This window comes from Pristis pectinata, chromosome 4, assembly GCF_009764475.1.
Source record: "Pristis pectinata isolate sPriPec2 chromosome 4, sPriPec2.1.pri, whole genome shotgun sequence".
NCBI classification, from domain to species: domain Eukaryota; kingdom Metazoa; phylum Chordata; class Chondrichthyes; order Rhinopristiformes; family Pristidae; genus Pristis; species Pristis pectinata.
In genome coordinates, this window is record NC_067408.1 from 101,229,586 (window position 1) to 101,345,031 (window position 115,446).

At 40.6% G+C, this 115,446-nt stretch overlaps 1 protein-coding gene across 1 annotated transcript; it reads right to left on the reverse strand.

The window, feature by feature from the left end:
• Window positions 1-45,115: 45,115 nt before the first annotated feature.
• On the reverse strand, window positions 45,116-97,783 carry hunk (hormonally up-regulated Neu-associated kinase). Its single transcript, XM_052015113.1, is given in 11 exon segments — window positions 45,116-48,294; window positions 52,049-52,217; window positions 55,809-55,889; window positions 59,279-59,447; window positions 74,481-74,616; window positions 83,116-83,243; window positions 83,792-83,927; window positions 85,924-85,976; window positions 90,850-90,858; window positions 92,185-92,477; window positions 96,865-97,783. Coding segments are annotated over 11 exon segments (2,061 nt in total). The 5' UTR covers window positions 97,090-97,783; the 3' UTR covers window positions 45,116-47,632.
• Window positions 97,784-115,446: the final 17,663 nt, after the last annotated feature.

Here is a 115,446-nt window from a genome sequence, read left to right on the forward strand (position 1 = left end):
TTTTCTTATTGTTATTCTGTAGATGGTATTTCTTTATACACAATTTGTATCATTACTAGATCCAGATGTCTGAATAAACAACTTTCCTGCAGTTTGTTTTTTGCTCCAGATTCTAGCATTTGCAGTCTCTTGTGTCTCCAAACAATGTTCTTTTCTTGCTAGATCCAATTGCTTGGGATGAATATTCCTTTGGTCCCATGTATGCTCCCTGCTTTCATGTCTGCATTTAGATATCTCCTGACTGGTATTCCTATACATTTAATTTAGAAAGCAAATGTGTGTTGTTAGAAGTTGAGATGAGACCCCATTCCTCTAGATCTTTGCTGATGTGTACTGTTTTTCCATTCAACAGAGGCATCATTTGTTTTTTTAAAATCCATCTGTACTGATGTCCACAACTGTCATTTTAAAGCCAGTCACTAGCCAGTATTCAAGAAAAGGTCCAGAATAACATCTTCAGATTTATTCCTCACTCCCTTGGCTGCTATTTGGTGCTCCCAATATTCATGTACATAATCAGGTTATGTTTTTATGTTAGTATCCTCTGGCACCATCTCTTGTTATTACATTGTTTTTTAAGTTATGAATAAGTGTCAGGCAATCATTTTATTCTAAATAAAAACAGAAAATCCTGGAAATATTCAGCAAGACAGGCACCATCTGTGAAGAGATCATTGATCATTCATTCGAATTAGGACAAGTTAGATATAAACAGCTTCTAACTTGTAGAGAAAGGAGAGATATCAAGAGAAAAAAAAGGATCTGTGAGATGGAAGGCAGAAGAGATGAAATAGCAAGAGTAAGTGGTAATGGGACAAATAAAGAAACAAAAGATTGGCCTGGGGGTGATACAAATGGTCATCTAAAGGAAAATCTGTGGAGCTGGAAATGCTGTTTACTTAAAATTGCTGAATCTGGATGGTGTAATCTGCCTGGTCAGAAGATATGTTGTTCATTAAATACATGTTCAAATCCATTTAAACAGGGTAGAAAGCCATCGGCACAAAGTGGGAAAGGGATTAAAGTGGCAACTGGAAATTTAGGATCATATTTAGAGATTAAGTAGAGATTTATGGCAAAACAGTCACCCAATCTGTGTCCATTCATCCTAATGTAGAGAGGACCACTACAGCAAGTCAGAGCAATACAGCACAGAAACAGGCCCTTCGGCCCATCTAGTCCATGCTGGCCTGGTTTTATGCCTAGTGCCATCAACCTGCATCCGACTATAGAAAGGTATGGAGGACTATAGTCCTCCATACCTCTTATCCATTTACCTATCCAAACTTCTCTTAAATGTTACAATTGAAATCACATCCATCACTTCCACTGGCAGCTCATTCCACACTCGCACCATCCTTTGAGTGAAGTAGTTCCCCCTCAGATTCTCCTTAAATATTTCACCTTTCACTTTAAACCCATGACCTCTAGTTCTAGTCTCACCCAACCCGAGGGGAAAAGCCTGCATACATTCACCCTATCTATACTCCTCATGATTTTGTACATCTCTACAAGATCTCCCCTCATTCTCCTACACTCCAGGGAATAAAGTCCAAACCTATTCAACTGCTCCTTATAACTCAAGTCCTGGCAAAATCTGTATAAATTTTCTCTGCACCCTTTCATAAGAACACAAGAAATAGGAGCAGCAGTAGGCCATCTGGCCCATTGAGCCTGCTCCACCATTCAATAGGATCATGGCTGATCTGGCCATGGACTCAGATCCACCTACCTGCCTTTTCCCCATAACCCTTAATTCCCCCACTCTGCAAAAATCTATCCAACTGTGTATTAAATATATTTATGAGGTAGCCTCTACTGCTTCCTTGGGCAGAGAATTCCACAGATTCATTACTCTGGGGAAAAAACATCTGTCCTAAATCTTTTCCCCTAGATCTTGAGGCTTTGTCCCCGAGTTCTAGTATCACCTATCAGTGGAAAGAACCTTCCTGCCTCCACCTCATTTATCCCTTTCATAATCTTGTTTCTATAAGATCCCCTCTCATTCTTCTGAATTCTAGCGAGTATGGTCCCAGGCAGCTCAGTCTCTCCTCATAGGCTAACCCCCTCATCTCCAGAATTAACCTGGTGAACCTCCTCTGCACCACCTCCAAAGTCAGTACATCTGTCCTCAAGTAAGGAGACCAGAACTGCACGCAGTACTCCAGGATCAGCCTCACCAGTACCCTGTACAGTTGCAACATAACCTCCCTGCTCTTAAATTCAATCCCTCTGACAATGAAGGCCAACATTCCATTTGCCTTCTTGATAACCTGTTGCACCTGCAAACCAACCTTTTGCAATTCATGCACAGACACTCCCAAGTCCCTCTGCACAACAACATGCTGTAATCTTTCACCATTTAAATAATAATCTGATCTTCTATTTTTCCTTCCAAAGTGGATGATCTTGCATTTAACAACATTGTACTCCATCTGCCAGACCCTTGCCCACTCACTTTGGACTTATTCAGGCTTGTATCTTTCCTGTAGGTAGGTGACCCCAGAACTGCACACAATACTCCAAGTTCAGCCTCACCAACATATTATACGACTTAAACATAACATCCCAATTCCTGCACACAATGCCCTGATCTATGAAGGCCAATGTGCCAAAAGCTTTTTTTTTTGAAAAAGCAGCCCTATCTACCTGCAATGCCACTTTCAAGGAATTATGGATCTGTATTCCCAGGTCCCTTTGTTCTACCACCCCCCTCAGAGCCCTACCATTCATTGTGTAAGTCTTACCCTGGTTTGTCCTCCCAAAGTGCATCACCTCACACTTGTCTGCATTCCATCTGCCATTTTTCAGCCCATTTTCCCAGCTGGTCCAGATCACTTTGCAAGCTTTGATAGCCTTCCTCATTGTCCACTATGCTCCCAATCTTGGTGTCATCTACAAATTTGCTGATCCAATTTACCACATCATCATCTAAATCATTAATACAGATGATGAACAAGGGACCCAACACCAATCCCTGCAGCACACCACTAGTCACAGGCCTCCAGTCAGAGAGATAACCATCTACTACCATCCTCTGGCTTCTCCCACTAAGCCACTGTTGAATCCAATTGACTACTTCATCCTGAATGTCAAGCAACTCAACCTTCTGGATCAGCCTCCCATGCAGGACTTTGTCTACATGGACTTCAGCAAGGCCTTGACAATGTCCACTGATCAACCTTCCTGGTAACCTCCTCAAAAAACTCTACAAGATTGGAGAGACATGACCTGCTGCACACAAAGCCATGATGACTATCCCTAATCAGCCCCTGTCTATCCAAATATTTATATATCCTATCCGTCGGAATACCTTCCAATAATTTACCCACAACTGACATCAGGCTCACCAGCCTATAATTTCCTGGCTTATTCTAAGAGCCTTTAAGCTACTGAACAACATTAGCTTTCCTCCAGCATCTCATCCGTGGCCAAGGACGTTCTAAATATCTTTGCCAGTGCCCCTGCAATTTCTGCACTAGCCTCCCACAAGGTCCAAGGGGACACCTTGTCAGGCCCTGGGGATTTATCCACCCTAATTCACCTCAAGGTAGCTAGCACCTCTTGAGCAAGCCAGATACAGCCCATGACCTCACTAATCTTTTGCCTCTTCCATAAAATCTGTCTCTTGAGTAAATACAGATGCAAAAAATTCTTTTAAGATCTCCCCCATCGCTTTCAGCTCTATGCAACGATGACTACTCCAATCTTCAAGAGGACCAATTTTGTCCCTTACTATCCTTTTGCTCTTAATGCAGCTATTGAAACCCTTGGGATTCTCTTTCACCTTGTCTGCCAGAGCAATGTCATGTCCTCTTTTAGCCCTCCTGATTTCTCTCTTAAGTGTTCTCTTGCATTTCTTATACTCCTCAAGCACCTCATTTGATCCTAACTACCTATACCTGATATGCACCTCCTTTTTCTTTACCTGGGCCTCAATATACCTCAATAACCAAGGTTCCCTAAACCCACTAGCCTTGCCTTTATTCTAACAAGAACATATAGATTCTGTACTCTCAATATTTCACTTTTGAAGGCCTCCCACTTACCAAGCACCTCTCTGCCAGAAAGCAGCCTATCCCAATGCATCCCTACCAGATCCCTTCTGATGCCCTCAAAATTGGGGTTCCTCCAAGTTTAGAATCTTAACCCGAGGACCAGTCCTATCCTTCTCCATAATTATCTTGAAACTAATGGAATTATGAACACAAAATGTTCTCCTACACATACTTCTGTCACCTGCCCTGCCTCATTCCCTAAGGAGATCCAGTCTCGTGCTCTCTCTAGTTGTCACCTCCACATATTGATTAAGGAAACTTTCCTGAACACATTTGACAAACTCTATCCCATCCAGTCCTTTTACAGTAAGGGAGTCCCAGTCAATGTGGAAAATTAAAGTCACCTGCTATCACAACTTATTTTTCTTGCAACTATCAGCTATCTCTCTACAAATGTGTTCCTCTAAATCCCACTGACTATTGGGAGGTCTATAATATAGTCCCATTAACATAGCCATCCTTTTATATTCCTCAGTTCCACCTAAATTGCCTTGGTAGTTGAGCCCACCAATATGTCCTCTGAGCACTGCCGTGACATTTTCCCTGATCAGTAATGCCACATCTCCCCCTCTGTCATGCCTAAAACAACAGAACCCTAGAACATTGAGCTGCCAGTCCCACCCCTCCTGCAACAAGTCTCACTAATGGCTGCAACATCATAATTCCATGTACAGATCAATGCTCCAAGTTCATCTGCCTTACCTACAATAACTCCTTGCATTGAAATAGATGCATCTCAGAATATTAGTCTCACAATGCTCAATCTTTGAGTTTCCACCTTTGCCTGTGGTCTTAACATTTACTATCTCCACAACCTCTCCACTTCCTGCCCTGCCACTCTGGTCCCCAACCCCCCAACTCGCATTTAAACCCCCCTTCCCCGAGCAGCACCAACAAAGCTTCCCGCAAGGATATTGGTCCCCCTCCAGTTTGGGTGCAAACCATCCCATTTGTACAGATCCCTACTGCCCTGGCAGACAGCCCAATGATCTAAAAAAATCTAAAGACCTCCTTCCTGCACCATCTGCTTAGTCACATGTTAAACTGCACTATCTTCCTAGTTCTTGCCTCACTAGCACATGGCACAGGTTGCAATCCTGAGATCACTACCCTGGAGGCCTTTTAACTTAGCACCCAACTCCCTGAACTTACTTTACAAGGCCTCATCACTTTTCCTGCTTAGGTCATTGGTACCAATGTGTACCACAGCCTCTGGCTGCTCACCCTCCCCCTTAAGAATGCTATAGACTCAGAGATATCTCAACCTAGCACCTGGGAGGCAACATACCATCCGAGAGTCTCATTTTTGTCTACAGAACCTCCTATTTGCTCCCCTGACCAATGAATCCCCTATCACTACCATTTGCCTCTTCTCCCCCTTCCTTTCTGAGCCACAGAGCCAGACTCAGCACCTGAGACCTGACCACTGTGGCTTTCCCCTAGTAGGTCATCCCCTCTCAACATTATCTAAAACAATATACTTGTTATTGAGGGGAACAGCTACAGGGGTCCCTGCACTGACTGCCTATTCCCTTTCCTGTTCCTAATGGTCATCCTACAACCTAGGTGTGACTGCTTCCCTCTAACTCCTGTCTATCAACCCCTCAGTCTCCCATATGATCTGAAGGTCATCCAGCTCCAGTTCCCTAGCACTGTCTGTAAGGAGCTGCAGCCAGATGCACTTCTCACAGGTGTAGTCATCATGGACACTGGAGGTCTCCCTGACTTCCCACATCCTACAAGAGGAGCACACCACTGCCCTATCATCATTCTCACTGCTCTACCTGTGCAAATAATAAAGAGAAGCTCACCTTAGTCTCCACCTCTATTCACCAAAAGCCTCATTCCCTCACTCTAACACTGAGGCAATAACCACTCCACTTAACTCTATCTTTTTTTTATTGGCTGCTGTTAATTAGCCAATCAATTGTTACTAACAATGTGCAGACGTGCCTCTTTAAGGGTCCTGCTCACTGAAAATGAACATACAGCACAGAGACTCACCTCCTTTGAAATCGCCCATCTCTCATTTCCAAGTCCTGTGTATTAAATTGAAATATGTAAAAATAAATCACTGCTGCAACTGGAAAAACTAGGAATGATCCTGCTTCTCCCTCTATAGGTACTGACTTACCTCTCAGGTATTTCTGGAATTTTCTGTTTTTGTTCAAGCTTACAGCATCGGCAAAAAGAAACAAGAAACTGGAGGAACTCAGCAGGTCAGGCAGCATCTGTGGAGGGAAATTAAAGTCAATAAACTTCATCTGGACTGAAAGATAGAGGAGAGATAGCCAGTATAAAGAGGTGAGGGGAAGGGGTAGACCAAGAGCTGGCAAGCGATAGGTTGATCCAGGTGAGGAAGGGGTGATGGGCAGATAGAGGAAGGAAAAGTGGAAAAACAGCAGAGGCTTGAAGATGACAGGTGGAGGCAACAAAGGGCTGCAGATGATGGAATCTGATAGGAAACGAAGGTGGAGCATGGAACCAAACCAGGGAGGTGGGATGGACAGATGGGAACAGTAGGAGGAGGGCACCCAATGGGAAGAGTGTGTGGGTGATGGGCAGATGGAGTCGGTGGAGATGGGGAAAGAAACAGGGCGATGGGGTCTGGAGTGAGTGTAGGAAGGACTCCCTAGATAAGGAGGAGAGAGAAAAGGGGCAGAGGGGGAGCAGTTCCTCTGAAACTGGAGAATTCAATGTTCACACTGTAAGGTTATAGACCATCCAGGTGGAACATGAGGTGCTGTTCCTCTAGTTTGTGTATAGCTTCACCCTGGCAGTAGAGAAGGCCGAGGACAGACAGGTTGGGGTGGGAATGGGGAGAGGAATTAAAATGGCCGGCAACCAGGAGCTCTACAATGCTATGGCGGATGGAGCAGAGGTGCTCGCAAAGCAGTTGCCTAGTCTGCATTTGGTCTCACTGATGTCGAAGAGGTCACATCGAGAGCACCAGATGCAATAAACAAGGTTGGAGAAGATGCATGTGAATGTCTGCCTCACTTGGAAGAGCTGTTCAGGGCCTTGGATAGTGGTGAGGGACAGATGTTATACCTCCTATGGTTACAGGGGAAAGTGCCTGGGGAGGGGCGAGGAACGGGTCGGGAGGGATGAGCAGACAAGGGAGTCACAGAGAGAATGGTCCCTGTGGAGAGCAAAAAGGGGTGGGGTGGGGAGGGGAAGATGTGGCTAGTGGTGCAATCACATTGTAGTTGGCGGAAGGCACAAAGAATGCTGGAGGGTTGAAAGGTGAGGACCAAGAGAACTCTATTCCTACTCTGTCTAGGGGAAGGTGGGCTAAGAGCAGAAATGCGGGAAATGAAGGAGATGCAGGTGAGGGCTCCATCTATCACAATGTGGGGGAAGCCCCGTTTTCAGAAAAAGGAGAACATCTCGGATATCCAGCAGCGGAAGGCCTCATTACAAGAACAGGTGTGGCAGAGACAGAGAAACTGAGAGAAAGGAATGGTGTCCTTACAAGAGACAGGGTGGGAGGAGGTGTAGACTAGGTAGCTGTGGAGTTGGTGTGTTTGTAGTAAAGGCTACAGCTTGACTCCAATGCTAGCCACAGCTTCCCCTCCCCACCTCTTTCTACTTTCCACAGGGACCCCTGCCTCCGTGACTCCCTGGTTTGCACATCCTTCCCCTCCCTGCTCATCTTTCTCCTCCCCAGGCACTTTCCCCTGCAACTGTAGGAGGTGTAACACTTGTCCGAACACCTCCTCCCTCACCACCATCCAGGGACCTAAACAGCCCTTCCAGGTGAGGTCGACATTCACATGCATCTCCTCCAGCCTTTTTTATTGCATCCAGTGCTCTCAATTTGGCCTCCTGTACATCAGTGAGACCAAGCACAGACTAGGCGATCACTTTGTTGGGCACCTATGCTCCATCCGCCATGGCCTTCTGGAGCTCCTGGTTGCCAGCCATTTTAAATTCCATCCCCAGTCACACCCCAACCTGTCTATCCTCTGCCTCCTTTACTGCCAGGATGAGGCTAAACACAAACTAGAGGAACAGCACCTCATGTCCCACCTGGGTAACCTACAACCCGACGGCACGAACATTGAATTCTCCACTTTCAGGTAAACTGCTCTCCCCTGTCCCTTTTCTCTCTCGTCCTGAATCACCCAGTTCCTCCCACACCTACTCCAGACCCCATCACCCTGCTTCTTTCCTCTCCTCCACCCAATACCTCTGCCCATAACCCCATGCACTGGGTCCCCTCCCCCTACTGTTCCCATCTGCCCACCCCACCTCTCATACGATTCCATGCTCCATCTTCCTTCCCTAGCACATTCCTTCATCTGCAGCCCTTTGATATCTCAATTTATCACCTCCCAGTCTCTGTTGCTATTTCCACTCTTCCCTCTTCTATCTGCCAATCACCCGTCATCAGCTGGATCAACCTATCACGTTCCAGCTCTTGCTCCACCCCCCCACCACCTAATACTGTCTATCCCCACTGACCGCTGACTTCTCCCAGCTTCTTGTTTGTTGCTCCAGATTCCAGCATCTGCAGTCTCTTCTGTCTACTCTCACCATCTGTAATGTTTAAAAAATGATTTGTGTCATATTGCTCATTATTCTTTTCTGATAAATGATGACTCACTTGTTTATCATTGACTGGAGTTACACTGGGGTTGAAGCCACATGGTAAGCCTAAGGAAGAGTGGGTCTATCAAGTAAAACCATTTGAGAAGGGTCTATTTTACCAGTCTTGTTGGTCAGGCAGTGTCACAAAATATGTCAAGGAGAATCTAAATCAAAAAGGATTATGTTCTCTCAGTATGTGGATCAAAAGCAATAGAATCAAATCATGCATACTAATGTTTGCTTCAAGGTAAGGCTACTTATGACCTAACAACTTTGATAAAATAATGCAGATGGCAATTTTATATTCTTTAATTAACTATTTTGGTGAAAATAGCATTCAATGGAATTTTAACCACAAGAGTACAATATCCTATTCTGAACTCTGTTTTGTGATAGGGTTTTCCTGGAGGAGAAGTTTGTCACTTTATGCATGGGGAAATGAGGTCTGTGGTTTGGTGACACTGTTTCACCATGGATGAGACTGAGTCGAGGCTTCATGCACAGATATTTAGTCATATAGCAGCAAATTATGTACCAGATACCAACTGCCTAAATATACAGTGCTAATTATAAATTTCAACAATGCTAATTACAGACCAAATATACAGTATGTAACATAAACCTGCACATCAGCAGCATTTGGAAAATACTAACATTATGTGACTGATGCCACAAGGAAAGAATGTAAGTTCTAACTTATAGCTAAAGATTCCTTACAAGTACTTATAACACAATTGCTTATCAACAGCTTATTCTGTCAATCTTGGTAATAAAGCCCAACTATTATAAGAGATAGGTAAACCAAATATAGATGCTGCAGGGAAATCATATAGATGGGTAAAACACTTTTGGCAGTACCTAAAGCCGTCATTGCCAGGATCACCCAGATGTTCACAGAAGGAGTCAATTATAGTGAAACATTTTCATTCCGTGGCACTAAATTGTCATGATTTTAAGAACATTGGCTTCTATTTTTGTGTCTGAAGATTATTTTGCATTTCACATATCGATTGCATATATGAACTAGGCTTTTTATTCTAGAATTTTACTTTGGTGCAATTATAGAATTGCTTGTCTGGCATGTGCAAGAAGCTTGTAGGTGGTTAATGCACATTCTCATGTGGTAACAATGAATAAGTCAGGGTAAGAGTTTCTTATCAGAAAAGGCACAGCAAAATCAGCTCTTACAAGCGTTTCTTTGCATACGGGTTATTAGACCCACATGCTAAATACCATTTGTGGCCAAACAATGAGCAAGTGAGTTGCTTCAAATTCTGGCTTTCTTCAGATCTACTGAGGAAATGTCATAGCTCTCTGAGACACCCAGCACCAAGGTACAGAGCTCAGAATGTGGAAAACTGCAGCATTAAACCTAAGATCTGCCCTTACTAATGAATTATTTTCATTAGTGGTTCTTTAAGTACCACTCCCAATGTAGATCATTGTTTCAAAACATTTTAGAGAGAGCAGGGAGAAGTGAAAGCATCTCAGTGGAAATGCAGGAAAAATGGTCAAAGAGGAGTTTGTGAAAGGACAAAAGGAGCAAGATGTAATAATTTTGGAAGGGAGTTCCATGAAATAGAGAACAATCAGGAATCAAAGTCAGAAGCACAGATGTACAGGGTAATGACTTTTTTTTAAACAGAGGGTTGATGAAGGAACTTTAAGCTGAAAAATTCAGTGGGCCACTGGAGACCATGTGGAATTTGAACTGAACTATAGTGATGGGTCTCGGGAGTATTCAGGAGAATGAGAGAGAGTGAGTGCTGCCTACATTTTCTTTACAATTTATATTTTTTTTATGGAATATAAAAGCACTCAGTCCAACCAGAACAGGCTGGCTTTTATTGTCTATCGAAACTTCCTCTCGTTCTTGCTGATCCATTAACAGAATCCTTAGCTATGTTCTCCCTCACATACACATTTATCTACCTGTAAAGCAAACTTTACAATTTGCCTTCACAGCCTCGTTCAACCCATCCCAGCCCACACCCTACTGTAGTAGCAAGCTCTTGACCTCTAATTTTACTCTTTCCGATAAACATAAATACTCTCTCTGTGCTGATCATTAAAAATTTTTTGTAATTTAAGCACCTCTTTTAAGTCACACCTCAGGCCTTTTCCTGTCAAAAAGGTCCCTAAATTGCTCATTCAGTTTTGGTATCACCCTAGTGTAATCGTTTCCCCCTGACTGATTATTTCCTCTGGTTAGAGAACTTATAATGAGAGGGGGCAAAAATTTAAAGTTGTCATTAAGGAAGAAATTAGCATAAATTTATGCATGTAAAGGATTGTTGGAGAATGGATTACTATACCATAGTCTTAGTTGAGGTCATTAAATAGCTTAAGGGAAAAGTAGTTAATATTTGAAACAAAGGGAAATACAGAGATATAGAAGATATGAGTGGCAGATGGTTTGGACACTTTTTGCAAAGTCATAGCAGTAAATATGTTCTGCTGTGCTGTAATTTATTTTGTACCTTCTCCTGTGCCTCGATTGTTTTTGTAATAATGGCAAGAACTGTACACAGCAGTCCAAGTGCAGTGAGACCAATGCTCAATACAATTTTACATAATTGCTTTTCAATTCTATTCCTGTGGAAACAAAGCTTGTTATTTATGGCCATACTGCATTGCTACTTTTACTGATTAATACATTTGTTGTTCTAGCTCCCTATAGCTTTTTTACTGCATTTACATTCTTAGTTTCCAAATACTTGGAAGTACTTATTTATATAATTTTATGTAATTTAAACCATTAGGTCCCTCATGGTAAAAAGAAGCAGACATCTGGAGTAATAACATTTGAAACTTGGCAGCTCCACTTATATGTCCTTTGACTTTTGGATCACAGGAATTTTGTTCCATTTCTGCATCACACACCAGTTTATTTCTCAATTACTAGCAGAGTAGTGATGCAGAAATTGTGTTTTTATTGGTTTATAGCTTTAACGTTGCATATTAAAGAATATTTATGAAATAAAAATAAATTGCCTTAAAGAAAACATCTGATTTTCTTTCAAAAATGTGGCAGTCCTTGTTTTTTTTAGCATGTAACAATGATCTTAGCCTTTTAAGCTGATGAAAAATTATACTCATAACAATGCCTAAATTAATGGGCCTATGTCCATCGAAGCCACAGAAGGCTAAATGGCAATTAAGTAGTTTTTTTTTAATGTTGTCGGATTTTTTTTCAAGTAAATAAAGAAAGATTATTTTCTTTAGCTGGAAAATAAGTAAGAAAGGTGTCAGCAATTTAAAACTGTCATAAGGGAAAGAGGTTAGCATGAATTTATTTCTGTAGAGGGATTTAAGAAAATTGAATGCTTTAAATTGTGTTTGGGTGACAAAGAGGTTATTGAACAATTTGAAGTGGTTTGGGAAGATATCAATATAGTGGAATATGGTTAGGATAGTTCAAGTAAAGACATAAAAGGATACCTTTTCATAGTAGTGATAATGTAGTTGAAGGTTCATTGTACAGAACAGTACCAGGGTTAAATATAAAGCAAAAAAACTACCAATGCTGGAAACCTGGAAATACTCAGCAGACCAGGCAGCAGCTGTGAAGAGAAAAACAGAGCTAACATTTCAGGTCAATGATCATTCATCAGATCTGGCTCATGGGGAGTTCCTTTCCTCTCATGACACATTCTACTAAATGGTTACATTCATGGTGAGAGCACATCAAAATTAAATTATATATTAACTTTTATATGTTCAGTGCACATCAGTTAAAATGAAGCAATTTATCTGAATGACTTTATTGTTCATGTGTGTGCATCTGAGACTTCACAAACTTCTCAAGATGAGATGAAACATAGCTGTTAGTGAGAGAACTGGAAGAGGTGACAAGAAATGATTAAATGGAGGCTTGAAGAAGAATACGGACAAAGTAGAGATAAATCTATTAGATTGCTGTTCCATTAAAGAGCAGGATTTCTTATTCTAACCTTCACAATTATTAATTAGGGTTAGGTTTGAGTTAGCTTAAGAATTATGTAAAGGAAACATTTAGGGATTGTAAAATTAATGACATGTACATTGTAAATCTACTTTGTAAATGCCATGTAATAAAGAAACACACCTTAAAGCATGCATAATCAATCCAGTGCTCAAAAGATTAGCAATTACAAGCCAAAAATTCAGACTAAGAAAGGCACTGAAAGAGTCCCAGATTCTGAAAAACTTTGGATTGATGCTTATTTATTTATTGGTGAAAAATGACTCCATGAAAGGTCATCAACCTGAAGCATTAACTGTCTTCACAGATGCTGATTGACCTATTAAATACTTCCACCATTTTCAGTTTATAAGCCAGAATTGGTTGTAGCATCCTTGGGAAACATCCAGGTACATTGACCCTGACTTCTAAGGAGTAACAACTCACAGAATCAGTGCAATACAACTCCCAACATGCAATGATCAAGTTGCCTTTTTCACTCAGATGCATTGTTCACTTGCAGAGGACCCTCCATGCTACAAGCTGCAATATCCTGAAAACATTCCCCTGAACCCACCCTGACCTGCCTTGCCAGGAACTGTCATAGGGATTGTAAAGCATTTTATGGAACATTGTTAGGTACTTCGAAATGTGCAAAACTCTGTATGCAGTTCATTTATTTCAAGAGTTTTTATCTACTTTTCTTATTTTGATATGCATTATTATTTTTCATTTGTTTCTTCTATTTCCCTCAACTTTCTCTTCTTTCATTTTCCCTAATTATGTTGCAAAAGTTCTGCCTTCTGATCCATTCCAAAGCCACAAACTCCTTGTGAGAGTGGATTTCAGGGTTTTCCAGAGGTATTAAATGTTTGATTAGAAACATAAAAAAACTACAGCACAATTCAGGCCCTTTGGCCCACAAAGCTGCGTCGAACATGTCCCTACCCTAGGCTTACCCATAGCCCTCTATTTTACTCAGCTCCATGCACCTATCTAACAGTCTCTTGAAAGACCCTATTGTATCAGCCTCCACCACCGTTTCCGGCAGCCCATTCCACGCACTTACCACTCTCTGAGTAAAAAAATTACTCCTGACATCTCCTCTATATCTACTCCCCAACACCTTAAACCTATGTCCTCTTGTGGCCACCATTTCAGCCCTGGGGAAAATCCTCTGACTATCTACCCGATCAATACCTCTCATCATCTTATATACTTCTATCAGGTCCCCCCTCATCCTTCGTCTCTCCAAGGAGAAAAGGCCGAGTTCCCTCAACCTGCTTTCATAAGGCATGCTCCGCATTCCAGGCAGCATCCTTGTAAGTCTCCTCTGCACCCTCTCTATCGCTTCCACATCTTTCCTGTAGTGAGGAGACCAGAAATGAGCACAATACTCCAAGTGGGGTCTGTCCAGGGACCTATATAGCTGCAACAATACCTCTTGGCACCTCAATTCAATTCCACGATTGATGAAGAACAACACACCATATGCTTTCTTAACCACAGAGTCAACCTGCGCAGCCGCTTTGAGCATCCTGTGGACTCGGACCCCAAGATCCCTCTGATCCCCCACACTGCCAAGAGTCCTACCATTAATACTATATTCCGCCAACATATTTGACCTACCAAAATGAACCACTTCACACTTATCTGCGTTGAACTGCATCTGCCACTTCTCAGCCCAACTCTGCATCCTATCTATGTCCCTCTGTAACCTCTGACAGCCCTCCGAACTATCCACAACACCCCCAACCTTTGTGTCATCTGCAAACTTACTAACCCATCCCTCCACCCTCATCCAGGTCGTTTATAAAAATCACAATGAGTAAGGGTCCCAGTACAGATCCCTGAGGTACACCACTGGTCACCAACCTCCACTCAGAATACGACCCTTCAACAACCACTCCTTGCCTTCTGTGGGCCAGCCAGTTCTGGATCCACACTGCAATGTCCCCTTGGATCCCATGTCTCCTCACCTTCTCCATAAGCCTTGCATGGGGTACCTTATCAAACGCCTTGCTGAAATCCATATACGCTACACCTACTGCTCTCCCTTCATCAATGTGCTTAGTCACATCCTCAAAAAATTCAATCAGGCTCGTAAGGCAGGACCTGCCCTTGACAAAGCCATACTGACTATTCCTTATCATATTATACCTCTCCAAATGTTCATAAATCCTGCCTCTCAGGATCTCCTCCATCAGTTTACCAACCACTGAGGTAAGACTCACCGGTCTATAATTCCCTGGGCTATCCCTACTCCCCTTCTTGAATAAGAGAACAACATCCGCAACCCTCCAATCTTCCGGAACCTCTCCCTTCTCCATCGACGATGCAAAGATCATTGTCAGAGGCTACGCAATCTCCTCCCTCACCTCCCACAGCAACCTGGAGTACATCTCATCCAGTCCCAGTGACTTATCTAACTTGATGCTTTCCAAAAGTTTCAGCACCACCTCTTTTCTAATATCTACATGCTCAAGCTTTTCAGGCCGCTGCAAGTCCCCACTACAATCCCCCAGATCTTTTTCCATAGTGAATACTGACGTAAAGTATTCATTAAGTACCTCTGCTATTTCTTCCGGATCCATACACACTTTCCCACTGCTGCGCTTGATAGGCCCTATCCTTTCGCATCTCATCTTCTTACTCTTCACATACTTGTAGAACGCCTTGGGGTTTTCCTTAATCCTGTCCGCCAAGGCCTTCTCATGTCCCCTTCTGGCTCTCCTACTCTCTTTCTTAAGTTCCTTCCTTTTAGCCTTGTACTCTTGCAGATCTCTAACATTACCTAGCTCTCTGTACCTTTTGTATGCTTTTCTTTTCCTTTTGACGAGATTTATTATAGCCTTCGTACACCACGGTTCCTGTATCCTCTCGTGACTCCCGTCTCATCGGAACATGTCTATGCAGAACTCCACAAAAATACCCCCTGAATATTTGCCACATATCTTCCATACTTTTCCCAGAGAACATCTGTTCCCAATTTAATCTTCCAATTTCCTGCCTGAGAGCCTCATAATTCCCTTTACTCCAAGTAAACACCTTTCTAGTCTGTCTGTTCCTATCTCTCTCCAGTGCTAATGTAAAGGAGATAGAATTATGATCACTATCACCAAAATGTTCACCCACTGAGAGATCTGACACCTGACCAGGTTCATTTCCCAATATGAAATAAAGCACAGCCTCTCCTCTTGTAGGTCTATCTACATACTGTGTCAAGAACCCTTCCTGAACACACCTAACAAACTCCACCCCATCTAAACCCCTCACTGTCTGGAGATGCCAGTTGATGTTTGGGAAATTAAAATCCCCCATCACAACAACTCTGTTATTCTCACACCCTTCTAGGATCTGCTTCTCTATCTGCTCCTCAATAACCCTGTCACTATTGGGCGGCCTATAAAAAACACCCAGTAAAGTTATCGACCCCTTCCTGTTCCTAACCTCCACCCACAGAGACTCCGTAGACAATCCCTCCACAATGTCCACCTTTTCCGCTGCCGTGACACTATTTCTGATCAACAGTGCCACTCCCCCACCTCTTTTGCCTCCCTCCCTGTCCTTCCTGAAACATCTAAGACCTGGCACTTGAATCAACATTCCAGCCCCAGAGCCATCCAAGTCTCCGTAATGGCCACATATAACTCCAAGTATCAATCCAAGCTCTAAGCTCATCCACCTTGTTCACAATACTCCTTGCGTTAAAATAGACACATCTCAAGCCTGTCTGAACACTTCCCTTCTCTGTCACCTGCCTATGGTACTTACTCCTAGCTTCCTCTATTTGAGATCCAAACACCTCTTCCCAGTCTCTCCAGTACAGATCCCACCCCCCAACAATTCTCGTTTAAACTCTCCCCAGTAGCCTTAGAAAACCTCCCCGCCAGTATGTTTGTCCCCCTGGGATTCAAGTGCAACCCATCCTCTTTGAACAGGTCATACCTCCCCCAAAAGAGGCCCCAATGATCCAGAAAACTGAATCCCTGCTCCTTACTCCAATCCTTCAACCACGCATTTAACCTCCTCCTCATTCTGTTCCTATACCCACTGTTGCTTAGCACAGGCAGTAATCCAGAAATTACTACCTTTGAGGTCCTGCTTCTCAACTTCCTTCCTAATTCTATATAGTCTCTTTTCAGGACCTCATTTCTTTCCCTACCTATGTCGTTGGTGCCAATATGTACCATGACCTCTGGCTGTTCTCCCTCCCCCTTCAGGATATCTTGGACGTGATCTGAAACATCCCGGACCCTGGCACCTGGGAGGCAAACTACCTTCTGAGTTTCTTTCCTGCATCCACAGAATCGCTTGTCTGCCCACCTAACTATAGAGTCCCCTATCACTAGTGCCCTCCTCTCTCCTTCCCTACCCATCTGAGCCACAGGGCCGGGCTCTGTGCCAGAGACACTGCCACTGTTGCTTCTCCCAGGTAGGCTGTCTCCCCCAACAGTACTCAAACAGGAGTACTTATTGTCAAGGGGTACAGCCACAGGGGTACTCTCTAGTACCTGACCCTTCCCCTTCCCCCTTCTCCCTTCCCCCTCCTGACTGTGACCCAATTGCCTGATTCTGATGGTCCTGGTGTGACCACCTGCCTATAACTCCTCTCTATAACCTCCTCACTCTCCCCGATTATATTTCCTGTCTCTGAAATATGACTTCCTCTGATTAAGGTGCTACTTTGTGCATTCTCAATCTCTGTTCTTTTCTCGGAGAGTTTCACCCGAGCCATGGACTCGCTGCTTCCTGCAACCTTTTGTTTATATTCATTTCTGAGGTCTTAATGTTGCTGGGAAGGCCAGCATTTATTGCTCATCCCTAATTGCCTTGATTGAGATGGTGGTGAGCCACCTTCTTGAATCACTGCAATCCTTCTGATGCTTTTGGGCAGGGAGTTCTGGAATTTAGATTTTGATGAAGGACCTGTGATATATTTCCAGTCAGGATGGTGTGTGATTTGAGGGGGAAACCTGCAAATGGCGATGTTCCCATTTGCCTGCTACCTTTTGTCTTTCTTGGTGATTGAGATCACAGGTTTGGGAGGCACTCTCAGAATAGCATGAGCAAGTAGCTATAGTGGATTTTTTAGATGGTGCACACTGAAGTTACTGTGTGCCATTGGTGAAGGGAGTGAGTGTTTAGGTGTTGGATGGAGAGCCAAACCAGTGGCTGCATTGTTCTGGATTGTGTCAAGCCTCATACAGCACTCATCCAGGCAAATAGAGAGTATTCCCTCATGCTCCTATCTTGTGACTTATTGATGGTGGAGAGCCTTTGGAATGTCAGGAAGTGAGTCATTTGCCTCTGACCTGTTCTTGTAGCCATGATATTCATCTGGTTGGTCTAGTTGAGTTTCTGGTCATTGTAACTTCCCAGGATTTTTTGGTGGGTTCAGCATTAGTAATGCCATTGTATGTCAAGGGAAGATAGTCAGATTCTTTCCTGGAAAAAATTATTATTGTTTGACAATTTTGCAGCACAAAAGTTACCTGCAAATTATCAGCCCATGCTTACATTTTGTCTAAGTACTGCATGAGTTGCTTCATGTGTGGGGAATTTTGAATGGAATTGAACATTTTGCAATCATCAGTGAATATCCCCACTGCTGACCTTATGATGGAAGGGTGATCAACAATGAAGCAGCTAACATGGCTGAGCCTTAGAGATTGCCTGAGGAACTCCTGCAATATTGTCCCAGTGTATAATCCTTTCCTGTTATGCTCATTGAACTCTTCTGCAGTGTTGGTCTCCTCACTGCCATCCTCCATGCCAACAGTGCGGCTCTGTTGTGCTTATTAGTTTAGTACAAGCTATAAATCATACTTAAGACTGGACCAATGAAGGGAAGTTGTGCATTGGGGCAGGGAATAACACTTTTTTAGAAAATTAATTTGTTATTTCTGAATCAAAATAAAGTGGGATTAATGTAAATGGGTAGTTGATTGTCAACACAGACTCAGTGGGCTGAAGGGCCTGTTTCCGTGCTGTATCTCTCACTGATTCTATGACTCTAACACAGACTGCAAGAGGGCCACTAGATATTTCACTGACACAGAATTGACATGTTGTGAACAATTATGTCTTGTATTTGTATCTCCAGTCTTGTTTCCTGAATGATAAAATATTATTGAGATTCTTTAGCTCAATTTTAGTACTGATTGTAACTTATATACCAAAGAATTCCATGTTAATACCAATTGAATAAAATAATACTTTACAGTGTTAATACATATCAAAACAATCCAATTTTTGAAGTTATTAAATCTATAACCAAGAGCACCCTTGATCATGCCACAACCTCTCCATTGTGTCTGTGTTGTCAGGGTGCTTGTTCAACATCCATTCTCGGATAACACAGATATTTCTTCAGTTAATATTGAGTAAGCACATTAATGGTAAACACCCTAAAGATGGTTTGTATAGGGAATGTCCCTTTAATGGATGCTTTTTCTCTCACGAAGGTCTGCTTTCCTGTTTGAGGCCCATAAAGTTCTTGCCATCACACACGCAGACCTCAACTTTGCAAGGGTGAAATTAAGCATGTGCTGCACAATAATTGAAGAGACTGCAGTCCCCCCCCCAGTGGCCTCCATGCGCATGGAATTCAGATTCAAATTATTATTAAGATGTGTGCAATAGGAAGTGCTTATGATGTTTTATGCTTCAGTTGCATGGCACAAAAAAAAATATGCACCATGCAATTGATTTCTAGACCTTTATGCATCCTCTTAACTAAGTGGTTGTGTTGCACTTTGGCACAATTTATTGTGTTCAGTGTCCCATAACAATGAAAGTTGCTGTTGCTGAGTGGTGATTAATACTTCAATTTGGTCACTCATACTTCAGTGATAATTGGCGGTATATTGGGCATGGTTTCTGGTGAAGCCCCAACATGGCACCAGCTGAATGTAGTGTTGTGCAACAAGTGTAATAAAATCTTCAGAGGAATGTAGTTGTTCACTTTACCTGCTGCTGTCAATGATTTCAGAAACCACAGTCATCATCTTTTCTTTTAATTAACTGAACTAATTCTGGTGAATTGATGAGCTAATTGCTCTCTGGTCACTTTACTGTTCCCAAGTGGCAAAAAGCTTGTTAACAAGTTCTTAACAAGAAAACAGCAGATATTTCAGAGATAGAAAATGGCTCATCTTCCAGCTGTAGAACAGACAGTGGGACGATATCATCTCCTAATCTTTTGTCGGTGATGAAGCTCAGTTCTGGCTTATGTTGCCATTAAAAATAATCAGAAAACATCTCCACAGAGCGTGTGACAACCATATGCTCTGATATGCTGGAGGAAGGAGAGGTGCATAACGCATAAGGACGGTTGGGAAGGCAGGAAGGAAAATGATGCTATTGAACAGTAGATTTTCAAGACAGTTTTCTAACACTACAGGAGGGTATCTGTTATCAGGAACATGTTCCTTGCAGGCATAATCATTCCTGATGGCACCAGACGATGCCAGTTTATATTTAATTTCAGTTAATAAATCACAGTGATCTAATTTTAAGTAGATGTGATCATCAATGTATGCAATAAATGTCAAATGTAATGTTCATCATGGATGATGCAACTTGTCTTTCCACTTAACTGAAGATGTCCTGCTGCATATTTCTAGCATTTCCTGCACTTTCATCATTGTGGAACTTTATCTTGTTGTTTGATATAACATAGAACATAGAACATTACAGAACAGTACAGGCCTTTCAGCCCACAATGCTGTGCCGACATTTTATCCTGCTCTCAGATCTATCTAACCCTTCCCTTCCACATAGCTCTCCATTTCTCTATCATTCATGTGCATATCTAAGGGTCTCTTAAATGTCCCTAATGTATCTGCCTCCACCACCTCTACCCACAGTGTGTTCCACACACCCATCATTCTCTGTGTAAAAAAACCTTACCTCTAACATCCCCCCATACCTTCCTCCAGTCACCTTAAAATTATGCCCCCTCGTGTTCGCCATTGTCGCCCTGGGAAAAAGTCTCTGACTGTCCATTCAATCTGTGCCTCTTATCATCTTGTTCACCTCTCATCCTCCTTCGCTCCAAGGATAAAAGCCCTAGTTCACTCAACCTCAACACACGAATAGTTTGCGTGCGTCATTATCCTGCTAGAAGTCACATGAACCTAAGTCCCCTCGGCTTTTTCGGTCTCCAGAGCCATACTAATTCTCTTTGTTTTGCTTGTTTTTACTGGAATGATTCAAGACACAGGCCACTTCTGTCTGCAAAAGGGACAGATGGTTCCAGGGACGTTAACGACAAATGTGAAAAAGTAAACATGTTCCTGAAATGTCAGTGTTGTGGATAGCATGTCTCTTCATTAGCTGTCATTTACAGCTAAAATGTGAAACAGAAGGCTAGTCATGAGACCAGATGGCCATCACAAGTCTTACTAATCTATATTGTAGTGCTATTATTAGGCAGCAGTTTGAAGACTAATGATAGATAAGTTCTGCAGCAGGCCCTTCATCTCTCAGGTGTATATTGCAAATCATTTGAACTTTGGCTTAAAATCAATATGCACAATATTTCAATTGGTTTATTGCAATTGATTTATTTCCCCAACTTAAATGTAATCTAGATCAGCTAAACAAAAGGAAAAAGCGTAACTAACCTGAAAGTTGTCTAGAGCAACATGTTCACTATAGGATCACAAAGCCGTCATTTCTTCATATCCCTCCCTCCCTATCCTCAAAACATTGTTTGGTCGCTCATTTTTACCTCATAAGTATATTCTCAGATCCAGAAAGATCAATATTTCATTTTTGTACCACATTTGACATCACATCCCAGCACAGGGAGGATGGGCTTTCTGGCCTCATCTGTGATGATGGATTCTATGACTTGAGCATGTAATCTAGTCAATCACTCCACAGCATTACCGAGGGAGTGTTAATTTGTTGGAGGTACTATCCTTTATGGAAGTAAATTCAAGGCCGTAACCTTGGTTGGATTACAGCTTTTGTCATGGTACTCAAAAAAAGCGGCAGATTGTTCTGGTGTCATTGACCAACACTCATTCTGAACCATTAATCAGCACTAACTAAAGTTGTCATTTGTTTGGTGTTTATGTGTTGCATGAAAATAGTTGCTGCATTTGCCTTCAAAACAACAGTCATTCACTTCAAAGCAAATTGAAATTCTCAAAGACTTTTTGGGGAATGTAATTAGGTGCTAAATAAATGCAGCTTTCTTTTTTTCTCTTTGAAATAGGGCATTTAAATCAGGCTTCTGTGTGCTCCCAACAAGTGGCCTTTGGGTCCCCATTCCTCTTCTTGAAGGCTCCTTTTCCATTTTGAGCAATCATGGGTGAGGGATTCCCAAGAGTCAGTGAAGAGGATACATATTTTCATGGAGGCTTTGAGAACGTCCTTGAATTGTTTCTTCTATCCAACTGGTTATCTTTTGACCCCTTGGAACTTAGAATAGAGAGTATATTTTGGGAACATAGAACTGGGCATGCAAATGATGTGGCCTGCTGATGGCGATGCTGGGAATACTGGCCTGGCAGAGGACACTGACATTGGCTCATTGATCTTGCAGAAAGGATATTGACAGGATATCTCCATTGCTTTGAAGATGCTGCCGAGGTCAAGAATCACTGCTGCCTACTAGACCATGAGCTTGGTGTTGTGTCTGAGGTCTTGATCTTCAACCACTTTATTCCTTAATTGACCAAAGACCATGCTGGCACACTGAAGGCAAAAATGAATTTTATCTTGGCCCTCTGCCTCCATTGAGGGGTGGTTTCCAAGATATAGGAAGTTATCCGTTTTCCAGGCAGTCACCAGGAGTTTAATGGTCAGAAGATGGTGTTGTACATCTGGGCTGTTTGGTAAAGGAACTTTGTTTTGTGGATGTTGAACGTAAAGCTTAATCTCTCATGAACTTCAACAAGTTGACAATGACTTAGAGCTCAGCCTCCAAGTGTTCACATATATAGGAGGTGTCTAGTCAACATAGTGGAGACAAAGCAGGTTGAACTATTTCCCATTTGTCCTATAGATTAACTCCACTCCAATGGGAATCTTGTTGATGAGGTTGAGCAAATTTTTATTGATGGAGCCAAAGATTTTTGCGAAGTTGAAAAGGGCTGCAGCTGCATTTCCCTTTGAATTGTCACACAGTGAAGATCATGGCCATTCTTCCTCTAAACAGATTGAGTCCACACTTCAATTCAGGGAGCAGCTCTTTGGCCACAGGGAGGAGGTGCTTCAGAAGGACCCCAATGATGCCTTTCCCTGTGGCAGATAGCAGGAAGTTACTGCAGTCAGTTTTTCCTTTTTTGAAGATGGTCACAATTACAGAATCTCTGAGGTCCTGTGGGATGTCCTCCTCTTCCCAGACATCAGAGATGAGATTGTGAGTTTGTGGCTGAAGTCCCTTTCTGCCAAGCTCTGGAACATCAGCAAATATACTGAGTGCTCCCAAAGCCATATTAGCAAATGGCCTTTTTCAACTTCTTGTTGGACTGGGCTGATAGTGAGACAGGAGCAGATAGTTTCCTATGGAATGGGGTAAAGGGTGCACATTCAAGGGAAGAGTTATGATTGAGGAATTCTTCAAAGCATTCCTTCTGGCAGGCACTGACTGCCTCTCAGTGCTTGATAAATTCACTTCTGTTCTCAGTTCGCAATAGGGTGAAGCTTTCAGTCATTTGGCCATAAATGGTCTTGGCAGTATGGAAGAACCTGTGCATATCATGGTTATGAGCAGGCTGCTGGACCTCCTGCACTTTTTCTAGCAAAATTAAATTCCTAAGCAGGCTCCTGTAAGTTCTCACAAACTTGCATTGGCCTAGTTTTAAAACTCTCCTCCTTATGTTTACCCCTTCCAGTCTCTGTCAGCCCTTTCAGACCTGCAATCCTACATTCCATCAATTCCAGACCTGTCGCATGCTCAGGTTCTTTCTACCGCATCATTTGAGATCTTGCTTTTAGCTGAACACAGCCTTAACTGAGGAAAACCTCCTCTAAGCCTTCCCATTGCCTTAACCTACTGAATAATGGAAGGCCTGGATAGAGTGGATGTGGAAAGCATGTTTCCAATAATGGGAGAGTCTAGGACCAGAGGGCACAGCCTGAGAATAGAAGGACATCCCCTTAGAACAGAGATGAGGAGGAATTTCTTTAGCCAGAGGGTGGTGAATCTGTGGAATTCATTGCCACAGACAGCTGTAGAGGACAAGTCATTGGGTATATTTAAAGCAGAGATTGATAGGTTTTTGATTAGTAAGGGCATCAAAGGTTACAGGGAGAAGGCAGGAGAATGGGGTTGAGAGGGAAAAATAAATCAGCCCTGATCGAATGGCAGAGCAGACTCAATGGGCCAAATGGCCTAATTCTGCTCCTATGTCTTATGGTCTTATGGTCCTTTTAAGATGCTCCTTTAAACCAATAGCCAAGCTTATCGTCATCTGTCCTAACATGTCTTTAAAGTCACAAGATCACAAGACAAGGGAGCAGAAGTAGGCCATTCGGCCCATCCAGTCTGCTCCAAAGAAAAGGGAAAAAAGAAAAAGAAATGAGAAATTGGGGGGGGGGGGGGAAAAACTATTCTAACCCCAATTTCCAGCCTTATCTCCATATCCCTTGATACCCCGACTAATTACATATCTATCTATCTCTTCCTTAAACACCTCCAATGATCTGGCCTCCACTGCTCTACGTGGCAAGGAATTCCACAAATTCACCACCCTCTGGCTAAAGAAATTTCTCCTCATCTCTGTTTTAAACCTGTATCCTCTAATTCTAAGATCGTGCCCTCTGGTCCTGGACTCACCCACCAAGGGAAACAGCTTGGCCACATCTACTCTGTCCAGTCCTTTCAACATTTTAAATGTTTCCATGAGGTCCCCTCTCATTCTTCTGTACTCCAGTGACTACGGTCCAAGAGCCAACAAAGTCACATTACTGTTAATAATTTTTATCTCGTATAGTATCCTGGGGCACTTAGAGATGTTACACAAACACAAGTTGTTATTTTAATGCACAAGACATTTTCCATGGCATTCTTATTTGGTTGTACAGCATTGGTCAGGTATACTATTAATGGGAGTCCAAAACCACTATACAAAAGGTGTTACTAGAGGTTGAAACTCTCTGGTCCAACACCTTTGGGGCCTGACTGGTGCCAGACCACAGAAAATCCAGACCACAGAAATTGCCCCCAGTCATCTTCCTCTGAGCAGGAGAACTGTTCTTTTTAAATATAGGCACTCCCTGGATCATGTAAGGGTTCTGAGAACTGTGTGTAACCTGAAGTTTCCATAAGTCAGAAAGTCTGTCAGCTGAGATCGCAAAGTTTGCACTGGTAGGTTAATTAGCTACAGACTAGTACAGATCCTAGTTAATTTTAGATCTTAGTCAGAATTAGTTAATAGATGTATACTACATATTCAAAACTTGCTGGACCACGGGAGTTGCCAACCACAGAATGCCAGACTTGAGGGTTTCAACCTGCACAACTATTGGTTTGTCTGATGTGGTGTCTGTGTCATGTCTGCTATTGGTTACAAAACCCCTCCCTGGTGTATGACCACCAAATCAATTTTCTTACCATGACTCTTCCAAACTTTCCAAAGTTTCTCATTTCTGCACCTTCAATGTGGGGAGAAAACAGCTTCAAAACTTCTAAAGCATAAAACTTGACGCTGGAAATCTGAAATAAAAACAGGAAATATTCAGCCAATCAGAGGGCACCTGTGGAGAGAGAATCAACCTGCGAGTTTACAGCCTGATCTGTTGAGTATTTCCGCACTTAGTTTTTTCCTTCAAAATTTCAGTAAGAACAGCATAGGGTTTGTAATCATTGAATCAAATTACAATATATTACTTAAAACATTTTGTTGGTATATTTTTTCTTATTCCTTGTCACTACCAGTCATGCACTTTATCCTAGGGGTCCTTCTTTCTAAGAAAAGCTGGACAATTGTGTTAGTAAGCTATTCAACAGTGAGATATCTTAGCCAAACTAAAATGGTTTTTACTAAACATCCACAAACACTGGCAAAGGATCACTGGCCAATGATAAAATGAGTCATGATTTTTTTCTTCTTCCCAATCCCATAAACAACTGAACCATGTCCAACATTGGTAACTGCTGGTTCAACACTGATCAGGAATTCACCCTTCTGCTACATCTGGTACAATGCCATTCCTGTATTGAGCTACAAATTATAATGTGTACCAGGTACGTTTGGCTAAGTTCACAGCACTTCCTCCTGTTAGATCAGTAAGTGATGGGTTCATCAGGCTCAAGAACAAAAATTTTATTGACACTCCATGTGATCAATCCCATTGGACTGTAGAAAAGGAAAGAGGATCCTGACCTTCCTCAATAAATTCTAGGGGAAAAAATGTTCCTTACCATTTAAGGGGCATTTTTCATCACAAGTTTAAAAAATGAATTTGGCCATAAATAATTTTAAAAGTACAACAAAAGAGAAAAATGTTACCAATATGTGATGTTAAAAATAAATCAAAGGTTGATTTTATCAACATTAAGATACAGTGGAAGTAAATGCAGATATAGAAATAAATTGCACTTTTAGAGCTTGCTTTTATCAAAAGTGAAAAAGCATCCACAAGCTACCCCATTTAAGTGAATTTTAAATTATTCTATACTCTATCCTCATCATAACAGTCATGCAAAGTGCTTACTTTCTGGTGTTAATCTGTATCACCCACATCCATCAATTCAGAAAATTCAAACTGCAGTGCAAAATGGAACTTTAAGACAAGAGAGCTCAAGCTTTTAATAGTGGAACTAAAGCATTTGGTAGTTTATGTATTATAGAATTGCCGGTTGAAATTGGATTACATAGATAATAAGTAGAGTCACATTCTGAAATTGTGGTGATATTGAAAACCAAATGAGCTCTGGTCTTGTACTTTTATATCATCAGCAGTCACTTGATTCAGTTACTGCCTTGTAACTCACTGCCAGTTTTTACTTCCTTGTGTGTGCCTTTACAATCAAATAAAACACAACAATTTGGTTACCTAATCCATTCATTTCTCTCAGAATCACTGGGAGGTCAGCTCCGCAGAGTAGGAGGTACTGTCAGAAAGTCCACCAACATATGGTGGTAATCCTATACTAAGCCCACTCTCCATTTCAACATTACTAAGACCGTAGAAAGCACTTCTGGAGTCTACTCAAATACCAGATTTATACAAGAGAATTTGGCTCTAAGGAATCAATGCCTTCATATCTTTCTAATTGTAGGGATATAACTTACTAGTATTTGCTTGCACTTTTAATTTCTGAGAAATGTAGATGTTGTGTCCCGTTTAACCCAAAACTTTATGCAGAGTCAATCTGCTGGGTATTCTTTGTTAAATTGTTGAGATCAAAATGCTCCTATGTGGTAGATTTTTCCAGATTTGAAAAAGGAAGTTCAAAATTAAAAGTAATCTTTTGAAAATAAATGTATAGAATAATATATTTTATCTACTGAAGTTGTGTACTGCTGCAGGCAAATCTGGTGATCCTGACCTGTACAAGAAATCGAGATATGACCTCAGGAAAGCTATCAGGAATGCCAAGAGACAATACCAGTTCAAAATAGAGTCCCAGACCAGCCGTCAGTTATGGCAGGGCTTACATGCTGTAACGGGCTACAAAACAAAGTCGGGCTGCATAGTTAACAACAGCACATCCCTTCCTGATGAGTTAAATGCATTTTATGCGCATTTTGAACAGAGGGGAAGTGGATTATCACCACCCACCCTGACAGCTTCCAATGCAACTGAACCCATGGTCACCATCGAGAATGTAAGACCAGTCTTCTGGAGAGTGAACCCGAGGAAAGCATCTGGCCCAGATGATGTCCCCAGCCGTGTGTTCAGGTCTTGTGCTGATCAGCTGGCAGAAGTATTTGCAGACATATTTAACCTCTCCCTGCTTCAATCTCAGGTTCCCACCTGTTTTAAGAAGACCACTATCATCCCGGTACCGAAGAAAAGCAAGGTAACATGCCTCAATGACTACCGACCAGTGGCTCTGACATCCATCATCATGAAGTGCTTTGAGAGGCTGGTCATGGCACACATCAACTCCAGCCTCCCAGACAACCTCAACCCACTGCAATTTGTCTACCGCCGTAACAGGTCTACAGTGGACACCATCTCTCTGGCCCTACACTCAGCTCTGGAGCACCTGGACAGTAAAGACACCTACGTCAGACTATTGTTTATTGACTACAGCTCCGCCTTCAATACTATAATTCCAAGCAAACTCATCACCAAACTCCGAGACCGAGGCCTCAGCACCTTCCTCTGTAACTGGATCCTTGACTTTCTGACCAACAGAACGCAATCAGTGAGGATAGGCAGCAATGCCTCCAGCACGATTACTCTCAACACTGGTGCCCCACCAGGCTGCGTCCTCAGCCCTCTACTCTACTCCCTATATACCCATGACTGTGTGGCCAGATTCTGCTCTAACTCCACCTACAAATTTGCAGATGATACCACCGTAGTAGGCCATATCTCAAATAATGATGAGTTGGAGAACAGGAAAGAGATAGATAGCTGAGTGACATGGTGTCATGACAACAACCTTTCCCTCAATGTCAACAGAACAAAAGAGCTGGTCATTGACTTCAGGAAAGGGGGCGGTGTACATGCACCTGTCTACTTCAACGGTGCTGAGGTCAAGAGGGTTTAGAGTTTCAAGTTCCCAGGAGTGCATATCACTAATATCCTATCCTGATCCAATCACACAGATGCCACAGCAAGAAAGCCTCTACTTCCTCAGGAGGCTAAAGAAATTCAGTTTGTCCCCTTTGACACTCACCAACTTTTATCGATGCACCATAGAAAGCATCCTATCTGGATGCATCATGGTTTGGTATGGCAACTGCTCTGCCCAGGACCGCAAGAAACTGCAGAGATTTGTGGACACAGCCTAGCACATCACGGAAACCAGCCTCCCCTCCATGGAATCTGTCTATACCTCTCACTGCCTTGGTGAAGCAGCCAGCATAATCAAAGACCCCACCCACCTGGGTCATTCTCTCTTCTCTCCTCTCCCATCAGGCAGAAGATACAGGAGCCTGGGGGCACATACCACCAGGCTCAAGGATAGCTTCTATCCCACTGTGATAAGACTATTGAACGGTTCCCTTATATGTTGAGATGGACTCTTGACCTCACAATCTACCTTGTTGTAACCTTGCACCTTATTGTCTACCTGCAATGCACTTGCCTGTAGCTGTGACACTTTACTCTGTACTCTGTTATTGTTTTGTTTTACCTGTACTACCTCAATGCACTCTGTACTACCTAAAAGTATCTGCACTGTGTAATGAATTGATCTGTACGATCGGTATGCAAGACAAGTTTTACACTGTACCTCAGTACAAATGACAATAATAAACCAATACCTGCATTCAACTCCAACTCCAGGTGGAGCTGTCAGGGAAAATATCGTTTTACTCCATCAGAATATGTGTGTCAAATTGGATTGGTGTGGCTGATGCATAAATGTAGACTAATCTGACACCAGAGTGACTTTCTGATCATCTCTGTGTGTTTCTAGCAACCAAACTGTAAAGGATGCCAGGTGATTTGTTGTTTCTGCAGTAACCTTCTTACTAAATATCTTCATATAGACTGACTTTGCAGCTGTATGTAAGACAAGCTATAGAGCTAGCATCTAGCTCAAGGCTGTCTGCAAGTTAAAGTGTAAATGTGATATAGTTGCTTGATCTAAATATGAAATTATTAAATCCTTCTAAAATTAGAAATACCAACAGGTCTTATTGAAAGTCTTTTGTTATTCAGAGGTTCTCTGAAAGTTAAAGCTCTTATATACATTATTTGGTATTTAAAGATAATTCAAATTCAACTTGTTGATATGATTCTTTCATCATATTATATACAATATAACAGTGAATATAGATCATAGCGTCATATAGCACAGAATCAGGACCTTCAGCCCACTGTTTTGATGCTGACCATCAATTACCCATTTACGAGCACATGGACTATAGTTTTAGACTATAGCAAATGCTCACCTAGGTACTTTTTAAATGTTGGGACAGTACCTGCTTCTGCCACCTCCTCAGGCAGTGCGTTCCAAATTCCAACCACCCTCCAGAAAAAAGAAAATACATCTTCGGATCTCCTCTAAACCTCTTGCCCCTTACTCTTAGCCTGTATCTTCTAGTTTTTGACTCCTCTGTTAAGGTGAAAAGTTTCCTACTATCTACCCTGCCTAAGCCCCTCATAATTTTCTACACATCCTTCACGCCAAAGAAACAAATCCAGCCGATCCAATTTCTCCTCCTAAGTGAAACAGTCTATCCCAGGCAACATCCTAGTGAATCTCCACTGCACCCTCTCCAGCTCAATCACTTTTTTCCCATCGTACGATGACCAGAACTGCACAATACTTCAGCTGTGGCCTAACCAATGCCTTATAAAACAGTGTCATAACCCCTCAGTTCTTGTATTTTATGTCCTGGCTAATGAAGGCTAGTGCCCTATGTATCTTCTTCACCACCGTATCTATCCGTGCTTTCACCTTCAGGGTTCTTTTGGTTTGTACACCAAGGTTTCTCTGTCCCTCAATTCTGCCTGTGGCCATTATTAAATAAAGTGCATCACCCCACACTTTTCAGGATTAAATTCCATCTTCCATTGCCCTGCCCAATTTACCAACTGATCAATAATTTCCTGTAACCTAAGTCTATCCTTCTCACTATCAACAACACAACTAATTTTATGTCATTTTCAAACGTAGTCATACCTCCTATGTGTAGTCCAATCATCAATGCATATGACAAACAGTAAAATTCACATCACCACTCCCTGTGGTACACCACTAGTCACAGCCTTCCAATTATTTTAATAAAATGTTTTTGAGGATCAAATGTACTGGATTCCATCCGCCCTTCAACACTTCCCCATCTGGTTCCACCTGTCACCTAACAGCCTCTATCCCAGCCCCCTCCCTCAAATTCCTATATACTGGCAATTTTTCCTCTTCCCCTTTCAGTCCAGATACAGGGTCTCGACCCAAAACGTTACCTTACACCTTTTACCTCCACACATGTTGCTTGACCTCAATGAGTTCCTCCAGTGTCTTTTTTTGTTCCAGATTCCAGCATCTGCAATCTCTTCTGTCTTCCAAAGTACTTCATTGGCTTTAGGTTCTGAAAGTAACTACATAAATGCAGGTTGCTCTTCCTTATTGCCTTGTGCAAATCTTCATGTCTGGAAAATAGAATAGAATAGAATTGATAGAATTTTTATATATCCACAGTTTAAGAGGAGGCCACAGCTTATTGCATCCAGGAATGGGCATTTTTGACTGATCTCATTTCCTAGTCCTCAACACATCAAATATCAGAGAAAACACAGAGAAGAAATAAATGAAACCTCAACAATTTAGTCACTTGCAACATGCTGCCAGGGGAAGTGGTAGTAGCAGATACAATAGCAATGTTTAAAAGGCATTTAGACAGACATGTGAACAGGCAGGGAATAGGAGGATATGGACCATGTGAAGGCAGATGGGATGAATTAGATTGGCATCATAGTGGATGCAGACATGGTGGGCTGAAGGGTCTGTTCCAGTAGTGTACTTTTCTAAGTTCCATGTTGTTGTACCATGGATATTATCATGAAGGAGGCTTTGTAATCTGCACAGCAGATAATAATTTCAGGAACATACCTGAGGTCAATGCCTTGCTGTAATTCTCCCCACTTCAAACCTACAGATATGAACTTTTCCACGTCCTTCATAGATCTTGTTTCTCGTACACCTCCAGTGATTGTGTCACCCTTAGGATCCCGATCACTGATCCTACAATACGCCCCAAGTCCGGACCTGATTCACAATCCCCTAACCCGTTGAACTCAGGCCCTCCGACTGCTTACCTCCTCCTACATGCTGGTTCAGTAATGCCTAATGGCATCAGATGCTGCTGAAGTTTGCAGTTGCAGCCATGACAGAAATAGTCATTGACATCTTGTGCAACAATCATTTTACGCACCAATGCCCACTCGCTACAATCTCTATGCCAAAGACTCCTACAAAACAACTCTGTGCAAGTTTACACTTCTTTCTTGGCGGGTAGTAAATAAGTTTATCCCACAAATTGGGTAGTTCGTCATTCAGGGATTTGTTTTTCAAACCTTGCAAGAGATTAATTTGGCAACTGAAGAAAATCTGTTTTTAATCAATTCAAATGGAAAATGTTCTATATTAGAACCCTATTTCTATTCTTATTTTGCCCTTAATGTATTTTTAACATACTCTTTGGAATGTTGTCCAGTTTTAAAAATTCTTTCATGGGAGTGATTTTAATTGTTGGTGAGAATTTAAAGTGAAGAAGGGGCTAGTGGTATAGGGGTGAGTAAATCACTGGCTTTAATTATCCAGTGGCCTGGGGTAATGATCCGAGGGACATGAATTCAAACCCCCAAGTGATTGTTGGGGGAATTCACACTTTTGTCGTGTGATGGTGGCCATGAACATGCCAGATTGTCATTAAACCAAATGTTGCTAATGTCCTTCAGGGAAAGAAATCTGCTGCCTTTATGTGCATCCATCCTGAGAGATAATAAATTCAAAGGAACTCTGCTGTGTGCACATTGACTGCTGTGCTTGCCTATTGAAGAGGAACTTTATTCTATTCATTTGCTGAGATGTTTTGGGCTGTGAACATGAATGCAAATTGTTATTTTTCTTCCATTCAGGACTCAAGTGGTGGCAATTCAGCCTCCCAGTGTGCCTCAAGTGTTTAAAGGAAAATTCATGAATCCCAACCTCCCAGTAAGAAACCATGCAAAACAAAAAATCAAGAGAATTTGAATGTTGGCCAGAACATTGTAAAATCTGTTCCCTCTAGGCATGGCTTTAAAATAGAAGCATGAGATTAATGTTCAAAAGATCTCATCCCCTTGCTGAAGTCACAGAACTGTTCTTATGTTAACCAATAACATCAGCTTCCATGCTTATTGGTTTGAATCCAGTCAGCAAAATAGGATAACTCTTTACTAATTCTGTTGACACATCGTCGTTGGGTTTTCAGCTAGCTGCTTGTTTCCAAAAGGCGTGCTGACAATTTTAAAAATTGCAATGAGCTTTGCAAGTTTCTGACATCTGAGGTACATACTAACATCATGATAGAATATTAATGCTTGATGATTAGGAGACCAGTTTCCTACTGCTGTAGTGTAGACAAAACCACACACATTTTGTTTGCGTTTGAAACCAGTTGCAGATTTCAAAATTTGTAGATATTTCAAAACATAGAAAAGGAAAAGCCTGTTGTGCTTTTTCCATCATCCGTGTACAGTTCTTTATGTCACAGATCTGTTCAGTTCCAGACCAATGCTGATGCTACATACCTTGAATTAATAAAGTTAATCAAGCAAAACTGCCAGAAGTCTATTTAATCTTATTATGATGATTCATCCATCCATATTTTGTTTAATTATGCCCAAAGCAAAAGAATACATCACAATCAGGCCCAGCCGTCTAAGAACCAAAACATGAGTTTATTGAGAAGAAATCTGGGATAGGGTGAACAATGACTTCTTTCACTGAAAAAGCTAACAATGGACAACATACAGATTACCACTGTAGCTGATCTCTGAGATTGACAGACATATAACACACTGACAGATCAAACCGCTCAGGCTATAAACTAAACTTGGACTTACCAAATAATGTCATTGATTTCTCACCAGCGTTTTCAACTTGTTTCAAAGATAATAAACATCTCAAAGTTATTAGTATTCTCATAACATGGCACAGATATCAACATTCAAAGTTTTTACACATTATTGTGTATTCACGAAATGTTTCCACTAGCCTTAACTCTGTCAATTGCCTGACAAAGTTGAAACTAATTTGATACGGCACCTCAATTATACCTCTTTTCATTTATTGTACCTGGAGATATTATTATACCAGAGATATAATTATATCAATTATACCTCTTTTCATTTAAAGATTAGACTGGAACAAGGGAAAATGTCTTTTATAATTAAATGCTGTTGGCAATCATGGTATAGTTGAACAACATCACATGAGATTCTGAGATACCCATTCTGCAGCCTCCTTCAGAATAAGTAAGCCTAATTTCAGAAAAAGCCCACCTGCCCTATCAGGCGCCTCCTGGTTGCCTATGGCAGAGTCTGCAGGTCCCACATTGATTTCATCAGCCATCTTTGAACAGGAGTGGCTGCAAATCATTCTCAGCCCCAGGGGACTACCTAAGAGGGAATAGTGATAGCTTTGCTTACAGGACTTGATGAACAAAATAATCACAAATAGAGTCAAAGAGTCCTTTGGCCCAACTTGTCTATGCCAACCAAGTTGCTTACCTGAGCTAGCCCCATTTGCCTGCATTTGGCCTATAGCCCTTTAAATCTTCCCTATCCATGTACCTGTCTAACAAGTGATTAGTTATGTTTTCTTCTCCCAGCTAACTAATCAAAGTTACCTGGTTTTGTCACTCACTTAAGTCATCCACCAGGATGGAGGTGATTCACTTCATCTTGAAGAGGCAACTTGTGTATCGTAATACACAATTCTTTCCAACACTTGATACCGAATGCTGACAAAATCCTTTTTAGCATTCAAGCAGTAGCCAAATTAAAATGGCTACAACCTTGACACAGTTACCAGATTCCATAAAGAGATACTTGAAGATTATATCAGACATGATAAATGACCTTTGTTAAAGAGAATGGGGAACAGAAAATTAGAGATCCTTCAGGAGTGCTGGCCAGAGTGCTGGTAAGTTATCACCAAATCACACATTGATTATTCTTCATACTTTTCTTGAAGTTCCACCTTAAACGTGTTCCACCTATCCAAAAACATCCATATTCTCTAACACCTTCTCAAGCTGCAAACTGAGATTCTCATTAAGACGGCTTCAGTAGTTTCTTTTCAGAGTCTCTACATTGCACAAGGTAATTTCAGACTTCATCTCAATTTGTCCTCTCTCCCCTTATTTCATTGGCCTCCTATTCTCTGTAAGTTTCTACTTCCCCGTAACAATTCTCCTACTTATAGTTACAAGACAGCATAGTGGTGTAGCAGATAGTGCCGGGTTTGATCCTGATCCCTGTGTGTAGTTAGTACATTCTGAGAATGTGGGTGTCCCACAGTCCTCCCAGTTCCCTCCCACATCGCAAAGAAGTGGTGGGTGGTAGGTTAAATGTCTATTGTAATTTACCCCTAATGTAGCTGAATAGTACACAAATCATGATGGAGTTGATGGGCATATAAGAGAAAAGAGGAGATGCAAATATTTGGGAGAATGGAGTTGCTCTGAGAGCCTAGTGGAGACACAAGAGAATCCAAACGCTGGAGTCAGGAGCAACAATCTGTTGGAAGAACTCAGTGGGTAAGTTGGTAAATTGGTTTATTATTGTCACATGTACTGAGGTACAGTGAAAAACTTGTCTTGCATGCTGTCCATACAGATCATTTCATTACGACAGTGTATTGAGGTAATACAAGGGAAAACAATAACAGAATGCAGAATAAAGTGTTACAGTTACAGAGAAAGTGCAGTGCAGGTGGACAAATAAGGTGCAAGGCCATAACAAGGTACATTGTAAGATCAAGAGTCCATCAACAAGGAACATCTGTGGGATGAAAGGAATTGAGTCGAAACCCTACATCAGTACTGATGGGTGAATGAATTCCTTCAATATTATAAGGAAATATAAACCACAGACTTTCCATTTCTGTTCTTTGCATGGTCTTTTATTGTTACAACTATGATCACTGCCCTGTTTTTGTTACATGGACTCCACACAGCCCCTTCCAAATATACCTCCCAAGGGGAAAGTTCACTTATAAATGTACTTCCAAAATTCAACTATTTAACCCATTTGTTACTGATACAGATACTTCTGCAGTTGTCCATCACCTCACCCACTCTATCTTAAATACCATTTAAGATCGAGTTCTAGGTTCTAGAACTGGGTTGTAGCACTAGATTGGTGCTAGAATATTGTCTGTCAATCGTATTTGCTTCTCAATGTGTGGCTTCATTGTCAAGAGGCAGCCAATGCTCTTGACCTGTTTAACTCAATTGACCTAAAACAAACTTCGCCCTCTTACTTTCTCCTTCTTGGTCTTTTAGCATGAGATTTTGTCTAATTATAATTCACTGCAGTGCCCTGGGATTTTGATTTTATTTTCAAGATGCTTCATATAAGCCACTGGTTCATTTAATATCCTTCTTTATGAACACTGAAGCAAAATATGGAAAATCATACCCGTTTTATCCTCTAGTATTTCATATGCCTTTTTGTTTTCCTTCTGAAATGTGTTTTCTTCCCCTGTAATTCAAAAGCCCTTTGCTTAAAAAACTGGTATCTAAGTTACTATTTATAGCGACTTATAAGTGCAATAGCCTTAAAATATATATTTTGGAGATCACACAGGTCATTTGAAGACTGACAAGATAAAATTGACATTAATTGACCAGTAGTACTTTTTAAACATTGATTAAAATTCTATATTCAGAATGCAAATTTCTTCTTTCAAAATAATGTAGATAGAAGAAATTTTGGAAGTTAGACTGGGGGCAGCGTCCCTGGAAGTATAAAAACATTTAGACCTTATTGGGGACAGCACAAAGTTTAAATAAGTACACCATTATAATTATATAGTAATTAATTCATTCTAATCACGTTTTATTTTCCACTATAATAACAGAGCTCGCAGGATGCTCTGTCTTTGAAACTGAATGTGAGTTTGGATAGGTTTAAAGGTACCATGCGAAAGCTGCTATAACAGTATCAAGAAGAAACCAGATGAGAAGTTAAGATGGACTGGTAACCCACAGATGTAGGTTTGTAATCAGATGCCTCATCTGTCCTTGAAGTTATTATCTGCAGTACAGCGAAAATCAATACTTTTTTTGAATTCAAAGGTGAATTCCTTTCTGGCTCGTGAAATATACATAATAGAAGAAATAATTAAATAAAAAAAGAAAGAAAGGCTTGCACTTATATAACTACATCCATGTCCTCAGGATGTCCTCTAATGTGTTGCGACAAGTGAAGCACTTTTGTAAGGTACTCACTGCTGTAATATAGATTATCCTCTAGGTATTGCAGTTATAATGATGGCTAAATTGCCATTGTTCCCATAATTACATTCCTAAATTGATAGCAATTTTTGGAGTATATGTATATATATATTTCAATATAAAAATCCATGTTTCTTACAGTGATTACTTTGCATCACCACAGAGGGTTCAGAGATAGAAATCTTTTGAAATCACTGAACTGATTTTTACGTTATACATTATTCTTACCAAAAAGTCACTTGAACAAGTTAAGTCTTGATGAAAGATATGTATCTGAAGAACTATGACATACCAAGTTATTATTACTGCCCAGAAAACTAACTGCATATATGTGGAATTAATATTTTAAAATTTAAGATATTTTAAATTTTAATTTCATTTTTTAAAGTTTTCTTATGTTTCAGCTTCAACATTAATATTGTATGTCTTTCAAAAGATGAGATTTTTGAAAGGTGCTATGCAAATGAAAATTGCTTCTTGTCTTAATGTGTGTATTAATTGAAGTCAAATGTGAAATATGTTTTCCACCAATCATTGTGCCGTTCACTGTGCTGTCTTTCAGCTACGCCTGAAACTCTGAATAATCATGCGAAGACCTGACCCAGGAATCTTACCATGTATTTCCAGCTAGAATTTCAATCATTCTGTGCCATTTAGAAATAAATTACACAAGTGTACATAAACATCCCTCAATTATATCTATTTAATGTTTTTTTTATTTCCACCATTGAGCAATTTAGTCTTTATTATGTCATAATTTTCATCTATCTTTAAAATATTAAACGTTATGAGTTAACTTCATGCTTGGGAGGAAACACACAGTGGAAGGTCATTTTGACCTTCGTTGTTGGAATACAAACTTCATTCTTGCTTCCAGAACTATCAGTCAGTGAACAGAACTGTATATTTGTATCTAAAACAGTCAAGGCTTAAAGTTAATCCAGGTGCCATTTCCAGTCACACACCGGAATTGTAGCTAAATTCTGATTTTTGCAATGTTACAGCTGATTTAGTTTGTTTTCTCTACAGAACATCTGCTTTATTTATTGGCACCACAAGGTATAGGGCCTATACTTTTCCATTGTGGAGTTTCTGATGACAAAGCAGCTATTGGGATACACGTGGCTCTCACTGACCCACCGATGAATTATGTCAATCCAGGTTCTTCAGAGCATTGATCTCAGCTAATGTTCCTTTGTTGTGCTGAGAGAGTGGAGTGCTATTAGATGCTATCTTGAGATGCGATGTAATCTATCTTCTCAGGTAGATGAAAAAGATCCAATGGAAGAGCAGGATAGTTATCCCCAACATCCTGACTAATATTTATTCCCCCATTTGATATCACCTTCACAGGGCAAGTGGTTATTATTGGTAGATTGTTGTCCACAATTTGCCTGCCCTATTTCCTAAATTACAACAGGGATTATATTTCAAAAAGTGCTCTTTTGAAATATACAAAGTATTTTGGCTTGTACAGAAGTCATAAAAAATAGTTACATATAAGCAAGTTCTTCCACAATGAGCTAGTTAATTTAAATAATGATGGGGAGAGTCATAGCCAGATTTGAATGATAATCTGGTGTTTCATGTTACAATTGCTAGCTTCAGATTTATTTAATTTCATGAATTTAAATTCCCCAGCTACTATGTTGGGATTTGAACTTGTGTCTCTCGATCAATAGTCCAAAACACTAGCTTCTTGCCAAGCATTATGCTGTCATACCCATTGTCATTTATTTAAGTCCCTTTTGAATTCACTATCATGTGCTGATGTACTCAGTGCCTGTTAATTCTGCAGGTGCTCCTAGAAGAGAAAGGAAATGTGGGCAACATGTTATATGCCTCTTTGACCAGTTTTCTCTGCCTTTCCTTCCCCTCTAACCCCATCCCTGGTACCATCTGAAAACAGGAAAGTATTTGCTCCAAATCGTTTCTGCTAACGAGGCAATTTAGCCACATTCAATGCAATTTTAAACACAAAAACACACATCAATTATACATTTTTATGGCAATAGAAAATTTGGCACACTGTTTTATCACTTCAAGTTTTGAAAAAATTGAACTGTAGGCAATAATTATTCACCACTATTTTGTATCACATTGTGGTGTGTGAATATACTTCAGCTGGTTTGCATCCTTTCAAGGAGGAGTACTAGATCCAGAAAATCTCAAGAGATGTATCAGGCTGGTCCTTTTATAAAAGCCACCAGTTTACAAGACTGAAAAAAAAGAAAATAGTAAATGCTGGAATCTACAATATTTACCAAGTCCACACCCAGGACCTGTTTTCCCTCTTTATAAATGCTGATGACGTTCTGTATAACCAAAGGAACTGGACACATAGTTCATGGTGGGAAGTGATTGGGATTTGAAACAAAAAACAAACTGTTGGAGGAACTCAGCAGGTCTGGTCCTGATACAGGGTCTTAACCTGAACCTATCCCTTTGCCTCCATAGATGCTGCCTGACCCACTGAGTTCCTCCAGCAGCTTGCTTTAGACTCTAGAACCCAGCATCTGCAGTCTCTTTTGTCTATGATTGGGATTTTAGTTGCATTGTACTGCTGAATTTAATGCTATTGATTATTCACTTTTTTTGCTTGCAAATCATAAATATTTTCCTGCAGAGCAATCATTGGGATTACTAGAGATGACTACAATATGTTTCTTTTTCAATGGCTTCAAAAGTACATTTTCATATTATAATAAAACAGCACAAATATGTCCACCACAGGGCCACCATTCTTGGGTAAAAGGAGCATGTAGTTCCAGCCCAGTTCAACTTTTACGTAAGCTGCAAGCAAGTCCTTTCAATTAAGTTGAAATTTGTTCATACAAACGCAGTCAAGTCTTTTCATTATTTTTATAAGCCTTGATCAAATCATTCTTTAATCTATGTTCATTGATAGCTCATTGAGTTTAATTGGATTACTTTAGTGTTTTAAACTGGCCTTTTCCAAATCTCCAATATCCCACACTGTGAGGTCACCAAAGCTAGGAAATGCATTCCAACTGAATCCAAAGCAAAGTTTTGTGTAAGGATAAAATGGTATATTTTATATCATGTTGAACTATACTTTAAATTCCATGAGAAACCAGCTTGCTTTAACTGTAGTTTCATGGTCCTGGTCATGAACCTTTAAAGATTGATGCACTAAAAACAGTCTCTTTCACCACTGCCTATAATTTATTTCCCTGTAGGGCCTATGTATGCTTAGCACTTGACCTGCACACGTGCATGATATTACAGTTTTCCAAGTTAAACATGAATTTCCAAACATGGGCTCAAGCAACTACTTCTCAATCCACTTGTGGTTACTAAGAACTGTCTAAATTCCTAACTCTGACAGTTATTGTGGTTTTGTCTTTAAACATCTCGTAAATGCTGGGATCTATAATTTGCCCCAAATCCACACCCAAAACTATAACCTGTTTTCCCTCTTTATAAATGCTTAGTCTTCTAACACCTGCAACTAGATTATTAATGAAAATAATCAACTACGAAGGATCTAATACTGACCTTTGCAGTATATCACCACTACTGGAAACTCCATGCTGATTCGCATCAACTGGTAATCATTTTCACCTGCAACACATTCTGTGTGGACACACTTACTGTGGAACATCTCATCAAACAAGTTCTGAATACTGAGGTACACATTATCTATCAGATTATCCACATCCACTAACTCAGTGGCTTTTCTGTTAATCTTCTGATATCAGATTCATATGTGCAGCGTTTGTAACAATCTAAAATATGCTGGGATATGAGTTCATGCAAGTTTCTTGCATTTATTAATTACACATGGTAAAAATGTTATAGGCAAAGCAAGGGTCAGAATGGATAAAATTATACGAATGGCTATTATGTGATATGACTATATTTTTATTTCAAGACAATTTCAAAGCCTTAATCCTTCCTATCTCTATATCCTTACCTCCTTTGGACCACAGCCTTTGAAGATTCCTGCAATAATTCAATTCCCAGTTCTTTGTCATTTTTGATTTTAATAGGTCATCCAATAAGGTAAGATATAAGATAAGATATCTTTATTAGTCACATGTACATCGAAACACACAGTGAAATGCATCTTTTGCGTAGAGTGTTCTGGGGGCGGCCTGCAAGTGTCGCCACGCTTCCAGTGCCAACATAGCATGCCCTCAACTTCCTAACCCATACGTCTTTGGAATGTGGGAGGAAACCAGAGCATCCAGAGGAAACCCATGCAGACACGGGGAGAACGTAAAAACTCCTTACAGACAGTGGCCGGAATTGAACCTGGGTCGCTGGCGCTGTAATAGTGTTACGCTAACTGCTACACTACCATGCCTGCCCAATAGGGACTGCGTTTTCAGAGGTACATTTTCAGGGTACATTTGGAATGCAAAGGCAACCAAAGCTGGAAAAGGAGGAAACAAAAAAGTTTGGCAGAGCTGAAATGTTTAGATTTTAGAGCGAGGAGTGTAGGAAATAAACTGCAGGCACAGATAGACATGTGAGGAAAATGATTTCATGGCCATTACTGAAGCATGGTTTTGAGGTGAGCAGGAATGACAGTTCAACATTCTTGGTTGTGGAGCTTCCAAATGAGATGGGCAGGTGAGTGTTGTGGGATTAAAAACGGAAGGGTGTAACAATGTGACGTAATAGAAACGTTAAACTGAGTAACAAAAAAAGAGAGATAGGGAGAGAATGTAAGAAGGGTTCCAGCATCCCTCAAAATGAATAAATGGCTAGTACCAAATAAAATGTAGCCCAGGGTCTTCAAAGGAGCACAGCAGAAAGGAGCACAGGTTCTGACAGTCATTTCACTGATCTTTTTGACTAAAGTTGTGGTACTAGTGACCTGGGATATTGCTAATGGGAAAGGTGAAGCTCGTCTCCCCCAAGAGATCAGCATCGCAATCCTAAATTCCCTTCCGCCTGGTTCAACACACATCACCAACCACTATGTGCCCAAGCACACTCCCCCCCACCTCCCACTCCCACCAGTCCTGACAACACTGAACTGTGTCACCAAATTCAGATAGCGAGAGGGGGAAGCAAGACTCAAGATACTGTGCAGTTTGGAATATATTTGTTTTATTCTTTGCTTTCCTGTGTGTAGAGTGTATTTATTTATATTAGTCAGAACTCACATTTGAAGAAGTAATTTCTTCTTAAAAACTTTGCTGCTGATTTCTCTTTTACTTGCCGGCTTGGCCCTCCTCAATCATTTAACACAGTGATACCTTTCTATTCAATATCTGGCCAGCAGCTGACACCTCGTTTCCCTTTGCTTACCTTCATGACTATAGGGGTAATCAATCTGTCAAAAGAAAGGAAATGAACAGGATACACCTGGATATATTTAGCAAGAGAAAAAAATGAACTCCACTCTCCTTTATATTTGACAGATTTTACAGCCCATGAACTTGGGCCAAGGCCTCAACAACTGTCAATGCCATTCAGGGATGGAGCTGCACTGGGCCACACTGGTTAAGCAGGAATCACATTCTGGTGGAAAAATTGATCCTGGAAGAAGTAGTGTGGACAAAGGTGGGTGACTGTCAAGCTTGGGTAGCTCACTGGTTATGGGAAGATCCAGACCATTGTTTAAAAATGGAGAAAGAAACAGATGAAGTAACTGCAGGTTAATCACCCCTACGTCAGTGGTGGGTTGTCCATTGGAAAATAGCTTTGGTCAGCATGGATATGTCTGGATGAATAATCTTCTTCTATGTTGTAAATTTCTATCATGTTGTGATTTTTCAAACTTACTTCTTTGACAAAGATTCTGGTCTCCTGTATTAATTTTGGCTTATGAAAATCATGCCAATAATCATTTCTTTGAAACACTTTGAACTATTTTGCAATTTTAAAGCCACAATATACATTAAAACAGTGTATGTTGACATGCTCAGTGTTGTAGAAGCAACAATGCTGAATTATATTCACAAGTTCCTCATCAATCTCCACCAGTTGGTGGATAATTTGTTGCTTTTCTAACATGAAAAACAATATAAAAAAATAATGATTTACATTTCCAGTTATATTGTAGCTGATGCAAAACCAGTGTGTGCTTAATCAGATCCTCACCGGGCCGGAAGGGTTGAGCAGAATCACACCACTGGTTGTCAATATCCAGCTCAGTTACTTTGCAGTTTTTTCACAATGAAGGCTTTAAATTGCAGTGATGTGGTTCTAATGTTGAATGTGGCTAAACACCATTGTGTTCTTCACCTGTTATAATTTACCTCAGAGGTTATTCCAGAAAGCAGTTTGCTTTAAACAGAATTGTCTTTAGGCAACTTTGACTTCTGCAGAAGACATTTTCACTTTTAGTCCAGATACAACACTGCCCCCACAGAGTGAGTTGCCCACTCATTGTAGACAGAGTGCCAGACAGGGACTATTCTTCATTGAGTCAGTGGAAGAGTGACCCCCAGTTAGTAGCGTAACTGCTATCATAATGCAAGCTAAAAAAATAATTAGCTTCCTTCAAGTCCAAGGTGCCTGACCATTTTGTTTTATTTTCTGACATGTCAATTGGATCTTGTGCATACAAAGAAAGCTTGTGTTTAAAGAAAATGTTTCTGAAGATCAAAATATTTGCTCAGAAGTGTAAAAAATGTCATGAATCATTGAAGCAGAGTCTTTACAAGTTAGGAACATTTCCAGCGCCGACAAAGGAGACCGCAGATGCTGGAATCTGGAGAAAAAAAAATCTTCTGGAGGAAATGAGCAGATCAGGCAGCATCTGTGGAGGGAAATAGTCAACATTTCGGGTCAAGATCCTTCACCTGGACCACAGCTGCTGCCTGATCCACTGAGTTTCTCCAGCAGCTTGTTTTTTACTCAACAATTCAATGCCAATGATTTAATTCATATTTTTATTGTAATCCCTGTCAGAAGTTAAGTGACTTCTGAAGGCAACTGTCCAGCATAAGAATGAGACAATAGGAATGGAAAAGAAATAAAAACCCTGAAAATGGGATATGGGCTTGAAATCCTAATGCTTGTTAAAATGCACATTAGAGCAATGCTTTATGGGAGGCCAGTGCCAGCTTTGTGTGGGTCCCAACGTTCCATCATATACAACACCCAAGCTTAGTTTATTCAAACCTAATAAATGACATTGGGGTTCCCAATATCATCAAACAACCTCTCCAGCAGAACCCACCCAAGGTGAGGGAGAGGAGTTGTCTTGCTGCATTAAGGAAGATCCATGGCAGTCTGAGACTATACCGCTATAGGGAAATACAAGTTTTGTATGATTCAAATTTGAATCAGTTAAATAATGAAACTTGAGATTGTTGGTAATTAAATCTGTATGCCAATAAATAGATTGCTTCCATGCTGACAAACTACTGATGAACAATACTTGTCTGCCAAACTGGATCCACATAGCTGATTACTGGATTACATCATCCATTGTATACAACACTGTAAAGAGCTTTTGAAAATAAGCAAAACAATTTCTTCAAATTTGGAGCAAAGCAAAACATTTTAGGCTCACCCAGCAAAACCATCAATAGAGTCATAGAACCTCTTCGGTCCAAGTTGACCAAGATTCCCAACCAAGCTAGTTCCATTTTCCTGCATTTAGCCCATATCCTTCTAAACCTTTCCTATCCATGTACCTGTCCAAGTACCTTTTAAATGTTGTTAAATGTTGTCAACCACTTCCTCTGGCAGCTCATTCCATATAATGACTACCCCCGGGTGAAAAAGTTGCGCCTCAGGTCCTATTAAATCTCTCTCCTCTCACCCTAAACCTACGTCCTCTGGTTTTTGATTCCCCAACCCTGAGATAAAGACTGTGCACATTCACCCTATCTATGCCCCTATGATTTTATACACGTCTATAAGATCACCCCTCATTCTCCTACGCTCCAATGAATAAAGTCTCAACCTCTCTCCATAACTTAGTCCCTTGAGTCCCAGCAACATCCTCGTATATCTCCTCTGCACTCTTTTCAGCGTCTTTCCTATAGCAGGGTGACCAAAACTGAACACAATATTCCAAATGTGGCCTCACCAATAACTTGTACAACTGCAACATGACATTCCAACCTCTATACTCAATGCCCAGCCAGTGAGCCAAAAGCCTTCTTCACCACCCTACCTGCGACAACACTTTCAGGGAATCATGTACTTGTACTCCTAGGGGTGGTGTAATGAGGGTTCTGGTGAGAGGATATTTAGAAAGTTAAAGAGAAAGGAAAATGTGATAGTGCAGAGTAGAGAGATGAGTAATGATATCCAAAGTCTATCAGGAACGGAAAGAGCATATTACCATGAGTATTCCTCCAATAAGAATCAGAGCAGGAAACTGTGAACATTGAAAGCTCTTTATTTAAATGGACATAACATTCACAAAAAGATTGATCAACTAAAAGCACGAATAGAAATTAATGAGTACCACCCAATAGCCATTATGGAGACATAGTTGTAAAGTGCCCAAGGTTGGGAATTAAGTATTTCAAGATACCTAACATTAGGGGAAATGGAAAAGCAGGAAGGGGAATTTGAGAATAAAGAATGAAATAACAGCAGAAGAAAGATCTTAACTTGGGAAATTAAGAAGCGGAATCAGTTTGGGTGCAGCTAAGAAACAGCATGGGTCAGAAAACATCGGTGGGAGTTTTTTATTGGCTCCCCAGAGAGTAGTGGTAATGTACGCACATGTAACAAGAGTAATACAATAATCATCGGGTACTTCAATCTACACATAGACAGGGAAAGCCAAAATAGTGGTAATATTGTGGAGGATAAAAGTGATGGTTTTGTAGATCAGTATGTTAAAGAATCACAAGAATAGGCTATTTTAGATCTAATATTGTGCAATGTCAAGGTGTAGTTAAGGGGCCTTTTATTAAGCGTGATCATAATATGATCGAATATTACATAAAAATTCATACCAATTTAGATTAAATCTACAGTCTTAAATCTACACAAAGCAAACTACAAAGGTGTGAATTGTCTATGCAGGATAGTGAAACTGTATTAAAAGGTATGACAATGAACTAGCCATGGCTAACATTTACAGAATTAATACATAATTTGCAACAAATACACATTCTATTAAGGCACAAAACCCAACAGGAGAAATGTCCAGACATGGTTGCAGCACTTCTCACTAAAGGCACTTTTCACAACACTTGCAAAAAAGAACAGTAAGCCTGAGGATTGAGGACATTTCAGAATTCAAAGGAGGACCTGGATATTGATATGGAAATGGAAAGGAGAATATAGGAGTAATCCAGCAAAAAACATACAGACAGACTAAATAATGAGGGATATGGACCATGTGCAGGCAGATGGAATTAGTTAGACTGACATCAAGGTCAGTGCAGAGATGGTGGGCTGAAGGGCTTGTTCCTGTGCTCTACCATACTACATTCTAAGCCTCTCTATATACCCAAAATGTAAAGAATAGGAAGAGTAGAAAAGCAGAGTATTTTGTAGATGGTGAGAGATTGGAAGGTGGGTTGTCCTTGTACACAAATCACAGAAAGTCGACATAGAGGTACAGTAAACAAGTAGTAGAGTTTAAAGTATATGATAACCTTTATTGCAAGAGGATTTGTGTACAAGAGTAAAAACATCTTACTGCATTTATGTAGGACCCCAGTGAGACTGCACCTTGAATGCTGTGTAGAGGTCCGAACACTCTACCTAAGGATATACTTGCCAGAGAGGGAGTGCAATTAATTTAAGAACATAAGACAGGTGCTGGAGTAGCAGGCAACCCCTTCAAGCCTGCTCAGTAAGGGAACTAATCCAATCTTGGCCTCTGGACCACTTTCCCATTCTCTCCCCTTACAATTTGACTTCTTTGTAGTTTAAATATCAATCTCTGCCTTGAATAGATTCAATGGATCCACCTCCACAGTTCTCTGGGTAGAGAATTCCAATAATTCCCAACCATTTGAGAGAAGAAAGTCTTCCTAATCCACATCTGAAATGGGCAACCCCTTATTCTGAAACTATGTACTGCAGCTCTAGATATCTCCACCAGGGAAAACATCCTCTCAGCTTCCTCCGTGTCAATTTTCCCCTGAATTTTATGTGTTTCAATAAGTCCACTTCTCATTTTTGTATATTCATTTGTTCACCTTTTAAAACTAGCCTGCAGGACTGTACAGAACAGGGGATGGCAAGTCCCACAGGCAATTTTAACTTCTCTCTGACCCTGTTGCTACTAGTCAGGCAAGGTTAAAGAAATCTCCTCAAGTAAGCGTGGTTAGAATTTTCAGTGAAATGTGCCAAATGTTGCTAAGACAGATCTTTAGAAAAAATGTTGAATGCAAATTTTGTTTGGAGAAGATCAAGCACCCAATTTATATAAAAATTATTTGAAAAGAAATGGTTACTGTTAAATGTTTCTCAGACTGTTTGATAAGCTTTTTGATTTTATTTGTTAAATGTCTCACTTTCTACTAAAGAAACATAATTGCTTGCCTGAAATTCAGACAATTTGGCATCAGCACAGAACATGACATGTACAAGGAGAGCACAAAGTACACTGCAAGGCTGCTTGCTGGGTGCGAGTTAACCTTTGATGCATGCCTGTGTGTAATGTAAAACACTTCTGCATGAAATATAACATTCAAAATCCTCAAGTGAAAATTGTTAACGAACAAACAAAGCTTCTTCAGAGGTGGTTTCCCTGCTCCTTTTAATATTCAACTGGCCGAGGTTATTGCACAGGGAATGGTTCTGCTTTGTACTATTTTATAAAGACACTAAGCAAATTCATGACCTCGTAACTTAAAGATCCAAATTAGCTTAGCATAGCAAAAATCAGATTAAATATTTTCTATGAGTTCCTGAGAGAATTTATGTAAAAATATCATAGAAAAAAAATCATATTATATATATATATTTATATAGTGTATTGAATGAGAAATCTAAATTGAATGAGAAATCCAGAGATAAACCACATCTCAGTTTATGGCTCAGGAGTGAAATGAGCACTGGGGTTGTAGACTGCCAGCAGTGTACAGTATCTTCTGTATGATGTTTGGTTTTGGAGTCTCATGGCCACTCACATCAATGGGTCCGTCCATTCTTAACTGTAGAGTTTGGTTTCGCTTTCTTAACATCTGTCCAATGCCCATCATTGGGAACTTGCCTCTGCTTTTAACCAAGTAAGGATTGGCTAGTTCATTAGATTTTGTGTTGGGTGAATCTGATGGGTTAAGGGGTGCTGTCTGGGGCCTTAAAAGATCTCTCTTTCCATCATACATTGGAACAGTGTGAGCTGGATGACTCAGAAGGTTCAAGGGACTTAAGCACTTATGCTGTTCATTGGATGTGGAAAAGAAAATTCCTGTAGATCCTATGTCTCTCTGCCGAGGAACCAGTTCTTGTTGATCTTGCCCCATACCAGGGTGATACCCAGTGGTGGCAATAGGAAATAGATCTTTTGTTCTTCTTTTCGAGCTCACCAAGTCCAGTGGCTGGGATTCATGCTGTCTGATAGGCAGTGGAGTCCTTGGGTGGGGACGGTGCATTTCCAAGTACTCTAAGGAAGGTGACTTGAGGTAACCATTCTTGCTGGCTATTGCTCCACCTACTGGAATGGGTCCAACAGGCAGGCAAGGTTCCAGCGACAGCCCTGCAGACAAAAGATTAAAACAGTAGTTGAGGCTTCAGATTTCCAAAATTTAAATAACTAAATTATCTCAGCAACTTAGATCTTAGATGTTCTGCATTGTGAATATCTGCCCACATTTTAAAAATATAAGCTTGAAATTTATTTCTGTGGAATTTTATAAATGTTCAGTGCCTTTTTATTAAATTCTTTCACTGCAGTTCAATTGAGATTTTAACCTGTTTATTTTAAATTGTTAAAGCCTTCACTAAAATAGGAGGTTAACACAAGATATAAACATGTTTAAGTCTAATAATAATTGACAAATGGACCCTCCAATTATACTTTATAGTTAGTGGGGGAATCTACCAACTCTCCTCTTAGCCTCCTCTACTCTCAGGAGAGTAACTGTATCACCTCCAGTCAATCCATGTATCAATGACCCCTCATACCTGGAACCATTCAGGTAAATCTCTGACATACCCTCTTCCAAGTACCATATCCTTCCTCAAGTGTGAAATTGGAAACAATCCTGCAGCTGGGAACAAGGTATTGTATTGCGTAATTCTAGCAAAACTTTTTGGCTTCTATGTCACTGCACACAAAACCCAAGATCCCATATTCTTTGCTAACTGTTTTGTTAACCCATATTGTCACCTTCAAATATTTGTGGCATCCCTTATGTTGTTGCACCCTTATTAAAACTAAACAATTGGAGTTACCAAAATAGATTATCTGATTCATTAAATTTCAAGTGCCATTTATAACAAACACCACCCCCCACCACCTCCCCTACACACACACACACACACACACACACACACACACACACACACACACACACACACACACACTCAAAAAAAATCCCTTAGGTTATCTATGCCATTTGAAATCTATTAGCATCTTCTGCAGTGTTTCATGAAATCATATAGCACAGAAATAGGTTCTTTGGCTCACCATGTCCATGCCAATCATCAAGTACCATTCTACAACAATACCATTCATCAGCACTTGGTCGATAGCCTTCTGTGTCTTGTCAATTCAACTGCTCAACTAGATACTATTAAATGTTGTGAAAGTCTCTGCCTCCACCACCCACTCAGACAGTGTGTTCGAGATTCCAACCACCCTCTAGGTGGAAAAGTTCTTCCTCAGAACCCCTCTAAACTCTTTACCCATTAACCTTCTTGCTTTAGGTACTTCTGCAATGGGGAAACATTTCATATTATCTGCTCTATCTAAGCCACTCATAATTTTTTATACCTCTATCACCCCTCAGCCTCCTTGGTTCCAAGGAAAACAAACCCTACCTATCCAGTCTCTTGTTAAAACTGAAATGCTCCATCCCAGGTGATATCCTAATACACGAAGGTCCTCTGTTCCTCCATATTTCCCAGTCCCTACCATTTATTGAGTACGTCCTCCCAAAGTGGATCACCTCACACTTCAGGATTAAATTCCATCTGCAATTGCTCTGTCCAAATTACCAGCTGATCAATAACTTCCCAGAACCTAAATCTATCCTTCTTAACATCAATCACACAAACAATTTTCATGTCATTTGCAAACTTACTAATCATACCTCCTACATTCATATCTATATCATTAATGTATACAACAAACAGTAAGTCTTAGTGCATGATTCCCTGCGGCACACCACTGATCACAGGCCTCCGATCTCAAAAAAAACCTCCACCTTTACCCTTTGCCTCCTATTACCAAGACACTTTTGGATCCAATTTATCTTTGATCCCATTGGCACTATCCTTCTGGACCAGTTTCCCATATTGGACCTTATCAAAGGCCTCACTGAAGTTCACATAGACTACATAAACAGCACTACCCTCATCAACACATATTGTTTCCTGCCATTTGGTGCCTTCTGGAAATGTTGACATTGTGCCTTTAGTCCTGAGTCCAAATCATTAATATGAATCAAAAATCAATGGTGCTTCCAGTACTAAACCTTAGAGAATGCCACAATTCTCCGTTTTCTAAACCTTATCCAATTTTTTTTTTATCATTGCTATTCCCATCTCATTTACCACAAGGACCAAACCTTATCAAACATCTTTTGAAAATCATTACCCCTCATCCATCCATCTTCTACAGTACTTTATGGAGAAACTTCTTCATTTGTCAAACAGAATGTCCCCTCAATAAATCCAGACTTGTCCAAGTGGTTGCTTATTTACTCCTGGGTTATTGTTTCAAAAGCTTTTTCATCACAGACATTAAATTCATGGGCCTATAGTTGCCAGTTTAATTTTTTTCTCACTCTTGAACAAGATATGACATTTCTAATCCTCCAGTCCATTGGCACCACCCTTATATCCACAGAGAATTGAAGGATTATGGTTATTAGGAACCTTACAAATTTTGTCCTCATTACCCTATGCAATCTAGGATGCATTTCTTCTTATCTGGTCAGTTTATCTACCTTAAGTATTGCCAGTGTTCCTGGTTGATTTGTTTATTTTTACCTCATTCAGTGTCTTAGCAACCATCTCATTTGTCACATCGCTGGAAAAATCCTCTTCCTTTATAAGCACCAATGTAAAACACTCATTTGGTACCTTACCGAATTCCACTAATAGATCTTCTTTTTCCCTAATTATCCTGCATATTCCTGACAACCCTTTTACTATTTAAATGATACAAAAACTCTATTAATTCCTCTTCATGTTGATCATCATTCCATTTTTATGAGTTCTGTTTGCTCCTCTCATTTCTTTTTCCACTTGTTCTCTGCACTTGCTATAATCAGCTTCATTCTCCTCTGAATTATTAAGTTGACATCCATCATATGAATTATTATGTTGACATCTATCATGTGAACCCCTTCTCTGCTTCATCCCATTGTCTAATTCTTTCACCATCCAGGAAGCTCTGCCCTTCCTACGACACTCGTGGGAAAGTATCAAATATTTGTAAGTAGTTTGATGAATTACTTTAAAAGATGTTATCATAATTTTGAAGCAAGTTGCATTTTTGCAGAGCACAGCTATGAGATAGAACATTAATTAAAAACAGAAACTGAATTCTGTCTTTAATTCAGATGTAGAGTATTTAAAATTTATAGGACTCAAATGAAAAGTGATTGATTGGAAGGGGACAGGTTACTTTCTGAATAAGTTCACTCATAATTTATCACTGTCATTGTCCACATTTAGAGAAGACTTTTCTTGTCCACTATCTTAGAGCAAATATGCAATGGGAAGTAAAAATTCACAGAAAGCAATATGGAAAGGTTGGAAATCTGTAAAGAGTGGTTATTGTTTTAGGAAAAAAGGGCTTTGTTAGTTCTGTTGAAGGATCTGTGTCAGAAAGATTATATTTCCAGTGTTGTGCACTTACATTGAAGTAAAAGCAGCTTGACAGTGCAAGAAAGAAGTTTTAAATAATGAAGTCTAAGCTTTTACATGATTATATAATGTAGTTCTAAAGAAAGGTTATTGACCTATACATATACATCAGGGTAGAAATTCATCCTGAGTCACTTACGCTAAATGCATACTATATTGTGTTGTATGACTTGATACAATGCACTAAATACATGCATGATATATTTAATACAGTACATTGTACTCTATTCTAAAACTTATTTCAGTGGAAGAAAATTTCAGAATTCATGCAGGAAAATTCACTGCTATTACATGCTCATTCAGTGCAGGATAATGAGCATGTATTTCTGTGGTAACTCTATCCTTCCACAGATGCTGCCTGATCTGATGGCTATTTCCAACATTTCCTGTTTATCTCACTAGATTGAGCTTACCTCTCTCAGCTTTGGAGACCTTTCTGTCAGTCTGCACAACTTTACTGGGGTTCATTGGAGCAAGAAAACAAGGTGACTGTTTTGAAATATTAAAACCTTTCTCTGCTTTTCTGGAGAAAGACTTCTGGATGGCATCCATTCTTTTCCCTGGATCTTTGGTCTTCTTTTCCTATCAAGGTGAATGCAATTTAAGTCATCATTCAAACAAAAAGGGATTTCTCAAGGAAATTATATCTTAATGGACAAGTCCATTCAAAATAACTCAGAGAATAAGTAATCTGTGCTTGCTTGCAGCAAGACCTAGATAATATTAAGTCAGCGTCTGATGAATAGCAAGTAATATTTGTACCATTGAAGTGCCAGACAGTGCTCCACTCTAACAAGGGAGATTCAATGCCAGCACCATCACTGAGCTCTCACCACTAACATATAGGGATCATTATTTACCAAGACCATAACCAAAGCAACCACATAAACACTGTGGTTCCAAGACCAGGTCAGAGGCTGGGTGTCCTGTGGCAAAGGACTCACCTCATGCCAGTGGCCCTCACTTCCAGGCATTGGCTGCATTGCTAAAGCTCTACTACAGAAGGTGACAGAAGGTACAGCTGCCTTGCTTGTTGGATAGCTCAAGGTACAAATGCATCTCCCAGAAGACTCTTGAGGGAGAATTCAGAATCCTTTCAATTGTAAACCTCTACAAAGTTCAGAACACTTGAAAATTTCTGTTGTTCCAAAGTTCTGTGTGCCTGACTTCAACAAGCTCAGCTTCAATTGCTCTCCAAAAAAACTTGCAAGTAATTGATGATCCCTTTAAAGTGGACAGGTGCAGGCCCTGTTCCTGCTGCTCAGATTGATTTCCAGTTCACGGTCCACACTGTGTTAATTGTATGTGCGTAAATCAATTTGACAGGCAAGACATCAATTGTGCATTGCATGAGGCTTGATGTGTCCCTGAGCACACTGGGGCTACGTGCACAGGCTTCCTATGTGCATGAAACTGTGCCGTCAAAAGTCACATGGTGCGCCATGTGCACAATAAGATCCTGATCACATTTACCAACCCATTTCATTCTACACTTCAATTGCACAGCTCAGAATCAGAATCAAATTTATTATCACTAACATATGATGTAAAATTTGTTGTTCTGTGGCAGCAGAACAGTGCAAAGACATAAAAATCTATAAATTACAAAAATAATCAAATAGTGCAAAAACAAGAATAATGAGGTAGTGTTCGTGGGTTCATGGATCATTCAGAACCCATGGACACTACCTCATTATTCCCAGTGCCTTAGTGAACTGGACCAGAGAGGTGCAATCCCTCTCTGAACTATGGCTTGATGAATAATTTAATGTTGTTAAATTTTAGAGCAGTACTAATTTAGCTATCTTATAAATGTCCAAAGATTATTTTGTTATTCCATTTAACCAGAAGTAAAATATCATCATTCGTAAATTAAATGGAATCATAGTTAGAGTCATTACAGCACAGAAAAGGGCTCCTTCGACCCACCATATCCATGCCAACCATTTTGCCGAACCACACTAATCCCATTCACCCACATTAGGTCTGTATCCTCCTATGCCTTGCCTACTCAAGTGCCTGACTAAATGGCTCTTGAATGTGGTGATTATATCTGATTCCACCACCTCTTCTGGCAGCACATTCCAGATATCAACCACTCTCTGTGTAAAAATATTTACCCTTCAAATCCCCTTTGTAACTCCTCCCTCTCACCTTAAGCTTATACCCTCTTGTGTTTGTCATCTCTACAGTGGGACTGTTTGAATGCATTATTTCCTGATATAAAGATTCAACAATTCCCACGGGAGCAGGTCCTGAACCTCCTTCAACTAGTTTTTCCACCCCATTCATCCACCCCAACACTTCAGGATTTCATGTTAACTTTTTTTCCCCCTCTCGTGTGCATGATAAGGAATGTTAGACACACCCAGAGCTTAAGTTTCAGACCCATGCAAATATTTTTTGGCTTACGATCAGGCAATTCTTGGAATCTCAGCTTTCTGGGGCTTGTGTCAGCTTTTCTTTGAGAACTGTCAGTCTGTCTGAACAAGTTATCTTGACTGGCAATTCCATCGCCTCAGCACATACCCAATTGTGCCTGATTGTACTGTGCATTTAGCTATAGGGCAGAAGCTAGGTTGCTTTCAAAGGCAAAGCAGCTGGTGAAGTGAAACAGTTCCTTCATCAGCAGGTTTCCCTCAAAAAATTGAACATGAAATTTAAACTACAGGAACATGAAACTAAAACACAGCTGCTCTTTGTAGGAATCTCACAAGCACTTGACACGACTTTGCACGAAAGAAAGATTTGAACCATCAGACCAAATTCTTAAAAACAGAAATTGTCAAGGCTAAAGAGCATGTGGCAGCTGCAAACGTTTGTCGAACTGCTTCGGGCAAACTCGAAAGTGAGTGGACAAAGAGGTCAGTCTGTTCAGTGAAGCAAATAAAATACAGCTTTCTGTTTGCTTCCAGATCCCACTGTAAACTGATAGTGGCAACAATTAACACAGCAGATGGACAATCTGCACTGGAAAACAATAGGGCTTGATTTTTTTAGTAATAACATGATGTACTGGAGTCTTTTTTAGGCCAGATTTTTTTTGCTCCTGTCATTAGTACCCTGAAAACAGAACTAGATACTTATCACACTGTCCTTGGATCATCCACATTTGCTGCAACTTTGGATGGTGCCTCCCACAATGAACACTGGCCAGGATATTAAGCCTATGGCCAGAGCATTATAGGAGGGAAACTGAGAGTATTTATATTTTATTGTTACTTGCTGCCCCTATTACTTCTCTTTTTTATTTCACTACCACTTTACTTATTCTTCATGTTGTAACACTACTTTTTATAACATCTTACTTTCTCTTTCCTTTAAAAACTGTATTGATTCTTTCTTTATCATGGGTCAAGCCTGAGCAGTGTATACGTTAACCAAATGCACATGAAAATCTACAAAGAAGAACTGAAGAAATAATAAAAAGATTTTCTTTTACAGCATTCTGGACTCAATGTAAAGTGCAATAATTTCAGATCATTACCACTGCCTCTATTTATTCAGACAGCAGCTGTTGATAATGATACCAGCATTCTCATTTTCACCACCTCTAGACCTTTCTTCACGTCCCATTAAGACCCGTTTTACTTTGTGTAATCATATTTTTGTCATTTTAATCTGCTGCCTATCACAAACCTTCCTTGGTGTTCTTTCCTCTACTGCTTTCCTGATGCTGTGCTTGCTTCAAAGAAAGTGCTTAAATTGTTCCAGTTCTCTTGAATGTCCAATGAACTGAATCATTAACTGTTTCTCTATCTACAGATGCTGAGAATCCAAGCATTTCCAGTATGGACTATTTACATTTGTTTTTTCCTAATTGCATTTGGGAGAATTCTTTTTGTCATTCAAACTGTAGATTTGTCCTGCATTACAAAGTTGAGCAGCCCCAGCAGATACAATCTCACTTAGAGGCCAGTCACTTAGCTAGAACAGTAAACTCCCAAAACTAAAAGTAATATTAAAAGGAATTCCCAATCTGATGATTTGTGCATAATAGATTAGTTTAAATCAAAATGCATGTGCTTTTCTGAGAGAATTATTCTGAGCCCAGAATAGCAGCCTTAGTTTGAAGGTTGCAACTTGGAAATGTAATTAACATTGGCAACAGATGTGAAAACCAATACAAATAAAAAAAAGGGATATAATCAGATTAAGTTGCAGACACTGTACCTCCTGCATTTCCTTCAGTCTGTATTTATCAAACTGATGCAGTAGATTCCTATAGCAAATACCATCTGCAAAGTCTGGTTTCTAAGAAAGAAGAAAATATGATTAACATTGGCAGATGATTTTCTCAGTACACTGAGTCCAGTTAAATGGCAGAAAGATGTTTGTATTGAATTAATATTGCTTTCAAAGTGTCTTTGTTTTAAAGTGGTCCCTGTGTTTAAGATCAACAAAATAATTTGGTTTTGCTAAACTTATCTTTCAATATCCTGCTTTTACAAAGTTTCAAAGGACTTACAAAGTTTTTAACTTTTTTATATCCTGTTCTTTTGTTACTCTTTGGTTTAACCTGACCGTAATGCAACTGGATTGGAGGAGTTATTGGACTCAGTGGAATGAGTAGAGAAGTGATTAAAAGCAGAGAAGCTCCGTAATCTTAGACCTTCAACAGTGCATACTAAGTTAACTTTTGCATCATCAGGTTTAGTGCGCCAATAATTCTTCCCATCCATTTCCCTTAAAGCTGTAGTCAGCACTTAATTATTTAAACAAGAATTTATGTAGAATTATATCACACGTCTCAGGTCACCAACAATTTTCACATTATTTAAAGTTTCAGAAAAAATAATCAAAGCATTGTATCATGTAATGATCTACCATGCAGAAAAACATGAAAAGAGCAACTCAGAATCAAACAGACATAGCATGTTGACATTAGTGACTGGAAGTGGAAAAACTCTAGTGGGATTCCTTTGATAACTTCACTGATACATGTGCTTGACTAGGCGATTAAAACTACGTGGCAAATAGTAAATGGAAAACATTTACAATATTGACTCCCAGAGTTCCTCATTTGTTAAATGAATTTAATGAATTATGAAATAGAAATTTCACGTGAAAAAGTTAGTCACCCTTTTAAATATGAATTCAGTTGGCCAAGAGACAATTGATTGTGAATGTCTTTCCAACAAACTGGAATTTATTTTTTAAAATAACTTGCAAGTCAAACACAAAGTACATCTGCTTTTCATTGTATATCTGTAGTGTCTGCTGGTTCTTTGATGTTGTTACCAGCCAAGGAAAGCAGTGAACTTCTAATTAAAGAGCTGTGATTGCTACAACAATGTATCAAGGTTATGGCACAGTCATATCTCAGTCCTTAAAGGTTTCCTTATCCTATATATCATACACTGCTTCCCCTTCAAAAAGGAAATCATCCTATACAAGTAAACAACTATTTATATATATGATTGTATAAAATAGGTTAAATATTTACATTTGGATCCACATTTATAAATTCATTCAATTAATTTATTTGGTCCTCTTCATCTCCAAAATCTCCCAAACAGCAAAAGTGCATTTGTCATCCCTGAAGTGTCCACTTATGACACCCTCAGTTCTGGTGCATCAGTTCCTCCTGTAGGCAATGTGGTATCCATTCAGTTTTGAGTAGTCAGTGCCTCCTGACCCCTGTCCTGCCAAGTGATAGCTGCATCATAGAACCTACCCTATAACTCAGATCCATGATTATTCAGTACCTCATGTTCTTGAGCACCGTCCTCACTTTTACCAGTTAATCCATGTGAACCCATACCATTCGCAATTAGCAGCTCATGGTTGGACTCCATAACATTGGTAATAGCTGTGCTATTTCATCCCCAGCATGAGAGCCAGAATGGTTTCCGCAAATCAAAATGGACCAGCAAGTATTTACTAAGTTTTGTTCCATGTTGTTATGAGCCATCTGTTGTGAAGGGGATCCAACATGGTGACCAAATTCAGAGGAAACTTTTAGTACTGATGAATCCCAATGAAGGAAAACAATTCAGTCACGTATGTTGGCTCTCTTGCATCCAACACAGCCACCACCTTTTCTTGGACATTTTTGTTCATTCTGACTTCCATAAAGAGAACTTCAGCCTGGATTAGAATACTCTATTTCTGTCTCAGCAGTACAATGTGCTTGTTCACCCTGCACTTTCATGTTGTTGTTCAGTTTTTGTAACAATGAAGATATTACCTTGATTGCATTGATACCTTCAAAATTGGTACAGCTTTTTATCCATTACAGGCTAAAATATCCTCGGGGCTGATTTAATTCTATTTGGCAGATTAATATAGGAACCAACCCTTTGTGCATATTAGTTGTCAGGGGTTCTGATTGAATCCACACTCAACTACACAGATTCAGCTTGCTAAAATATCAAGAACCTGCCAATTCCTGAATAACTGATGTTCTCATGTGAGACCTCATCTGTAGTTGGTGGCATCACCTTTGTCTCCAGCCCTGGCACCACCAGCTATACCACCTCCCTCTTTTGAACAATCATTATATCTCTCTGACAATATCATTTGGCCTCAGAAATATTTCTACTCTTTCCATATAAAGGCCGAAGGGCTGAATCAGCTTGTTTCAATCAGATTTACCAACATGTCTGTTACAAGTACTGCCTGCCATCATCACCATTTTAAGAAGAGAATCCAATTCTCTTTTTCATTGTAATGCATCATTGTCTCAGTGCTCTCTCAAGCATCAAAATCCCAAACTCACTGCCAATATGGGCCCTTTCAGCAAAGGCAAATAACAGAGAGACAGCCGTCAACAGAATATCCCTTACTGGAGGCAGTAACTCTCAACCAAACAATAGTGACTGGTACAACCATGTATCAAAGTCATACCACAAGGTACACTCAGATGTTCAATGTACCCATAGGCAGCATACAACACAGTATCCTTTGTTTTCTCTCCCCCCATTTCTTCTGATTTTCCTTGATTTCTTCCTCCAAAGGCACTCTGTAATCTTTAGCATCATACACTTGCAGTAATTAGTCCCGGCCCAGAGCACAAATCTGGGCTAACACTCCAAACCAGGAATGAAGGACAGCTGCATGGTCAGAAGTGTTGTCATTCAATTCCAACAGCTGGCGTCCGCCATTAACATAAAAGATCACATTACAGAGTTAGGAAGAAAAGCTGGGAGGTTGGGGGTGGGTAACTGATTATCTGCTCATTACATTTGTGGAAACATATTGTGCAAACATAGGCTGCTGTGTTTCTCACAAGAGTGACCACATCGGTTGTAATGTACTTTAGGATGTCCTAGATCAAGTAAATGCTGGTCTTTAAATCCAGCCTTGACAACAAGTATTGTTGAGGCCAACTTGATCCATCGAACATCCAACCATTTATACTTCCAGAGTGGGTGGGGTTGGGGACCAAAGGGTACCCAATCAAGACAAAAATCTTCATTTACTTTCCCTTCAAGAACCCTGAGATACTGAAGCTAACCCCATTCTGATATCAGCTGCCTCTGCACAGACAGATCAAAAACATGTCTGCTAGGTTCCAGGATTCATCTAACACACTGCATTCAGTTCCTATAACAGCAGTAGTTATGAGATATTTCTTGCCAGTTTAATTTCTTTCTTTAAATGGTTCTTTTAAAAACATCACTGCTCAAGCTCTTACTTACCGCAATGCTTTTAAAATAGTGATCCAACTTCCTATTTAGCAGAAAGTAGATGGAAAGAGTGTGGGAGGCCCGGTTTGACAGCACCGTGTTTACTACCTCAGTGTGTTTATATCCCATTTTCTCAGTCATGTGGAGCAACACACTCTGATTCAAGTCCTCTGGATGAAGCCTAGATAAGTAGAAATCATTGTATGTTTAACAACATCTTTCTATCTTTCCAGCACATCGGAAGGAGAGAGAAAACACATTTTAGAACTAATTGCTGATTGCTTTTGATTAACAATGTATGACTCACTCCAATAGTAAACAATGAAATTAATGTTCAACATTTTAGATAGACATCAGCAGCTAAGTGCTTCAACATTATCATTCCTACTGAGTAACACAAGCAGTAGCTTGAGCCAACAATGTGCTCAATGCGTTCCTGCATTATCCAATTCTCATGTAATTAAATAGCCTACTCACTTCAGCAAGAGAAAGAAGGTCAGAATTTAATGTTTAGTTTTTGATTTTTAATTCAATTTGTTTGGCTCTTTTAATCTAATTTTAGATTTATTTAATTTTACCTTTCTATGAGGACTGTTTTAACTCTGTTAATATCACATTTCTAGCTTCCGCTACATCACTTATATACTATAGGTCTGGAACACGATTGTGGACCTGTTCCTTTAAGACCATAGTTGGAAATAGGCAGTTGCAAAAATTACAGCTACTTATAAACCACTGAGATCAGAAGGCAGGCTAACCATCAACTCTAGCCATCCGTCTTCATGTTAACACTGATTCTGTTTCTCTTTGTTTGTTCTGGATCTGGAATGAGATAAGATCAGCATATGGCTAAGCAGCAGACTTTAACTGGGCAAATTCTATGTCATCATTTGCAACAGGGTTTTACTTGACAGAAGGCCAAATCAGACAGTTGGTCACAAAATATTAAAAAGCCACAGGTAGAGCATCCTGATCTCCCATTTTTAATTGTCAAATCTGGTCTTCATCAAACTCTTTCTACACCATGACTGTTGACTAGTCAATATACACACATTAGCTTCTCACTTGTGAGAATGTGGACTTCAGATGAAGTCTCGTGTCACACTACATACATATACGTAGATTTAAATATTACAACTTAGTGAAATGTGGAAGGTGAGTGGGGGAAGAATTCTTTTCTATCCATCTCATATTTGTTTCCTGTTACTTCAGTGGAACTAAATGTCATGTGGTGAGCAAAATCAGCAGCTGGTTCTCTTCTTTTTTCACTCAAAAATAGAGAGGTTATGCTCCAATTACATAGGGCATTGGTGACCCACATCTGGAGTACTGTGCACATTGGCCTTATTTAAGAAAGTATAAGATATCTTTATTAGTCACATGTACATTGAAACACACAGTGAAATGTATCTTTTTGCTTAGTGTGTTCTGTGGGCAGCTCGCAGGTGTCGCCACGCTTCCGGCGCCAACATAGCATGCCCACAACTTCCTAACCCGTACATCTTTGGAATGTGGGAGGAAACCGGAGCACCTGGAGGAAACCCACGCAGACATGGGGAGAACGTACAAAATCTTTACAGACAGTGGCCGGAATTGAACCAGGGTCACTGGCGCTGTAAAGTGTTACGCTAACTGCTGCACTATTGTGCCTGGAAGCAGTTCAGAGAAGGTTTACTAGACTAACACCTGGAAAGGGCAGATTGTTTTATGAGGAAAGGTTGGTCAGATTTGTACCTGATGAAGTTTAGAAGAGTGAGGGGCACTAAACTGAAACACAAGATCCTGAGGGATCTTGACAGGATGGACGAAGAGAGGATGCTTCCTCTGATGGGAAAACCTAAAACTAGTGTGCAAGGCAGAGATAAGGTGACTTTTTTTTCCTCTCTGAGCATTATGGACCTTTATTCCTCAAAGGGCAATGGAATCAGTGTGTTTGAATATTTTTAAGGCCAAGAAAGATAGATACTTGATAAGCAAGGAAATGAAAGTTTAGTGCAGATTGATGAGAATGAGGTTACAATCAGATCCATTGTGATCTTATTAAATGACAAAAGACGTTTGAAGAGCTGAGTGGCCTACTCCTGCTCCTACTTCATTTATACCCATTTTCACAATTCATATAGCACTGGCGCACAAAGACAGATTATCCCCCTTTGGAGATTCTTTGCAGCAGAAGTAGGGGAAGCTGAAAGATACGGATCTGGAAGTGCAGTTCCACAATAGTAAGTGTTTGACAATGGTTACATTTTTTTAGATTATCTATTGCTTTAAACAGAAATTCTAATAGATGGCTAAAGCTACCACTTTTATTTCCCTTTGAGCAGGAAGTAAATACTGTCAGACGGAGACGTTAGCTGGCTGAGTATTTAGCTATGAGCTTTCTTTGTTCCAGCTGTGGGATAGTTCAGCTGTCCTCCTGGGGATTAACTCTGTGATACGGTGTGAACAGGTGAAGAAGCCTAAAACAATACTTTGAACTGAAGTGAAAGAAAATATATTAAAAAATGGGCATTAGCAAAGGTAATTCAGAATTTAAAACAGGCTGGCCGGACAATACCCTCAAGCTTGAAACCTGTGGCATTGTGAATTTTTCAGTAGCTTGAACTACAAGTGTACAGGCAGGCACAATAGTGTAGCAGTTAGTGTAACGCTATTACAGCGCCAGCGACCTGGGTTCAATTCCCGCCGCTGTCTGTAAGGAGTTTGTACGTTCTGCCCATGTCTGCATAGGTTTTCTCCGGGTGCTCTGGTTTCCTCCCACATGCCAAAGACGTACGGGTTAGAAAGTTGTGGGCATGCTATGTTGGCGCCGGAAGCACAGTGACACTTGCAGGCTGCCCCCAGAACACTCAACACAAAAGATTCATTTCACTGTGTGTTTCAATGTACATGTGACTAATAAAGAAATCTCATCTTATCTTATTATCATCCACATGGTTCGGTAGTAATAATTGTCATCTTATGAAAGTCAAAAGACATTTTGTGGAACAATGCATGAATGTTTAGGTAAGAAAATCTGTTCCCTAAATAATTACCAAATGGTGCTCATGCCAGTGATTTTCAATGTAAATGTGGACAATCTAACATAAACATGTGAGAAAAGAATGACAAGGGGTCAAAGAAAGTACAAACAGACATCAGAAAAACAAATCTATAGAAATGAATAAACCATTAATAAAAATGACATATTTATAGCTTTCAACATTGATCCCTGATTCTTCAGTTTTTTTCAAATAATGTTTCTCACTAATACCCCAATATATCTGTTACTACTCCTTCTCTGAATTCCCAATTGAATGTGTGCAAGTCATGTGTCTTTAGATTTCTGCCTGTTGTGCTCATGAGCTGGGAAATAAGTAATGTATAGCTGACGGGCGGTTGAATCCACTTCCTTGCCTGGGAATTCCAGCAGAAAACTGAAACCAACAGCGTAAACAGTAATAAGGGGGAAAATCTGCAACCTATCACTCTATAATACAAGTGGGTTCAGGCATCAAAGTACTGGTCAACTAGACTGTCAAGTAAATGAATCACTTGGTGGGATTCTTGACAGGCATTGCTCAGGACTGAAGTATTTGATGTAGCAAGGTGTCACAAACCAGCAACAAAAGAAACACACTGAGCATGATTTAGTGTTAAAAACTATTTTATTAATCACTACTTATGATAATACGTAAAATAAAAGTTAAAATGTTAGTATGTTAGAATTCAAGAATGTTAAACCTCGAACGTTAACCCCAAAACTAAACTCTTCGTGTGTGTGTGTGACAAAGTCCAAAACTCCCAGTTCCTGAATGGTTCTTAAAGTTCAGTTCCGCAAGCCATAAGGTGAAACATGAGCAAGGGCTTCTTCAACAACCACCGTTGTCTGAAGATAAGATGTAGATGTAGAAAAACATAGAGAGAGTACATACGAAATCCAAATGTTCCACGATGGAACCCAAACGACACTTCAGTGTTTACTCGGTAGTGACTTCCTCACCCCGAAAAGCATCCGAACCATGGTCGTCCACACACAAATACCTGTTTCCTTCTACAGGTCAGCAACAAAGTGAACTCCACCGGATTACTTCCAACTTCCATACATGGATTTCAGTGGCAAACACAGTTATTGTTTCTCATCCATCGATAGAGAAAACAAGCAGGCTGGTGTCTCTCTCCCTTCTCTCTCTCTCTTTCTTCTTCTTCTTCTTACTTCTTCAACAACGTCATTACGTCCTTTATCTTCTATTGACGTAAGCACGCCCCACACACACATACACACACACTCTCTATCTTAAAGGGACTTTCACTGAGTCCATAACACCTCCCACCTAAAAAAAAATTTTCCCAAGAAAATTTTAACCGCGCATAGTTAGTAATTTTAATAATTATCATGCTACACAACTACAGACTATCAGATTAGTACAGATACATGTTTCCCATTTAACATCGAGAAAGACAATCAGCAATCACATTATCTTTGCCTTTAATGTGAGTTATCATGAGATCAAACTCTTGCAAAATTAAACTCCAGTTTAACAGCCTTCTGTTCTTGTTTTTGACTCAGCTCAGAAACACCAGTGGGTTATGATCTGTATATACAGTCAATGGTTTCTGAGCGGTGCAAACATATACACTGAAATGTTGCAAGGCTAAAACAAGCGACAGTAATTCTTTCTCTATGGTGGAATAATTCTTTTGATGCTCATTAAATTTCTTTGAAAAGTAAGCTACAGGATGGTCAATATCATCAAGGTCACCTTTCTGCAACAACACAGCTCCTGCAGCTTCATCACTGGCATCTACTGCTAATGAAAATGGCTTTTCAAAGTCAGGTGTTCTGAGCACAGGATGGTAGCATAAAATGGCTTTCAGCTTCTCAAATGCTTCTTGACAAGAATCTGTCCAAACAAACTTTACTCCCTTCTTCAGAAGATTAGTTAGGGGAAGAGCAATATCAGCAAAATTTTTACAAAATTTTCGATAATATCCAACCATTCCCAAAAATCTTCTAACAGTCCTCGTACCTGTGGGAATAGGGAACTCAGATATTGCTTGAACTTTTGCCTGAACAGGAGCTTGCTTGCCTTGACCTACAACATAACCAAGATACGTCACAGTGGCATGGCCAAATTCACTTTTAGCCAAGTTAACTGTAAGGTTAGCCTTGGAAAGTCTTTCAAACAACCTTTCTAACGCAGAGATGTGATCTTCCCAAGTATCATTCCCAGTCACTAAGTCGTCAATGTAGGCATCTGTATGTTTTAACCCATGAATCACTGAATTAATCATTCTTTGAAATGTTGCCGGAGCATTTTTCATTCCAAATGGCAAAACATTGTATTCATACAATCCAGAAGGGGTTACAAAGGCTGAAATCTCCCTTCCTCTATCTGTTAATGGAACACACCAGTACCCTTTTAATAGGTCAATCTTTGTAAGAAATTTTGCCTTTCCCACTCTGTCTATGCAATCCTCCACCCTAGGAATAGGGTAAGCATCTGACTTTGTTACAGCATTCACTTTCCTGTAATCTGTGCAAAATCTAACAGTTCCATCAGGTTTAGGTACGATAACACAGGGCGAACTCCAATTTGAAGTAGAATGTCTAATAATATCATTTTCCAACATGTATTTTATTTCCTGATCAACAAGTTTACTTTTTTCCACATTCATTCGATATGGGTGTTGTTTGATTGGTTTTGCATCCCCAACATCAACATCATGGGTAATTATCGATGTTCTGTTTGGAACATCTGGGAACAGATTTTTAAATTTTAAAATTAATTCTCTCATCTGTTGTTTTTGTGAAACTTGTAAATGGTCCAACTTCGTTTCAAGGTTCTCCAGGATATTTTGGTTTTTTAGTTTCGATGGAACAATATTTGGTCTAAATTGGCCTTCCTCAACATCAACATCAGGCATTCTAGAAACAACCTTTTCACCATCCACCAAGGCCACAACTGAATCCCTCTCATAATAAGGTTTTAGCATGTTTACATGACAGAGTTGTGTTTTCTTGCGTCTATCTGGTGTTTTGATTATATATGTTAGATCAGTCACTCGAGATTCAATAACATAGGGTCCAGAAAAGCGAGCTTGCAAGGGATTATTTTGGCTAGGGAAAAATACCAACACCTTTTGCCCCACTGCGAATATCCTAGGCCAAGCACGTCTATCAAAATATGTCTTCATTCTTATCTGGCTTGTTTTCAGATTCTCTCTCGCTAGCTGGCAGACTCTCTCCAACCGAGTTTTAAATTTTTGGACATAGTCCAACAGACTCAAGTGAACTTCCTCATTAACCCATTGCTCTCTTAACAACTCCAAAGGTCCTCTCACCCTATGTCCAAACACAAGCTCAAACGGACTAAATCCTATTGACTCCTGGATCGATTCTCTAACGGCAAACAAAAGTAAATGGATACCTTCGTCCCAATCCTTGGTGTTTTCAAAGCAATAAGTCTTCAGCATATTTTTGAGAGTAGAATGAAATCTCTCCAGAGCTCCTTGAGATTCTGGGTGATATGCAGATGATACAATCTGCTTTGCTCCCAGCTCATAGACTATTTGTTGAAAAATTTTTGACATAAAATTACTACCTTGATCAGATTGGATTTCTTTTGGCAAACCAAACAAGGTAAAAAATTTTACAAGAGCCTTTGACACCGTCTTGGCCTTAATATTTCTAAGGGGTATTGCCTCTGGAAATCTAGAAGTGGCACACATGATGGTTAACAAATACTGATTTCCAGTCTTAGACTTTGGTAAGGGGCCAACACAGTCCACAATCACCTTCGAAAAGGGTTCACCAAAAGCAGGAATTGGCTTCAAAGGAGCCACAGGGGGTTTTTGATTTGGTTTACCTACCATCTGACATGTGTGGCAGGTTCGACAAAACATCACCACATCTTTTCTCAAACCAGGCCAATAGAATTGTTTCAAGATCTTCCCTACAGTTTTATTCACACCAAAATGACCACCCAAAGGCATACTATGGGCCAGGTTTAAAATCTCATCCCTATAAACTTTTGGAACAACAACCTGATGAATAACTTCCCATTCCTCAGTAACAGGAACATGAGGAGGTCTCCATTTCCTCATTAACACTCCATTTTTGACATAGTATCCAGTTGGCACTTTTTCAATCTCCTCACATGAGAGAGCTTTTTCTTTCAATTCTGTCAACTCAGGGTCCTTTGTCTGTTCCACCATAAAATCCTTCCTCGACAAAGACAAATCTTTAAATTCAGGCTCACTATAAGGATGTTGATCCTCCAGTGAAGACAGAAAAGTCTCAGATAAGGCATCATAATTTTCTTCCTGTTTAGGACTGTCACAAGGAACCACATCAGACTGCATCAGACTGTCTGTCTTGGCTAATTCTTTAGCTCTAGCTCGAGTCACCGTACATGATGGGTAAACATCTGGATCATTCTCAGACTCATCAATCCTTGGTTTGGTTGTTAACCGTACCACAGGATCACTTTCTCCATCTGCAAGGTCATTTCCCAATAACAAAGAAACTCCTTCCACTGGCAAACTAGGTCTTATCCCTATCTCGACTGGTCCTTCTACGAACTTTGACTTTAAAATCACCCTGTGAAAAGGGACAGACATGGTCTCACCTGTAATGCCTCGTACTAGATTTACCTCACCAGTGTCACTTTCTTCACCAAAATTTAAAACACTGTCCAGCAAGAGAGATTGACTAGCCCCAGTATCTCTAAGAATTTTCACTGGCACCTGGGGTGACTCATCATTCAGTGAAACAAAACCCTCTGATACATACGAACGGAATTCTTTTCTCACCTCCTCCAACTTTTCCGCTTTTCCCTCTTGCAAGGACTGATCTTTAACAGCATCTCCTAAACCTTTTTGATTTTTAATTGCCTGAAAGCAAGCATTGGGCCCAGCTTCCTTCTTTTTCTTCAAAAGGGCACAATTAGATATCACGTGGCCAGGTTTCCTACAGTAATAACAAGTACGCTCAACAGGTTTCTCCAGCCCTGGCTTCTTTTCATCCTTTCCTTTTTGATTACCTCCCAATTTAATCTCCGGTTTACCTGGATTGTCTTTGTAACTCTTTTGAAAGGTTTTAGGTTGTCCCCATTTGGATTTATGGGTTAAAGCATAATCATCTGCCAACCTAGCAGTTTCTTGTAAAGTTTCCACTGCCTTTTCATTTAAATATGTTGTTAATTCAGCTGGAACACATCTTTTAAAGTCTTCCACCAGTATCAATTCTGTCAATTTATCATAATCCCCATCTACATTTTTAGCCAGGCACCATCGTTCAAAACATATTCTCTTTCCATTGGCAAATTCCATATAAGTCTGATCTGCAGATTTCCTCAAGTCTCTGAATTTTTGTCTATAAGCCTCAGGGACCAATTCATAGGCCTTCAATATAGCTTGTTTTACCTTGGTATAATCAGCTGCATCCTCAACAGACAAAGCAGAATAAGCTTTTTGAGCTTTACCTTTAATCACACTCTGTACCATAAGAACCCATCCTTTCCTTGGCCAGTTTGAACTCACAGCAACCTTTTCAAAATGTTGGAAATACTGATCAACCTGATCTTCTTCAAACGGAGGGACTAATCGAACCTCTCTGCTGGCTGAAAAACCATCATCAGAATCAGATTCCAAACTCCTACGCTTCATTTGTAACTCATGCTGCCTCTGTTTCTCCTTTTCCTCACTATCCAGCTCCATCCTCTTCAATTCCATCTGCTTCATTGCTAGATCAGCCTCTATCTTCATCTGAGTTAGCTTTTGTTCAGTCTCTAATTTCTTTTGTTCGGCCTCTAATTTCTCTCGCTCGGCCTCTAATCTCTTTTGCTCTCGTTCAGCTTCTAATTTCTTTTGTTCTCGATCAGCCTCTATCTTTAACTGGGTTTGCTCTCATTCAGCCTCTAATCTCTTTTGTTCGGCATCTAATTTCTTTTGCTCTCGTTCAGCTTCTAATTTATTTTGCTCTCGTTCGGCCTCTATCTTTGCCAGCTGCACCTGTGCCTCAGAAATTGCTATTTCACTGCCAGGAAACTGTTTTAACACTTCCTTCTCAAACACCTTCTTTTCCACATAATGGCCAGCTATCAGTCTCTGAATATCTGCCTTTCTCATAGACTGCTTTACTTCTGTAAGGTTTAGCCTTGTAGCAATCTTTATCAGATCATCCTTTTTCGCCACCTCCAATCCCTTTTGGGTTGGTGACTCCAAAAATGCCTTAATATCCATTGCTGCTGGTTTCCACACACACAAGCCAATTAAAAAGAATTTATCAGACCTCCCTCAAAAATCTTTGGATTGAACCCCGAACAAATCTTGTCAATCTGGGAAACGATCCCAGACGACACTCGTTAACCTTGGGAACTATCCCGGACGAAACTCGTTAACCTTGGGAACTATCCCGGACAAGCCCCCAATTTTGTCACAAACCAGCAACAAAAGAAACACACTGAGCATGATTTAGTGTTAAAAACTATTTTATTAATCACTACTTATGATAATACGTAAAATAAAAGTTAAAATGTTAGTATGTTAGAATTCAAGAATGTTAAACCTCGAACGTTAACCCCAAAACTAAACTCTTCGTGTGTGTGTGTGACAAAGTCCAAAACTCCCAGTTCCTGAATGGTTCTTAAAGTTCAGTTCCGCAAGCCATAAGGTGAAACATGAGCAAGGGCTTCTTCAACAACCACCGTTGTCTGAAGATAAGATGTAGATGTAGAAAAACATAGAGAGAGTACATACGAAATCCAAATGTTCCACGATGGAACCCAAACGACACTTCAGTGTTTACTCGGTAGTGACTTCCTCACCCCGAAAAGCATCCGAACCGTGGTCGTCCACACACAAATACCTGTTTCCTTCTACAGGTCAGCAACAAAGTGAACTCCACCGGATTACTTCCAACTTCCATACATGGATTTCAGTGGCAAACACAGTTATTGTTTCTCATCCATCGATAGAGAAAACAAGCAGGCTGGTGTCTCTCTCCCTTCTCTCTCTCTCTTTCTTCTTCTTCTTCTTACTTCTTCAACAACGTCATTACGTCCTTTATCTTCTATTGACGTAAGCACGCCCCACACACACATACACACACACTCTCTATCTTAAAGGGACTTTCACTGAGTCCATAACAAAGGCTTGACATACCAGAAACAAATCCTGTGAATTAAACTGTGTGCAACACAATTTGCTATGTGACTATTCCACAGGCAGTAAAGATCCAACCAGCTCTGAGCTACAGCATATATTTGCAACAAAAAACTGCTTGTCCTACTTATTATTAACAAATAAGATATTAAAGTTAATGCATCCTTAACGGGTGGAAATTCGATTTGAACATAGAACAGTATAGTACAGCCCTTTGTCCCACAATATTGTGTCAACCTATATAAACCTATTCCACAATCAATCTAGCCCTTCCCTCCACCACAGCCCATAATCCTCCATTTTTCTTACATCCATGTCCCTAGTGTATCGGCCTCTACCACCACCCCCAGCAGTGTGTTCCAGGCACCCACCACTCTCTGTGTAAAAAAACCTACCTCTGACATCTCCCCTAAATGTTTCTCCTCTGACCTTAAACTGATGTCCTCTGATATTGGCCATTGCCACCCTCGGGAAAAGGTGCTGGCTGTCCACTCTCTCTGTGCCCCTCATAATCTTATACACCTCTGTCAAGTCGCCTCTCATCCAGTGTGGCTCCGAAGAGAAAAGCCCTAGCTTGCTCAACCAGGTTCTCTAATCCAGGTGGTATCCTGGTAAATCTCCTCTGCACCCTCTCTAAAGCTTCGACATTCCGTAATGAGGTGACCAGAACTGAAAACAATACTCTTAACTGTGGTCTAACCAGAGTTTTATAGAGCTGCAACACTACCTTGTGGCTCTTGAACTCAATGCCCCGGCTAATGAAAGCCAGCACACCATACGCCTTCTTAACCACCCTATCAACTTGCACGGCAACTTTGAGGCATCTATGGCCTTAGACCCCAAGATCCCTCTGTTCCTCCACACCACTAAGAATCCTGCCATTAACCTTTTTACTCCGCCTTCAAGTTCATTCTTCCATTTGGATTGTAGCTCAATGAAGTTCGGTTTCTTTGGGTCATACTTGATTGGTTGTTCCTCAGTATTAAATTATATTTTAGCAGAAGCTTTAATCTAGTTAATTTAAGTTGATTATGAAATAATAAAACCAAGTAACTTTTACAATTTTGCTGGGCCAATAACACCAGCTGCTTTAATATTCAGGCTTAGAAACTCAGTCACATAACACATTTTCTCAGTGTTGCCTGATAAAAATTAGCATTACAATGAGTGAAATGCAGCAATGAGCATTTTGAGTCATTCCCATCCATTCAGAAATTATTCAAGGCAAATTCTGGAGTAGTTCAGTCTTGGCCTTGACATGATTTCTGCATCAGTCACACACACATTGTTCACTGTTCAATGCTTCTTTTGGGAAATTAGACCCAAGTTGTCTAGTCATTGGTTACTCCAGGCAGAATTAGATTTTAATGCCAAAGACTGAACACAAGGCGCAGGCATTGCCCCACCAATCCTGAGACTCTATACAGAGACCCCAATCTCCACACCCTCACAATAACCATATACCTGACCACTGCCCTGACCAAGACCCTGATCCCTATTGGAGACTTCTCTCCAGGCCATCTGGCCTTCTTGAGGTAAGATATTTATTTATTAGTCAAATGTACATTGAAATACACAGTGAAATGCATCTTTTTGTGTTACTGAGAATGTGCTGGGGGCAGCCCGCAAGTGTCGCCACACTTCCGGCACCGACATAGCATGCCCACAACTTCCTAACCCGTACGTCTTTGAAATGTGGGAAGAAACCGGAGCACCCGGAGAAAACCCATGCAGACACGGGGAGAATGTACAAACTCCTTACAGACAGCAGTGGGAATTGAACCCGGGTCACTGGCGCTATAATGGCATTACACTAACTGCTACACTACCATGCCACCTTCCTGTCCTGAACACTGTTCTTCTTTAAACCATCCTCCCGGTTCCTGTCCGTCTTACGGACCTTACTCTTGGCCTTTGTCCTTACTGTAGAATAGCTACCAGCTCCTGTGCTTCCTACAGACTCCCACTCCCAACCCAGTCCTTCTTATGGACCCTTTCAGCCTCGATCCTCCTTAAGGACCCCACTTGGCCATGCCCTTGTCATAGATCTTCCAGTTCCCTGTCCTTCTTATAGAGTCCTTCCTAACCCCACCCTTCTTACTAGGAATGCATTCCCAACTCAATCCTCTTATAGACTCTCCTCTCAGCATCCTCCTTCCTACAGAGCCACCACCCCCTCACAGCCTCTTATCTTGCTTGCCAACCAGGTCCCAGGGCCTGACCAGATCTTTGTCCACCCGCACTCTCCCTTATAAACCTCCTGACCCAGACAGTCCCAGACAGCAAAATTTTAACAATGAAAATGTTCAATGCCCTTTCAGTATGGCCATTTCTGAGTGCATGATTCACTAAAAGGCTGGTATTCAGGTACAGCAAATAATTGGGAAAGTTAAGATAACATTGTTGCTATTGAATGCAAAAGTAAGAGGTTATGGTTCATTTATAAGATAAGATATATCTTTATTAGTTACATGTACATTGAAACACACAGTGAAATGAATCTTTTGCGTTAAGTGTTCTGGGGGCAGCCCGCAAGTGTCGCCACGCTTCCGGCGCCAACATAGCATGCCCACAACTTCCTAACCTATACGTTTTTGGAATGTGGGAGGAAACCGGAGCACCCGGAGGAAACCCACGCAGACACGGGGAGAACATACAAACTCCTTACAGACAGTGGCCAGAATTGAACCCGGGTCTCTGGCGCTGTAATAGCGTTTACACTAACTGCTACACTACCATGCCTGCTGGGTGTGTATATAGGGCATTGGTGAGACCACATCTGGTGTGCTGTGTACATTATTGGCCTCTTTTAAGGAAGGATATTTATGTGTTGAAAGCAGTTCAGAGAAAGTATAATGGACTAATACCTGGATTGATTAGGTTGTCTTATGAGGAAAGGTTGGATAGACTCAGCCTGTAACCATTGGAGTTTAGAAGAATGAGAGGGAACTTGGATTTAAACAGGTAAGATCCTGAAGGATCATAACAGGGTGGTTGTGGAGAGTATATTTCCTTGTGGGAGAAGCTAGAACTAGGGGTCACTCTTTAAAAACAGTGGGAGAGGGGGTGGGCAGTCACCCATTTAAGAGAGAGGCGAGGCAAAATTTCTTCTCTCAGAAGGTTGTGAATCTTTGGATCTCTTTCTTCAATGAGTGATTAAAGCAGGGTCTTTGAATATTATTAATATGCTTGATAAGCTCCAGGGGCTGAATGGCTACCAATGGCTACAACTGGATCAGTCACAACCTTATTAAACGGTGGAGCAGGTTGAAGGGGGTCGGGGCCTACTTCTGCTTCTTTGTATGTTCATTTCTTACCATTGTCTACTCTTGGTATTGCTTCCTATACTAAGGATTTTGTAAGGTTGTTTTATTTCAGTAGTTCTTTTCACCACAGTGACTGAGGTTAAGATCTTTCTTTCCCCAGCGGCAGTCTGTCATGACTGTCTGTCAGCATCAGAATCTGACGGATGGATTTGCATTAGTTCTAAGTTAACAGCTGCACACAATCTATCTTTTTTACCAGTTTTACATTGCCTTAGTGCTTCTGCCTTCCTTCTCGGGACTTTTTTTGCACCATGCTACATTCCTGTCAGAGATGAAAGCGAGATAACAATTTGAGATGCTCTAAAACTTCTGTCAAAGTCTGCCCTCCAATCATCAGGCAGGTGCAAATCTGGCTCGGAATCCAATTTTCCCTGTGGCTCTGTATCCTGCCACAATATATTGGATGTCAAACACATTGTTCCATCTTGCGGGCTGCTGTTAATCTTCTGTGATTTTAATTTAAAGTGAATCTCTACATCTCCAGAGTGACTTGGCTTGTATCCTTAGATCTAACACCTTCTGTGCTATAATATTTATGAACTGCAGGGCTGGGCTTATAACTCAATTACAGATAGGTGTCTGCCTTGAATTCTTCGACATATTTTTAATTAGCAGAAGCTCCATTAAGGTTAGAGCTTCTGACAGAAGCATGAAAGAGGCCATGGATATTCTGGTGAATCACATGGTATTGGTTTTACAGATACTCTCCTGACAATAGGGGAGGTCCACGTCAGCACTTACAGATGATTACTTGACCTGTCATTAGAGTTGTACAGCCCACTGAATCTGTGATGACCATCAAGCACCCAATTATGCCAATCCCATTTTTCCTCTCGTGTCCCCATCAACTGTTTCCCTAATGAGGTCTATGGGCCAAATGTGGGCAAATGGGACTGGCTTAGATGGGCATCTTGGTCGGCATGGATGAGTTGGGACAAAGGGCCTGTTTCTGTGTTGAATTACTCAATGACTCCGACTCTAATTCTTTTGCCATGTAACTACACTAGGAACAACTTACAGTAAACCAGCACATCTTTAGCATGTGGGAGGGAACCATAGCACCTGGGAGAAACCAACAGTTATAGTGAGAACATGCAGACTCCACACATATGGCACCCAAGGTCAGGATCGAACAGTGGTCTCTGAGATTGCGAAGCAGCAGTGCGAACTGCAGCACCACTTGTGTACAGCCTCTTCTCCCAAATGGTTTCAGTCAAGTTTCAGTAGCAGTTATCCCACCTATAAGTTACATGGTTGTAATTTTGGTTCCATTCGAGCACGACATCAAAATCTAGGGTGGTACTCCATGAAGTATATACTGTATGCACCATCAGAGATGTTATTCTTCAGATGGGCAAAATGGGCTTTATGCTCTCTCAGGAGGACATAAAAGATTACTGGGCATTTTTTTCCAAAAGGAAAGGGAATTCTCCTTGGGCTCTGGGTAGTATTTATCCACCAAACAACATGACTCAACAGATGTGCCTAAAAATTCAATGCATAGTACAATGTTTTTATACACTTAATGGTTCAATTTCATTACAAAATCATTCACAAAGGAAAATTGTGGACTTTCTCTGAATGCCACAAAGTCTGTGACTTCCTGTCAGGTCCTCAGGGCATTGAATGCACAGAGGAGTTCAGACGTACACAGTGATGACCAAGTAATTCCACAACCTTTGCTGAGACACACTGCACTTAATGCTGCTAAATTGAGACAAACAGAGCTCATTACACCCTACCGGTTTGGGTAAGCCATGCTCGATATAGGTGTCCCTGGGGAGTCGTCATTCAGCCAGTGATCGGAAAGTACCTGTTGGATGTTCGGTCGTTTAATGGGGTCAGGCTCCAGTAATGACAGCAGAAAATTAATAGCAGCTGGGAAAATAATGAAAATGGTAATACAACATTTATTGATCCCACTGAAATATAAATACCTCTCTCTCTCTAATGCAGAGTATCAGGTCTTTTCTCCTTGACATCTTTATGTTATTGCTCTTAATCTGTGTCAGTATTGCATTCCAAACTGATGCCTCATTTTGTTTTCATTGGGGTTTAATGCAGCCACCTGCTTTACATTAATATTAACAGAAGGTCATTCCAAACTCACTCTATGATTAAAGACTGTGTTGCAGCCTAAACTATACAAATTAAACCAGGTAAGACTTTGGAATATTTCAGATAGTTTATGTTTCTATTTCTGGAATGTATTAACTATAATATTACCAATTTTCATCTGAAAATAGACTTAAGAAGCAAAGAATGATAACAAATACTGGCACCATGAAATATTATGAAATATATAAAGAAAACGTCTAATAGTTCATTTGTCATATTTGAACTTTATTAACCCCCGAGTTAAAATGTATGTTCACCTTTTACAACTCGGTCAAAAGTTGTTTTGAAATAATTTTAAAAGCAATGTATTACAGTATTGTATTTAAAGTAAAATTCCCCCTTTCCTCCCATTTTATCCTCTTGGGCTATAACATGCCTTTCACTAAATATAGTATTGACATAGATCGAGCAAGTGCTCTTCCCAAGCCTCCATCTTTGTCATCATAAGCTAGTAGTTGTGAAGGGCGTGCTGTGGATAATTCTTTTCTCCCAATGGATAAGAACCCAGCCCTGTACAGACAGCCTCTCTTTCCTCCACTGGTCAGGTCAGAGATCCAAACTTACACTGTACATTTTGCAGTAATTGTGTTTTCATGTTTTTGATACACCACACCACCACTACATTGCACTCTAGAAAAAGAACTTAAGGAAGTTGCTCCTGTTCTGCTTATTTTCATTGAAGAAACTGACATGATTCATCTGGAAACAAAGCTTTAGCCTTCTAACAAGAAAGAAATTAATATCAGACATGGGAATTAAAAATAACCTGAATGGTAGAATGAGCAAATGGATTTTATCAACTCTGCCCTCTTCTTTCATTCTAACGTTGTAATTATAACTCAATTTCTAACAAGTTAATGCCAGTGCAGACATGTTTGCCACATAAAACACTGGTACTATTTTAGCCATCTAAAGCTATTTTGAATTTTAGTGGCTTGTGACTTTTGCTATGTAACACTAAAAATGTTCTTTTATGCAAAACCAATTTATAATTCATTTTTAAGAAAGAGCCTTTCATGCCAGAGAACAATTTTTATGGTTATCACAGAAACAAATAAATTAAATAGCCTGAAAAATGAAATTAACCATAGAACCATACAGCACAAAACAGGCCCTTCGGCCCACCATGTTGTGCCGTCCATCAAACCACCCTCACACTACCTAACCCCTTCCTCCCGCATATCTCCCCATCCCACACTCCTCTATATGCCTATCCAACAAGCTCTTGAACCTGTTCAATGTATCTGCCTCCACCACCACCCCAGGCAGTGCATTCCATGCACCAACCCTCTCTGGGTGAAAACCTCCCCCTGACATCTCCCTGAACCTCCACCCATAACCTTAAAGCCATGCCCTCTCGTCTTGAGCATTGTTGCCCTTGAAAGGAGGCGCTGACTGTCTACTTTATCTATTCCTCTCAGTATTTTATATACCTCTATCATGTCTACTCTCTTCCTCCTCCTTTCCAGTGAATAAAGCCCTAGCACCTTAAGCCTCTCCTCATTTTCAAAACTCTCTAATCCAGGCAGCATCCTGGTAAATCTCCTCTGCACCCTCTCCAACGCCTCCACATCCTTCCTATAATGAGGCGACCAAGAACTGAACACAGTACTCTAAGTGTGGCCTAACTAGAGTTTTGTAAAGCTGCATCATCACCTCGCGGCTCTTAAACTCAATCCGCGACTTATGAAAGCCAACATCCCATTGGCCTTCTTAACTGCTCTTTCCACCTGTGAAGGCAACTTTCAATAACTGTGAATATGAACCCCCAGATCCCTCTGCTCCTCCACACTGCCAAGTACCTTGCATTACCCAGTACTCTGCCCTGGAGTTTGTCCTTCCAAAGTGTACCACCTCACACTTCTCCGGATTGAAACTCCATCTGCCACTTGTCAGCCCAGCTCTGCATCCTATCAATATCCCTCTATAAGCTCCGACAGCCCTCCGCACTATCCACAACACCGCCTATCTTAGTGTCGTCCGCAAACTAATTAACCCAGTCCTCCACCCCCTCATCTAAGTCATCTATAAATATCACAAAAAGTAGAGAACCAGGAAATGATCCCTGCGCGACAGCACGAGTCACTGCCTTCCAATCCAAGGGAACTCCTTCCACCACAACCCTCTGCTTTCTACATGCAAGCCAATTCCTAATCCACACAGCCAAGCTTCCTTTGATCCCTTGGACTCTGACCTTCTGAAGAAGCCTACCATGAGGAACCTTATCAAACGCCTAACTAAAATCCATGTAAACCACATCCACCGCACTGCCTCATCACTCTCCTGGTCACCTCCTCAAAGAACTCTATCAGGCTTGTGAGGCAAGATCTTCCCTTCACAAAGCCATGCTGGCTGTCCCTAATCGTCCATAATTCTCTAGGTGTTCATAAATCCTATCCTTAGAATCCTTTCTAACAGCTTACCCACCACAGACGTGAGACTCACCGGTCTATAATTCCCTGGCCTATCCTATTACCTTTTTGAACAAGGGGACAACATTCGCAACCCTCCAATCCTCTGGCACCATCCCAGTGGACAACGAGGACTCAAAGATCCTACCAGCGGTTCAACAATCTCCTCCCTAGCCTCTCGAAGCAGCCTGGGGAAAATCCCGTCAGGCCCCGGAGATTTATCTGTCTTAATATTATTTAACAACTTGAACACATCCTCTCTCTTGATATCTACAACCTCGAGAACATTACCCCTACCAGCACTCCCTTCCGCATCATCAAGTCCCCTCTCCCTGGTGAATACCGAAGAGAAGTACTCAGTGAGAACTTCTCCCACTTCCGCCGCCTCCAGGAAATTCTCCCACCTTTGTCCTTAATCGGACCTGCCTTTACCCGAGCCATCCTCCTACCCTTCATGTACTTGAAAAAGGCCTTGGGATTTTCCTTAACCCTACTAGCCAAAGCCTTTTCATGTCCCCTTCTAGCTCTCCTCAGCCCCTCCTTCCTCGCTACCCTATATTCCTCACGGGCCCTGTCTGAACCTTGCTGCTTATACCTCATGTATGCTACCTTCTTCTCCCTAACAAGTCGTTCCACCTCTCTCGTCACCCATGGTTCCTTCACCCTGCCATTCCTTCTCTGCCTCACCGGGACATATTTATCCCTAACAATCCTGCATAAGATCCCTGAACATCGACCACATCTCCATGGTACATTTTCCTTCAAAAGGACATCCCAATTTACACTCCCAAGTTCTCTCCTTATAGCCTCATAGTTCGCCCTTCCCCAATTAAAAATCCTCTTGTCCTCTCTGCACCTGTCCCTTGTCCATGACAATTTTAAAGGTTATGGAGCAATGGTCACTGTCCCCCAAATGCTCACCCACCAATAGATCCTTCACCTGTCCCGGTTCATTTCCTAAAACTAGATCTAACATGGCATTCCCTCTAGTCGGCCTGTCAACATACTGCGTCAGGAATCCCTCCTGGACACATTTAACAAATTCCGTCCCATCTAAACCTTTGGCACTAAGCAGGTTCCAGTCTATGTTTGGGAAGTTGAAGTCTCCCATTATAAACAACCCTGTTATTTTTGCTTCTCTCCAAACACTGTCTGCCAATCTGCTCCTCTATATCTCTACTGCTACCGGGGGGCCTATAGAATACTCCTGGTAGAGTAACTGCTCCTTTCTTGTTCCTTAATTCCACCCACATGGGCTCTAGAGATGATCCTTCTGCAACATCCATCTTTTCCACAGCCGTAACAGTGTCCCCTGACCAGTATCGCCACCCCTCCTCCTCTTCTTCCCCCTTCCCTATCCCTCTTAAAACACCGAAAACCAGGAATATTCAATATCCAACTCCTCTCCTGACGTCAGCCACGTCTCAGTAATAGCCACGATATCATAGTCCCCCATACTTATCCAAGCCCTCAGTTCATCCCCCTTATTCCTGACACTTCTTGCATTTAAGTAAACACACTTCAGTCCATCTACCTTACTACTTTTATAGCCTATATTCTGCTTCTCCTTCCCCAAAGCCTCTCTACCTGTTTGATCTAACTTTTCCCCATCCCCTTCTTCCTCTGACCTACTCCTCCGGTTCCCTTCCCCCTCACAAATTAGTTTAAACCCTCCCGAACCACCCTAGCAAATCTCGCCGCAAGGATATTGGCCCCCTTCTGGTTCGGGCGTAACCTGTCCTCTCTGTACAGGTCCCACCTTCCCGAGAAGAGATTCCCAATGATCCAGAAATCTAAAACCCTTCATCCTGCACCAGCTTTTCAGCCACGCTGAAATTAAGTTGGTATTTTTATTAAGCAAGGCATATCCAAGTTTAATTCAGCCTAGGAACCAGCCTTATTCCACAATAAATGTGTCCAATCACTCAAGTTACATGCCAATTCTGAGACTGGATTTATTGTATGCTGGCTATCATAACTATAAATGAATGTAAGTAGATTCATTTATAAGGTTACCATTGGGCACAACAAATAACTTGTTTATCTTTATAAATATTGAAAGTACTCTACTGAAAACCCACCTTATGAGGTAACAACTAAAGAGGTTTTCTTAAAGAAAATTTCAACCACAATCATGACCAAGCTCCCATGTTGACCCAGTGAGAACATTTATTTTATCTGCTGCGTTACTGCTCAATATATATCTGGAAAAACAAACTTTAGTGTCAATGAGTCGCATTCTGAAATTTTTTCCTATTTGGCTTTAGGGAGGTGTCTAACTACTATTTAATAACTTACTCACTTCCACAGCAATAGTGGTGATTGAACCACATCTCCCGTTCTTTTGACACCAAGCCATTTGCTGTTTTCTGCAAAGTGTGGTGCCGTTACAAGACCCACAACCATAATCCAGCAGTAATATTGGCAGAGTGTCATTATCAGAGAACCTTGAGTGCCACTCAGTTTCAGATTCATCATTGCATTTTTAAAAAATCTTTTTATTGTGGTTCTATTTAGCAATATTAAAAATAGCATCAACAACACTTAGAAGAAATATATTGATAAAAGGATAACTTAATGTGGAGGGAAATACTTTTAATATATTTCTTGCCTTGTAGTCCAATTTCTGTTGATTTCCACCCTCTAGCCCTATAATTTGTAAATTAAGGAAGGAAGGAGCAACCTGAGCTTTGAAAACAGAAAGTCACGTTAGGAGAAAGAACTGCCAATTTTTCTTCTCCTTTGAGATTTGTTTATGCATTGCCTGGGGCACAGCTGCACAGTTCCAATCATATAAAATTCACAGGCAGCAGAGTAATGCCTTATTTATCTGCTAATCAGAAAGATCATGGCTGATCCGTGGCCTGACTCCACCTATCAGTCTTTATAATCTTGGGATGAAAACCATTTGATTCTGGGTGTTTGTCATTCTTAAGTTCTGTTATTATCTTTGTTGTAATTCTGCTTATGTTAACGTTGGCATGACCACATCCTTACTCCACTGTTAGTTACATTGCAACATCTGGCATCTATCCCCTTCCTCAAATGTAAATACTGATCATATAATTATTCAACATGCCTGCCTAAAGCTTATTTTCATTTACAATATCATCATTACCAGTTTTCAAAAGGCTACATTTTTACTGATGACACACTTTTTTTCTAATACAGTTGCATTTTTTGTGTTGATTTTGATATTCCTTGCAGATTTCCATCAATTCTCTATTTTTTTTAACATCTTGCTCCTCTTCGTATCTTTTCTTGTCACTAGGATCAGTGCAAGCTTCTGTAATTTTGTCAGCTTTTTCTTTAAGTTTTATGTTGCCCCTTAGCTCTTTAATCATCCCTGGATGTTAATTTGGCAATTAGAATTCTTCCTCCTAAACTGGTTATGCGTTACCTTGAATTATTTTCTCTCTTCCTACTAATCAGTTCTCAGAGATCTTCTGTTGTTTTGCCATTAACAGATTTACCCAGATTACTGAGAGAAACACCTACCCTCTTTTGCAGTTATTTTCTCAGTCATAACAAAATTCTTAAAAGATAACTTGAAAAAGTCCATGACATGTGTGATACATTATGGGCTTTTAAAAAAAAGTGGCTGCATGAATTTTTAATCCCCGTCTGGATCTACTTCTCTTTGTTTAAACACAGTGAGAAACTAAAGTGACATAAATTTAAAACAGACTCCAGATGCAGTAGGATTATATTATTTTTAGTTGGATTTGATGTGACTCATTACGACAGTGCGCCAGTTGGTTCCACGGTGATTCAGTTGTTGAAACTGATAACAGCTGACATATCTCACCTACCATAAAATAAGGCCTAATGGCTGCATAGGCTATCACAGTGTTGGATGATGTGTTACAGGGAACTAAGTTGGGGACTGGGACTAATCAGGAGTGCTTTGATAGCCGGCATTGGCTCAATGTTTCAAATGACTTATGTCGATTTCTTAAGAAATCAATATATAAGAAACACTGTTGTGCCATTTCAACATTAAGTTTGAAGTTGTGTATGGTGTGAGGCACTCAGGCATCAATGACTTGTAAAGTGGTGGAACTCTCATTGGCAATCAATATTTCTTGCATTAGGGAAAGCTCTCCTGTGATTGCCATGTTAAACAAAAATCCCATGTTCACCAATACCAGCAAAATTGTAAAAGCAAATAAAATACATACTTTTTTTTCAGAGAAATAATAAATACAAGAAATCTTTACAACCATGGGGAATCTCTGCTCAGTCAAACATCTGCAGAATGGCAGCAGTTCTATAACTAAGTGACCTCCTTCTGTGCTTCATTGTTAATACAAGGAAAAACTTTCTTTGTAGCCATGCTCCTTCTAGAAGCCAATTCAACAGCAGTATTGGATTATAGTGTGCTCTGCAGCCTCATGGGACACAGAAAGCTCAGAAAGTGATATTTAAAAGGGGAAATAGGAAATCAGAATGAATTCTTTTCTCGTGTAAAGAATACTTTGGAAAGGAGAAAGCCTTCATTGAAAAATACCTCTTCCCATTGCTATAGTAGGGGTAGACTACCAGCATAGCATTGTCTTCCATTTCATACATCAATAGGACTGTCCTTACAGGAGTTATAGGAATGAGCAGAGAAAAAATCAGTGTGTGTAAGACAAAGTGCACTGTGATAAAGACTGAGATTTGCTAAAAATGTAAAAATCACAGTCACCATAGCATATTGTGAGTTGTGCGTCTTTCCTCAGTTCACTTTTGACTGGATTGAATCCACTTTAGAAACCATATTCTTATGTTGCCCTAAAAAGTGACAGAGTTATTCCAAATTGTTGGAAGCTTGTTCTATGGGTGCTAAAAATCACTGAATATATGGAAATGAATTTCAACTTCTAACCCACCCAGAAAACATGTTCAGCCATCTTACTCATTCTATTCATTCTACTGATTTATATCAGCCTGTTATATGATTGCCATATTTTTAACACCAGATTAATTACACTGTGCATGTTCAGTGAATCAGCTTCAGTGTGCAAGTTAGGCCATGTTAACTGCTTTAATATTTCAACATTTACTAAGCATGTAGCTGACCACTCAGATCAAAAAGACTCCAGGTTCGTCATCAGTCTATGTGAAGCACAAGTCTATGCTGGTTACCTGGATTCATGCCAAGCAAGCGTAACACACTTGGCCTCAGCCAGCCTGCATTAGGCAGGCAGATCACTTCTGTGTGAGTGTGAGAAGCTGTGTTGGATTTTCCCTACTGTTATATGAACAGTCACTAGACCACTTATTGCTTGCAATTTTATGGAGCAGCAAGGAGCCAATGCCTTTGAGGGAGGAGGAAAGATAATGAGAAAAATACTGTGCAAAGGAAAATGAAAAATACATTGTGATTGCTATTTTTATATGTGGATAAGATGCGTCATTGCTGCTCCAGAAGGTACATTTACTCCTGCCTGATTTGCCTTGAGCACTGCTGACCCAGCTTGTTTCCTACTCTCTGTATCAGTTGATACATTTCATTGACAGAAGCTCGACCCCCTCAGGATGTCTGGTTACCCCTTTTTTGCCTGGTGAAATTGTCCTCAGGAACATCTGCATTAAAAATTGCAGGTGGAAGAAACACAATGAAAGTCTGAAAATTTCATTCATTTTCTTGATGAAGCACTTGGAAGTAAATTTAGACACTTTTGAAATAATCCTGAGAAGATCAGGAAGATATATTAAACCAATAGAGTGGGAGTAAATGAAACTAAAATTTGTAATCTGATTTCCTGGTTGCAATTATCGTTCAAAGGTACAGAGGCTGCTGGTCCCTAAGAAAATTGCTCTCATATAATGTACTATAATAAAACTCATGGTGTGTTATTACCTGATGAGAGATGGACAGGTAAGGGATTAAGGTCTTTATCCACCATTTTCTGATGCAAAGCTCTCAGGCTAAATGGCTCCACTGTGAAGGGTAAGGTGCCAGTCAGCATTGCATAGGTATTCACACCACTAGAAGACAGAAAGAAAGTATTAGCGAATGTGCCATCATAAATTAAATGGAACTTTTACCTTCATTCCCCCAAACACCACCATGTATTCACTGTACCTCAACCCTGTTACGTTCCCACATTTCCTGTCCATAGGATAACTGTAAAATCACATTTATTGCAAATCAGTAGCTGAAATCCAACACCCAGGTACATGGAAAAAGGTCAGGAGTTATTTATTCTGAACATTAGCTCAAAATAAAAAAAGAACCCTCATCCTTTGACCTTGAAGTTGGTTTGGGATTCTATAATTTAGATCATCACATTGAAGCTGCTCTTCATTATAAGTTATGATTTGGAAATGACCATATGTCAAAAAGCATCAACAAATAAAACTTGTCTAGATAAAAACCATGAATGCATTGAATAAAATAAAAAAAACATTTTAAAGGTCAATCACCATAATGTAGTATTAATTTTAAAGAATAATATAACACGTTAAAGCTGGAGATATTTGCTTTCATTGTACGTCCATTATTTAAATCATTTAATCATTAATAAAGCACTTACATTGACCATATATCCACCTTGGGACCATACTTCTTCCGTGCTAAAAGTTCTGGAGCTGCATAGGCTGGGCTCCCACACTGAGTACTAAAAGGGTCAGAATAACCCAAAATACCAGCACAGTTGCTCAATCCAAAATCTAGTGAATCCAAGGGAAAGAACGTCAAAATGAAACTGACCACGTACAATCATTCTCAGCTTCAAAACATGCTGGAAAATTTTCCTTTCTGAAGTAGCATTTAAATATCTGCCCACAGATCAAAGTGTTTCATTTTCCCAGTCTTGTCCATTGACACCATTTTATCCTCAAAGCACAATACTTTACCCTTCCTGCTGCAAGTTAGAGTGGACAATATTTATATTTTTTTAAAAATCTCCAATTTTACAATACAATTTGAAATTACAACTACCACTCTAAAATTTGAAAAATACAATTCAAATTAAGCACTGAAAAATCTTCAACAATTCCTCCATGCCAACCAAGGTGCCTTCCTAATCCCATTCGCCTGCATAGCCCTTAAATCTTTCCTATCCATGAACCTGGCCAAATGTCTTTTTAATGTTGTAATTGTACCCACTTCTACCACTTCCTTAGGCATCTCATTCCATATACCCACCACCCTCTGTGTGAAAACTTGCCCCTCATGTCTCTTTTAAATATTTCCTCTCTCACCTTAAACCTATACCTTTTAGTTTTAGACTCCCCTACCCTGGGAAAAAGACTTTGACCATCTTCCTTACCTATGCCCTCATGATTTTATAAACCTCTGTATGGTCATCCCTCAGCCTCCTTCGCTCCAGGGAAAAAGATCCCAGCCTATCCAGTCTCTCCTTTTAACTCAAGCTCTCCAATCCAGGCAACATCCTTGTGAATCTTTTCTACGCCCTCTCTAGCTTATCACATCCTTCCTATAGCAACCAGAACTGCACACAATATTCCAGTTACAGTCTTCCCAACTGTAATATGACATCCCAACTATTGTACTCATTGCCCCATCTGATGAACGCAAGTGTGCCATGTGCCTTCTTCAGCACCGTGCCTGCCTGTGTCGCCACCTTCAGGGAATTATGTATTTGTACCTCTATGTTCTACAACACTCCCCAGGGCCCTGTCATTTACTGCGTAAGTCCTGCCCTCATTTAACTGCCCAAGCTGCATCACTTTGCACTTGTCCGAGTTAAATGCCATCTGCCATTCCTTGGCCCACTTTCCCAGTTGACCTAGATCCTGTTGCAACCTTAGACAACCTTCTTCACTGTCCACCACACCACAAGTTTTGGTGTCATCTGCAAAATTATCACCTACATTCTCATCCAAATTGCACCAATCCCTGCAGCAGACTACTGGCAATAGGCCTCCAATCTGAAAAGTAACCATCCACTACTATCCTCCAGCAAATCAATTTTGTATCCAATTAGCTAGCTCATCCTGGATCCCATGTGATCTTAGCTTCTGGACTGAACTCCCGGACCTTCTACACGATAAATAGAAAAGAGGCATTCATTTAAGACCTCGCCTATCTCAACATTGCAATATGTGCATTTATATAGTTCCTTAACATTTCAAGTACTTTCCAGAATAAATGGCAGTTGAAGGGCAGCTTCCAAAACTACTTTTTGATTAGCTGCCTTTTAAACATGTTGCTGCTACTCACAGGATTCTGCTCATTCTCCCTGAAGAGATTTCCTAGTTCACTGTTTGCTCCTCTAACAACTTAAATTAAGAGAAACAGAAATGCTGAAATACTCATCAGATTGATCATCATCTCATAAAGAAAGATAAAAAGTTAATCTTTTGTCTGTGAACCTTTGTCAGGCAAAGGCCCCTACCAGAATATTTACGTATGTTTGCTTCAAGTAGTGTCTGAACTGGCTTGTTTTTCTTATTTTACATTTCCATTATGTACATTTCTTCTTCCCAAATCCCCTTGTCCATTGTTATTTTTAAAATTTCAACTTCTGCCTCATCCTTCTCTCAGAACAGCCTCCTAATTATAGTTGAAACTCCTCCCAGCTTATTTTTATTTCACCATATAGCATTCTCCTGCAATTTTCTCCTAACATGAGCCAACAATGGAGACAATTTGCAAAGTATCCAGATCTTCCCAATTCTGAATCCATTCCCATCAGCATACCTATTAATTTTATATTGTTTTCTTCATCAAGTAAAAGGTTTCAATCTTCAAATCTCTGCAAAAAGAACAGAAGTGAAACTCAAGAATTCATTCAGAAAATCTTCTGTTACTGCACTTATAAAGAGGGCAAGGAACTATCGAAGAGAAAGAAAGCTAGAACCTAAAGTGATTGAGCTATTCTAAGCAATATGCAATAACTCAAAGTTAGCATACTCACAAACATGTGAATGAAGTCATTGAAAACTGGGTAGGGTGTTTACTGCTTATAAAAATGTGCTCTGGGGATCAGTCAAGCTTGTTTATGGCATATTAGGCATTGGTGGAATAAATATATTCATTCTACTGCTCTGAAGTACAGCAACACATTATAATTTATTGTTGATGCATGTCTAATGGCTCAGAAAACTGTGTGAAGGCCTAAAATATTTGTAGCAAAGGGGCAATTCCTCCTTTTACTTTACTGGTTAACACTCCTGTTTCTAATTCCTGTGTGTGCTATTTAACTGAGAAGATATTAATGAATTAAAAGAGAGTGCATGGATGGGAAACTGTTACAACTGCATTAAATAAAAATTGCACAGAAGAATTCTTGATTGCAGGTGCACTACACTTTCTGGTATGGCAGTAAAATAGCTTCAGGACTAAGCAGAAATGTCTGCTTTGCAAAAGCAACAAATAGCTGATTTTGTGGCAATTCAAAGCTGCAATTGCAATCCCAGAATAAATTGTATTTGAGCATTTCAAGTCCATATTGGATACTTGAAAAATAGTTTGATATTGTTTTGTTCAGTGTGCAAGTACAGCTTTGTAGAGAAGTATGTGCAGTACTATGGATTCTCAATGGATAAAGCAAAATTTTCAGTTAACAATCTCTGTGAAAAATGTAACCTGCTAAGTTCCATTTATCCTCTGAAGTAATTCTTATTATGATGTTTGTTCTATACCTATGTGTAATTATTTTGCACATTCATTTTAGGAAGACGAAGTCCAAATTGCTGACTTTTTTTAAAAAGTTTTTTTTTGTGTGCCCTCAGCATATTAGCCAAAAATAGTACAGGATGCATAACATTTCTCAATATAAGGAGGGATAAAGTCATCCACCTGATCGCATTCCAATGATTCGTGCTGAAAAATTCATCCATATAATTGTTGATTGAAGACAGCATCCAGCTTGGCTTTATCATTATGTTAGATATCTTCTTCCCTCCTTCCAAGACCAATATATCCTTCATAAGATATGGTGCCTAGAACTGTTCATGTTATTACAGGTGTAATATAACCTGAGGTTTAATTGCTGAAGCATAATTCCAACCCTTGCATTCTAGCCACTAGATATAGATGCATCATTCCGTTAGTCTACCTAATCGTCTTCTGTACCTATCCTTGATATTTTCATGACCCATGTATATGGACCCCAAGAACCTTTGGACCTCTACTCCTTCCAGCCTTTCACATGCAGAAAGTACTCCCCTTTACCCTTTTATAGGTTTAAAGTGGATGAAGTCAACATTCACTTATGTTGCCATTGTATTAGCTATTTGCTCAATATACTAATACTCAACTGTAATTCTACACCTGTACCTGCAAAGCTTACATGGACACATAACTTTATGTTCATTGACAAGCTTGGATATGTAGCTTCCTATCCATCATCTAAATCATTACAGCCCTAACACAGATCCTCATGGGATCCCACTAGTTGCACCCTGTACATGTGAGACCTGCCTACGATCCCCACTCTCTGTTTCCTGCTGTTCAACCAATTTCTTAGCCAGGTTAATAATTTGCAATCAATTTTATAAGTTTTATCATCAATGATCTGTTCTTTATGAGGGTCTTTATCAAATGTTTTCTGTAATTTGAATTAAATAACACATAAATATTATGCTGTCCATAACTTTAACCACCTCTCCAAAAAATTCCATCAAGTTTATCTTTTACAAATCCATGCTTATGCTGAACAACTGAAAAAATTTCCATGCATTCCACCACTCTTTCCTAATTATAGATTTCAGTATTTTCCTGCAACAGATGTTACTGATGGGTCTAAAATTCCCTGGTTCCTCTCTCTTAATTAGCATAATAACATGCACAATGTTCATTCCCAAGTTACATTTCCTGAATCAAGAGAACTTTGAAACATGATAGATGGAGCAACTATTGCATTCTCAGCTAGTTGCTATTCACATCCTGATCCTTGGGATATGACACTCTATAAAACAATTATGTCCATTACCACAATTATTTAGATGTTACTTTTGGCGGTTCCCTGTCCCTGATTCAGACATAGCTTTCCCATGATTTTTGGAATGCCATCTTCTTCTACTATAAATACTGGCACAAAGCAATCACCAAAAAGATCAACCAATGTCTTAGAGTTGTTTACAATATGACATTTATTTATTTTTGATGGTGCCATATTGGTCCAACCACAATCTTTTTCCAAATGTAACTGTAATTTTTTAAATTGATTTTGACATCCCCATAACAACAGCTCTTCCATCTGTTTACTATCTGTTTTCTCACCCAGTCATCAGGACCTGCACTAGGTTCTTCCTTTGAATATGATTTTTTAAAAATTATTTTTATCTTGTTCTCTACAATCAACCAGGGCTTTTATTTTAACAATTGGAGTCCTCGTCCCTTCAGTGAATAAGCTGGTCTTGCATCAAAGCATGCACTGTTTTGGACATTAAAGTTGGTGTTCCTTGGTTTTATCTATTAGCAGATCATGCTCTCCTGTGGCTAGTATTTCTTAAGGAAGGGCTGGATATCTCCTCGTCAATTCTGATGTCTGTGCATGCTCATTGAAACACAGAAGTCAGAGACGAGGTGAAGGTTAGATACTGACACATCTAACCCCCTGCTCCACCACTGGACTTGCAGAGAGTCCATCAGTGGCCACACAGAATTACTGAGTTGAGAGGCTAGGCATACAAGACTGGCATTATAAACACCATCCCATCCATGTGAACCTGAAGTGAAAATGTATATGCTTATAAATGGCTCATATATTTTTCTTTGTTTTACTTTATATTAATTAATATAAAGTACTAGGACTTAGGTGCTTTTGATTATCTTTAATTAATGACGACAATTTAAACATCAAATACATTTTAAAACAGTTCAAAGGCCTTTGACAGCAATGAGTGGTCAAAGGGCATCAAGACATTTTGGGAGAAAGGCCTCAAGATCTACTCGAGGTCAAGTCACTACTTGCAGGCAGAGTGAGTCAGTTTAGCTGGCACTCTGTTTCTGGATTAGGTCAGTTTGGGTGGGTGGGAACCATGAGCAGCGAGATTAAGGTGATGGGTCAGATCCAATAACAGGCAAGAAAGTGGACTGGCTCGATATCATGGCCATTTCCCCTTTCTTGTCTGTTCCCCACAACCGTCTGCAGAATAAAAATCTGTCTTTCTCAATCTTCAAAGATTGAATAACTCAGTCTCCACTGCTCTTTGGCACAGAGAACTCCAAAGATTCATGATCCTCCAAAAGAAGAAATTTCTTCTCATTTTTGTCTTAAATTGGAGACAACTTTTTCTGAAAATGTGTCTCCTGTTTCTATATCCCCCTGTGAGGGAAATATCCTCGTAGCGCCTATCCTGTCAGAATGTTATACGTTTCAATAAGATCAACAGTCAGTCTTCCAGACTCCAATGTAAATAGGCCCAACCTGTTCAATTGTTCCTTATAAAACAAACTTTCATCGCAGGAATCAAGGCTGGTGAACCTTCTCTAAACTTCGTCCAATGCAAAAATCCTTCCTTAAATAAAGGGACCATAACTATTCAGCACTCCAGGTGTGGTCTCATGAATCCCTGTAAAGTTGCAAGACTTATGTTTGAACATACATATGAATGCACTTTTGTACTTAATTCCTCTGTGAATAAAGGGCAACATCCCATTTGCCTTCCTAATTACTTGCTGTATTTGCATGTTAACATTCTCTATTTCATGTACAAGTACACCCAGATCCCTTTGTAAGGCAGCATTCTGGAGTCTTTATCCATTTAAAGATAATCCCACTTTTCTATTCTTACTGCCAAGTGGATAACCTAATATTTGCCCTCATTGTTGTCCATCCGCCAAATACTTGTCTACTCAGTCAACCTATCTATATTTCTTAGTAGATTTTTTGCATTTTCCCCTCACAGTTTCCTTTACTATCCATGTGTCATCAGCAAATGTGGCTACAATACACTCCGTCCCTTTATCTCAATCATGAATCTATTCAGTAAATAGTTGAAGCCCCAGCAATGATCCTAGTGGCAGGCCACATCACAGAAATCTTATTAAATCTGGAATTTAGCTGCTTCACCTTCCTACCTTTTGAATTTGTGCAAAATAATGTATGTTTTTATGTGCATTTCAATTTCCAATCCAACTTTTTTAAACTGTGAGTTATGAGCCTATACAATGAGCTGCCAAAGGAGGCACTAAAGTGATATAACTGTGGTAAAATTTGAGAGAGTGTTTGACAAAGATTTGAGTGAGTGTATTCAGAAGCTTCTGAACACACTCACTCAAATCTCTACCAAATCATTACTTCCTAATATGATGCATTAATTACCTACATTAACATATCACATTAGGAATGTTGAAATGGCTATTGATAGACTTATTTTTGCACAAGGTGAATTAGTTTGTAAAATCAATTAGATGTAGCAAAATACTATTTTCAGTTCTATAATTTGAAAGCAATATAAATGTAATCTAGTCTCCAAGCAAATTTTGAAAATAATTGCCATAAAATGCTGCAGAGAAATGAATTTCATACCTTTATAGCATTAATGCATGACTTTGTGGAAAATTCTTCTTGAAACACATAACAGGCAATTAATACATTTTAAAAATTATCAGATAATTTCACCATATGGCCTGGGAATGGTATACACATTGGACTTGAACCTGCTGGGAAATGACTGCAGGTCCCTGTAGTATTTCTCAGTGGGAGTTCCTAGCACCTGAATGAATGCAGAGATCCCAAACTTGAGCATCACCAGCAATTCCCCAACTGCACTTCAAATTTGGACTCCTCAACTTGTTGTAGTTTCCCAGCCATCATACTGGGCAATCTGATTTTAATGGAGTGGAATGTCTGCAAGGTGCAAGGATAAGTGTAAGCACATTACATATTTTTTAATTAATTGAATTTGCTTAAATGTTCATAAATGTTTGAAAGTATTTTAAGTGCTCATGATATGCTTATTTTCAATAGTTTTAAATTAATACTTTTTTGATTATTTAGTCTATGTAATAGCCTTTGAATGTTCCTAAGTGTCAGGGACTTTTCTGCACCATCCCCACTATCCCTGCAGAAGCCCCTCCATCCTAGCTCCCACCCCACTGTCACACAGTAGAATTATACTGTGTAAGGCTGGAATCACTTTGGAATACTTGGAGCAGTTCAACACTGCTAGAGGTAAGAGATTAAGTCTGTGATTGGTATGGACGTCAGTGGTGAGTGCTAGCAGCTCAAATGCTCATGAGAATACATCATATTAGAAACATGAAAAATTTGGAAATGCCATCTGCTTCAAACCACGAATGAGAAAATAAATTGTTCATTTAAAAAGCAAATGTGTTCAAATCTACACAAAGTAATAAGGCATGTTTCAGCTTTTGCCAACTTATTTTCATGTCATAAGGCATAGCTAATCATCAAATAATTTAAGAATACATATTGGAAAATATGCCATTTATTTCAGTAAAACTCACCCCATTCATGAGTTAACTTTCCCATCACATCAGCTCAGACTTCTAACATGTGCTTTAATTAACTTAAATGCTTTTGGCAGGTTTTTCCAAAAATGATCAGTCAATGAATAAATTTATTTATCATGCTATGTATTCAAAAATTCCTTTATCACATTTTCATTTATGTTCCAGTTTTTCTGAACAACTGTAACAGATGTCAGAACAGTGACTTCAAGCCTTTCCATCAGGCCACTACGGATTTCAAGGTATTTATTCTGATATATTTCAGGTGGCAGCATGACTTTTTGATGTTGAGAACAGCAGTATCAGCCAAATGTGCTTACATGACAGACATTGAGATGATTTCAATCATCAGTTATGATACCAGCTATGCTATTTTACAAGGTCAAAACTAATTGTTGAAAGCAAACGTAAGAAAGTGGAGACATTGAAGTAAAGCAAGCACACATTGAGCATATGCGCACGCACGCACGCACGCACGCACGCACGCACGCACGCACGCACGCACACACACACACACACACACACACACACACCTACCTATGGACCACTCCTGCTCGGTGCAGATGCTCCACTGCTAGAGTGAGTTGCCTGATATATCGGCGTGCCTCCGCTTCTTCTAATATCTTCCTATCATACATTTTGTGCATTAAGTTGCCTCCTGTGCATAGCTCCATTACCAAGTAGTAGCTGTTCTCTGTTTCGAGTATGTCTAGAAGCTGTGTAATATTCGGATGCCTGATCATCTGGTGAATCTGCCCTTCTCTCCGCAGGTTCTTTGTTACATAGGAGTCTTTCTTGGCTTTCTTCTTATCAATAACCTTCACAGCCACCTAACAGATTACAGAAGTTCTGATTAATGCTCAGCATGGAATTCACTCCAGCCTGTCTATGCAGCTAATTGATGAGCTAACTCCTTTCAGAAAGAGAATGACTTAAAATGAACAGGTGCCATGTAGCCACTTGGATTTTTATGAGGTCTGAAATATTCATACTTTGCCAACTACAATTGAGAAATACACCCAGCAGTTAACTTACAGTGTCTAGAGAGTCCATTTCAAATTATACATTGTGAGTAGTAAATGAGGTATTGGTGATTATAGTTCTATGACTGATGATAACTATTTTGTAACAAATTAAGGAGCATCACACAAGAATGTGCACTGTACAATGTCATAACATTGTTGTTTTACAGTAAACTTTTAAAATTAAATCAGGCCTGACATTAAATAATACCGGCAATTAAATGCATCATTTCTCAAAACATGCATACACAAGAGACTGCAGATGCTGGAGGAACTCAGCAGGGTGAGCAGCAACTGTGGAGGGAAAGGAATTGTTGACGATATTGTATGCATTTCTGGTCCCCGCACTATAGAAAGTACGTGATTGCTGGAAAGGGTGCAGAGGAGATTCACCAGGATGTTGCTTAGGATGGAGTGTTTCAGTTATGAGAGACCGGATAGGCTGGGTTTATTTTCCTTGGAGCAGAGAAGGCTGAAACTAACTTGCTTCTCTCTTTTCCAGTTCTGATGATGGGTCCCAGACTTGAAACATTAAAGGTTTTCTGTTTTTAGATGAGGCACTTGCTTTTACTGACTGAAGCATAGAATGCTAGAGCAAGGAGGTCATTTAGAACCCTCTAAAAAGTAGTTAGGCAACACCTAGACTGCGTACAGTTCTGATCACCACACTACAGGAAGGATGTTATCGTAGTAGAGGTGGTGAGGTGAAGGTTTACTCAAATCTTGCCAGCATGGAAATAACTAATTAAAAATTAAGGCAAAGACATACAGGTTAGGAGCTGTGGGCATGCTATGTTGGCGCCGGAAGTGTGGCAACACTTGCGGGCTGCCCCCAGCACATTCTCAGTAACACAAAAAAAGATGCATTTCACTGTGTGTTTCAATGTATATGTGACTAATAAATAAATATATTATATCATCTTAAGATTTTTTCAGTAGATGTTAAGAATCTAACATATTTTTTACATCATTGCATCTGCAGTAATTTTCATGGAAAATTGTTCAATGTCAGATTTTCTGGGATAACTTTTTTCAGTGTTGTGATCTTACATTAGGGAGAATGAGGCTTTTGAACCAAGGACGTAGAACATAAGACAATAGAGCAGAGGAACAGGACCTTCTGCCCACGGTCTGTGCTGACCATGATACCAAATTAAACTAAACCTATCTGCCTGCACATGATCCACATCTCTCCTCTCCATCCCTGAATATTCATGTGCCTGTATAAATGCCAATATAAACATCACTATTGTGTCTGCTTCTGCCATTATCACTGGCAGCATGTTCCAGACACCTACCATTTTCAAAGAAGGGTCTCATCTTTCAACGAGCAGGATAAGTTTTTCTAAAGACTTACTCTGCTCATCTCCTTTAAAATTTCCCCCTCTCACCTTAAAGCTATGCCCTCTATATTTGACATTTCCACCCTAGGAAAAAGACTCTACTATCTATCCTATCCAAGCCTCTCATAATTTTGTAAATTTCTATCAGGTCTCCCCTCAGCCTCCAATGCTCCAGAGAAAACAACCCAAGTTTGTCCTATCTCTTCTTACAGCTAGTACTCTCTAATCCAGGGAGCATCCCAGGGAACACCTTCTACACCCTTTTCAAAGCTTCCACATCCTTCCTGTAATGGGGCAACCAGTACTGCACACATTACTCCAAGCACGGCCTAACCAAGACTTTAGAAAACATGCTCATATGTTGCAGGGGCCTTCTTGTAGTTAATTTGCTTCTTCCCCTCCACAAACAAATTAACTGAGAAGAAAGGAGAAGCTCACCAGGGGAATTAAATCAAAGCTAGTTGAGGTGAAGGTGTTAATTTGGTTGAAGAAACGTTTGGTCCTTGCACAGAGTGTATATTTAGAACTGAATGCCATTATTGCAACTTATGACAGTCTAGACTTGAACTAAAAATATATAGAACTACATATTCCCCAAACCAAGAGACACCATCAAAAGGCAAAATCTTCCAAATTCTGGCCATCTTCCTTGGAACTCTGTACTTGAATTCTTGCAATCTAGTTTCCACTACTGTTATAGTACCTCCTTTTTAGATATATCCAAAATGACCAGTAAGGCAGAACACTTAATCTTTGAGTCTTCACTAAAAACACTACAAACTGAATGTTCCAGATTGTGACATTGTTACATTGTGGAGAAACTGGCACATCTTGACTCACCTGAGCAATTAGAATTACTGTATGAACATAAACAGTGCACATAATTAGGGATACAACATGTTCATGCTTAAAGGTGCACTATTGATCAAGATCACTAATAAAACCCTGTGTGAGCAATCCAGCACTCCTTGACTTTCTATTCCTATCTCCAGCCTCTGAGATATTTGAGCATATCACCTTCCTCCACTCTTCTCCACCATATCCCAGCTAAGAATGGCTGAATTGTTGTTCCATTCTCGTTTAGCCAGTCATAACCAAAGATCACCAGCGACCACTTTCCCAGGTTTTTTCTCTTTCCCAATTCTGACAAAGGATCTTTGACCTGAAATGTTAACTGAGTTCCTCTTTCCACAGATGCTGCTGTTTGCACTATTTTCTGATTTTATTTCAGATTTCCAGCATCTTCAGTTCACTAATTTTTTTTATCTCTTCCCTTCCTGTGGCTGCAATATTACCATGGACTTATCCTTGGCTCATTCCTTTTTCTCAGTGATGTCATTCAAAAGACAAGAGCCATTTTCACATGGATGCTGACAGCACCAAAGTACTGAGAACTTCCTTTGGCCCTTGTTATAAACTCTGTTCCCCAACCAATAACTCCAAGCTTCCCTCTCGCCAGTCTCTGAAATTGAACTGGACAGTCTGAAATATTGGTAATAAGTTTGACCCAGACATTAGCTTTCATGTATCATGCCTTCACAAAGAACTGCTTCCATCTCTATAAGATTGCCTGACTTGTCCATGCCCAAGCTAATCTCCTGTGAAACCTTTCATTTTCACGTCTGTTTTAAAATTCCTATACCTGACTATTCCAACACAATTCTGGTCAGTGTTTCCTCCATAAACTTGAATTATCCAAACTCTTGCAGCTAGTTTACACAGTCTCATTCACCTACTATCTCTGTGCTTACTGACTACACAGGCCTTTGGCTAAGCAACACATCAGCCTAGAAATTGAATGTTGCCCTTTCTTGGCATGCCCATTCAGGTCCGCAGCAAAGAAAAATTGGGAAGTTGGCCAATAAGATATTTGAAGCAGCAGTAGAATAGATCACACACCAAAATATGGACTAAAATGGCACCTGCACAGTTCCTAATGGGGGCCACACTTAATACAGTGCAGCTCCAGATGTTTTGCTGCACACCAGCCTGAGAAAGGTACATTCTGCAAGGCAACCACATCTAATATTGGCTGCCAAGGAGAGAGGAAACAACTTCCACATTCACTCTTAAGACGGAGGGTTGACCTTTGGGGGATGGTTGAGCAGGAGTGGCCTATGATGATCAACAAGATAGGTGCAGATTCCCTGCTTCCTTGAACGGGAGGGTCTAGAACTGGGGGTCACAGCCTCAGCATAGAGATATAGGGATACGTTTCTATACTCAAAGGGCAGTGAATCTTTGGGATTCTCCACCCTAGCAGGCCACTGATGGTCCGTCCTTATTTAATCTGAGGTCAATAGATTTTTGGTCAATAAGAGGGTCAAAATGTACAGAGATCAGGTGGGAAAGAGTGCCAGGCGTGTTCTTCGTTTAACGAAAGGCAGAGTCTCGAGGCTCTGTGACCTTCTCCTGCTATTTCCGATTTTATCACGGATCAGTACACATCTGGCTACAAGTTAAGGCACATTTGACCCATGGGAGTCCATCCTGCGTGAATACTCCTCTTCCAATGGGCATTCAGGACAAGTTAGCACGCCTCTGACCAATGTTCATCTCCAATGTTACCCTGCCTTGCTTCAAATGCTGGAGGACCTGTTCTGTACCTCCTGCACTTTTGTGAATATGGTGGCGTGGGGTGGGATCGGGTATGGTAGGGTGTGGGGTGGTGTGTTGGTTCTGTAACCTACTCTCATTATCAGGACAGTACACACTCTAAGCATTGGTGTTTGGCTCTTCCTTAGACCTTTGAAGCAATTCATCCATTTTTTAAAGCTTTTGGTGTTTCAGCCAAATACCAATCAAGGGTCCACTGAAAAAAAACTCAAATCAGAGCCGTAAAATCAGATTACCTTTTCACCAGTCAGAACGTGCAATCCTTCTCTTACTTTGGCGAAAGACCCTTCTCCTAACTTCCTCCCAATCAGATAACTTCCGACCCGCTTGGTGTGGTGGAAATTGCGGATTGATTCTCGAGAAACATGGGCAACCGAAAATGGAAGGTTAATTTCCGAGGCGGAAATGCGGAGATCTCCCGGTGACTGGTCGTCCGGACTGTCCCCGGCTGCTGCCGGCATCCTTGGCCTGGCAAGTGGCTTATTTCGCTGCTCCTGAAGGAAAGTGCTGGCGATCCGGAGCGATTAAAAACGCAGGCAGCGCTGGTAGACAAAATAAGTAAACCGCTCTGATTTCCAACTATCAGTAGGTCAACATCAGACCAAACAACTCAGGCACCAGGTAGAATTGGAAGAACTCGCCCTGTGCAGGTGTCCAGTTACTTGCACCCAAAGTGGAATTGACACAAAGAATGTTAGTCAAACAAGTTGCGTTTTTCTTCCCGGCTCTAGTAATGTTTACAAGTGAGGCGGCTAACAGCTTGTGTCAACTGTAGAGACCGTCATTCCGACAGCTCCACTGTACTTCCTGTGAGAGGGGCGAACGAGAGGGGGTTCAGAAGCAGCAAAGTAATCCGACAACTTTCAGACAACTGCAATGTCGGCATATTTCTCTTCCCAAAACCCGCAGACACGGTTTGCCGTAGATAGCAGCAACTCTCTTACTGGAAGAGAGACATTCGTGTTTTCAGTTTGATCCCATTAATCCCATCTGATCCACAGGCGACAGATGCGACGCTGCTCGGCGGAACATGGTGTAGATTTCTGGTCAGTTTCAGTCACTGGAGCGGTCTCTGAGACACACGCAGACACATGCACCCTCTGAGCTGCAGGAAGGGCACCGCTGATTTCATCTTCTGAACTTCTCGGATTTCCAGAAGGCGGGAGCGATCCCAACCTCTTCCTCTCGTACGCGACTTGTGTTTTTTTTAAACCTTCTCTCTGTCTCCTTTTCAAATTTGATGACGCTTTGTTCTCTCCTTCTGTGAACCACCTTTTTATTAATTGTACCTTTCCCGACAGCACGGTCTTTAATCAACTACCTTTGAAATCCAGTTAAACATTTCTTTCCGATCCCCACCTCGCTGAAGTAAAAGAAAAGTAATCCAAATAATACACCTTTCAAGCACTTTGTGTAGCTTTTACTGATGGTGAATTATCTTTTCCAAAACGGCGCGGAAACTTTTTCCCCCAGTTATTCAATTTTGCCGCCGTATCTCTACATCGCGAGGGAGAGGGAAAGTCATTCTGTTTGAATGCATGTCACCCTTTCTATCATTATGCGTGTCAGGATCTGCATTCTGATCCTTTACCCTAACTCCAGAGTGTCCTGCTCTTTGTGTCCTTTACCCTAACTCCTGTTTCTCCAGAGTGTGCTGCTCTTTGTTTGTGACCCTCGCTCCCGTCTCTATGTTTCCCTTCTAGCCTGACGTTTCTGAATCATCACCATTTTCTGTGATTTAATGCACGCTCGCCCTGACCCACACACCACGGCCCCTTTCCTCGTTTGCCTCCCCCTCTGTTGGCTTTTATTTTTGTTTCCGGTTTCTCCTTGAATTTTGTTCTATTACGCTCTCCCATTTTAAAAACTCGCTTCCCCTCTAATTCACTTTATCACATTTTTAATTCGTTTCCTTTCATGCTTGCCGCCCTGTTGTTTTGTCTCTTGCTCTGCTCATCAGGGAGCCCCTGATGCAAAGCAACACGCTAATAGTTTTCTGCACACCGTTTCAATTGAATATTTGTCCCGAGGCAGCAGAGCTCTTAATTGGCTAGTGCCCAACGTCTGTGGTGCCATCTAATTCTCTTTCACGTTGTCTAACAATGTACAGCAATGTTACGAGACGTATTCATTCAATTATAGATTTTTGAGGATAAATAATACACATATAGTTTTGCTATAAACAGAGCTTCATGTGTCTGTTTCATGTCATATAAAGTTTCCAAATCAAGGGACAATTAAGCAAGTACCAATCGAAGCAGTTTCAGTACTGTTAGCTCTTTCGATAAAACATCAGACCATCCTAGCTTATGTTTCCCTCTTGTTTATCGCAATTTTTTTGCAAGCCTTTGTTGGTGGTTTGTTGATTCCAGAATGTGTTAATTTGAGAGGATGCAGAATGTAACATTTGATTTTGTTTCTGTGAAATGGCTTGAAACCATCAAATGTTAATACAGACGGGAAAGGGTGGGGTATGCAGAAATGGCATTCCTTTAAAACGGGAGCAATATCTGGAAACATTGAAGGGGCTGCTGTATTGTTGAAGACGTTTTTGGTCTGTTCAGGTGAATGGTTAAAGGTATAATTGGAGGAAAAACAAGAAAACCAAATCTGGTATCCAGCCATCTTTCCCTTCTCAACAAAGACCACTAAAAACAGTTCAGTTATTGATATTTGCAAGATCTTGCTGTGTGCAGCAAAGCAGCTAATTTTTAATTGTATCATTTTGAAATGTCTCTTGCTAAAATTCTGAAAATAATTAATTTTTATATAAAATGTTTTAAATATGGGTTGCAAAGTAATGGTTTATTTATAAAAAAAAACAATTAAAACCTTCCCCCATCAGTGGCACCAAACGTAAACCGCATGTCTACACTGAGGATACATACAGCTTTTGTGCCTGAGGCCTGAGATCCACTGATGTATCTTGTGGGAGACGGGGCAGCAGCTGGTGTAATTTTCTGTAGTTTTCAGTCAGTCAACTCCTTTTGTGAACTCCATTCATTTGCTGTCTGCATTAAAAATTGTAGATCTACCACCCATCTCTAGACTTCTACATTCCAGGAAGCTTAGAGACTAGATGTTTCTATAGGAAAAGAATGTAATTCCCAATCCATGATTCAAATGGCTTCTTCATCAGACCCCACACAAAGAAAACTGTAGCTTTTCTTTGGTGATATAGAATGCATTAAACAACTCATTATGTTTATTACTGGTTTCCAAATGAAAGTAAATACTTATTGTTTGGTTTCTATAGTTAAAATTCATACACTCAGGTGGCAGCAAGAATATTACCCAATTTGTTTTCTAGACAGTTCTGTCCTGCAAGGTTCTGATACGCAAAAAGTCTTAAGCAATCTGGACCTTGTTCTGCTGTCCTTATGCCAATATCTTGTTCTGTATTATAAGTATTACCATTGTCTATAGCTTGATGATAAAATAACATGAATACAAACAGGATGGGTTTCATTCTGAATGTCTTAAAAATAAATTGTTTCACAACACACATGATGATTATTGGGTGTGCTGGTTTACACTGATGCTACTGTTCTATGGCCTGTGAAATGTGTTCTCCCTGTGGCAGAGTGCTTAAACACATTAAATCTGTGGGGTTTTTGCAGTCATAAGAAATTAGTGGATCTTTTGACAGAAAGCCATGCAACAATGTTTGTTGATATTTTGTTTTAAAATAGTTCCTACTTTCTGGTTTTTGTGTGCAGCACTGTAATTAATATTAAAAAAATACAATTCAAAATCAACTAATTATCATCACTGCAAACTTTATTTATTGCATCCTTCACATCAATAGTAGCTTACATATTCAATCATCTCTCCTTTAGTTGGAATGGTAAATAGATTGCTTCCCCTTGAATACATGGCTGTGCCCAACGGTTGCTTGGCTGAGATTAATAATTTGCTAATTGCTTAATACTATGCTGCAGTTTGGTATTGGTATTGGTTTATTATTGTCTCTTGTACTGAGGTACAGTGGAAAAAATTGTCTTGCATACCATTCGTACAGATCAATTCATTACACAGTGCATTGAGGTAGTACAGAGTGCATTGAGGTAGTACAGGGTAAAAACAATAACAGAATACAGAGTAAAGTGTCACAGCTACAGGGAAGTACATTGCAGGTGGACAATAAGGTGCAAGGTCAAACAAGGTAGATTGTGAGGTCAAGAGTCCATCTCATTGTATAAGGGAATGGTTCAATAGTCTTATCACTGTCATACAGCCCAGAAACAGGTCCATTGGCCTATTACATCCATGCTGACCATCAAGTACCCATCTGTACTAATCCCAGGTACCAGTACTTGGTGTGTGTAGTTTTCTATGCCTTGGAGACAAAAGTGCTCATCCAGATACTTCTTAAGTATTGTTAGAGTACCAGTCTCCACCATCTTCTAGGCAGCGTGTTCCAGACTGCAACCACCCAATGTGTGAAATTTCTTTTCTCAGATATCCTATGGCCCTTCTACTCCTCACATAAACCTATGCCCTCTGGTTTAAGGCATCTCCATTATGAGGAAAAGCTTCTCACCACCCATTCCACCTCTGCCTTTCATTACTGTATACACCTCTATCGGGTCTTTCCTCAGCCTCCTCCGCTCCAAGGAAAAGAAGCTCAGTCGACCAGTCTCTCCTCACAACTGAAACACTCCATCCCAGGCAACATCCTGATAAATCTCAAGTAATAAATCAGAAAATGCTGGAAATACTCAGCAGGTCAGGCCACATCTCATAGGTACAATGTGGAAACAGGCCCTTCAGCCCATCAGGACTGCACCAGACATCAATCACCCTTTTACACTAATCCTTTTATTATTATTCTCCCCCTGTTCCCAGCAACCTCCTCCAGATACTACTACTTACCTATACACATGGGGTGGTGGTGGTGAGGGTAAATTCCGAGTGTTCAATTAACCTACCAACCTGCACTTGTTTGGAATATGGGAGGAAACTGGAGTACCCAGAGGAAATCCACACAGTCACAGGGAGAAATTCCACACAGACAGCACTGAAGGTCAGGATTGAACCTGGGTCTCTAGTTCTATGAGGCAGTGGCTGTACTAACTGTGTACATGTTGAGTCCAGATGGAGAGAGCAACCGGGAAATTGCTGGCAAACCTCAGCCAGTAAATCCAGCATTTCCTCATTTGTGTGGGGATCCAGTAACTTTCTGGCATTTAAAGTGGAAAATGCTGGAAGTTCCATGCAGAACTGCAGGTAAAATCCACCAAATTCCTTGGTAATGGGGCAGGTTATCCACCGATGCTCCTTGCTTTCACTCTGGAGCCATAAGAAGCTCATTCAGTTTATAAACCAAATTCACCAATGTGTAAAATCTCATTTGTTTTCCTGTAAAATCTTGTTCTGATGCACACCAGTTATGTGTTTAAAGTTTCCAGTGAAACTAGAAGGCTACTTTTGTGTAGGGGCAGATGCAAAGTCTTTCTTCAATCTGGATTCTCACAAATTGTTGATTTGTCATTGATTGATCCAGGGTTTAGCCCGTTAATTGACTTCTTTTAATGTTAAAATTAGGCTTTATTCATAATAAAAAATATATGCAAAAGAAACAGTGCAAAACTTTTTTTACATTCATGGTCATTACATTTCAGTAGTGTAAACTTATTAAAAGAGAGAAAAAAACCATAGCACCATTACCACTATGCGGCCCCTGGGTGAAACACCCTTTCATTGTTTGGGAGGTTTCCCCACCCAGCTCAGCCCCTCCATGTGTAGTAGTGGATCCCCACAGAGCCTTAGCATTGGCTGCACCGAGCTTCAGTGCGTCCCTCAGCACGTACTCCTGCAACCCGGACTGGGCCAGTCGGCAGCGTTCCCTCATGGACATCTCACTGTGCTGGCAGACCAACAATTTTCAGGCAGACCAAAGGGCGTGTTTCACCAAGTTGATGACCTTCCAGCAGCACTTGATGTCTGTCTCGGTGTGTGCCCCCGGGAACAGCCCGTAGATCAGAAGAGTCCTCTGTCATGCAGCTGCTGGGGATGAACCGGGTCAAGGACCCTTGCCCATCGCAGCCGTACCGAGGGCAGCGTGTGTTGGGGATGATGTGTCATCTGCACAGGAAGGATCTGACTGTGAGGGCCCCTCTCACCACCAGCCAGGCGTGGTCTTGGAGCTTGTTGGTGAGTTCTGGCGATGAGGCATTCTGCCAGATGGTTTTGACAGTTTGCTCAGGGAACCATCCCACAGTATCCATAGACTCTCTGTCCCACAGTGTCTGCAGGACATTCTGAGCTGACCGCTGCCTGATGGACTTGTGGTCAAAGGTGTTTGCTTGAAAGAACTCTTCCACAAAGGACAGGTAGTGTGGCAATGTCTAGCTGACTGGGATGTTGTGCAGTAATGGGGCCAGGCCTCTCTTCTGCAACACTGAGACAGATAGAATATCAGCATGTAGTGACACTTGGTGCCCACATACTTTGGGTCCACACACTGCCTGATACATCCACACATGAAGGTGGTCATCAGGATGAGGGCAACCTTGGATACACATTTGCCCCTATTCTCTGGGACTTTGCATTGTGTCCCGTCAGACTCGCTCCATCTTGGACGCCCAGATAAACTGGAAGATGTCCCGGGTGATTGCCGAGGCAGAGGAGCAAGGAACAGGCCACACCTGCACCAAGTACAGCAGCCCTGAGAGCACATCACACCTGATGACCGAGTTCTTCCCAGTTATTGACAGACAGCGCCATTTCCACAGACCCAATTTTTGTTTTACCTTCCCAATCCGCTCCAGCCAATTTTTGTTACATGCCTCAGCCCCTCCGAACCAGACCCCCAGCACCTTCAGGTAGTCAGACCCGACAGTGAAGGGGACTTTGGATCGATGGGGCCTGTTGCCAAAGACCATGGCCTCGCTCTTCCTGCGGTTGACTCTGGCTCCCGATGCCAACTCAAACTGGTCGCAGATGCTGATCAATCAAGTGGAAGACAGCAACATTGTCCATGTACAGGGAGGCTTTGACTTGTGTGCCTCCACTGCCTGACAACGTCACACCTCTTATGCTCTCTTCCTTCCTGATGGATTCAGCAAAGGGTTCTATGCAGCACACGGACGAGACAGCAGAGTGAACAACTCTGCCTGACTCCAGACTTGATGGGGAAGCTATCTGTCTCCCACCCATTGATTTGGACTGCGCTACGGATATCTGTGTAGAGCAGTTGGATCCAATTTCTGATTCCCTCCCCAAAACCCATTTTGGAGAGCATGTCCTACACGTACGTGTGTGATATCCTGTCAAAGGCATTCTCCTGGTCCAAGCAGACGAGGCAGGCATCCACCCCTCTGTCCTACAAGTAGGTGATGGTATCCCTGAGCAGCGCAAGGCTATCAGAGATTTTCCTGCCAGGTACAGCACAGGTTTGGTCTGGGTGGATCACCTGTCCCATAGTAGACTTGACCCTGTTGGCAATGGCCTTGAACAGGATCTTATAATCCACATTCAACAGTGAAATGGGTCTCCAATTCCTGATGTCCTTCCTCTCCCCTTTCTGCTTGTTGATGAGGGTAATGATGCCCTGCCTCATGGAGTCTGACATGCTGCCAGACAGAAGCATAGCATTGTACACTTCCAGCAGGTCCGGGCCCATCCAGTCCCACAGAGCTGAGTACAACTCTGCCAGTAAGCCATTGCTTCTGGGAGTTTTATTCACGGCAAGGGAACGAATGGAGCCAGTCAGCTCCTCCAGGGTCAGTGGCTGGTCCAGACTCTCCTGCTTGCTATCGTTTAACACCTCTGTGATAGAGGACAGGAAGTTCTGGGAGGCTGTGCTGTCTGTGGTCTTACTGTCAAACAGACTGACATAGAAGGATCTGCAGATCCTCAATATTTCTGTCTGTGAGGATGTTTCTGAGCTATCCTCTTCCTTAAGATCACTAAGCTCCCCTGTGACCCTTTTGGAAGAAGAAGTGTGAGCACATCTCATCCTGCTCCACAAGTCAGACTCTGCATCTGAAGATGATCTTGGAGAATTCAGTTCCCTCTGGCTCTGTCTAGCATTCTGAACACCTTTGAGGATGAAGAACCTCTTGATGTTCTCCTTGGTTGCCTCCTACCAGTGAATCAGTGAAAGAGGGGCTTCACAGTTCTCCAACCCGTGTAATCCCTCTTTAGTTCCTCCATGTTCTCTGGGATCAACAGCTTGACATTCAACTTCCTCATCCCCCTGCCTCCCTTCTGGCCCTCCTGTAGGTGACAGGAGCCTCAAAGGAGGCAGTGATCAGGGAAGAACACTGGCATGACGTCGGTGGATCTGACCGTGACTTCCGTTGACGTGAAGAGGTGGTCTATCCAGAACCGCACTGAGCTGCCCATTCCGGTCCAAGTGTGTTGCGGCTGTGCTTCACCTGCAGGGGTGCTGAAAGCATCGCACAACTTTGAATTTTTAACCGTTTCCATCAGGAGTCTGGAGCCGCTGTCCAGTCTCCTGTTGGCACTAGCGGATTGTCCAGCCACAGTGATGATACAGTTGAAGTCTCCAGCCAGAACGGCTGTTTGGGACGTCGCCAGCAGCATTGGGAGCTGCTGGAGGACAGCCAGCTGCTCACTTATCATGGGTGAGGCATACACATTGATTAGCTGGAGTGAAGTGTTATGGTACTTTACATCTGTCACAAGTAGTCACCCCCCCACCACCTCTTTGACTTCATGATTGAGAAGTTGCCTCCCCGCAACAGAATCCCAGGCCTAATGTAGAACTATCATTCCTTCCCAACCACATTGACAATCCTTGGGACGACCATCGTGACCACCTCCGATGCTTGCAGAGGTGTGGCAGCCCATGCTCCTATGGAAAAGTCACATCTGCCTTGACCTTGGCCAGGTATTGCAAGGCATTAACACATCACGCAGTGCTCTTCACACTGCACACGTTTAGAGATGACAGTTTTATCTCCATAGTTATTTGACTTCAGGGTTCACACATACAGTCCATTGTCAATCCACCTGAGCCCTCGTACTCACAACCTTGGTGAACTGCCTCACCGTTATTGAGCTCAGGTACTGGGAATGGTCTCCCCCGGGGTTTGGCAATGCTGGTGGTGTCACTAGGGGGAGATCAGTCTGTATTCCTGTTCCAAGCTCTGTCTCTGATTGTTCTGCACCCTCCAGCTCTTGGAGCTGGGGTGCATTGGACGCTGTGCTGTCCTCAGTCTCCTGGAGCTGGGGGCCAATGGCCTCTGTGCTGCTCCCGGTCTCCTGGAGCTGGGGTGCATTGGATGCTGTGCTGCTCCCAGTCTCCCGGTGCTGGAGGCTGACGGCCATAACCTCCCTGCTCTTAAATTCAATCCCTCTAGCAATGATGTTTTGATGTTTTATTATTTATTAGTGACATGTACATTAAAACACACAGTGAAATGCGTCTTTTTGCGTTACTGAGAGTGTGCTGGGGGCAGCCCGCAAGTGTCGCCACTCTTCCGGCGCCAACATAACATGCCCACAACTCCTAACCTGTACGCCTTTGGAATGTGGGAGGAAACCGGAGCACCCGGAGGAAACCTACGCAGACACGGGAAGAACGTACAAACTCCTTACAGACAGCAGCCGGAATTGAACCCGGATCACTGGTGCTGTAATAGTGTCACGCTAACTGCTACACTACCGTGCAGTGAGGGGAAGAGGTGGAGCAAGAGCTGGCAGGTGATAGGTGGATGCAGGTGAGGAGGGGGTGATAGGGGAGGGGAGAGTGGGAGTAGTGACGGAAACTGGGAGATGAGAAATGGAAGTGACAAATGAAGAAGATGGAATTTGATAGGAGAGGAAGGTGGATCAAGACACTGTAAATGGTGGGATCTGTAGCAAAAACTAAGTTGCTGGACAAACCTATTGGGCTAAGCAGCATCTCTGGAGGCAAAAGGATGCTCAAAATCTCAGGTCAAGACCATTCTTCAGAACTGCTGCAGGGTCTTGACCCAAAACATCGACCATCGCCTTGCCTCCAGAGATGCTGCTCGACCCATGAATTCCTCCAGCAGCTTGCTCTTTGCTCTGGATTCCAGCATCCAGTCTCTTGTATCTTCACAGAGATACCAACATTACTCTTGAAGTTCCAGGACCTGTAGTTTGGACTTGATGAAGGGATTAAATCAGCCTCTAATGTTAATATACATTACTGTGTGAATCTTACAACTTAACAAATTTACACAGGAGCAGTGATTTTTAACCCATACCATCCATGGGTAAAATCAGTCAAAGACATGCAAGCAGTCAAGATTCACAGTTCCCCTGAGCATGGAACTAGAGCAGATTGAGCACCAGGTCATTACAGTTGTGGAACTCAGGGCAAGCACTTTGTCAACATTCTACTTGCCTTCTTGATAATCTGTTGCACCTGCAAACCAAACTTTTGCGATTCATGCACAAGCACTCCCAAGTCCCTCTGCACAACAGTATGCTGCAATCTTTCACCATTTAAATAATAATCTGATCTTCTATTTTTCCTTTCAATGTGGATGACCTCACATTTACCAACATTGTACTCCATCTGCCAGACCTTGCTCAGTCACTTAACCTATCTCTATCTCTCTGCAGGCTCTCTGCATCCTTTGCACAATTTGCTTTTCCACTCAATTTAGTGTCATCATCAAACTTAGATATGCTACACTTGGTCCCGTCTTCCAAATCGTTAATGTATATTGTGAACAGTTGCAGGCCCAGCACCGACCCCTGCGGCACTCTGCTCTCCACTGATTGCCAACTAGAAAAACACCAATTTATCCCAACGCTTTGCCTTCTATTGGTTAACCAATCCTTTATCTATGTTAATACATTACCCCCAACTCCATGGATCTACATCTCATCAATAAGTCTTTTATGCGGCACCTTGTCGAATGCCTTCTGGAAATCCAAGTATACAACATCCACCTGTTCCCCTCTATCCACTGCGCTCATTATAGCCTCAAAGGACTCCAATAAGTTTGTCAAACAGGACCTGCCCTTCCTGAATCCATGCTGTGTCTGCCTCATGGAACCACTTCTATCCAGATGTCTCACTATCCACTATCACTACGGTGATGCCTAAATCAATTTGTAAAAAACAGATCAGAACATTGTTCAGCAAGGATAACTAATTAATCTAAAGGGACAAAAGAAACTGCAGATACTGGAAATTTGAAATAAAACCTAACTCTCCTTGGAGAAACTAAACACAGTTTGCAGAACATTTCTGCTTCATTAGTAAAGGTGACCCTAAGCTCCCAGTTGCTTGTTACTTTAATTCTTTATCCTAATCCCACTCCAGTCATTCTGTCTTTGGCCTCCCCCACTGCTTCAACAAGGTCCAATGTGGGATCAAGGAACGTCACCTCGTCTTTTGTCTGGGTTCATGGCAGTCCCCAGGATTCTAAATTCAATTCAACAGTTTCAGATAAATAACCATTCCAGTTTGTGTCAGATCATGCCAGTAACAGAGACACAAGAGACTGCAGATGCTGGAATCTGGAGCAACAAACAATCTTCTGGAGGAACTCAGCGGGTCAAGCAGCATCTGTGGAGGGAAAAGAATTGCTGACTGGCCAAACAATCCATTTTGCTTAAATGGAAGGATCCAGTACCCTCTACTACTTTTCAATGGTTCTCTCAAACTATATCATGTTTAAACTTGGAAAAAATTAGGAGTGGTACTGTTGATCCGTCGCTTGAGTTTGAAGATATTTGGAGTCCATTTATTCAATATTTTCACATGATATAGATCCCCTTTCAATAACTTTCCAACTTAGAGGAACGGAGTTGACGACATAATATTGCTCTGTTTCTACTGAGAAATTTTAGTCCAGTTTTTTGTTGTTTTTTTTTGAAATTTTTCTGTTTAGCTTAGTTTGGTTTGATATATTGTTCATAATTTTTCTTATTGATTTGTTTTTCTTTCCTCTTTCTTTTTTTTATTTATATAATAAATCTTTTTCTTTCCTTTCTTTTATATTATATTCATTTACTAAGAGATCGTTGTATCTACAGATTTTTTTATATTTTATTGTTCTTTATGATTATCTGTGCCATGATTGTTCTCCTGATCTCTCTGTATTACATGTACAAACATTGATGTTATATATTAATTTGTATTAATTTGAAAACTAATAAAAAGACTGAAAAAGAAAGAAGGAATTGCTGATGTTTTGGGCCGAAACCCTGCATCAGGTCCTGCATTTGACCTGAAATGTCGACAGTTCCTTTCCTTCCATAGATGCTGCTCAACCCATTGAATTCCTCCAGCAGATTGTTCGTTGTTCTAGTTCTATTGTAAGATCATCAACTTGTGACATTAACTTGGTTTTGCTCTCTCCACAGATATTACCTGACCTGATGACCTGACCTGACCTGACCAAGCATTCTCTTTTATTCCAGGTTTCCAGAAACTGCACTTTTCTGCATCTCACAGTTTCAACTGTTTTTTTCATTCCTCTGTTCTCAATTGTCCCTCTAATTTCACCTCCTCTAGCCAGATCAGCTATGATTAACAAGCTATACCACCTTCATTGACAGCATCAAAGTGTTAACTCGCTTCCCTTGGTTTTCACCCTCTCTCAGACATTCCCTTTGTCTTCTCCACCCCTTCCCTGCAACTGAAAACACACTTGCTTTCTCACTTTCCCATCTCTGAAAATTCTAACTTTGTTTGTCTCTCCACAGATGTTGTTTGACCTACTGAGTACCTCCAACGTGTTTATTAATTTACCAACTGATCAAGAATAGCAGCATTATAGATTTGCCTTATTTGACCACATAATTTGCTTTCCCAAAATATAAGTTGCTGACGGTATCCATCTGACTATCTAGGTCACTGCATAAATGTTCTGAAAGAGTGAAGAGAGTTCCTATTTCCATTAATATTAAGATTATGCAGCTCAATGTCACAGTATCTTCAGTCAAAGCCAACTGTATATGTCACGATCAAACAAAAATCAAACGTTCTTATTTTCATAAGTGATAAATGACCTATTTGCATCAGTCAAAGAAGTAACCTGTGAACAGATAAATTGAAGTTTGAACCAGAACCAGTACCATAAAGATGTTGAAAACACATCTCAAAAAATTGAATGCATGTTACAGCACGTCTGCAGAGAGTTGTTGAGATTTCATTCTTTGGTGTATGTTTTATAATGTTGTCTCAAAGAGATTTAATTATAAATGAACAACAACCTCCAATAAAGGCCAGGAAAGGTTATAGATAGCCATCAAGACAAGGCCGATGCAGAATCATCAGTGTACTTAGGAATTAAATGACCTTAAAATGTTAATCTTCACTTTTCTAGAAGTCACCCCCACCCCCCTTTGGAAACAGTAAGCACATTAGCTGGTTGCAGCTTTGCAGGGAGATTCAGGTGGCTCTGCACTTCCATCTGCTGGGTCATGAGGTTACACTGTAGCTGTTTTTGCCATGTCCATTGCAGTGGCTGGTCCAGTCATTTTCAGGCACATCAGCCATGTTTGGATGGCAAATAGTGGGTGAGGCATGATTGCATAAGACTCTCCCTACCACAGGCTCCATAATCAACTGTAGCTTCCAGAAACCTTCTTGTCCACTACTCAGATCCAACTAGTGGAGTGCTCACCCCCATACACCCTGATATCATTGGGACTATTTGCACAGGTTCAGATAAATGTGATAGGGGACTGGTATTATGAAGTAAGGTGATGTTTAATGTTGCAAGCTGGCCCTCCAGATAGCAAATTCCTTTTATCTGCATTTGTCCTTCCCAGACATGCGCAGGGCTTCATCTGATGCAGTCTCACTAAATCATCTAGAATGGATATACATCTGCTGCTCCTAGAGGCAGCATGTTGTCATGTGTGGGCTCTCTCAGGTCCTGTGGGAACTGTGCATGTTCCTGCTACCAATCACTGGAGTAGAAAAGGGAAAAACTATCAACAGAGTAGTGCTGTGATATAACATCATATATAATAAACACCAATGGAAATAGAATCCGACTCTTACATTTGAGTGCCTGTAGATGGATCAGTGACTGAAAAGGAAATGAAGAACAATTTTCCTGGTGACTGCATTCATCGGCGACTTGGGAAAAAGCTGCCCACACGGAATTATCTTCCCTGATGCTGGTTGCTGTCAGCTGTCAGTTCTAGAGGATCCCTGACATTCAGAAAAACATAGAAAATAGGAGCAGGAGTGGCAAGACCATACTCCTGTGCTCTCCCCATATTCATTAATATCTTCTGTGTTCAGTAGCAAGAACATTGTAAGACATTGAAAAATTCCCACAAACAGCTAACCCTGAAGTAAAAATCGGAATTTTTGATTAATGTAAACGTTTTACAGAATGTAAAATAAAAATTGAAATATGTGTCTATTTTAAAGTAAAAAATACTTCTTAATGACTTCAAGAAGTACAGAGTTCTGAGGTGAATGTCTGAGACATTGAAAACCACAGATAATTAGTTTGTTTTAGTGCCAGTTATTATGTTAACCAGCAATGATGACTTGGTACACTATTAAAAATTAATTTTCACCTTGTTCAACTGGTCACAATATCCTCAGTGATTCTACAGTGGGAATAATTCATAGATACATGATGTTTTCATCAGATCACTAATCAATGAAGATTATGGTGGATAAGGATGCAAAACAGGGCACCCTGTGGTGGAACAGAGGTTCACTGCCAGCATCATTTTGGATTTCCACATTTGATGGCATGTGTGCATATTTCAGAAGCTGCTGTCAGTTTCATAAAGCAATGACAGTGAACAGTGATGACTTTATTGCCTTTACAATCACAAAATCTGGGCCAATAAGAGAAGCTTTGTACTTGCCTCTTTCAAGGGAAGTTCTTTAGCTTCTTTCACCCAGCTCCACTTTTTGAATGCTTTTTCAGATGGGATTATCTAGAGTGGCTTCTTCAGCTTTTACAAGAACAGACCTTGCCCTGGGTGGGATAAGACTGTCTGCCTTCTCCTACTAAAATATAGGTTTGAAAAGGCATTTAGAAAGAACTTCAGTGGTCTATGATGGGGTTCACCTAGAACAACAAGACTCTGCACTCCATGGAACATTCCCAGGGACATGCACTGAGATGAGCTTCAAATGGTGCTGGAAGATTATCAAGATGGTGAAAGGTACCCTTTAGTCTCCCTGTGCAAGGAGTCCTCCATGATGGAATGTTGCAGACTGCCACATTCCCAGGTCAAAACTATTTGCTAAGGAACACACATAAGTTTAGTTCAGCCATCACAAAGGCTCAATGTGGAAAGGCCATGGTATAAGGACTGTTGTCATTGCACACTGAGAGTCTAGAATCCATGTAAAATGTTTCAACCTGTTTGCATGGAAAGAATGTAAAAGTAAAATCAATGTAATGCTGATAAGATCTGAAACTTTTATGTAAGTGGAAGGACCTGCCTTGTGCCGTGAATTGTAATGTATGAATGAATTTAAGTTGCAATACAAGTTTTATGAATAAAGTATATTATTGAGATAAAAAGAAAGCCCCTCATCCAGTTCAAGATTTGGACCAATAGAAATGTAGTGATAAGATGTTGCCAGACTGAAAAGTAACCGTGCTTCATACTATACAGAAAAGATTGCAAATGTCAATCTGCAGGAAATCAGTTCCCGCTGCCTTATATACAGGCAGTCCCTTGGTTATGTAAAGATTGTATTTCTGAGAACAGTCCATAAACCAATTTTCCTGTAAGTCGGAAATGAACAATTTCAATGAGAGTCAATTAACATGAACATTTATTTATTATCTTTCCCTGTATAGGTACAATGGCACAGAAGCAAATTGGAGAGGAGCATTCTAGATGACATCGAGAACCTCAAGTCCATATGCCAAGAGCACAAAAAGAGCCCAGTGTCAACAGCAGAAGGAGTGCATCACTTCCCAAACTACCCACCCATTTGCCCTGTCAAGAAGCTCCTGCCCCACCTATGGCAGAGTCTGTGGATCCAACATTCGCCTCATCAGCCAGCCTGAACCCATAGAACCGGAGTGGAAGAAAGTCATTGTTGATCCCAAAGGACTGCCTGTGAGAAAACTACCAAAACTAATCTATGTCCTCAAGTGCTTGCTTCACAAATGTTGATAGGTCAGCATCTAAAAGTGGCAAAAGTGGTTTAAATTTTGGATGCAACCCTACACTCAAAGATCACAAAGATTAGTTCAATCTGAATGAGATCTAGGAGTCTTAGGAGACTGGATATTCAAGAGATACTACCAATGTAGAAAGGTAATCAACCAAGTCAAAAGAATGTTGAATTGTGTAGTTAAAGCATTATAGTAGGTATGATATAGTATTTTAGCCTTCATTGCAAGAGGATTTGAGTGCAAGAGTGAAGATATCTTTTGCAATTATATAAAACTCTGGTGAGACCACACAGGGAACATTGGGCACGGATCAACCTTCTCAACCCAATGAAGGATATACTTGTGATAAAGAGAGTGTAATGAAGGTTCTCCAAATTGATTCCCCTGGGACAGAGGGGGATTTGTCTTATGGGGAAAGATTGGACCCTGTTCTATTGAGTCTAGAAAAATTATAGATGATCTCATTGAAACATACTAAAGTTCTATGGGGCCTGATAGGTTTGATGCAGGGATGATTTTCCCTTGGCTGTGGTGTCTAAAACCAAGGGCCACAGTCTTAAAATTAGGAGTCAGTTAAAATTAGAGAAAGGCAAGAAATGTCTTCACTCAGTGGGCAGTGAATATTTGGAATTCTTTACCCAAGAGGAACATGGAAGGTCAGGCAATGAGTATATTCAACACAGAGAACAGATTTTGGGTATTAAGACTATCAAGGGATATCAGATTAGTGCAGCAAAATGGGATTGAAGTAAAAGTTCAGCCATGACCATATTGAATGGCCTACAAGAGCTTCCACTTCATGGAATCATAGAAGCATACAGCACAGAAACAGGCTCTTTCAGCCCATTCTGTCCATGCAGACTATGATGCCCATCTACACTAATCCCATTTGCATGCCTTAGGCCTGTATTGCTCTAAGCCTTTCCTATCGAAGTCCCTGTCCAAATGTCTTTTAAACATTGTAATTGTATCTGCCTCTACCACCCCCTCTGACAGCTTGTCCCAGATAACCGCCACCATATGTGTGCAAAACTTACCCCTCAGATCTCCTTTAAATTTCTCCCCCTCACCTTAAATCCCTGCCCATTGAAGAAGACTCTATCTATCCTATCTATTCCCCTCATAATTTTATAAACCTCTATAAAGTCAACCCTCAGCCTCCTATGATCCAGTGAGAATAAACCCAACCTATCCAATCTCTCCTTATAACTATAGGTCTCCATTCCAGGCAACATCCTGGTGAATCTCTTCTGTATTGCTACCACATCCAGTAGTGTGGTAACCAGAATTACAATAAGAATTTCTCAAGTTCTTATGTCCTTCTGATAAGTTAGGGAAAACTTTGATCAAATCATTTGGTGTTTTGATCAGATATAATTAGAAAATTTAAGGAAATAGAAAACAAATTATTTTAAGTTGTTGGACAGGTATCTGTTAGTTCAAGCCAGTATGAAGAAATTCCACTTCACACAGAGCAGATCGTGAAATTATTAAGCTGTCGAGGTAAAAATGCTGGAAATATTAAAGAAAAACAGAATATTTTAACTGGGACTCTAAACTCCACAGGATTTATTCTGATGGGTAAATGATGTTACAAGGGTAGTAATTTGGCCATCTAGCCCATTCCACCACACAGAAGTGCAACCTGCCTCTTAAGTTACTCCAGAATTATTCCTTTTTTTTCACTCCTTTTGATGATATCATTCCCCATGACATCAGTCTTGAACTAGACTATTCCTTTTCATGGTTTAACTTGAAATAGTTCAGTATTAACCTTCTGGATTCTGCTAAGTGTCATACATAAAGATTTACTTTCCTTTGAAGTCCAGTTTTTAACAACAAGGTTTTCCAATGGCAGGGATTAGTCTTTGATAATTCTTTTCACTGTCAGTCTCATGTCTTGAAAGTCAGTACCAAAAGCCTTACTAGACCCTTACAAATCTTAAGGTGGTGATTTCATTTTTAAACTTTATGGATCCCAGTAATAAAGCTCAACACTCACCATGCTTTGTAAATGATTAGAGATGGTCAGTCTTCAATTACTTTCTGATATTCCATAACCTCCTCCAACATCATTCATGTCTTCGCACATTCACTTTTATCTTTCATATCTTATACCTTCCTGTGTGAATTTCATCTGCCTCCTTGTAGATTTTGTCCAGAACTCAGCTTTGATGTTTGATTTTGATAATTCGTTCACATTTATCTCTCAGGGTAGCTCTTTTAAAATAGAAAAGATTGTTTATGTAAATGGTTGGTTGATGATGATGATGAAGTCATTGCAAATCTTACCTGTGACTGCATATATGAATCAAAAATCCAAATCTGATGCATAGTCAGATGTATGCTGGACGTCGGTAATTTAATGTTCGATGCACCACTCTGGTAACTATTACATATGGCCTGGGAATGACTTTGTCAATCCTGCTTAAAGCTGTCATTTGTTGATTTGGTCAAAGCTTGCTATTGAGTTCAGTCCCAAGCCATTTACAAGTGTATTTGGTGTCCCAGTGTATTGGAAACTGCTGTCAGGTTGCCTGATTTAAATGAGCTAGATAAACATACTTTCAGTCAAGGAAATCCCCGAACTGACAGAGGCTCACGTGAGATGCGGGACCAAGGAATGTAAAAGGGAAACAATTGTCTATTGTGCAGGTAGAATGATGGCAGGGATAATTGTACAAATTTCGTTAAAGGTTTCAGTTTGCACATTAACCTTTATCTGGGGACAGATAGTCAATGAAA